The 144,179-nt window shown below is 39.6% G+C and overlaps 2 protein-coding genes and 1 long non-coding RNA gene across 11 annotated transcripts in view; 1 reads left to right on the top strand and 2 right to left on the bottom strand.

The window, feature by feature from the left end:
* LOC109502379 overlaps positions 1–38,436 on the bottom strand; it is a 45,442-nt gene extending 7,006 nt beyond the window's left edge. For 2 of the 4 annotated variants that reach the window (XR_006584373.1, XR_002160943.2), the window contains exons 1-2: positions 35,925–36,601; positions 20,847–20,965 (exon numbers count right to left, since the gene is read on the bottom strand). This is a non-coding gene — a long non-coding RNA (uncharacterized LOC109502379). Of the gene's footprint in view, positions 1–20,846; positions 20,966–21,059; positions 21,359–35,924; positions 36,602–37,207 lie in introns of those variants that run through there. The other 2 variants (XR_002160942.2, XR_006584374.1) reach the window with 2 other exon arrangements.
* On the top strand, positions 36,713–52,243 carry SERBP1 (SERPINE1 mRNA binding protein 1). 4 transcript variants are annotated; one of them, XM_003990176.6, is made up of 8 exons: positions 36,713–37,136; positions 40,782–40,932; positions 41,578–41,718; positions 41,849–41,920; positions 42,503–42,622; positions 45,339–45,516; positions 48,472–48,645; positions 50,018–52,243. In XM_003990176.6, exons 1-8 carry the CDS (start codon positions 36,824–36,826, stop codon positions 50,072–50,074), a joined length of 1,206 nt encoding a protein of 401 aa, XP_003990225.1. In that variant the 5' UTR covers positions 36,713–36,823; the 3' UTR covers positions 50,075–52,243. The 4 variants fall into 4 exon arrangements, with proteins under 4 accessions (XP_003990225.1, XP_003990223.1, XP_003990222.1 ...); XM_003990174.6 differs by having other exon boundaries at positions 41,831–41,920; XM_003990173.6 differs by having other exon boundaries at positions 36,714–37,136; positions 42,548–42,622.
* Positions 52,244–61,323: 9,080 nt separating this feature from the next.
* On the bottom strand, positions 61,324–139,961 carry IL12RB2 (interleukin 12 receptor subunit beta 2). Of its 3 annotated transcripts, none has more exons than XM_045035993.1 (16): positions 139,841–139,961; positions 127,949–128,060; positions 125,936–126,223; positions 118,324–118,438; positions 117,092–117,276; positions 115,279–115,421; positions 113,965–114,115; positions 104,396–104,475; positions 93,354–93,573; positions 82,883–83,083; positions 78,592–78,690; positions 78,343–78,501; positions 73,456–73,593; positions 70,598–70,688; positions 68,030–68,129; positions 61,324–62,853 (listed from the first exon to the last, which is right to left on the bottom strand). In XM_045035993.1, exons 2-16 carry the CDS (start codon positions 128,022–128,024, stop codon positions 62,314–62,316), a joined length of 2,586 nt encoding a protein of 861 aa, XP_044891928.1. In that variant the 5' UTR covers positions 128,025–128,060; positions 139,841–139,961; the 3' UTR covers positions 61,324–62,313. The 3 variants fall into 3 exon arrangements, with proteins under 3 accessions (XP_044891928.1, XP_023114578.2, XP_044891929.1); XM_023258810.2 differs by lacking the exon at positions 139,841–139,961 and adding an exon at positions 139,432–139,567; XM_045035994.1 differs by lacking the exons at positions 125,936–126,223; positions 127,949–128,060; positions 139,841–139,961 and adding an exon at positions 120,543–120,968.
* Between the last annotated feature and the right edge of the window lie 4,218 nt (positions 139,962–144,179).

Raw genomic sequence — 144,179 nt, 5'->3', positions numbered from 1 at the left:
TAGCCCATCCCCCCACCAAACATCCTCCAGCAGCCCTCGGTTTGTTCTCTGTATTTAAGAGTCTCTTACGGTTTGCCTCCCTCTCTGTTTTGATCTTACTTTTTCTTCCCTTTCCCTATGTTCACATGTTTTGTTTCTTAGATTCCACATATGAGTGAAATCATACTATATTTGTATGTCAAAGCTTTGAATCTCCTTTCCAAATAATTATAACCATAATTTACAATACATGATTCTAAATCATTCACAAATATTATGAACATTTCTTCTTTTAGTATATACTTTACACAAATGTATTTTTAATAGCTTTATAAAGATACGATTCACATACCATCTAATTTGCCCATTTAAAGTGTACAATTTAATGGGTTTTGGTATACACGTGTTGTTCAACTATCACTGTAATTGCTTTGAGAACATTTTCATTACCCCAGAAAGAAAGCTTGTGCCCATTAGTGATCACTCCCCATTCCCATCCCCACTCTAGCCTCAGCCCAGGTAACCACTAATTTATTCTCTCGTCTCTATAGATTTACCATTTCTAGACATTTCATATAAATGGCGTTATACAATACAGGTCTTTTGTGACTGCTTCTCTCATTTAGCATAATTTTTCAAGGCTCACCCATGTTACAGCATGTATCAATACTTCATTCTTTTTTACTGCCAAATAATATTCTACTACATAGATATACCACATTTGACTTATCAGTTTATCAGTTGATGGACATTTGTGTTGGTTCTACTTTTTAACTATTATGAATAATGCCACCTTAACTATTTCTGTATAAGTATATATTCCTATTTCTGAGTGGAATTCTGAGTGGAATTGCTGGGTAACCTTTGTGTGGAACTGCTATACTGTCTTCCAAAATGGCTGCTCCATTTTACATTCCCACCAGCAGTGTATGATGGTTCTAATTTCTCTGCATTTTTTTCCAGCACTTGTTATTATCTGTCTTTTTTAGTACAATGGTCCTAGCAGGTATAAAATGACATCTCATCATGTTTTGATTTTCATTTCCCTAGTGGCTAATGATGTTAAGTATGTTTTCCTATGCTTATGGGCCATTCTTACACCTGTTTTGGTGAAGTGTCTATTCAGAACCTTTGCCTATGTTTTAATTAGGTTATTTGTCTTTTTTTTTTTTCCAGTTGTGATTTTTGGATATATATTCTGGATACAAGTCCCTAATCAGATAAATGGTTTGCAAATATTTTCTCTCATTCTTTCAGGTTGTTTTTTCACTGTTTTGATAGTGTTCTTGGAAGCACAAGAGTTTTTCATTTTGATAAAGTTCAGTTTGTCTATTTTTCTTTCTTTTGATGCTTGTGTTTTTGGTGTAATATCTAAGAAGGCTTTGCCTAACCCAAGGTCTATTACTCCTATATTTTCTTCTAAGAGGTTAAGTTTTAGCTCTTAAACATTTCAGTCTATAATCCATTTTGAGTTAATTTCTGTGTATGGTGTTAGGAAGGAGTCCAACTTCATTCTTTTTCACGGGGATATAAATGTCTTTTTTAATGGTTGCAAAATATGCCATTTATTTGAAGATATTTTAATCTTTCTAATTTGGGCCTGCTATAATAAATTCTATGAAGACTCTATATCTAAAATTAATTTTTTTCAGGGGTGCCTCGCTGGCTCAGTCAGTTGAGCGTCCAACTTCTGCTCAGGTCATGATCTCGTGGTTCGTAAATTTGAGCCCCACTTTAGGAGCTGTGCTGACAGCTCAGAGCTTGGAGCCCGCTTTGGATTCTTTGTCTCCCTCTCTCTCTGCCCCTACCCCACTCATACTCTGTCTTTCTCTCTCTCAAAAATAAATAAACATTAAAAAATACTAAAATTAATTTTTTCAAATAAATCAATAAAACCTAGAAAAATCTACAAATGGGTAGTAACAATCTAGAAATAGAATTATTGAGTCAAAGAGAATAATCATTTTAAAGGCACTTGATCTATGTCATCACATTGATTTCTCAAATGGTTTTATTGATTTATATTCCTTTCAGCAACATATAATCCTTTCAGCAATAAATCCTTTCAGCAATTTTTATTGCCTTAATTGCAAGGGGATTTGTATTATTTTTTTTAATCCTTGCTAATTTGATTGGCAAACATTTTTCTAATTTGTTTTCTAGTTGCATTTCTTACTCTATGAATTTTCTGATTTCTTTACCACATTTATCTGTTTTTCTTACTTTTTTTAAACTCCTTATAAGGCCTGTCTCTTTCTTTGGCTCCCTATCATCTATCACCCTGCAGCATACTGATCAAAACTTCTCACTGGATCACTTGAATCTTCTGTCTCTACAGTGAGAACTTGCAAAGACTTAAGTTAGATTTTTAAAAACATGTTTTAGTATCTTTTTACCAGCTGTTCCCACTCCTGGAAGTAAGTGTTCATCCTACAGAACTTCTCATGGTAGCACCATAACATTTTTGGCCCTCTGCTTTCCCCTAACCAGTGCTGTGTTCCACCCCTCAAAGCTCTTCTGATTGGCTCATTAATGAACTTAACTGTGAAAATAATATAGTTATGTCAGATAAAGCATTTTTGCATGCAGTACCTCTCTTTAGCTCACATAAACGCTGAAAGATAATTATCACTATCATCCCTGAGATGGGAAACCTGAGGCACAGATAGGTTAAGTACCTTGCCCAAAGTCACACAGCTTATAAGCTGTTGAGCTGGACTTTGACCATAGGCATTCAGACTCCAGAGCCACTGGGGTGGCTAGCTAGTTCATCTGATCCATGAAATCACATTAAGGTAACAGGGGGTCAATAGGACCTGATGTTGCCACCCCAGGTTAAGATGTACACTTTAAAAGTCACCTCAGCCCAGAGTTATGAATAGTTCTGGGCATCATGACAAGACTGATACAAAAAAGCGTGCTGCTTTGCTCTATTGTACCAGAGCTAAATATGTTCAGGATTGGCACAGAGTAAGTACTCAAGAAATGATGGTTTTCTCTCCCTATTTCCTTGGACTTCAGACAGATGCCCTATCATCATCAGTGCAGAACCTTGGTGATGGTCTATCAACTTGACTAATAGCATAATAATCAGAGCTACTTCTTGAGTGCAATCTACTGCAAACACTATGCAATTCACATACACTGCCTAATGAGCTTATGCCAATCTTAACACATGCTTGAGAAGTCAATCTTTAGACACATAGTCAAATCACATGTTAAAACATCTGGAAAGTTGGTCCTTTTCCACATGGATCACATCATGTTTTTACTTTTCCTCTCAACCCTCCCAGCGGCTTCCCGATGCATTTAGAGTAAAATCTAAAGTCTTTACATTACATGTTCCAGTCATCTTGACCTTCTTATTCTTCCCCAAACATTCACTGAAAGCACACTTTCCTTATGATTGTCACATCTGATGTTCTCCCCACCTGGAATCTTCTTCTCTACACTTAGTTCACATTTCAGCTCAGATGTCACCTTTTCAGAGGAGCCTTCCTTGACTACCTCTTCTAAGTAGCTTCCCTCCATCCCTAATATCTGTTACTATGCTTTGCTCATTGTACTTGCCACCAGGCATTCATATTTATTTATTATCTGTTTCACTCAACTAAATTCTTACATACATGAAAAAGGGAACTCTGTCCTTGTTCGCTGCTATATTTATTCCCAGAGGCTTGAGTCACACACTGCAGGTGCTCAAAAAAGTATTTATTGAAGGAAAGATGGAAGGAAGGGAGGGAGAGAAGGAAGGAAGGAAGGACAAAGGAAGAAAGGAAGGAAGGAAGAAAGAAAGAATCCTTAATATCCCCATTTCATAGATGGGAAGTCAGAGAGGTTAAATAACTTGCTTAAGGTTGTACAGCTAATTAAGTGACAAAACACAGATCAAAGACTTTTTAAAAAAAATTTGTAGGGGCGCCTGGGTGGCTCAGTCGGTTAAGCGTCCGACTTCAGCCAGGTCACAATCTCGCGGTCCGGGAGTTCGAGCCCCGCGTCGGGCTCTGGGCTGATGGCTCAGAGCCTGGAGCCTGCTTCCGATTCTGTGTCTCCCTCTTTCTCTGCCCCTCCCCCATTCGTACTCTCTCTCTGTCTCAAAAATAAATAAACGTTAAAAAAAAAATTTAAAAAAAAAAGAAAAAAATTTGTAAGTTTATTTATTTATTTATTTATTTATTTATTTATTTAGAGACAGCCAGGGAGTGGCAAAAAGAGAGGGAGAGAGAGAATCCCAAATAGGCTCCACGCTGTCATCACAGAGCACGACGCAGGGCCCGAACCCACAAACCATGAAATTATGACCTGAGCTGAAATCAAAAGTCGAACGTTTAACTGTCTGAGCCACCCAGACGCTCCCAGAGACTGAAGACTTTTGCTCTTAACCACTACATGTTTCTGTCACTAAATATCACCTCACATATACTTGAGCATTGGAGGGTTTATCTGCAATATTGCATGACTTTAAAAGTAAAAGAGACCTAAGTAATTATTTATAGATTATTCGTTTTTATTTTATGTTTTAATGTTTGTTTACTTTGAAGGGGAGAGGGGCAGAGAGAGAAGGAGAGAGAGAATCCCAAGCAGACTCCAGGCTGTCAGCACAGAGCCCAACACGGGGCTTAATCTCACGAACCTTGAGATCATGACCTGAGCCAAAATCAAGAGTCAGATGCTCAACTGACTGGGCCACCCAGGTGCTCCTAGATTACTTGTTTTTTTAAAAAAGGAGAAAGAAACACAAAAAGAACCAAAAAATGATGCACGTATTCTGGATGAAAATACAAAGTTAGGAGTACTTGAATAACCATAGTGGGTTTTGGTTTAGTACCTTATTTTAATTCCCTCTCATGTATACTCTCAAAAGGCATGGAAAAATCCTTTTGTTTGTGACACAGGGAAGTTGCAAATGCCTAGGCACAGGACTTATCTAGAAGGCCACAATCTAAGCATCTTCTCAGAATGCTAGCCTATTCTTTTTATTTAGTTCAAAGTAACATAATCCTTTAGACATCCAATTTGTAGATCAGTTATAGCATGGTTGGGAAATTCGAGGCTGGATATTATCCTTTTTTACTCTTTTCAGTTTATAATAAACAAAAAGTGAAATACAATGTCCAAAAATACATAAACCAGAGAGCACAAGTACTAGAAAGCCCTTTAGGGAGCATCTGGTTTACTCCCTCATTTTCCAGATGAGGAATGTAGATCCCTGGGAGGTGAATTTGTACATATATAATAATTATGCTTGACATTTGCTTTCAAATTTAGCATAGCGATATGCCAAATGAACCAAAAAACTGAGAATATGTGGCCAAAAAATTCTATGTGTTTCCTCAGGAACTCATTGAATCATGACATCAGGTTTTTTTTTCTCAAGTCTCTAAAATCTCTAACTAAAAATGACCTCACATCTCATTAGGGGAATAAATCTATGGGCCTGTTAACCTCAAACCAGCCAATATTGGCACTATGTGTATCATGGGCCACATCTAATTCAACTCACCAATCTTCGTTCAACTCTGCTCAAGGGTATTGACCATGCACTACAGATATGAGGTGTGGTCTTTAGCCAGGTGAGGACTCAAGTCTAAGGATGGTCTATGTGAGATCCTCTGCACAGGGAACTTATCAGCATGGATGGTCAGAAACAAGTCTGAACAATTTTTTTCCCTTTCTTTTTCCCCTGTTCTGTTGTTGTTTTATTTCCCACTATTCCTCCTTTTTTCCTATCCTGTTAGTAAAATAAATACATGCTTGATGCAAAAAAAAAAAATTCTCCAGGGGCACCTGGGTTTCTCAGTCGGTTAGGCGTCCGACTTCGGCTCAGGTCATGATCTCATGGCTGATGGTTTCGAGCCCCACCTCCTGCTCTGTGCTGACAGCTCAGAGCCTGGAGCCTGCTTCGGATTCTGTGTCTCCCTCTCTCTCTCTGCCCCTTCCCCACTCACACTCTGTCTCTCTGTCTCTTAAAAAATAAATAAACATTAAAAAAAATTTTTTTTAATTCTCCAAAGAACAATTAAGTACCTACAACATTACATCTAAATTTACAAACATTGGTAACACTTTCATGTGTGGTGTTTAAAAATCATTGATTAAGGGGCACCTGGGTGGCTCAGTCGGTTAATCGGCCGACTTCAGCTCAGGTCATGATCTCGAGGTCCGTGAGTTCGAGCCCCATGTCAGGCTCTGTGCTGACAGCTCAGAGCCTGGAGCCTGTTTCAGATTCTGTGTCTCCCTCTCTCTGACCCTCCCCCGTTCATGCTCTGTCTCTCTCTGTCTCAAAAAATAAATAAATGTTAAAAAAAATTAAAAAATTAAAAAAAAATAAAAATCATTAAGAAAATGAGGCTGTCTGGGAGAAATTTGGTACCTTATATTTGACATCATCAGTCAGAACCTTCTCCACATCTTCCCAGGGCCCGTATTGAAAAAAGATATTAGAGTGGATAGTTAGTCCATGGTGAGAAATGTTTATTATTGAGGACATGAAAGTAAATTGCACCAAATGAGTACTTTCAGATTGAAATCATGGTGAGGGACAAACAAATGTTAAGGTTGTCATAGGCATGTCATGGCTAAGCCCCTGGATGCTTTGGAGCTTGTTAGAATCCCATTTTGGCAGGCTGGTTGCTCAACCTCTCAGAGCCTTTTCCATAAAAATGGAGATCAAGATCCCTTCTGTGTAAGAAGATTATGAGGATCTTGTGAGATGGGCCTATACAGATCTTAGTGCAGAGCCAGGCACATACTGGGTCCTCGCTCAGCATGAGCCACTCTTGTAAAGTGACCTTCAGTGCAGTGTCCTAGCAACCAGAACTAAAGAAAGAGTCAGAAAAGGTGAGTTTCCTGCACTGAATTCATCCACCATTTCACAGGGGCTCTGCCAGCAACCTCATGGTAGGTGATCTATGGAATCCAGGCTGGGAGCAGGCACAGCCTGCCCACTGCTGCAGGCTGGGAAGCCAGGGCAGCAGCCTCCAGGGGTGCAAAGACAATCTGGGGGCTTCCCTCACCCGGGTCACTCCCTCCTTCATCCCAGCATGTTGTCCAAGTGAAATCTGGTATAAACGAGGAGTCTGGACCACCAAAGCAGCAGGAGGAATGGAGGGCCCAGAGGGAGGATCTGAAGCCTGAGGAGGGGCAGTGTGGAGTCAGGAAAGTGACTCCCAGCTCCACTGCCCTAGTGACAGGGGCAGGAGAGGAAAACCAAGCCAGTCAGCTGGTTCCTATGACAGGAAAGGGAATTCTGCAAGCCAGAGCCCTCGGGAAATCAGTTTAGGAAATTAAGCAGGGTTTAACATGTTAAACCATTGGAAGGATAAAGATACAGGGAAAGGGATTCCAGGTACCTCGGGAGAGGGGACAGTGGGTGGCACATCCTCTGCAGGGAGAGATTCAAACAAGTACATTTCTTCTTCTGTTGTCTGCTTTTCAGTGGAATGGAAAAACACACACTCTCCTCCATAATAAGTGGTTTGGTCTGTGCCTCTCTTGACTTCCTCACAAACAACCCCAGGGAGCAGACAGACTTCTCAGATTACTCTTGACCTTGGGAGTTGACCCTTAGAAATGCATTCAACTTCAAGATCTAAGAAAACAAAACCAAACCCAAAACAACAACCCCTGTAAAGGATGGTTTATTTCTGCTGGGGATCCTGTTTCCCTTCTCTACTTCATTGTTGCTCCACAGTTAAGATAACTTTAACACACACACACACACACACACACACACACACACACACACACACACATCAGATCATCCCTCTTCTAATCAAAACTCTTCACAGTTTCCCACTGTCCTTAGATTAAAATCCAAATAGCAAACTGTGGACAATAAGGTCTCATGTGATCCAGCACTTGCCCGCCTCTTGGACCTCATTCCACACCACCACTCTCTGGCTGTTCGTCATGTCCCAGCTACCCTGGCCTTGTTCTTCTTCTTCCAGGCTTATTCTCACTTGGCACCTTTGTGCCAGCCGTTCTCCATGTTTGAAATGCTCTCCTCCCTGGATATTGGATATTGCATGCCTTTCTTGCCTTTCACATCCCACTCAAATGTCACCTTTACAAGGAGACCTTCCTGAATCACCCAGTGCAAACCCAGATCTGTACCCACACCACAACTTTCCAGCACTTAGTCACTTTCTGGCATTGTGTGTGTGTGTGTGTGTACTTACTCCTTGATTATGTTGTTTGTCACTCCTACAAGGACATGAGCTCCATGACATAAGGCCCTAGCTGTCCTGTTCATGATTGTATCCACAGAGTCTAAGCCTTGCCTGGCACACAGCACAGCTCAGCTCAGTATCTATTTGTAAATGGGAAGAATGAAGCTCCTACCTTTCTACTCTCTCCCCCACTGCCATCTTTGGTGACTTTACCATCTACTTGGATTACACCTGATTCCTTCTCATCGCCCCTCAGTACCACTCAGAAACCAGCAGAACCATATTCTGGCCTTCATCATCATGCCCAAGCATCTCCTACTTGGAACCACTCTGTACTCTTCAAAGCCTATACATCTTCCAAACCTCCTTTACCCACTTCCACTAAAGCAAATTCCCAAATCCCCAACCCCATGAGCTTCCTCTCCATTTGACTCTCTGCATTTTGTGGCTAGGAAGATAGGGTTGTAGTTACACCAGTGACCTGAATTTGAGCATTTTTGTGAGGATGAAGTGAGCACAAAGCCTGGCACATTAAAAGTGCTCAATGGTAGCCTGTCTCACTTCTATCACTATTACAAAAAAAGTTTCTTCTTGGTCTCTGCCTCCCTCCCTTTCTTCTCCTCTTCCCCTTTCACTCCTATTTGGTTAGTTGTACTCTCTTTGGTTCATTTATATGAGGTGAAGTTAGGACCTTGCCAGGTCTTCTTGGTGGTGAAGCAGAATTCTGACTGGACAGAACCAGCCTGGTGTGGGCTGAAGAAAAGCTGAGCACTTTCCAGGCTCCATGGGAACCTTGCACACCAACCCATGGGCTTCAGGCTGTGACTGTCTGGGGTCCACAGGTGGGCCTCTAAAGCTGTTAGAGGCAGGGGATGAGGCCCCCAGGGCAGCATGGGCTGGAGTGATGTTCACCTGTGTTTTCACTTACACGATGCTTAAGAAACCAGTTTCTATCCTTTGGGATCATCAGTTCATGGTTTACTATAATCCTTTCAATTTTTTAGCCTTTCTTGTTCAAGTTCTCAGGAATCCAGAGAGGCAATCCTTGGAAACAATCATGAGTAATTCCTGGCCTGTTTCCCTGTATGGAAGAGGGATAGAGTGAGCACAGAGGAAGCTGCCTATGTCTCCCGGCTGTGGTTCTGGGACCTAGGCAATCTGAAATTGTGAGACTCTTTCCTAGCCTCTCCGCAGATAGGTCTCAGGCCCCAGATTGGGGAATTGTTCGTTTGCAGAAGTCCAATGTATTTCAGGATGACTAATGCCAATCACATACCAGACTGTCAAATATTTGCTAGAAGAATTTATAAGTGACTAAATAAAGGAACTCAGAAATGGATATGGCTGTCGACCCTCCTGCTATGAGGGATGGGCAAGTCTGGAATAAGCAGGGTGACTTTATAAAATGAACTAATTATTTCGACAAATGCTCTGGGCACATAGTATGTGCCAGATACTGTGCCAGATGCTGGGGATATAGGGTGAGAAAAAGCAGGTCCAGTCTCCACTCTCAGAGAGCTCAAAGTTGGAGTGTTCCAGTGAGAATGATACAGTGTGACAGGTGCTACTGCCAGAGGGAACGTACAGGGTGATCTATCTGGAAGCACATGGAGGACAGCATGTCACTCAAAGCACCAGGCTTGGAGAGGGCTTCTTGGAGGACATCGCGATGCCCCAGGTGAGGCTTGAAGGATGAATGAGTCAGCCAGGTGGCAGGAAGGGAAGCAAGGTTGAAGGAAAGTTTCCACGCAAAGCCAAGAGCACGTGCAAAGGATGAAGGATGAGCGAAGGCATGATGCTCTGCGGGAATGAGGTGCAGCCGAGTAGGGCTCCACTGCCAGAGGTTCTGACTTAATTGGTCTTGGATAGAGCCCAGCCTTGGGGATGATTTACAAGCTTGAGTATGTTTTAAAGAAGGTAGCTTTAATGTGCAGCCCGGGTTAAGAGCCACTGGAACAGAACATGGGATGAAAGGGAGGGCGTGGTAAGAGGTTAAGGCTGGAGATGTGAAGTGGGCCAGATCACACAGGGCCTGGAAGACTGTGTCAAGGAGCTTGAGTTTTCTTCTCTGAGCACTGAGAAGCTCTTTATACATTTAAGCAAGGGAACAGGTGGCATGATCAGACTTGCAGTCTTCAGAGCATCCCTGTTGTGGAATATGGATCAGAGCGGGGACAGGAATGGAAGTAAGAAAAACCAGTTGGGAGGCTCTTGCAATACATGACGCAAAAGATAATCACAGCCTGAATTAGGCGAGTGGCAGCAGGGATGAAGAGAAGGAGATGAATTCCAGAGATATTTAGGAAGTAGGACTGCTAAGGCTGATCAGAGATTGACTGTGAGAGGGAGAAGTCAGGGCCATCCTTTTGTTTGGACAGTTGCGTGGGCAAAGGGTCATGCCCTAGGATGGGGCTCATTGGAGGGGAAGCACCAGGACAGGAGAAGCTGGTTTGTGGATGCGTGGGTGAGGACATCAACCTGCAGCCTGTTGAGTGTGAGGTACAAGTGGGACATCCAAGTGACAAAACCAGCCAATAGACGGTAGCTTAGTCCTCAGGTAAAATATCTCAGTTGAAGACAGAAGAAGTCATTGGAAAAGGATGAGAATTGGGTGAGATCACCCAGGGGAGAGACTGGAGTGGGAAGAGAAAAACATGTCCACAGAACCTTGCAAGTTACTCCCTTCCTCCAGGTAGACAGCTCTAAACCCATTAAGGGTAATTAGGCTAAGTGGTGACGTGACTTGTCCTAGCTAGTCCTCCTCACATCTGTGAGCAGGCTTACCCTAGCCAATGTGAGCCCCTGCTGCTGGCCTATATTCGGCCCATCACTGTCAGTGCAATTGGATCAAGTTGATCTGCAATGAGAAGCGGCTGACAGTTGTGTCTTGCACCTATGGAGCTTAGCTGCGGGAAGCAGTTCCAAATTCCACGGCTCTGCTTAGAGCTTTCTAAGCCACAGTGGTGGTTATGTGTTAGACATCAGAGACATTTTAAAGAAAGTGAGCCTGAATCATCTGAGAATGGGAACATTTGACAACTAACTCAACACAAAGGTCCTGGGAAGAATTTGCTGTGGAGAAGGGAAGGATGGGTAGGCAGCTAGTAATGCTTTATTCTAGGCTCTGTGCAATTGTGATGCTATTTTTGGTTTACAGTCTGCCTGGATCTAAGTGCCCTGTTATGCCCTCAGATTCCAGAATCAATCTCTGTTGTATTGTAAACAATAACAACAAAGTGCTTTGACGTTAAGCAGTTTCTTTTATTCCTAACAACAGGCCTGTCAATAAGGCAGTAAATACATAATTAAGGCAAGTAAATAAGGGGTTAGCCCCATTTTAAAGATGAAGAAACTGAGACCAGAGTTAATTCACTTGCCCAAACTGCAGAAAATATAATGGGGGCTGAGGAACTGATCCAGTTTCTCACTCTATATCCACTCCAACCTCCCATTCTGGCTTCTATCTCTTTAAAAAGGGCTTGTTTGACCCACTCCAGAGATGAGCCGTAAGAGGGGATGGGAAGAAGATTTGAAAAGAAGCTTGGCAAGTAGTTCCTGTGATTGCTCTGTTTGCGAATTTTTCCTTTGCTCTTAATCTCACTCCGGCATAAATCACATATGCCCAATACCAAAAAGTTTGAAGACAGTTGTCTGGAGCGGGTGAAGGAGTCAGAGAACCCAATGCGTTAGGTCTATAATTCAGGACTGGAAAGGATCAATGGGTCATCTACTTTAACACCTGAATGTTCAGATGGTAGAAGGTGAGGGGAAGACGACCTGTGTGTGCTCACTAGCCAACTGTGGCAATCAGAAGACCCAAAGCCTAGCTTGCTGATGCGCCCCCAAAGAGCAGTGTGAAAATAACTTCAGACTTGGAGCACTGAAACAAAGAAACGGAACTAAAATCTCTGGGGGATTAGAGAGGTTACCTAAAAGAAACAGTACACACTCTGCGATGCATTCCCTTTTTCTTTTGGATATGTTTTTATAGGGCTCTGATTGAGAAAGTTAATTAGGGGAATTATTATGGTACTCTCTTTCTCTTGTCTTTGACTAAAGTCATGGGAGGAGGTAGGTAGGTGGAAATGCCTAGCAGGTAGAGTGGGTGGAATTGGGAAATTGCTCTGTAAGATTCAAGTTGGTGACAATGGGATTGTTGGTTCCACCACTTTATTATTTACTAGTCACTAGAATTAAATGTAATAATAGCTTACGTTTGTATAGTATATTCTAATTTACAAAGGGCTTTTATGACATTATCTCATTTGATCCCACTGACAACCCTGTAAGGTAGACAAGGCAGGTATAATTATCCCACTTTATGGATGACAGGACTGAGGCCCGGAGAAGTGAAATGACTTGACCCAGCACATTCAGTTATTAAACAGAGTCTGGACTAGAAACTAGGCATTCTTCCCCACAGAGCTTCAACTCTGCAAAGGTCACACAGCTACGTAAGTGGGACTTGAATCCCAGGGAGTCCGCCCTCAGAGCCTGTGCTTTTGACTACCATGTTTTTCTAGTCATTCACCAGACATTTGTTGACTGTGTCTTGTTTTCTCAGTTTCCTGCTCACTGTACCTATAATTCATGTATTCTTACTGAGGCAGGTGCTCATTAGTGAAGGCATGCTTGGTAAAGGCTTCCAGAACCCTCTCCATACCTCAGCAAACACAAGCCTGTGGCCTAATTCCAGAGTCCCCATAAGAACTAATTGCAGGGAAGATGAACCAAGAGAAGACTAACACACAGGCCCCCACCCCACCCCACCCCCCCACAGCCTTTAGGCTTTGGGCTCATGAGAAGCTGATGCACTACATGTCCAGCCTGGATCCAACCAGAAGTGAGGAAGCCAGAAGACCATTTTACCCAGGAGTCTCTCGTGTTGTCTTCTCCCTTGCTATGTTAGCCTTTCTTAGTAAAAATTAGTAGCAGTTGTTGGCTAGTCTTGGAAATTGTGTACCCTCAGGAGAACGTGTCACAGAGTACACAGGGCCTGCTTGGGGCTGGACCCCTGGGACAGGCAGCTCACTCCCGGGACAGGGAGCTCTATAAATAGCACCCATGATAGTGAAAGGGGAGGTGGGTCAGAAGAGCAAGCTGGCTCTCCTCAGGAATCATAAACCAGTGAGTCTAAGCAATAATTCTCAGAAAAACAAACAAACAAACAAACAAAAAAAACCCATTCCTATTACATGGGTCTAACACCGAGGAGTCCCTTTAAGAACTAATTTATATTATAAGCTGTTTAGGACTTTCTTTTCCTCATTCCTTCCCTCCCCTCTCTTTCTCTCAGTTCCTGACTAACATGCCTTTTCCATCTTGTCTGTCAGATGATATTGTATAAGAATCCAGACTGAGTGTTTCTGACTATTTATAGAAGATAGTTGCACTGCTTTAGCTACTACAGGAACTGGAGTTTGGTTCCGGGTTACGTTACATGAGAAAAACTTATAGAAATGTGTTTGTTCTCAAATGTTTCTATCCCACTCCTCTAACATCACATCTAAGAGGCCTCTCTGAGTACCATGTCACTTCCCTACATCCTTTTTTAATGAAAAAAAATTTTTTTAGGATTGCAAAAGCAGTTCGTGCCAGTCAAGAGTGTCAAAAACTATATAAATGTATAACTAAGAACATAAAAGTGCCTCTTGATCTCTAGCCCAGAGATAACAACTGTTAACAGTCGATGTCTCCTTTAGTTTGGAGGCTCTTGCAAGGATTCACAGGAAAGGTAAAGCATGCTAGGAGAAGGTATGAAGAGGCAGGGACAGATACAAAATGGCTCCAAAGCAAAATCAACAGGAGGGTAGGAAAAGACGAAGCTGAGGAAAATTAGCCCCTGTCTTTGAGCCAGGGTGAATAAAGTGAAGGTGTCTCATGGAAAAACAGGGGAAGCAAACTGGGGAAGATGCTTAGTCTGTCAAGCCTTGGTGGTCATCTTGTGACAGTTATTATTCTAGGAGCTGCAGTTATAAATGCTCAAAGGCCTACACTTAGTCTTGCAGATGTGCTGTTGAGTATTCCAAATTCAGACTATCTCAGCATCTCAACAGGAATTAAAGGTTGGGGGGGGCGGGGAGGGAAAATTCAAATGTAGAAAACACTCGTCTATTTGAGGGACCTGAAGTTTTCAATCATCACCTCGAAGCAGCTGTTTGGAACATATTAGCTCCGGAATCCACATTTTCTATAAACTTACCCACAACCTTCTCAAGGTGTAAACACTCTGCAATTAGTGCAAAACGAGCTTCGGCAAAATGTAACTTGAGCCAAATACACATCTTAAAGCTAAGGTGAGACGTAGACTGTTTCTAAGTTAGAAATGTGAACGCTGTTAGCCTACTTTGGGGATACGTTGTCTAATAATTACAGCAGACCAAGACTCAAGCTTTTGACTTCATCACTCGTGCCACTATTAATGTTGCTCATATTCATTGTTGTGTGTATAACCAGGAAAATTCCCATTTTAGGACCTTGACAAACAAGTCCCACCGGTCTTACCCTTCTTAGTTCAGTATCCTGACAGACTGCACACACTATTAAAAACCAGTCTTATGCACCTTGAATGAGGCCTTCGAGGACACATACAGTCAGCCCTCAGCCCTGCTGGCTTCACAGTCGGAGGGTAACTGCTGCTGACTTACAGCTATACATCCTTGGAGGCTCCTAGGGATTTCCTGGGATTGCCCCTCTGGTGAGGTTTTCAATGGGGGTGATGACTGCTGTACTTCTCTTTCTTTTTAATTATCACAAGAGAAAAAAGAACATTGTTGGGGCGCCTGGGTGGCTCAGTCAGTTAGACCTCCGACTTCCGCTCAGGTCAATATCTCACAGTTCGTGGGTTCAAGCCCCACGTTGGACTCTGGGCTAACAGCTCAGAGCCTGGAGCCTGCTTTGGATTCTGTGTCTCCCTCTCTCTCTGCCCCTCCCCCGCTCACGCTCTGTCTCTCTCTCCTTCAAAAAAAAAAAAAAAACATTAAAAAAAGAAAAAGAAAAAGAAAAAAGAACATTGTTGCTATTATCTGGTTATTTTGTCTGATTTTACTTTGCCATTTTAGGTTTTTAACATTGGCTTAACTAAACCAACTTGAAGTTTCTCATCATAGCCCCAAGGGATACAACAAAGATCAAGGAGAAGAAAAGGAAAAGAAGACAAGTTCCAGCATTTCTAAAGGCACCAAGTAAAGTCCAAGAAAGCAACACATAAATACTGAGTCCCTTCTCTCTAGCAGAAGTCAAGTATAGGCAGTGTGATCTTTTGTTAGGGCCTTGTCATCTGAAAGGAAAGGCCTGGAGTAAAGTCAGATATGACTTGGCCAAGCAAGCTAGTTGACCATCTAGAGAGTTTACTAGAATGGTGGCATTAATTAGTTAGAGTCACTAGATTTCCAGGAAGGATTCTCCCCTTTAAAGGCTCATAAATTGGATTACAAGTTCACCATGGTAAGATCAAATGCTGAGACTAGCTTACCAAACTCACAAGAGACATATATAAAAACTAGAATGCCATTTACTCTTTCCCATTGAGAAGTGTAACTACACAGCATATAGGATATGTCAACTAATTCACATTATCAATTGGGGGTGGTGGGGATAAGATTTAAACACATCTACATAATCCTGGAAATATATCATCAAGCCTGTGTATAATTAGGGATTTTATCATACTTTTAGTTCCCTAGGAATAGAACCAGCTTCATAACATGTAAGACCATTGAGTGATTTTAGCATACTCAAACTTTTGGAACATTTTCCCATCTTTTGACTTTAACTAGTTTTCCAGAATAAGTCTGTCTTTATGTGTTTAGTAGAAACACTTGTTTTGAAAGGGGAAGGTTCACAGACTCTCTCTTAGGTCATTTCCTCAATTACTGAGTTTACGCCTTACATTTGGATTCTCACTGATGTTCTTTTCAGAGAGTTGAGTTGAGTCAATTGTGAGAAAAACTGGCAGCTCACCCCTGTACTGACTACAGGATATTCAGTTATTGAAAGGGAAGCTGGACTAGATGACCTTTATGGCCCTTCTATTCACAGAGGCATGAAGGAAAAGGCGAGAAAAGTTGGATAGTTGAGGTAGAATGATAAGGAGAAGGCCAACTCTGATTTAATTAACTAAAGAAATTACTTTTACTGAGGGCAGAGATATGGAATTGGGTATGCTGAGTTTTCTCTACTTTTGTTGTTCATAGGCAAATGCCACTTTTGGCAACTATAAATCCAAGGAAGCTCTCCTGGTAGACAAACTAGGCAGCTGCTCAGGACCGTGTCTGTGCAGCAGCTCCCACTGTGTAAGGCCCCACCTACCATGCATATGCACTTTCTGATTGATCCCATGCAGAAATTGGTTTGGCTTCAATTCCATTCTGCTAAATAGCTTATTCTATCCAGTCATTCATTTGCTCAAGCAACTTTTACTGAGCACTAAGCCAGATTTGGGCATAAAAAATAAGATATTGTTCACTCAAATCTAAAGAAAAAGATATAGGAGGAATTTTTTTTTTTGTTGTTGTTAAGCTTATTTATTTTGAGAGAGACAGAGAGAGTGCCAGCAGGGGAGGGGCTAAGCAAGAGGGAGAATCTCAAGCAGGATCCATGCTGTCAGCACAGAGCCCATGCAGGGCTTGAACTCATGAAACTGTAAGAAACCTGAACTGAAACCTAGAGTCAAGACACCTAACTGACTGAGCCACCCAGGCACCCCTAGAAGGAATGGTTTTAAAACAGAAAGTTTTGTGTTTTCCTAAAGGAACATTCAGAGCATTCAAAGAACTGCTTTAGCTGTGTCCCACAAATTTTGATATATTGCATTTTCATTTAGTTCAGTGCAATTTTTCATTTCTCTTGAGACTTCCTTTTTAACCTAGGGATAATCTGATGGGTTTTGTTTCCCCAGTGCTTGGAGATTTTTCTGTAGTCTTTCTGTTATTCTAAGCTGATTTCATTGTGGCTGGAGAACACACTCTGTATGATTTCAATTCTTTTAATTTTGTGGAGGTTTGTTTTATGGCAAGCATCATAGGAGATAGTGTATTTTGGTAGGTGATCCACTGGCACTTAAGAAGCGTCTGTATTCTGCTGTCATGGTGTGGAATATTCTATACATGTTGATTAAATCCTATTTGCTGATGTTACTGTGTTACTGAGTTCTTTGTCTAGGTATCCTATCAATTACTGAGAGAAGTATATTGAATCCTCCAACCTTAATTGTGAGTTTATTTCTCCTTTCAGTTTTTCAGGTTTGCTTCACATATTTTGTAGCTCTGTTGTTTGGTGCATACGTATTTAAAATTACTATGTCTTAAAAAATAAAACAAAATAAAATAAAATAGTTATGTCTTTTGGGTATAGTGTTCCTTTTATCATTATATATTGTCCCTCTCTGTCTTTGCTAGTTTTCTTCTTACTGGAGTCTACTTTTTCTGATATTAATATGGCCAATCATGCTTTCCTTTGATTAATGTTTATATGACATATCTTTTCTACCCTTTTACTTTCAGCCTGCCTATATCATATCTGAAGTGAGTTCCTTACAGACAACATATTTGAATTACCTTTTTAAAAAAATTTTTTTTAACGTATATTTATTTTTGAGAGACAGGGAGAGATAGAGCATGAGTGGCGGAGGGGCAGAGAGAGAGGGAGACAGAATCCAAAGCAGGCTCCAGGCCCTGAGCTGTCAGCACAGAGCCCGATGTGGGGCTGGACCTCATGAACTGTGAGATAATGACCTGAGTGAAAGTTGGACGCCCAACCAACTGAGCCACCCAGGCATCCCTGGATTACATTTTTTAATCCACTCTGCCAATTTCTGTCATTTAAGTAATGTACTTAGACCATTTACGTTTAATTATTGATATGAAGGCTTAAGTTTGCCATTTTATTTTTATATCCTTTTTATTCTGTCTCATTTCTGTTTTCTTTTTAATGCCTTCCTATGAGTTACCTGAATGTTTTGAAGAATTTCACTTTTATTTATCTGTAGTGTTTTTGAGTATACTTCTTTGTATATCTTTTTTTTTTATTTTTAAATTTTTTTCAATGTTTTTATTTATTTTTGGGACAGAGAGAGACAGAGCATGAATGGGTGAGGGGCAGAGAGAGAGGGAGACACAGAATCGGAAACAGGCTCCAGGCTCCGAGCCATCAGCCCAGAGCCCGACGCGGGGCTTGAACTCACGGACCGCGAGATCGTGACCTGGCTGAAGTCGGACGCTTAACCGACTGCGCCACCCAGGCGCCCCTGTATATCTTTTTTGATGGTTGTATAAGAGATTACATATACATAATTTATCTGCTTATGTCATCACTTTACCAGTATGAATGATTCAGATGATTAAATTATAAGTGAAATTCTTTCCCAAGTCAATAGCATATATCTACAAGATCTTGCCTCTGGCACCTGAGACGGTCTTGATGTCACTGAAACCAAGATTTCATTCCTTCCCCATATCTCCAGAGGTGCTTCCCTGTGAACTAGACTATCTCTGACACATGAAAAAGAAGTGCACTGAAATGTTTAGAAAACTACCAATTGGTCTTGCTGATGAGCAAAGGGATGGACTAGATAATTAAAATCCAGACAGAACTTTCAAAATTCCAAATTTTAGCTGCATATACCAACCTGCTAAACTTTTAAGAGGAATTTTTAAAAACAGCAAAATTGTACTGTTCAAATTTTACCTGCTGATTTTATTCTTTTGCTAATATTTCATGTAAAGGGAGAAATGGGTCATAAATGACTCACACTGGATCATCAGACTGCAGGTAATTTGAGTGAGGCATTATGAATTGGCAGTCTGGCCTTATAGAAGATATCAAGACTTAGATGTCAGAGAGATGTGGGTTTGATCCCAGCTTTGTCATATATAAGCTATACGACACTAGATAAATTATTTAACTTTTGGGATACTTTGTTTTCTAATTTGTAAATACGGTCAATTATTTTTCCTGAAAAATTTTGTTGTGAGGATTACATAACACATAACATATGTAAAAGGCCTACCCCAGAGAAGATGATCAACAAAAAATGAGAACCCTTGTTATGTTCCTGTTGACTTTCACAGAGGAAAGCCAAATGTTAGTATTTACGTATATGGGTGTTTCTAAACTAGGGCTCTCTCCATCAACCAAACTTTGAGAGGTATGCTAGATAGTTAATATTTTGGTAGCACTAAAGAAGCCCCTTCTTAAAGAGTTTAAAAAAAAAAAACAACATTTACTGATCACTAACTATGTGATGAGCAAAGGGTGGGCACTTTGACATCCTGACATCATGGCTTCCTTCCATTGCACCCACCTTATAGTCTCTGACATCTAGAAAGATGAAGAGTCAAACAAAAAGGGACCTAACCTGAAAATTAAGTATGGGAACTAGATCAGAGTTGTCTAGGTAATTATTTGACCTTGAAGAGGTGACTTAGCTTCTTTATAGTTCAGTTTCCTCATCTATTAAATGGGACTAGACCTGTCTTTGGGGAAGCTATGAGGGTGAATTAGGTCACGTACATAAAACACTTGAGGTCTTTGAAAGAAGAGCTTTTACAAACCTATAAATGGCATAATTAATGTCATCATTGCCATTATTGTTGTTGATGAGGTGAAATATGTGTGCACACCTACAAACTTCAGAGTTGGGAATATTTGTTACAGAGAATATGAATCTGAAGACTACCCTATAGAGTTTCTCTTACCCCACACTCTCTTTTCTGCTAGCTTAAAATATCCCACTCCTACAGAAATACTTTTGTTCACACAATTGGCATTTTATTGCCAGCAATAAAATGTGTGTGTATGAAGTCCTCTGAGCCATCACCCCTGTCTTTCATAATGGTTAAGGGTCCCTCAGGAATGTGTTAGGGTGAACTAGAAAGGTTTTCAGCTACCTGCAGCCTTCACTGTAATGAAATACCTTCTTTAATAACATAAGCAACTAATATTGATATAGTGCCCAGTGTATTCCAGATAATATGCTAAGTTTATCAGCATTATCTCATTAAATCTCACAATGGCCTAGAACACACTTCATTTTCTCACTTTCTTTAGATTTTATTCAAAGGGTACTTTCTTACAGAGGCTTTTCAGACCACCCTATATAAAAGGGTAATCTGCTCCCTTACCCCCAGTCCTTTTATCTGGCTTTTTTTTTTTTCTTCATAGCCACCATCTGACTAGTCACCATCTGACGTATTTACATTCTTGGTATATCCTCTGTGTCTCCCCTTAGAATGCAAAGTCTGTAAGAATGGGATCGTTTTGTTAACTGTCTATCCTCAATATCTAATACAGTACCTAGCACATGATGAGTGCTCAGAAAAAAAATACTTATAAGCAAATTAATGACCCTTTGAGTTACGTAAGCTTATACCATTTTGCTGCTGATGAAATGGAGACTGAGGTTTCCCCACGCCACACCAAAAAATGGCAAAGCTGAGACTGTAAAGAAGTCTATCTGATTCTAACCTGGTCACTAACCATTGACCTCATTCTCCCCACTGCTTTCAGGAAACACCACACAGATGATACTTTATTGCTACGGCATGTTTCTGTCAGAAGAGTCATGAAGAGAATAGCAATGAGACAGAGGCAAAGGACACGACTAAAGTATCAGATAAACTGGGGAAAATAATTAGATTCTAGTAAATTGTCCCTTTCTCCCCTTCCAACACGGTTCATATCTAAAAAAACATGTACCGGTCAACTTTCTCTTCAGCTCTTGCTAAGCAGACCTGAAATTCCAGGAGCCCATATCAACTTCCATCCTTTGTCTATCTTCTCTAACGTCTCCGTCAGTTTGCTGGGGCCACAAGTTCCTATAAGGAGAAAAAGGGAAATTGTATTTATTAAGCATTTAGTACACATCACCACTACATTAGGCATGCTACATTCTTTACCTCTACCACATACCAATTTACAGGCAGTAGGTATTTTTAGTCCACACTTTAAACAGGAAATACACTGAGGATCAAGGAGGCTAAATATCTACTCCAAGGTGTCTTAGTCTGACTTCAAAGCTCATGCTCTTTTTCCATGTAGACTAGCAAAGACAGAGACTGGAGTAAACCCACAGGGATTTTCTTAGCAGAATCTCCTCTGGTCTACTAGGAGATAGATGACGAATTCTAGTTCTTGAGTATGATGAATATTCACAATTGCAGGATTACAACACCAGAGTAAAATGACAAGATGGGTATCTCTGCACTTGGTTGAGGTATGTCCTCACTGTCCTATATGCTCTTCCATGTGGGAAGGATGCTCTTCCACGTGGGAAGGACCAAGGTCCAGGAGTAGGCATTCTCTACACTTCAGACTTTCCTCTCTCCAGGTAGCATGCTATCCCTAGGGGGGAAAATCCCATTTAAAACAAATTATCCTAGAAGTGTGGTAGAGTCAGGCTGTGAGAAAATGGAGCTGATTCTAGAAGATAAAAGGGAAGGAGTATTGAGGGAAAGGCAGAACTAAGGAAAGGAAGGTGGTTAGGCTCCAGGGCAAGGACAGGAATTGGACTTGACACCTTCCTGCATCTTTCCCCATCACATCTCCTAATCCCCTTTTCTTCCATTCCCTGACCACCAAGCTATACGCTTTCTGTACAACCTCCTCCACCCACCACCCACCCTCCCTTTCCCCACCCAGCATTCTAAAAGGACCCGCTCAGACAAAAACAGACTCTGCAGGGGAAGGGGGGAGTACAAAGGTCTAACAAACATAAGAAAACTGCCAACTTGTCAGGAAACCTGAGAAATGGAAATTTACAACAAAGCTAACAAACCTTGGAGACTTTTTAAACAGGGGAGGGGTAGGATCAAAACATTTTGTAAACATGTACCTTTGTCTGAATTGAGATTTTAATGCAGTGTATAATTCTTTAGATACATCTCAAAAAGCAAATGCTTCAATTTCAGATTTAAATATATATACCAAGAAATTACTGATGTTTTGATATTTTAAAATAACGTGTTATCTGTATAAATGAAAAACTAGTTTTGTAATTGCCAGTTACCTTCCTTCTTCCTTTTTTGAAGGATTTCTTTTACCCTGGGACTTTGTAAGGGGAAAAAAAAAGATCAGTGATGAAAAAGGAAAGACAAGGCACATTCTACATGAACAATGTACAGTTTGGTAAATATTATTGAAACATACTTAGATATGCATAAATTCCATTTGCGATGAAGATATACCTTTAGGGTGGTACTGACTGCATAACTCAGAAATCTTTTGAAACTGCAAAGCTCAGAAAGCTTTTGAAAAGCTCTAAAAGCTGAAAGTTGGTGTTTTGTTTTGTTTTGTTTTGTTTTGTTTTGTTTTGTTTGTTTTGTAACTCATTCCTGGCAGGACCTAACCTGACCTGAATTCATTTAGTGGCAAACCTGAACTGAGCTCACATGTTATATAGCTATTTATAGCCTTTATTTCCCACTTACTATGAATATTCATACATTTTACTGCAGAACTAATGTTTGATTACGATTATAGTTCTGCTGTATAACCCACTAGACTAACAATATACTTTCTATGCACATACTATCTTTCTTAAAACTGAAAAATTCTGAATTCTGAAAACTTCTGGCTCCAAATGTTTTGGATAGGGACGCTTCCCGACTCAGATATTAATAGCTGCATTGAAATGTTAAAGAAGGAAAATATATTAGAGATCATGAAGTTCAACGTCTTTCTCTTTTTAAAGAGTAAAAACTAGTATTCACAGACAAAGCACCTTCAACAATACAAATGGTTACTCATAACGCTAAGGCCAACATTGCAAGACAAATCTCTGATTCTACAGAAATTCAGCCAGGGAGTGGTGTCCATGCTATCCTGCCTGAATCATCTACTTTCACACTCATGATACTCATGATTCTGAACCTGGTTTTCCTCTACCTTCTTGCAGAGACTGAAAGAAGCACAGGCCATGTATGGATTTTGAGAATCCTAGTATGTTTTTTAAAAAATGCTAAAATAAGGTTGTAAAAATTGTGATCACATTTACTTACATTATGTGGTTTTTAGTAATGCTTTTGTTAACATGATAAAAGCAATCTATTTTTGTCATGCACAAAATAATGATGAGATTGTCTTACTAAATTTATTGATATTATTAAAAGTATCAATTGACAACACATCATAGGGGGTGTGGTTTAGTAAGTTTAAAGTTGCATCATGAACATGACCTTCTTTCTATTCTGTAAGTGTATCTCCAGGACAACCAAATATATAACTGTATTTGGAGATAACATAAAAAGTCTGCATTGGAGAGCTTTGGACGTGAGGCCAGTCCTTTTGTCAGGCCTCCTAGACTATCCCTGGATTGTTTGCTTTTCTCTTTTAATGCTGATCTGCACAGAGCCTTCACTCAGTCTCCAATACTGCTCCAAGTTGGGTCTTTCAAGCATGGTGTTTCCCTGAATTATGTATTTCTGTTGCTGATTTTATATTATTCTTATGTTTTGTTTCTGTACCTAATAGTTATAGAACAGACACACAAAGACCAGGTGCCCTTCCCCCCACGTCAAAATCCCTGCAAAGGCTCTAGACTGTCAGTGACTCTTCTCAGACCTATGGTGAAGGACAGGCTGTTAGGGATCTCTGTATCTAAAGTCTGTTGAAATAAAAGGGCAGTCTTCTGAGCCAAGTACTGCCCAGAAGACTTTCCTCTTGCTCAAAAATCTTTTCCTCTTTGGTTGTTTCCCGCCTCACACTGTAATTGTCTCCTTGGCAGAGGAACCACCTGCCCCGGTTCTCTGGGGGCGGAACATAGCCAACTGACCCGAGTTTTCTGTTTAACTGCTTCATGCCTATCCCACATGGGTTATGACTCAGGCGAGGAGAGGGAGAATAGGAGAGGTTATGTAATTTGCCCAAGGTCTTACCACAAGCAAATGGCAGAGCAATGACATCAAAATCCATGCTTTAATTCCCCTACACTACATACGCCAGGTGGTCTATTTGTTTTGACTTTTATAAAGCATTTGTAATTGATTCACAAAGTATTCCTTTAACATGTTATTCCAGAATCTAGCCCAGAATGAGGGAACTAAGCTATAGTTTGCAGAATCCAGCTTTTTAACTTTTTTAGAAAATAAAGTTAGTTATGCATCCCCAGGAAAACTTCTCATTCTCCTTGATACCTTAGAGATAACCAAAGTGTTTTGGCTTCCTCGCTTTTAATTTTCTTCCATTTTTCCAATAAATCTAATAGCAGAGTATAATTTCATTCATATTTTGTGTGACTTTTATTTTTAATGGTAATGCCTCTTCTTTTAAGCTATTTGCCTGCCTTCTCCCAGGATCTGCCCAATGAGAAAAGTCTCTCTGACCCCAGAGAAGCCTTACTCCTGGATCTGAGATTTTTTTGTGTTTTAGTATGTAAAATCATCCTCCTATATGTATTTGAGCAGAGGGTGCTTTGGTAGCCTTGCTGCCTTTAGCATTTTTTCTGGTAGGGCTACCTACAGGTGTTTTGTGGGAATGTTCTAATTTTCTTTTGCAGCATAACAAACCACCCAAGACATAGTGAATTAGAATAACAATGTCCCATTGTGTTTCAAAGCTATACGGGTTGACTAAGCTCAATTGGGAAGTTCTCACTTGGGGCCTCTAAACTGGATGCAATCAGTGTCTATTACATGGCCAGGGCAGGCTTCATACAGCATGTGACCTGTGCAGTCACACAGGGCCCCATGTTTAAAAGGGCCTCACACTTGGTTCAATGCTGTTGCTGTCTTGAATCTCTTAACATTTTTTGAACAGGAAGCTCAGGATTGTCATTTTGCACAAATTATGGAGCTGGTTCTGGCTGAGGCTGCAGTAATCTGTAGAGTTGACTAGGCGGGATATTCAAGACGCCTGACTCACAAGGCTGACAGCTGATGCTGGCTGTTAACTGGGAGCTCTGCTGGGGCTGTCACCTGGAGTCCCCACACAGGACTTACCTATAGGGCCTGGGCTTCTCAGAGAGAGTATTTCAAGGGTGAGTGGTTCAAGAGACCCAAGCCAAAGCTGAGATGCTTCTAATGACACAACCTTGGAAGACCCAATATATCTTGTCACTTGCAACACATTTGATCGGTCAAGCAAATCATTAAGACCAGCCCAGACTCAAGGGTAAGTGTGTTGAACTCCACCTCATATTGGGGTGTTGCAAGATAACATTGCAGAAGAGCACATGGGATGAGACATTGTTGTGTTCATGTTAAAAAAAATACATTCTGCCACAGGGCTATTCTATTTGAGGCACACCATTTCTACACTTGGGTGCTCTGTCTCTCAGCCTTTCCTGCAAGCTCTGTCCTGTTGGTAGGCATTCATTACCAAATGTAGATAGACAAACAGCTTCAGGGTATTGGTCCTGTCTTTTGGTATCTTTCTAAAATGATTAAAATGGGTCTTGCTCAGAATTTCTTCTAATCAAGCATGTGTCTATAAGAAGCATACCATTAAGGAAGATTCTGATCTTGAGGTGGGTAAGGGACTGCCGAGAGGAACTACTTTTTGATTTTTTGTCACACTTCAGTTGAGTAAAAATATTGAGCTTTTCTAGAATACATTGCTAAGTCTTGAAGCTTTCAGCTCCAAGACTTTATAGCAGAGATGAAAGAGAAGGTTTGGTATTTGATAATTCTGGGATAAATCCCAATTCTTCCACTGACTAGGCAGGTAAACCTCTGAGAGCTTCTGTGTCTTTATTTATGAATTCTAGTGATTCTCCCATAGAGGCTATTGTGATGATTAGGTAAAATAATGTATTAGGTGTTCAAATAGGTACTGTTATTAAGAAGTCTATCACTTGTCTTTGATTCAAGTTACTCCCTTTTAGGTTTCCTTTGCCCTAGAAACTCAAGGTTGAGTTATTAGAACCCCTCAAACCCTCTGGAATTACTTACTGGTGCAGACATGATGAAAACAACCTAAGAGTGGCATGGTCCTAGAAGCTATAGTATGAGGTATTCGTTTCCACCTGTCAATGTTGAGGGCTAGCAAAACTAGTAGTCGTGGTAATTAACATTTGCTGAGCAGGGTACTTAAAAGTGTTAGGAATTTTAATTTAATCCTCACTACAACCCTCTGAGGTGGATCTTGTATTATTCTTAATATTAAAAATTAAGACATACTAGTTGGGTGAGAATAAGCCATTTGTGCAAAATCACCAAGGTGACAAGTGGTGGGCCAGAATCCAAACCAAGGTCTTTCTGGCACCAGGGCCTGTGCTTCCCCAATGTGTTATACGGCTTCCCAGACAGATTAAAATATTCATATATCTAAACCCTTTGCATGTAACCTGAGATCCCAGGCTCTTGTTTAGTGATTTGAGAGCTTAAGCTTAATATTTTACTATCAGGTCCAGTTGTAGGACCTTATTAGGAGAAAGTTCCCAAGGCCGTCCAATTTTTAGGCTGTGGTATAAATTCCCCTGGAGGATAATCTTGTGGTGGGCCAATCCCTCGTGCTTGTGGCTGGGTCGCTTTCATCAAGGCCTCTGACATTTGGCATTTTTCCTGGCAGGCAGCCAAGGGGACTGAGTATTCCTCTGTTTTCTTCTACTTTCATTTTTAACCATTTCCTCTCAAAATAAACAAAAAAGAACTCAGGGAGCTCACTAGTAGAAATGTATCTGAAAAAGCAGTTTGTGAGGGAAATTTGTAGCTGCAGAGGAAAGGAAGTAAAAAGGTGATTGAGGAAAAGGAGGAAACAAAAGGATTAACAGAATTCAGTATCCCCTTGAGCTAGAAAATTTGTCTAATTTTAATTTTTTTCATTAAAAAAATTTTTTTAACGTTGATTTTTTGAGAGACAGAGCACTAGCTGGGAAGAGGCGGGGGGGGGGGGGGGGGGGGGGGGGGGGGGGGGGGGGGGAGAGAGAGAGAGAGAGAGAGAGACACACACACACACACACACACACACACACACACACACACGGGTGGGGGGGGCGGGGGGAGTCACAGATTCCAAAGCAGGCTCCAGGTTCCAAGCTATCAGCATAGAGCCGAACATGGGGATCAAACTCATGAACTGCAAGATCATGACCTGAGCTGAAGTCAGACGCTTAACCAATTGAGCCACTCAAGAGCCCCCAAGCTCTGTCTAATTTTAAAAGCCACTTAAATTCCTCAAAAGAGAGGTATCTCTAAGTATAAAAAAAATGATCAGGCATTTCTTGATGAGCTATGGAGAATCCCTAAGGTGATTATTTACTTGTGTTTTGTCCCCAACCTTTCCCTTTAAGCAAAAGTTTACAGTGGCCTTCTCTTTCCTAACATTTAATTCCCAAACTTGATGTAAAGTAGCAAAGAATTGGCTTAAGTCTGGATCCTTTCTCTCCCTCTTTCACTCATTTAGAAAAGGTGCTGGCAGCTATTCACAAACCACTGACGTGACCACTTGGCGTTACTGACCCTCCGTAAGCGGAAACACTTTTTCCTGCTCCTTTTTCTTTCTTCAAGTACTTAATTGCATGCTCTGCTCTAAGTGATTTACATATCTTAACTCACTGAGTCCCCACAATCCTAAAAGATCCTAACCATGATATCTCTGTTTAATAGATAAACCGAGGATAAAGAGCTTAAGAACTGAGCCACACACACGAGGCTATGAAGTGGGGTGATGGTTTGATAGGAGGGCCTTTAACCTCACAGCAGTCCACCATGGGAGTCAACTTTACAAAGCCTTAGGCACAAGGCTCTGCCAACATCTGGCATGATGGCTCTAACTCACTGTTGATTATACTACCTCTAACGTACCTGAAGTTCTCACAGTTATTTCAACCATTCGCAAAGAAATCTATGAGAAATTAAGAACCTCTTTGTATAGGTTCCTTTATCCCTCCTTAAATAGGCTCAGGACTCTTGGGCTTTTGTTTCTGTAGAAACTGGAAAGGATTCTATTTATTCATCCCTCACTGGACAGACACATATAGGCAACATGGCATAGCGTCAGAGTGCAGATATTGGAACTAGACTACAGTTGATCCTTGAACTCAGGGGTCAGAGGGACCAACCCCCACGTAGTCAAAAATCTGCATATAATTTTTGACTCCCCCCAAACTTAACTATTGGTAGCCTGCTGTTGGCAGGAAGTCTTACCAATAATATAAACAGTCCATTAACACATATTTTGCATACGTCTTTTATACTTCATTCTTACAATAATGTAAGCTAGAGAAAAGAAAAATGTTATTAAAATAATAAAGAAGAGAAAATACATTTATAATACTATACGGCACTTAATGAAGGGGCAGCTGGGTGGCTCAGTCAGTTGAGTGTCAGACTTCGGCTCAGGTCATGATCTCACAGTTTGTGGGTTCGAGCCCCACGTCAGACTCTGTGCTGACAGCTCAGAAGCCTGGAGCCTGCTTCAGATTCTGTGTCTCCCTCTCTCCCTTTCCCCTGCTCTCTCTCTCTGTCTGTCTTTCAAAAATAAAATAAATGTTAAAAAAATTTTTTAAAAAGAAATCTTATACTGCATTTAATGAAAAAAAAAAAAGCCCACAAGCAAGTAGACCTGCACAGTTCAAATCTGTGTTGTTCAAGGATCAACTGTACTCTGTTTGAATGGTGGTTTTGCCATTTACTTGCTCAGGGTCACACTGCTTGTTATTGAACCTTTCTGTGTCTCAGGTTCCTTATGTAAAATGGGTTAATGATAACATTGACTTCACACAGTTATTATGAGTTTTAAATGAGTTAATCCACATTAAATATTATTTAGATTATGCCAGGCACATAGTAAATGCTCAATAAGCATGAAGTATCATTGAACAGATATTTAGGAACTAGAAGTATGCTAGGCACTAGAAATAAAAGTTTATAATCTAGTGGGGGGAAAAAGGGGCACATTCCTTCAATAGAGAGATTTATGTGCTAAGCACAGCACTGGGGGCATAACAGCTAAACAAAACAACCCCACTGCAAATATTTACAAACTACTGGAAGAGGTAAATTGGACAATGATAATGCAGCATGGTGAGTAGTGTAAATGGGGGTAGAAATGGGTAATATTAGAGCACATGGTAGGACAAGGGAACATGATGTTCAAGGGTCAGGAGGGTTCTCACAGGAAGTGAACTTAAGGGGAGACCTGGTAGATAAGAGGGAATTTGCCACAAGAATTCTTGGAACAGGATGTGAAAGGATATGGAGTATGTGCATGTGCATGGGGTAGAGTGAGTTAGTCTTATAGGGTTTTAGGGTTAGGGTGCACGGGATGGGAGGCTGGAAAGAAGGTAGTACCAGATTATTAAGGGCCTTCAGTGCTTTGCTGAGGGTTTTGGACTTTATCTTGTATGTAATAGGGGAAGGACTGTCAAGTCTAGGAATGATATGATCTGTAATCCAGACCAGGATGAAATATGAAGTCAGGGTCATCCATTACAGTGATACTCGTAGATAGTCTGCACTGGAGTGCTGGCCATGGAGATGGAGAAGAGGAGATGTTTGCGGGATATAGGAAGAACTGCTGGAATGTAATGACTGATAAGAGGAGAATGGAAGAATGAGGACAATTCTACATTGCCCTCAAAAATGGTATCCTTCTAGGTATTATGGGTACTTAGTTGGAAAAATTTGAGAAGTACTGGTAGCATAATGGAAAGAACATGAGTTTTTGGAGCTGAGTGGAATTGAATTCAAATCCAGTTTTATCATTTGTTGGTCTCATATTTAGTATAGATAATAATCCTACCTCAAAGTTGATTATATGATAATAAAGTACATTTAAAGCACCTAGTACAGTGCTCTGTAGAGTTTTTACAAAGTTGGCACTAGAGGAAGGAAGAAACTCCCAGTGGTGGTGGTAGGCAGTAAGGGCGCATAGCCCTCACACCTGTATCTCTGCCTAACCTGTGATCTCTGCATATACAAAATTTGCTCCAAAGTTTCTACATATAATATCCACCTGTGGACATCAACTGTGGAGGACGGAGGCTTCATCTCCCCGTACCCTTATCATTTGTTTGCTTTGGGAGCAACAGAAACCTAAGAGACTCCGGCCAGCAATCAAGAGTAGTATCACTGAAGATCAGCCAAAGCTATTGAGATAATAGCTACCATTTATTAAGTGCTTATTATGGTTGAGCATTGTGCTTATAATTAATTATCTCTTCTGATTTTTCAGTTTTAGGGATAACACCTGGACATGTTCTGTCTCAGCTCTTCGGTAACTCCTGATGAATAGTCTGATGTCACTATTGAAGAAAGCTTCTGCCAACAATCTTTGGTGTCGTTTCCTCTAATCCATTTCACAGAATCCAACAATAGTTGGAGTATGGGGAAGGGGGCTGGCTTTCTCTTAGTAAAAAAATAAAATGATGTTTGAGTTCCCACTGGATCAAGTAGGAATGCCTCCCAATGCCTCAGGTAGTGGGTCAGAATTTCAAGAATGTGTTGATCTGGCCTCTTTAGAATAAGAAATGTTAATTTTGATTACAGAATATTTTCCTCGTCTAAATTTAAAATTTTATTACCATGTTAGCTGAGGATTCTTCTTTAAAAAGGAAACTGGGGGGGGGGGGCGGTTGGTGCAGCTGGGTGGCTCAATCAGTTGAGCATCTGACTTCAGCTCAGGTCATGATCTCACGGTTTGTGAGTTCAAGCCCCACATCAGGCTCGTTACTGTCATCCTGTCAGTGCAGAACCTGCTTCAGATCCTCTGTCCCCCTCTCTCTGCCCCTCGCCTGCCTGCACTCTCTCAAAAATAAAGAAATATTAAAAATTAAAAAAAAAGGAAACTGGAAGCATACACAGTCTTAATTATCCTTGTATTCACTTCAAGATCTGTCCTCCAGTCTGCCATCCCAATCTTGTGCTCTTTTGCCTACAGACACTCAGAGATATTTGGTTTTGCTCTTGTTTTTTTGTCTTGAAACCTACAAGCTCTTTCCTAATTCTTGGTCTCTTGCTTTCAGTCCCCTCTTCCTCCCTCCTCCTCCTCCTCCTCTTTTTTACTAAATAATTGCAATGCTGGTGTCTTCTCATGATTCAGACCTCAGCACAGAAGGCTTTCTGACCATGCAATCCAAAAAAGTTGTCCCTCCCTCACATTACACTCTCACAGTACTTATCACTTTGCAAATAACCTTAGTGATGTATCTGTTTACTTGTTTTCTCTTTGCTTCTTTCCTCCAGTGTGTAAACTCCATGAAAATGAAAGCCTTGCCTATTTTGTTCACCACATAATCCTCAGGGCTCAGAACAGTGCTTGACACACTAGTGGGTGTTTAACAAATAATTGTTGAATTAAATGTTTATTATCAGAATGAATAGGTAGTATTAAGTGTGAACTATATTTTCAATTTCCAAAGGGGTTTTTACAGATGCATTTGGAGCTTCATTGGATGTATTAAACCTAAAAACTTGCTATTTATTATAATGCCCAAAATAAAATGTTTTTTAAAAAAATAAGATGGGGTACCTGGGTGACTCAGTTGGTTAAGCATCTGACTTCGGCTCAGGTCATGATCTTGCGGTCAGTGGGTTTGACCCCTGTGTCTGGCTCTGTGCTGACAGCTCAGAACCTACAGCCTGCTTTGGATTCTGTGTAGCCCTCTCTCCCTGCCCCTCCCCCACTCATTCTCTCTTTCTCTCTCTGTCTCTCTCAAAAATAAATAAACATTAAAATTTTTTTTAAAAAATAAGATGAATAATAACAGTATCTTTTTTTCTCCTAAAGTTCTTCTTTTTGGTTTGACATATTCAAAATTAACTTAAATTAAAAGGAAAGGGTATATGTGAAACAAAAAATTATTTTAAAATGGATTATAGGCCTAAATGTAAAGCTAAAACTGTAAAAAATATCTAAAACTTTTAGAAGAAGGCATAGATGAAATCTTTGTGATCTTGAGTTAGACAAACCCATGTTAGATATGACAACAAAAGTATAAGTGACAAAAGAAAAACAGATACATTGAACTTCACAAGAGACCACATCAAATAAAAAGCTTTTATGCTGTAGAGGTTACCACCAGGAAAGTGAAAAGTCAGCCTACAAAATGGGGTAAAATATTTACAAATCATATAACTGATAAGGCACTCGAAATCTAGACTATATGAAGAATTCTTTCAGTTCAATAATAAAAAGATAAATACACCAGTTAAAATATAGATAGACATTCTCCAAAGAAGATACAAAGATGGCCAATCAGCATGTGAAAAGCACATCATTAGCCATTAGGGAAATATAAATCAAAGCTACAATGAGATATAGCTTCACACTCACTCACTAGGATGGCCATTATCAAAAAGACGAAACAAGCATTAGTGAGGATGTGGAGAAATTAGAACCTTCATAAGTGTTGGTGTGATTGTAACATGGTGTAGCCTCTTTGGAAAACAGCTTAACTCTTCAAAATATGAAACATAGAGTTACCATATAACCCAACAATTCCATTCATATATATATATATATATATGTATATATATATATATATATATATATATGGAATGGAAACATGTCCATACAAGCCCTGTAAACAAATATTCAGAAGAGCAAAACAGAGGAAAAAAACAGAAGTAGCTCAAATGTCCATCAGCTGGTAAATGGATAATTAAAATGTCATCTATCTATATAATAGAATATTATTCAGCCATAAAAGGAAATAAAATACTGACACATACTACAATATGAATGAACCTAGAAAACATTATGCTAAGTGAAAGATGCCAGTCGCAAAAGACCATCTCATTTATATGAGATATCCAGAATAGGTAAATCAATGAGACAGAAAGTAGATAAGTGGTTGCCTAGGACTGGGGGGTGGAGGGAATGGGAAGTGAATGTTAATACTACATACTACAATATGAATGAACCTAGAAAACATTATGCTAAGTGAAAGATGCCAGTCGCAAAAGACCATCTCATTTATATGAGATATCCAGAATAGGTAAATCAATGAGACAGAAAGTAGATAAGTGGTTGCCTAGGACTGGGGGGTGGAGGGAATGGGAAGTGAATGTTAATTGGTATTGGTTTCTTTTTGGAACGATAAAAATGTTCTAAAATTAGGTAGCAGCAATGGTTGCACAATTCTGTGGGGATACCAAAAAACTTTGAATAGTACCCTTTAGACAGGTGAATTATGTATGACCTGTGAATTATACCTCAATAAATCTTTTTGTTTTTAAGAGTACAATGCAGGGAAATAAAAGGAAGGGATGTTTAAAATTAAGAGGATCAAACTTCAAAGTGAGTTTGAGGTGGCAAAATAGAGAGTATATTTCTATTTTTAGCTTAGATATTCTAACTTTAGCAAGAGCGTAGACTTGCAATTTTATGCTTAGCATTGCATCCTCAGACACAGATTTGCCCTTTTCTTCACAAGTACCACCTTTACTGCTTTTGTTTTAAAAATGCATAATGTATTTAGAGTACACTAAAAATTAGTCTTTTATTTACATTTATGTGGTGCCTGTATCTAGTGTCCCCAAAGTGTTAGAATAATAGTTTTACTATTAGATGATAGCACTATAAAGAGGAAACACTTTGTTCCCTCTGCCATGGCCCTCACAAGTATAATAGTTGGGTGCCCAGGCTCTGTGATCAGACTGCCTGGACTGTTTCAGGCAATGTGAACTTGGGAGAGACACTTAACTTCAGTGTCCCTATCTGTAAAAGGGAGGCAGAGGTAGTGAAACTAATTACTACATAATGTTGTTCCGAGAATTAAAGGAAATAATGCATGTAGGGAATTTAGCACAAGATGTCAAGAGCATAGTAAATGCTCAAATTGTAGTAGTTGTTAGCAATTATTATTTTAATTTAGCAACAGTTAGCGATAGAGGATTGAGATTATTAAGAAATGAGTAAAAACAAGTTGCAGTGTGGTTGAGAATTGAGTATCAGAATCCTAAAAGTGAGGACTGGAAGGACGTATAATATTCTTATTCTCAGTTTCATTAACATTAGGTAACTATATTCGACATTTAATCAAGATATTTGGATAGTTTTCAGAATTTACTGCTAGAAAACTCTTTACAGAACTTGCTAAAGATAAAGCTGTGAAGTTGTATGAATATTTTTCAGAGAACAATATGTGACTCAAGCATTGCTACAGAGACCTGATATTTTAGGCTACATTTCTAATCAGTGGTATCTTACCACTTTTCACTTTACAACTTATGCCTGTAATTTGAGTAACAAATCTGCCAAGAAGTCTCCTTTCCTCCTCCTTTGCGGTTTATTCAGCCAATATTTTTTCTATGGAAAGTAGCAAGAACTTCTGACTATTTTTTAGGACTATTTTAACTTTTTAGGAGAAGGGAAACATTAGTGAAAATAACCACTTATAAAATAGTAACTGATTGTGGTAAAAGAATAGCCATTTTGAGCTTTATTTGTGTGCTTTAAAAATGGGCCTTAAAATTTTCCCATATTAAAACCAAAATTCCAGGAAAGAAGAAAGGGAGAGAAGGAACTTAAAAGTACTTACAAGTTTCTCCCTTTTCCCCCCCAAAGGTTTTTATTTTTGTTATATTAATGGGTAAAATTCTCTGAGGAGCATTAAGTGAACTTTAGAAACTCATAGCTACATAGTTCCCCTATGTGTAGCTTATCTATAAATATTCCTAATGTAATAATACTTGGTGGTCATAAGGATCTGTTTGAGGAAACCGGGGATCTGTACATAGGAAAAAATTACTAAGGATAGGCCTGCCCCACTTCCTAGACTGTGGTAAGAGTAGGTAAGTTAGTCTCTTTGTACTTCATTTTCCTCACCTTAAAGAGGGAATACATGAACTTACTCATAGAGTTGATGTGAGGATTAAATGAAATACAACATGTAAAGTGCACCAAGCACACAGTAAAATGCCAAGTTTTCGCTCTTATTGTTGTTGTAGTGGCCAGAAAGAGGTAAAAAGGAGCTGTAGCAGATGCCTCAAAGATGCAAATATTCACAGTCCTTGGTAGAGAAAGGGTGTGTTAAAAGCATGGAGATCTTCCAAACTGCACTTGAGCTATTTTCAAAGGGGCACAAAGCGTACAGTCAAAAGCTCCTTGCCTTTTGTCTTGGTAGGAACCACAAGAATCAGAGCTTGTGGAAGCGGGTGGGGTGCAAGTGGCAGGGTCTGAGATGACAGAAAAATAAGTGACTTTGAGGAGTGGGGCTGGATTTAGAAACATGAAAATCACCAGGCTTGCTGCCACATGCCTGAAATACGACTCTTGTTTTCCCTGTTAAGGATTTGATTTAAAATTTGCTCAGAAATTGATAAGATTACATTCAGCCATGTTTACATACCCTGCCTGACATGCAACAGTATTTAAATCTTATTAAAGACTGGAAATTAATAATGGACTGACCTCTATCAGAAGGCAGAGTTTGGATTTAAAAGTTGATGTCAACAGTCTCAGAGTGGAGTTAGAAGACTAGGTTACCTCCTGGCATTAGCACTTAAAGAGGTGTGAATTTGGTAACTCATTTCACCTCTGAAATGGTTTCATCAGCTGTGAAAAGGGGAAACTACCTAACAAGCTGTTGTTGAGATTAAGGTTATTTGTAACACCTTGAACATAAGAGACACATTTTCTATTTTGTGTAAATGGGAAAAGGTTGAAAAGTTATGGTGATATATTTAAACACTCTTTAAGTGTTACCAAATATGCTTGAATATGCACTGACATCTATTGCCTTAATGGACCTTACTATTCTCAACTAATATCAACGCTTTTAATAACAGCAATTAATTTGCTGACACATTACCCTCTCCTCGCTGCATTTCTCAGCACCCCACACACTCAGATGCTTTACAATATTATTTCTTGAACACATTTTACCAACCTTACCTTGCTGGACACTGATGGACAATTGGATCGAGTTCAGAAAGTGTTCCTACAAACAGTGCCTTTTTGAGGTTTGCCCCGTATCTAGCTAGTGCTGCACTGTTAAGAGTTAACAGCAATTAAAGCACCCATCGCAACATTCAGGAAAGGCGCGCAATGCTCCTGTGTGATAGTTCAAGTGGTCTTTTTCATTCTGCTAACCGAGTTCACGTCCCCGCGAGAGAAAGCGTATTCCTCCTTCATTTAAACACAAGAGTCTCGATTCATTATTGGCGGTGCAACAGGGCGACTCCAACACCTGGGCAGCTAAGAACTTGGAACAGATCGGGACATGTCTGCGCGAGGCAGCAACCTCCCAGCCCTGGAAGTTTGTGAGTCTCTAATTGTAAAATCTGGAGTCACCTTGACCCTCCCCGGGTAGGTGGGGAAAGTTAGCCCTGGGCCGGAGGCGGGTAAGTAAAACCAAAGACAGAGAACTTTCGCGAGCAAAATACGCCGTCTCGTTTTCCTGTTTTCAGCGTTGCCCGAGACCCAGAGAGTTTAAGGGTGGCAAGAGCAGGTGGCAGGACTCCGCCCACCACAGCGCTTCCCCGCCCTCAGCTCGCACGCTCCACTCCCTCCGTGAGGTCCCTCCTCTTAGGCGCGCGCGAAGAGTTGCAGCGCCGTGCATTCTGGGATTTGTAGTCTTGGAGCCGAGAGCTGCCTCAGGAAAAGCGACACTGGCCTACATACCCCGTGGTGCCGTGCGGCGCTGGCCGCTCCCGGATGTGTGCCTGGCGCCGGAAGAGAAGACGGCCCCCCTCTCTCGGCCCGGCCATCTTGTGGGAAGAGCTGAAGCAGGCGCTCTTGGCTCGGCGCGGCCCGCTGCAATCCGTGGAGGAACGCGCCGCCGAGCCACCATCATGCCTGGGCACTTACAGGAAGGCTTCGGCTGCGTGGTCACCAACCGATTCGACCAGTTATTTGACGACGAATCGGACCCCTTTGAGGTGTTGAAGGCAGCAGAGAACAAGAAAAAAGAAGCCGGCGGGGGCGGCGTTGGGGGCCCCGGGGCCAAGAGCGCAGCTCAGGCCGCAGCCCAGACCAACTCCAACGCGGCAGGCAAACAGCTGCGTAAAGAGTCCCAGAAAGACCGCAAGAACCCACTGCCCCCCAACGTCGGCGTGGTTGACAAGAAAGAGGAGACGCAGCCGCCCGTGGCGCTTAAGAAAGAAGGTAAAGCTGTGGTAGAAGGTGGGGGAGACCCGGGATGGAGGGAAGGAGCGAGGGGACTTTACGGCTACCACCTGCTTCTGGAGTTCTGAGGGTCCGCGGGAGACTTTGCCGCCGATTTCCTCACGTTTCCTCCACACGACAAAAGCCAGGTCCCGCTAAGGTGCTGGGAGCGTGGTAGCCCCAAGTTCAAACCACCTGCAAGGATCCTGGAGCCATCCCCTTCCCGCTTCAGTTTCTGAGCGGAGGAGCGTGCTCTGGAGATAAGCTGCTCCTCGAGCGTGTTCGCGATCCTGGGAGGCTGTTGCCTTCCCGCCGGATTCCTTGGCGGGCGAGCGCGTGGACCGAGGTTCGGGGAAGCTAGCTACTTGCTGAAGCTTTTGTAGTTACGGGGAAGTGTGGGGTCCACAGCTTCTTGCTGCACGGAGCTCTCCCGAGGCTGCTTTGAGGTGCGGTTGGCTTCTCTCCTGCCATCTTGTCCCACGATGGCGCGGAGTACCCCACTGAAAAGCTGGGGGGGTCGGAGTTTGCACCTGAGCTAGTTCTGTGTCCTACGCTATCATACTGTGGAGCAAGCTGCTGTTCCAGGTGCCACATGTACTTTATTGCCCCCCCCCATCCCCTTAACTGTTAAAAACTATAAACTTGGAGTGAAGGAAGCTTTTGGGAAGAGACATTTTGTTACACTGTAGCAAGCAGAAGCGGGAATTCTGAACGAAGACCTGTTATTGCAGGAAATCCTGAGGCTCGTCCTCTGTCCCGTCACCCCTCCTCTCAGTATTTCATATTGGTGGCCCCGCCTGGGCCTCGTGGTGAAATGAGTGCAGAGGCTGTCACAATGTTAGCCATGGCAGAGCTCCTTTGAGTCTGTAGCTTTTTCTCCACATGTGCATGAAGCATGGTCAGGATTCATTGGCCAGTCACAGTTGTCTTGGGGTTGATTTTTGCGTTCTCTTATTGCTGGTTTGTCTTCTGTGATGGATGAAAAAGCAAAAACAGTTGAGGATAAGAAAAAAGCGTACTCGATCGGTAGCAGGTAGGTGTAGAACTTAAGCTCTGAATCTTTGGAGTTGTCTTTTTACGTTGAAAGTTGAAATTATTCTTCACTGCCACGTGCTCGTGAAAGTAGTAGTTTCTCATTTTAGTTGAATTGCATTCAACTAATTTTAAAAATCACAACAATTATGATTTATTATGATATTAGGCTTTGCTTTGGGATTTTTTTTTTTTTAATACAGAACTTCCGTGATGCTTGGAACGAAGAACCTATGTGATGACTAAAACAAAACAATTCTTGTATTAAAATTACAGGGTGGGGAGAAGCACAATTTGGAGTGTTGGAAAGCATGTGTGCACATTGATTAGACCAAGTATCTATTTAAGTTTTAAAGCAACCTGTAGCACAGTGGAATAATTATTTAATTTCTGTGTTGAGTAACAGAGACCTGTGTAATTATTTACTATTTTTTGCTCAAGTTCACCCCCTTGATCACTAATCCAAAAAAAGTGTGAAAAAATTGAGTCAAATGTATAAATCAAAGTGTACCAGGTAAATGTGTTCACCCATTTTGAATGTTCAAAGCATGAAGATTGGTTTAAACCCCTCAGTTGTTTTGATCATAAAGCCCACTTTTGAGGTAAGCTCTTAACCTCAAACCTAGTATTTTAGGTTACAAAGTTATGGAATTACTTCATAAATTTATAACCAGGACTGAGTTCACACTCTGTACACTTTCCTTAGGAAAACTTCCGTATTAGCTGTCAACATTTTCTTCAGATCAGCAATACATTGCACTCACTTGTTAACCTTAAATTTCATAAAACACAAGCATATAAATATAGGAAAAGTGTTGAATGAAGAAGATTTCAGATCCCTACTACCTGTCAGTTGATGTTGTGGGCATTGGAGAAGGATAGACCTGTAAACTGTCTCCCTGCCTCTTGCAGTGGGAAGAATTGCTACCTAATCATGTGTTCTTTGCCTTTGGATGATAAGTCCTGGCAAATGCTAGAAGTATCTTAGATATGTATTTCGTATTTTATGAGTTTCATAGCTTGTCCATTTGAAGAATTTGAGAGCTGACACAGAACATCGCTAAGAGTGTAGACTAAGGTGTTTTTTAGTTTTTTTTTTTTTTTTTTTTTTATTGAAAGCCTGGAATCTACTGCAAATCAAATGAGTTTGCAAGTGCAGATAAGAGGGTAAGAAAAGTTTGAATTTTTAAAAATATCTGTCATTGGGTGAATTTATTTAGTAAATTTTTTAGGTTCTGTAAGCATAGTAATGAATATTGGGTGGGGAAGGAAGCCATTGTTCATTTGGGTGTGTTTGGCTTGTTGAATATCATTATTAAAGGACTGGTTCCATAGCTCCACCCCAATACACTATGCCTGTGACAGCATTTGTTTAAGATGCCTTACGATCTAACATTTGTGGTCTACCCTGAGAATTTATGTGGATTGGACCTTAAATTTTATTTAAGAGTTTGATATTTACCATTTGAATTTAGTTACAATCAACTGAATGATTGGGTGCATTCTGGTGGTGGTCACTTTCTTAGAAAGAATCAGTGAATCAGCTTAAGATCCTGTTACACAACCAATTCCTCAGCTGCTTTTTGACTCGGGCAGAAACTATGGTTTAGGAGTTTAGGCATACCTGAAATTTTACAGTCATGAATTTAATCTACTTGAGGCCACTCATAATGCATATTGGTTGCCTTTGTGGGCCACTGACACAGGAAAAAACTAATGAGGAAATCAGTAAATGTTTTAGCCATCACCTAGTGATGGTTTTTATTTCTTAAATACTGTTTTTAAAGGGATCTATGTGTGTGTGGTTTTTAAAGATTCTTCGGAAACAAAGATACTTGTAAGGGCAAACAAAGAAAGCTCTCCATTTATAATAATGAAATGATTGGACTATTTCCTAGTGGTTGCATAGCAGTATTTTTTTTTCTCAGTGTGTGTCCCTGTGAATGGATATGGATGGATACATATGTGAATACATACAAAAATAAATAGAGGAAAATGATACTTTTTTCTGGTTAATTAGCTGTTTGAAACAATGAAGATGTATTCCTCTGTGCCATTTGTTTTCCTATCAGTTTTGTAATTTCATAGAAATTAGTTTTATTTCCTCCAGATTATGTAAAATAAAGTAGGTGGCCTTCACTGTTTTTCTGAGGGTCCTTATCTGGTGAGTGTGTTGATTTGCTTCAGTATTAACTAATGAATGGCTACTGGTGTTAATCTTTGGTGTCTTGAAAGCCACTATGTATCATATGCCCAAAATTTCTAAAAGTGGGAATTTTAAATTAAGGGATTGTGGCATCTTGAAAAGTGAGAGGAATAATGGCTACCCTGATGACTTACAAGTCAGTTACAGGAATGCTTGGGGAGGGTAGTGGGATATGATTTGGCAAACTAAATAGAAGTTTGAAACAAATTTATTGTCTTTAAATAGGAATTTCTCTGAAGTACTTTTATACTTTATAGAGATGCCCACTTGCCATTTTCAGCAGCAAGTGCTGGATAGTGGATTGAAAGAATAGCAACTTTTTTTTTCTTTTTTTGTCTTTTCGGTAGTCTGCCTAATTTTTTGTGTTGCAAAAACACTGTGCTTATGCAGGTTATTTATCATTTTAGGAATAAGACGTGTTGGAAGAAGACCTGATCAACAGCTGCAGGGTGAAGGGAAAATAATTGATAGGAGACCAGAAAGGCGACCACCTCGTGAACGGCGATTTGAAAAGCCACTTGAAGAAAAGGGTGAAGGAGGAGAATTTTCAGTTGATAGGCAAGATTTTTTAATTTCTTCATATTTGTCAGTTTATAGAGTCATATATTAACACAAAGCTATAAATTGGGCATAATTTGCCAGGTGGCAGTGTGGCTGGTTGCACTGATCAGTTTTTTAGAGAAATGTCTGAGTGTATGCATTGTTTTACTATGAACATTTTGGTGACAGTTTTTAGTGTTCAGTCTTGGACTTCTTGTAATGAAATACTTCTATCGAATCAGTGGATAATTCTTTTCCTTACTGTCCCCAGATGTTGTTAGCAGGAAAGTCCTGTTGGGTAATTGTTTATAGGAAAACAGATAACTTGTGCACATTAGATGCATTTATTTTTATTTTGAAGTGTATTGGTGAGGTGTAGTGGTTTTACTGGATTATAATGCGAAATGAATAACCATGAAAAAGTATAGGCACTGGCAGTAAAGTTTTAGAGAAAGCAAAAATTTCTCGTCTGTGGGGAGCTTCCTAGTTCTGATTTCTGTGTTTGGAAGTAGATTGTTTTGAATTTTCTGAAACGTGTTTAACCACTGCATTATTAGCCAGTCAATATGTTTTTGCATTTGAGTCTTTGGATGAATTTTCCTTATTTTTTTTTTTTTCTGGAAACCTTGGAGGAGGTATATAATATTTTTTTGTTTGTTGTAGACCGATTATTGATCGGCCTATCCGAGGCCGTGGTGGTCTTGGAAGAGGTCGAGGAGGCCGTGGACGTGGAATGGGCCGAGGAGATGGATTTGATTCTCGTGGCAAACGTGAATTTGATAGGCATAGTGGAAGTGATAGATCGTAAGTCTTATATAGGTTTTTATTATATTTTTACATGTGAATTTGCTTCCTTAATTAGACAAAATTTGAATTTCTAGAATTAAAGAGTACTATGTTAACTCAGTTTTGTTAGTTCTTTTTCACATTACAGTGGCCTGAAGCACGAAGACAAACGTGGAGGTAGCGGCTCTCACAACTGGGGAACTGTCAAAGATGAATTAACGTTGGTATTCTGAATTTTTAAAATAATGCTTAAATAAGATTCTATACTTTATTAGAGTTTTATCTATACCTATTAAGTTTTACTTGTCCTAGGACAAGAACAGATGCTCTCATCTGAGAGCTACTTCCTTATACTATCTCATTGGATGTATTTGAATACAATATGTCAAATGACCAATTTTTCTATATTTTAATATATGTGATGTTCATTTTTCTTTTCATATGGCAGTGTAGCTTTTCAAACCCTACGTTTAAGTTATTTGGGTATGCTGATTTCCTGTATGTTTTTAATAGTTCCTTTTCTAGCTGTTGACCTGTGTGGTCATTAGAAAAGTTTGATAGGCTGTTGAAACTTTGTTTTTGAGCAAGCTACTCTGTCCTGCTACTTTTTGAATAAAGTACTTGAACTATAACTTGGAATTAGTATGCAGTTTTAAGTTATTTTCTGTTAGGTCTACCGGGAAGTTTATTTAGTAAGAAAAGATTGTTAGGGAATGTGAAGACTTTAAAACATTTTTGTATAAAGAAATCTTCAGCTACATGTAAATGGACCTAGATGCTTTTCTTTTTCTTTTTTCCTTAGAGAGTCCCCAAAATACATTCAGAAACCAATATCTTATAATTGCAGTGACTTGGATCAATCAAATGTGACTGAGGAAACACCTGAAGGTGAAGAACATCCAGTTGCAGACACTGAAAATAAGTAAGTGGTTTTATGTGTACTGGTAATGCCCCAGCATTGCAATCAGTTTGGGTTTTTACCAAGAAAAGAGCATGTAGGTTTAATGCTACTATTTGGTGGTTTTTAACCGGAGACTTTTGTGGTGCCCCAATCCCTCAAATAGTATCTATTTAGAGGACTGCTTTACACATTTTTATATTGGACTATAATGGCTTGAAAAATAGAAATGGATATTTCTATTTGAAATTACCATTGTTGTCTTTTAAAAGATAAGGAAAATGCATATTTTACAGTATGAACAGTAATACTTGTTCACTTTAAGAACAAAAATTAACTGTTTAACCTGAGAATGGAGAATAGGAAAAAGATGCCCTGCATTTTATTTAGCTATACTTTATGTGGTAGACAAGTTGTAATGAATAATCCTAGTGATGATAGCTGTCCAGAGACATTGAATAGGTGGAAGCTAAAACTGGGGGTTTCTAAAAATTAGACCAAATGGTTGACATAAGAGAATTGTAGTATTTAGAATGCATAGGTGATAGTACTTTGGAGTCTATATAAATTTTATTCCAAAATAGTTTAAAACTAGAAAATGTGACCATTTTAGAATTGGTTTCTCTGTCTCTGTCTCCCCCCATAGAATTTGGAACATAGCATTATTGTCTTGTTTTTAAATGTATGAGGAGAGCAAGAGCCCGAATATGTTACTAATTTACTGGCTTTCTTAATCCTTTTCATTTTCTGAGTTTTTTAGATATAAGACTTGGTTTTGAAGTTTTCATTCAAGGGTGGAAGAATTGTAAAAGTTCAAGTTATGCTGGTGGAAATAATTTACTGCCTTCCTCTAGTTTCCATCAACCCAAGCAGAAGTTACATGCCAGTCATTTATTATATATAGTAATATGGATTAAAGTCTGGAATTGCCAGTTATTTAGGGTTTGTGTAATTGCTAGTTATTTAGGGTTTTTGTTTATGTAGAGAGGGCTAGCCCACGGGCGGGGGAGGGGCAGAGGGTGAGGGAGAGCGAGAATCCCAAGCAGGCTCCACAGTGGGCAGAGCCTGACATGCGACCGTGAGATCATGACCTGAGCCAAAATCAAGAGTTGGATGCTTAACCCACTGAGCCACCCAGGCACCCCGGGTTTGTGTAATCTTAATCAGAGTATATTTAAATCAGTCAGAGAGGGGATGCTTTTCTTCTTTTTCTCCAAAAGTTGCGCCTACAGTGAACCATTATTGGTAATAGTATCATATTCCATGGGTTTGTTTGAAGAAAGAATAATAATTTACTATTAGAGTAGATAAACATACATGGTATTAAGTGATCTGTTACACTTGGGGTAATATAAATTTCACTTATATGAAACTACGAAATCATAATTTTGAGTGGTAAAACTGTTTATCGGAAGAAATTAATGTATCGATAGTGTATTGCAAGCAAATCTTTCGCTCAGGACCCAGGAATACAATTGAGGGTATTTGGGCTAAAGAAGATCAAGATTATGACATTAGAGCAGGGGAGAATCTGAATATAGTATTCCATCTTATATGTGGAAGTATAAATTTAGGAAGCATAGCTTTGATTAAGAGTCACAGGCTGACTTTGATTAACTCCCTTATATTTAGTTCCCAGAGCCTTTATTTTATTTCATTTGATCGTTACAACAACCCTTGAAGATAGAGGTCATGATCTCATGATGTGGTAAAGGTATGCTGAGTTCTGTTCTTGGCTGTGTCATGACTTGGGAGTAACTAGGATCTTTTTTTGATCCTTAGTTTTCTCATTTGCAAAGTGACAGAGTTGGATTTGATATTGCTAGCCAAGGTATCATTTATTAAGTGTAAACTTGGTACAGGAAGTTTTAAGATAGGATATGTCGAACAGTGAAAAGTAGCATGGAAGGGAGATAGATATTTGAGCTCTCAGGCTAACTGAGTCACCTGCTATCTTTGGAAGGAAGCAAGGCTCCCAAAATAGCAAACAACTTGTTTGGTGACAATTACAAGTTGAGATTAGACTGAAATAATGGATTCCTAGGCCCATGCTTTGTTTTTGAAAAAAAGGGAAAGGATAGTATATAATAGTTCTAACTAATTTAGTATTAAGTTTTGAAATTGGTGTGTTTTGTGGAAGGTTCCAGTATTGGTGAAGCTGCAGTTTCCTGTCCATGTCAGGTTGATTTGAAAGTTTGGAGTATACAGGATTTTGGATTTATAGATGTACTTGGCTTTTAAAATTGTTTTGCTATGAGCATTAGTTGATAAAAGAAAGGATAGAGGAATAGTTCTTTTATATTCTAGAATATGAGTCCTGGTTGTTCAGTCATCCTAGATGACTGCCTTTATTTTTGTTATAAGTTCTATATTGTGGGAAATTAGGAAAATTAAAAAGTGTTTTAGGAGAAGCTAAGCCTAATATTTTAATCACATAAGGGTATGTATGGTTTTAAAGAAGTATGTTTTTAAGAAATGTGTATTTTAGGTAAAGATAATTCAAAATTGTATATTCCTCAGTTTATCCATGCTTTCACTAATTCAACAAGTACTGAATTCTAGCCTCCACCAAGTTACATGTTAACCTTTGGGTTACAAAGAGGACTGGGGTCTTCTTGTCCTTGAGTAGTCTCTTAAAGAATACCAACTAGTCAAGATTAGCTGCTTCCTTATAATTGTAAATTAGGATTTTATCAGCTTTAAAAGAACTACCAGCTATAAAACAAATATGTTTTCACAGGGAGAATGAAGTTGAAGAAGTAAAGGAAGAGGGTCCAAAAGAAATGACTTTGGATGAGTGGAAAGCTATTCAAAATAAGGACCGGGCAAAAGTAGAATTTAATATCCGAAAACCAAATGAAGGTGCTGATGGGCAGTGGAAGAAGGGATTTGTTCTTCATAAGTCAAAGAGTGAAGAGGTAAAATTAAGTTTTGTGGTGTTTGGAAATGTTCAGATGTGTATTGAATTGTATTTATACTTTTTAAAAATATGACATGGGTAATCTGATTTTAGAAAACCTTTACCTAGGATCATTTGGGGTAGATAAACTTTCAAAAAGGAAATAAATTGCATTACTATATGTGTCAAGAAAAGTAGTCCTTTAATCAGTCCACAATGTATCTAATGTGGTTTTGTTTTTTTCCTAAAAAGCAGTTAGTTGTATATCATAAAATTAGTGTCTTAGAAATAAGGTAGATCTTTTCAGAGTTGTGCTAATATTTAAAAAGTCTTGCCTAACTGGGAATCAGTTGAAAGATTTGCATATTCATGTGGTTTAATCTAAAATAAATTAGTGGCTTCATTAGTATTAAATTTTTCAAATTCTGCCTGTGCCATTTATAATGATCAAGACTCTTCAAAAAGTGTTTTCCTTTCCTGAGGATTGATGTCTTACAGGAAACAGCAAATTGGTTTACTAACAAAAATATTTGAGAAAGGCATGTTGGTGGTTTTTGATTTGTTAACAGTCATAGGGGCGGGTTCTTAGAGGAATGGCCCATTGCCCATGATTTAGGGCTTGTACAAGTGTGAGATTTTGATTATAAAGTGAAGTTGAAATGTTTTTGTTACTAAGGCAACCTGCAATAAAAAGATTCGGTAAGATATTGCATCTTAATTTTCTAAACAAATAGCTGTGAAGCAAACTTGGAAACATTTTGAAATAAAGGTTGAAGAGACTTAAATATTCTGGGTTTAGAGATGATTTTTTAAGCACTGACTCCATAAAAGTAAAATGGGGACTTTGTCTTAAGTGCCAAGTCCTGTTTGCTTCATTTGAATGCGTTTGGTTATTTTTTTTGTAATTTTTGCAGATAAAGTTGTGTATTAGGGTTAAGCAAATAGGATTCCTGATTTAAAAAATCATGAAAGTTCATCTTGGAGAGGTTGTTAATTTGTAGTAATTATTAAGCTGCCTAGGTTAAAATGGGAAAGATTTACTTAGGCAACTTGACAAAATGATTTGTAACTTTTTTGGGGTCCCGATAGAACTTTTCTCTAGAACAAGACACACATACACAAAATACTGATCTATTTTACATGATTCATGAATACCCTGAAGTCTCTTCATGCATTTTATAGACCTTGGGTTAGGTATGGTAGTTTTAAGTACTATTTTACATTGAACTTTTCAAAAATAATTATACAAACTGATGTATATGATTAGAAATTTTTGAAGATTAAGTTGTGAAATTTGTTATGAATAACTTTAAAACCAGGACATGTCTGTTATCAAACCACTTTTATGTGTTTGGATCCTTTTTGTTCATGTTGCTTTTGTGATGTGGGTACCTGTTTAGATCTGGCCTTATTGACATATATGGTCTTGCAGTTTATGTATAGGTCTTGAAGATTGTTGTAGCACGTTTTAAGTGCTCTTTCTCTTTTACATATCCTAATCCTCACAACAAACTAGTAGTTAGGAAAAACAAGAAACTTTAGAAATGGAAAACTGAATTAGGTTGTTAATTGACAGCTGAAGTCAGAGCTCTTAGTTCCCGATTATCCTTCATGGTTCTAGAAAAAAAACTGCAGATTTGTTCTAGCTGCTTTAAAGGAATGTGCCCCGAACATCCAGACTTTGTCTTTATTAGTGTCGTACAACCTTTGAGGTGCTTCAGTACTATATCAATTAGGCTTTTTTGCTTCTGTGCTCTAGAAACTTATAAAACACTTCTAATTAATGAATTGATACTGTTGCTTTGCAGTAGCAAATGTTTAAAAATTAAGCAATTTGTATATATAATTGACTTTAATTTGCCAGTTGTTTTGTGGATTTACATTTAAACATTAACTTAAATGGATATTCTAAAAAGAACCTTCTACTGCCTTTTAGATTAGGTTGGCCTAGCACTGAGGAATGACAATTTGGATATTAGACAATTAGAGGGGTGAAAACATAGATATAACTACAAAATTTACTTGTACTTTAAAGGGTAGTTATTAACAGTTGTAGTGTTACAACATTTAGAAAGAACAAAATGTTCATTGTTCCTTCAGAAAAGGATTGTACCTGTATTTAGGAAAACTAAAACATACTTTTCAAGTAGTGTAAGAAAAGTTTCCAACTAGAAGATTAAAGCCCATTCATCCCGGGGTGCCTGTGTGGCTCAGTCAGTTAAGCATCCAACTTCGGCTCTGGTCATGATCCCACAGCTTGTGAGTTCAAGCCCCGCATCTGGCTCTGTGCTGACAGCTCAGAGCCTGGAACCTGCTTTGGATTCTGTGTCTCCCTCTCTATCTCCCCCTCCCCTGCTTGCGCGCACTCTCTCTGTCTCTCGCTCTCTCTCAAAAGTAAACATTAAAAAAATTAAAGCACATTCATCCCAAACATATAAGAAGAAATTAAGAATTAAACAGTGTAAAATTCTCTGGCTTTTGTTTTGTTTTGCAGAGTGGGTGGTATACCTTATACATAAATACAGAGGAGGATCTGGATTCCACAAACATGTTGACTTTAAGGTTACCTGGCTATATTTAAGGCTTGGATTTATTTGTGCTTAGCTTTCAAGGTTCCCTGATGTAAAGTTGTGTTTCATTTGAATCTGTAGTTCTCCAGTTTATAGGGAAGAACATATAGTTGTACATGAACAGAAAAGCATTCTGAGTTTATACGTGACTTCTTTTCCCAAGTCATACTTGGAAGAGTACAGAGCCAGAGTTCTCTTCATAACTTAAAAAGGGATTCAGTTAATCACCAGTAGAAACCTTACATTTATCCAGAAGTCTTCATCTGAAGGACACATATCATTTTTGATATATTCACACAAAGTGCAGATTGGATTTTGGTCTTTTTAAAAGAAAGTTAATTACTTAGAAATTAGTGGTGTTGCTTTCCTATTAATCATCCCATGGCCCACTCTTAAATTTTTAGGCTCATGCTGAAGATTCGGTTATGGACCATCATTTCCGGAAGCCAGCAAATGATATAACGTCTCAGCTGGAGATCAATTTTGGAGACCTTGGCCGCCCAGGACGTGGTGGCAGGGGAGGGCGAGGTGGCCGTGGGCGTGGTGGACGTCCAAACCGTGGCAGCAGAACTGACAAGGTAATTTTAAGACTTCTTTAAGTAATTTGAAGACCTCTCTTTGGTAAATCAGTGCCCTATGTCCATTTTGGGGATATGAATAGAAGAAGAAAAAAGAAGTAGACATACCTTCAAGAAACTACATTTTAGGCTATATTTTTGTTTAAAGTATTTAAAGTGATTGAATTGTGCTGCTAGTAAAATTATCACTTTGTTCAGTACTTATTAGGTGCTGGTCATGGTGCTGTGCTAGGCATTTTAGGTACTTAATTCTTGTTACCACACTGACATCCCTGTTTTACAGAAGGAGAAATTTAGATACAGGGAACCAAGTTAACTCTTGGCCTTTGCTAAGGTCACCTTGAAATGCCAGCCTCTTCCTTTGCCTTGACTCTTTGCTGCTTTTTTTAGGTCTCAGCTAAATGTTAACATTAATAACATTTGTGTCCATAATTGTGTGACACAAGATGATATTGTCACTTTTTTTTACTATAGTGTGAAAGCTGGAATTCATTCATGTCCTAGTTTTATAATCTAATGCCTTGCGCAGTGTGTGTGACATGAAACAAGTTCTTAAGAAATATTTTGATAGAAGCCCTACTAATTGATGAATTTGAACTCTGATTTGTTTGATGCCAAAGTATCATGACTAGATATTATTAAACTAAAGTATTAGAGGTAATACTTGGGTTAAGTTAGTTCTTTGTCTCTAATGGTGTGGCTAGGAAACAACAATGATGCCTTCCTGAATTCTCAACACCTGATATGCAAATTGAGGACCCATTTACTTGATTTAGTCTGTCAGTGTTTGATTATAGTGGTAGATTAGTATAACAGATTTTATGCTTGTCCATAACGGGTGATAATTTCTTGTTTCTTCCTCTGACATCAGGTTTTTTTAAAAAGATCACTGTTGTGTATATGGGCTCTTTCAACACATTTCTGTTGTTATTTGTACTTTATAAATAGCAGTTGGGTCCCTTTCCAACACTGATGAATGTGCTGCTTAAATCATTTTATGTAACAAGTTTCTTAGCCTACTTTCAAATTGATGCCATTCATATTGAGCAAGGGAGGAAAAAATTACTAAACAACAAAGTAAGAATTCCACACACATATTCCATGTGAGTCTACTTGTGTGATTTATTAGAAAACTAAACCCATGATATTATTAAGCAAGTTTTATAGGTTTTGATAAAAACTTAGGACAAGGCTCATTGTAAATATTTATAGTTTTATTCTGATCCATAACTTTGACTTTTAAGTAAAGCTTTTGCCACATTTTACTTAGTATTTTATTTAACCTCATGATTTTTTAGAGTTGTGTGTCTGAATGTAGACATTGGCAATCCAAGATTCTAGAATTGTTCATTTTGGTTTCTTTCTTTTTCAGTCAAGTGCTTCTGCTCCTGATGTAGATGACCCTGAGGCATTCCCAGCTCTGGCTTAACTGGATGCCATAAGACAACCCTGGTTCCTTTGTGGACCCTCCCATCTGAGGTTTTGCATGCTTAAGGATCCCAAACGACTTAAGAATTTAAAAAAAAAAAAAAAAAAAAAAGACTGTCATTCATACCATTCACACCTAAAGACTGAATTTTATCTGTTTTGAAAATGAACTTCTCTCGCTACACAGAAGTAACAATATGGTAGTCAGTTTTGTATTTAGAAATGTATTGGTAGCAGGGATGTTTTCATAATTTTCAGAGATTATGCATTCTTCATGAATACTTTTGTATTGCTGCTTGCAAATATGCATTTCCAAACTTGAAATATAGGTGTGAACAGTGTGTACCAGTTTAAAGCTTTCACTTCATTTGTGTTTTTTAATTAAGGATTTAGATGTTCTCTCAATTACAAACTGGTTTTAAATATTGGACATAATATCAGTTTTAATACCTGCTTTGCATTTTCACACATGGTCAACTGGGTCATGTAAACTTTGATTTGTCAAATTTTATGCTGTGTGGAATACTAATACTACTTTATGTATTTTAACTTAGTTTTAATATTTTCATTTCTGGGGAAAATCTTTTTTCACTTCTCATGATAGCTGTTATATATGCTAAATCTTTATATACAGAACTATCAGTACTTGAACAAATTCAAAGCACATTGGTTTATTAACCCTTGCTCCTGCATGGTTCATTAGGTTCAAATTTATAATTGATTGACAATTTCACCTGTATTTACTTTTAAAATGTGTGACTGTCCCCCATTTTAAAAACCAAACTAGACACCTTGTTGGTGAAGGTTTAAGCTACTTGTTGGTACACATCCTATCAAGTGAAGTAGTTTTATGGGTGTTGGGTTTTTTCCTCTCCAAAGGGTGGGTGGAACAAGTTGATTTGGCTACTGCGTACTATTTAAACTGTTCTGTAAAATAAGTGTCTGGCCACTCAGTATGATTTGTGTGTGGAAGGTCCCAAATCAAAATTGTTCTTCCATAATCAACAGCCTTTTAACCCTTGCTTTTTTCTTAAGAAACCAAAGGGCACTGGTTTGTATGGTAAGATTGGGGGGGGGCGGGGGTATGTTAATTTTTGGAATTTGGAGAGCAGACAGCTTTACTTTATAAGGTTGGAACAGCAGCACCGTCCTTGAAATATAAACCAAAAATCTTACTGTTTCTGAATTTCCTATATTGCTATTAATTTTGGTCTTAAGTTGATAGATGACTGTTCCACAGAAAGTGACAAGTAAGTATCTTTTACCTCTTCCTCAGAAAATTAGGTTAATGGGTTCCTTGAATGGGAGCATCACCACATACATGGAGAGAATTCTCAACAAACAGATCAGATATTCTAGGATTTTTTTTTTTTTTTGGTCACATTTATTGGTAAACAGGAAAGGAACTTAATGTACAGTTTTAAAGATCTTTTGTCACTCAGTATTTTCTACCTGTGTATGGTAATGTCCAATTTTAAAAATACTGAAGATCTTAAATCAGAATGTCTGCTATTTAGCTGATTAATTCTCCCATATACTTCTAAAAGAGAAATTGTACAGTACAAGAGTTATTCATTTGGATTAGATTTATAATCTAGTTACCTGTTAGTTTGACATCTTAGGAAGGAGGTAATTGGTTTTTAATGATGCATAAACTTTTGTGCTGGTGTTTTGGATCTTATGATGCTGAGTGTGTTCTGCACTGGTGCTAATGTCTAATATAATTTTATATTTACAAACATACCTGCTACCCAGAGGCAAGTATTAATTTAGTCCATATGGACTATTGACCCCTCTTGAGATTGCAACATACACCCTCCTAAATCATTGTGGTTAGACTTCCAAGTTCCTTAAACTTGTTTCTGGACGTGTAATGTTTGTAAACCTTGATTTTTAGCAACCTATAGAAAGCACCTCCTATTAAAAACACTTCACAAGTTCTACTTAGTGTCAGCCATTGCTGGCATTCTGTCACTGTAGAATACAGCAATATCTGGTATGTTGCAAGCTTTCAAGATAGCCTGAACTTTAAAAAGTTGGTCCATTAGTTGTATCTGATGGATGTAAATTTGCCTCCTAGTTCACTTTGTGTCAAGAGCTAAAACTGTGAACCTAACTTTCTCTTATTGGTGGGTAATAACTGAAAATAAAGATTTTATTTTCATGCTCACTTCTTAAAAGTCATGAAAACAAATAGGAGCCCATTTATCGTTACGTGTTTTCTGACCTGTGTGTGCACCCCCAAAATAATCATTCCCCCCCCTTATATTTAGATTTTGTTTATGTGGGGTTTTTGTTAAACCAGGCTGTTGGATCACATTTGGAAGGGATACCTATTTCAATTAGAAAGCTGAATTCTTAACTTGTAAAATGAATTTCAAGGATTAACAGGACAATTGGCATTTCTTTTAGCAAATCACATTTTGAGTGTGAAAGTTAATCATACTGAATACCACTTTTTTTTTTAAACAAATGATACAATACTAAAAATCCCTTAATACAGGTCTCTAAATAATAGTGGTCCCTGACTGAATGTTGTAGTAAACTTTTATCTTGGTGCTTTTACATGGGAATAATGCCAGAGTTGATATTTATTACTAAGACATTTTCAGCTTGCATTCACATAATTGGGATTTAGTTTATTTTTTTAGTTTAATAGTCTTTTGAGACCTGTGTGGAATTAGGAAAGATTTTAAAATGTAGTAGGTACTACACATTCAGTTACTTAGTTTTATTTTAAACATGGAAGCAGGACACATCTCTAGGGTTGTGAATATATTTGGGGCTTATTTCTTGGTATAGGTTTGAAGGGAGACTATGAAGTACTCATTCTAATTGTATTATTTTTCCAGTTGCTAGAGATCATTGCACTGAAATAGGAAAATTTTATTGTGCCATTAGGAAGTTTCATACAAAATCTAAATATTGTGTACTGGATATTTAAAACACATCTTTAAGAGCACTAGCATTACGTGGAAGGAACCAAAAATATTAAAAGGTAAAAACAAGTGTGAAGCTCCTGGAACCTGAATGATTGTGATTTTAAGGTAAGATTATATCAGATATATTAATGGATAGCTCTCCCAACTTTGAAGGAACTGGTATAGCAAATTCTAGGGCTTTCCAATACACGTAAATTCTACTTTCTAAAGAAAGTAAATTAATACCTAAAAAGTAGATTATAACCCATATTTTTCTAATTCTGAAATTAACCTGTGTTTAGCAAGTCTAAACATAAGTCCCATTTCCAAATTAGCCGGAGAAGGCCCAAAATGTGATTACTAGTATGCTTTACAGAGTAATAACAACTTGTAAAATGATCTCTTACCAAAGTTTCAGACCTAGAAATTAGTGAAATAATTCATTAACATGATTTACAAAACTGTCAAAGTTTATCATTAAGATGTTTATTAAGTGGCAGATTTTAGAAATCTGGGTTCAGTTCCTTTTTGCTCAGCCTAGGTTTACCTTGGACATGTCCTCAACTTAAATCCTATGTGATTTTTAAGTTAGGTAAATATGAAGGTCGTAGGAGGAGTGATTGAAGTAAGCCTGTTTCAGGCTGAGAGGATTTCACTAGATCAAAGAATATAGAGAAAAATTGTAACTAAAGGATGAGAAGTTTAATTTCATAAAATGGTTATGATATAAAGATACATTATTACTATCAAGATTTTGGCTTCAGGGAGATAGTTAACATTGGAAATGAGTGTTTAAGTTCTGTATCTAAGCTAGGAGTCCACAGACTTCAGCCTGTGGCCTGCTTTTGTACAGTTGAACAAAGAATGACTTCTACATTTTTTAAGGGTTAAAAACTAATCCTATATGAAGATGTAGCCCACAAAGCTTGAAACATATGTCCCTTCATGGGAAATCTTTGCTGACCCCTGATGTAAGCTATCACTCCCAGGTCAACATGTGAGAGTTCTAGGTACAAATTAAGTCCTACCCCACTGGAAGTTGTGAAGTTAGAAGTATTTTAAAGCAAGTTACCTCTTAACTTCTACAATCAGAATAAGGGCAAGGTATCTGGTAGCCTGTTTAAGTAAAGATGGTCTTGTTGTTCAAAAAAGATTATGTAGCTTGTCACTCAAATATATTCTCCTGAAAGTTGTTTAGGAAAGTAAATTCGCTATAAGATTATGCTTAATGCCATGATTATAGTTTAATGTTTCATGTTTCGGCAGTTTTTGTCAATGCTAAGCTCTTTCTGATGTGTAGTGATTTTTCAGTGAGCTGAGAGTTGTGAACATTTTATATAGGTGAGGAAACAAAAGTCTGTTTTAATTAACTTCATAGGTTGAGCTGGGGTATCAATTACTGGATTCTTGAGGACTGCATTTCTCAGAGCTTAGAATACTCATTTGGGCAGAATTTCGATTTTGTGCCATTGATTACCTTATAAATAACTAGGAGTCAATTGTTTACTTCTGAATGGAAGGAAAGAAAAGATGAAAAATGACTCATGCAAGTTAGGAAATAATTTACCTAATTATGTTTTTGTTTGATATGTTAATTATGTAGGTACTTATAGTGTTTTAAATCAGTAACTTTGTCCCTTTTGCTCTCTGGCTGGGTGTGGCAGTTCCTAGTGTGCTTATGTATGCTAAGCTTTGTGCTTGGAAGACCTATGAAAGATACCTGGTTATACCTGACAATTCTAATTAATAACAGGTGTTTTAAAACCTGTTTGGATAACATACCAGGTGTTGAGAGAGAAGCTCTGAACTGATCTTGATACGGTTTTATTTCTTAAACAGCTGTATTCAGTGTTACTGGTATGGAAATGTGGAGAGCAAAGGGCTAGTTAATATTCAGGATTTTGATATTTGGTGAACTGAGTAGGGAAAATGGATGGTACTGATTACACTATATTACCCTCAGTTACAGTTGTAGCTGATCATTTCTCTTAAAGATTTTAGGACTTAAAGAGCTCTCTTAGTTTGAAGAAATGGCACTGGTTTCCATCTACCTAGCATGAAGAGTTGTATGAAGTGATCCAGCTGAATGTGGTTCTTGTTTGCCTGGTTTTGTTACATTGGACTAAAATTTTTTATTAGCTGATGAATAATGTCAGAAACTTTGTTTTGGGAACTTAATGAATTCCTTGTCTCACACCTAGGGTGTAGTAATCCATAGCAAAATGTTGCTTTGTTTGGCAGCCACACTCTCAAAGTGCTCAGACTGCCAGAGGTAGTTGTGGAAATTGATGACTAAATACATTAAAGAAGATGCTGATTGTCACTACCACCTCATCAACTCCCAGTTTCATGGCTGAAAATGTATAAGCTTTCATAATTGGTGAATTGAACTAAACACAGTTACCGTTCTGTTTATAGATAGATAGATGGTTTGTCTTTTCCCTGGAAATTCTGAATTTCCAGTGAAGCTTCCACACTTTTTTTTTTTTCCAGTAGAGGAAGAACTTTTCCAAAAACTACAGATAATTTTGTTTCAACTTGATTCATGTACATAGTTACCAAGGTTTAATTTAAGTGTTAAAGTCTAAAGAGCTTCTGAAGGATGCATGAGAAGACTGGATTGGATAAAGCTACTTTTAAGATGTAAGTTTTACTGGTCACCGGGAAGGAAGTCAGCATCCATAGCAGGTATATTTTGTTAATGTATCCCTTGAAGATTGAGTGGCATTTAGTCACTGTGTTAACAAAATCTGGTAAATCGATGTTTTTAATAATTAGACTGACGCCCCCAAACCCCAACACACTTCTTGAGTCTTGGTAGAGCTCTGGAAGTCATGTTGACAGAAGAAGAAAAGGGCTTTGGATGCTGAATAAATGCTAAGTGAAATCATCTGAGAAGATTTCCTCTTCAGGAGAAAACGAACAAAATTTATTAAGAGAAAATTGCCAATATATTGTTGATTAAAGAATTGAAATTTAACAAGCATCCTCCAGTTACAGGAGGGTATGGATGTTCCTCTTATTTTCAGGATCATCAGTCTTGCTCCTTAGAGTTATTAGATTTTTAAAATAGCTACAGATTTTTTGAGGAAAAATTTGAATTGATTTAAGATTGCATCTATAGCTGGAGAAATGGCTTACTGACTTAATTATCCTTGCAAGTTATTTTAGTCTATTGCAAGCAGGTCAAAGTGGGTGTTTTCTAAAAATTGTCTTTGCAGCTGCTCTGAAAATCTACCCTGCCATAGACCAGGAGGGGTAAACTAAAGGGAATGTATAGGAATGCAAAGGAATCTAGTCAAAGTTGTAATACAAGTATGAGGAGAAGAAACTTAGGAAAAGTATTTTCTACAGAGGGACAAATGATCTTTTACTCTCTATGTGGTGGAATAAAGGAAGATTTCTGTTTCTAAATGAAATCTTATGACCCTCTATTTTCACCTTGAGAGAGATTTTTTGGTTGGGGAGAGGTAGGGATGTGTGTCTCCAGGCTCCTTGGTTTTAGATGGCACAAGAAATGTGCCCTCAGCTTAACATAGGCATATCGTCCGCTAATGTTGGGAGATGTATATAATTGCCGTTTTAGCAGCTGAATTGAGATTTTCTTTCATAAAGAACAAATGTCTTATGTTACTGGTTTTCACCCAGTTTATAAGGAATATTTTCAGTTTTTTGAACTAGTAAAAGTATCCTGCTGTGGGGTGTTAGTGCCTTTTCAGTAACAATTCAGGGCTTTGAGAACAGTTTCTTCTCTGAGAAACTCCCTAATAGTTACTGTAGTATTCCCTTGGGGTCCTAGTAACCTCTAGGTAGGTAGTAAGATATCTAAAATTGACAAGATACATAACATTCTTTTACCTACATAAGGCCAGGATCTCGTAAGGAAGAATTCTTTAAACTTGTGGAAATTAAAAAAGGCATGAATTGACTTAAAGGTAAACTATGACAGCACATAAATATGTTTGTGTGTCTCAGAGATATGATTGAAATCTCAGCAGAACCAACTTAAGAATGGTTTTGCTGCTGAAATAAATGACCCCTCGCAAAATGAGTCAGTTACTGCAGAATGGAGGAAGGACATTAATGTTTCAACAATTCACATAAGCAAAAATATTAAGTCAAATGCAGCCCTAAGAGAGCCTTTTACTTGGAAAAAATCAATAGGTAAGTTTAGAGTAATTGCTATTTTAATTAAAGACAATATTGCTCTGGTTATTTTTCTATTGAAAAGGCATAATGTTTTTATATGTAGCTTTAAATACTCCATTTACCAATTTCCTTTAAATAATGGAGTTGACTGGGAGTGTTAGTCACTTCCTTTCTGTGGCCTGCCTGTGTCTTATAGGACTTAGATTAGCTGGAGAGATAAATTAGCAAGTTCAGTAGTGCCAGATATTTTCTGGTCATTTAAGATTTACCAAGGTTTTATGTAGATTTCTCAAGAAAAATAACGATGTAGCACTTTAAAAGTATGGAAATGCCAGTTTTTTGTTACCTACTAAAAATAGCATCAAAGATTTTTATGGAATTATAGTATAGTCAACTATAGTCAAAACCCCAGTTGACATAAATTTGTAGAGCAGTCTTTTGCATAGGAAAGAATTATAAAGGTTATTCTCTGAAACAAGACTCTCCAGTATCAGGTACTAGTTATATGACTTAGAAGTTACTTAATTTGTATGTTTCCCCACCTGAGTAGTGGGTATTATACCTTAACCAGTCAGGGTGAGCACTGCATTAATTACACCCTTCAAAACTGCATGTACGAAGGACTGTTTGATGATACTGGTCATTATTCCTATTAGAATGGGGATTTGGGAAAAATTGGCTTATGATAAAAACTTTGTATTTCCAAGATCCACTGCTTTAAGTTATTACCCTAAAATTTCTAACCCCCACCCTTACCAAGCATGTCATCTACTTTGCCTTTTTTACTTTTCTGCTGTGCCCTCTGACAGGAGTACTAATGGTCAGTGAAAGTGCCAAACACGGTGGAGGATGAAAGCAGCATGGGCTTAAAGTGCTCAATAGGGTCTGTCTCTAGATCCACTGTTTCAAGTCTTCGGAAGGAAATTGGTAATAACTTCATATTTTATTGACTTAATCCTATTACAAGAGTAATGAGTTTTTGGTGAAAAGAATGTAATTTAAAAACCTATGGCTAGAGATAGCCACTACAGCATCTTGGTGTATATTCTTCCAGGGTTTGTTTGTTTGTTTTACATTGATTTATAAAAGTGAGATGATTCAATTCAGCCTTTTGAAACTGACCATTTCCATGTCCAATATTATACTTGTAAAATGCATGTATAGTATGCTTTTCATCAGTTCAAAGATCCATTCCAATTTCAGGCATGTTAAAATGGTGGGGGCAGGGGGAACATCCATCATGGAAATTGATGGCATATTAGAGTTTAGCACTTTTTCCTACTCAGAGCATAAAGTAATGGTGTGTCCTAAAACTAGTGGAATCTTAGATTCCATAAAACTGTTATATAGATTATGGTTTAACCATGTACCTACTGAAGGGCATTTAGGCCCCCCTCTCCATTTTAATGTATGGTGTGATCAGTCCTTTATCCTATTTGATGTTTATACTGTTCTTTAGTCTGCATTGCTAGGTGTGGAGTTGGTTTACTCAAATTTTATTGAATATTATTGTCCAACTGCTTCCAGAAAGCCAACTAACATTCCTGGTTGTGCGCACCAGTTTATTCTAATTTGATACGTGAAAAATGGCATTATCTTTCATTCCTTTGATTATAGGTGGCTGTTTTATGCTTACCAGGCAGTTACATGTGTTGTGAGTTGGCTCTACTCAGTCCATTTTACTTTAAAGTGTTGGCTTTTTTCATATTGATCTGTAAGAGCACCTAATTTAGTTAGTTATTTGGGGGCATATATTGCAACTATTTTTATCTAACTTGGTGTGGTGTTTTGCAAAGTTTTAGTTTATTGGAGCTTTAGTATAGGCTGCGATGTAAAGATCTGACTTCTTTCCACTGACAGGCAATTGATTGAATTGCTTATCTTTTATTAGTGGAAAGGAAGAAACCTTTCTGATCTCTTAATTCTAGAGAAGTGATTTACTTGAGAGTTCACCTATCAGCCTTTCATAGGGTGGATACTATGAATGTCCAGGAGTCCTGCAGGTTAGGAAGAGAAAAACTGGGCTCCTTTGGAGGACTTGAGCTGAGACATTGGAACAGATCACAACTGTATCATGAAGGAAAAAGACAGCCTAATGGAGAAAAACCAAGAATCGAACATAGGGGATTGACAAGAATAGAATGTGCCTAGCTGGCATGTTTTTCACTGGCCTCAGGGCATTGGTGAGTTGCAGCTGTGGGCTATTAATGGAAGCTGAGAAATTAGGACAGAAGGGAAAAGTCAGTAAAGGGAAAGAACTAGATAACACTAGTTTGACTTTCTTATTGCCTAAAAGGAAGACAGAGACCCAGGAAGTAGAATCTCTAGCTTCTGGGAAAGAGGGCCCTTTCAAGGGGCAATGTAAGATAAGAATCTCTGCACAAGAATTAGTGGTGGAGATTCCCATGAATCCATTAAGAGTAAACTTGGACTCTATTTGTAGTATTTAGGTCTCAGAATTAAGGAGTTTGATGTGTTTCAGTAGAGCAGAGATTTCCGTGTTGGCTTTGGGATGTATGGAAGGCGTGAGGATTAAAATCATAGCTAATTTTCCTGTGTAATGAAAGTTGGGTGTATGAATATGTATGAATATTCATGAGTTCCACCTAGTCCTGGTTAAAGGAGGCAGCCCAATTTGGTATTTTGACTGCATCTGCAGGATGAGGGGATTGTAATCAAAAACTACTTGTCAAGGGCAGAACAGGGTTACCCATCCTCTCATTCATGGAAAGAGGATATTTTATCTGGCAGAGTGAGCAGCCAAAGGCATGCTCAAATAGGTCTTTAAAATAAGAACCACTGCTACATGTATTATATAGCAATGCTGTCAGTGAACAGTAGGGTAGAATGTTGGGAATGAAGAACAAATACAAACTTAAGTGTCCCAACAAAAGGAAGCAGGCACAGCTAGATTGGCTTCTGGAACAGAAGGAACAAGGTGAAAACAGTGGTAGGTGACGGCTCCTTAATTTTACTGATAGCCTACTGTGAACCAGGTATGGTGTGAGGGAAGCAGATCGTTCCTGCCTTCAAGTTATTTACAGTCCAGTAAATTCTTTATTTTTACCTTCTAGGAACACAAATAACTGCAGTATCACTTGGGAAAGGGAAAGGGTCTAGAGGGGTAATAGGGAGACTGGGAGTTGGGTGTTGGGTCCGAGGGGAAGAATGACTAAGATGGGTATCAGGCCAGCAAAAGAAAAATCAGAGCTAGGTAAAGCAGGTATTGCAACAAGAGAAGTTGGCTCCCATTGTCAAGAGGTGACAGGTTAGCCTGCTTCTGAGGAGGTGGCCTTGTCTGTTATGACCCACTAAACAGTCAAACAAGGGGCACCGCATCCTGGGTATAGACAAACGCTGAAGCTGCTGAGATTCAAGAAACCATGTGTGGCGGTGCTGAGCAGCACCTAAATAGAGTAGAATAGGGATGTAAGGAAGGAACTTGCTAAGCTTTTCAAAGAAGGCCTGAAAGAACTGTATTAAATCTGGAATGGCAGGAAGCATAAAGAATTGAACATGAACAAGCAGAGCAAATGTTCATCACTTGAGTTCCTAGAGCTCTGAGGGACATTTGGTAAACCAAAGCGGTCTCAGTGCCAGTGTTTGGTTTGGGATCAGGCTGGGGTGTAGGCCCTGGGCTTGACAGGGATTTAAGAAGGTTTCTTGGACTTTTCATCCTGTTACTTTGGAAAGGGTACTATTAGCATTTTGAAAAGACTTACTTCCCTTACCAGCTTAGCAGAAGGGCTTACAGTGAAGGGATAGAAGCAGTGATGGGGTGGGGAAGGTGACAAGCCAGTGGCCACAGCTTTAAGTGAATACAACATGTATCATGTTTCAAGTTCATGCTGGGAAAAAGAATTACCTCCTAGGCTCAGTTCAGCATCAGTTCTGTCTTCCTGAGGAAGGAAAAGCAAGATGCCTTGGGGAGAAAGGGTTGACATAAGTGCAACCATTAGACCCTGAGATAGCCCTGATCCTGAAGGCAACAGCTGCTACAGCAGAAAGAAGAGGAAACAAGGTGACAGAAAGCCTTTGGCCCACTCCTTTCCAAAACATTGGATTTCAGAGAGGGGAAGCTGTTTGCCCAAGGTCATATTGCGGGTTTACAGGAACTTTCCACCAGTAAGTTGTTCTTGATTCACTGAAAGAGAGGGAAGACAAAATAAAACAATAGGAAAACTAGCAAAAAGGTGTATTTGTACAGGCTTTCACAAATAAGAACAGTCATGACCATTTGGAAGCCCTTGTAATACTGATGTTCACCATGATCTTTTACATCCTCCTCTGTAAAACTGGGTTGATCTGTTTTGAAGACTCATTGTAATTCTTACTGGTGGATCCGTAATTTAGACCTGTGCCCTCCTATATGTGACTAATTACAATCAAAATTCACTTCTCAGTCATACTAGACATTCCAAAGTGGTCAATAGCCAATGTGGTTCATATAAACTGCAGCGAACGGTAAAGAAATGTAGAGAACATTTCTGCCTTAGGCCTATTGGATGCTTCTGATCTAGGTGTATGACTTGGTATGGAGTAGCAGCTTTATAAAGCTTGGATTCTTAGCCCTTGCTAGTAAGAGCCTTGGTTTCCATCCTATCATTTCCCTTTACTGGCCAACCTGGCAAAGAAAGTTGTGGGAACCCAGATTGGAGTCTCTGGGTACACACGGTGTACCATTGAATCTTGGATAACACAAGTTTGAACTGTGTGGGTCTACTTAGGTGGATTTTCTTCAATAAATACGGTACTATAAATCTTTTTCCTTACGATTTTCTTAACATTTTTTTTCTCTAGCTTCAAGAATACAGTATATAAAATACATCTACAAAATAAGTGCTTATGTTACCAGTAAGAGTGGTCAAAAAGCGAACAATGGTTAACTTTCTGAGGAGTCACAAGTTATGCAGATTTAAGCCTGTGCCCCTAACTCTCACATTGTTCAAGGGTTAACTGTAGTCCTAAGGCTCTGGAGAAGGCAAGACAGGCATCTGGGTTACAGCCAATTCTCAGTTCCCAAGACAAACCCTGGGCTTTTTGTTTGCCCTCTATTTGGAAACAGACCTGATAGCAGCACCCCAGAGGTGATGACCACTGGAGCACTGTGGGCTGGGGATGAGAGACACATTGGGGGCTGGGAGCACATGGACTTTCCAAGCTTCACCACTCACAGCATGAGGGAGCTGCACCCCATCTTTAACCGATCCAGAGTCAGCTGCTTATCACAGGAAAAGGTGAGTGGGTGAAGAGAACTTGAGGGGAAAATGGAAAGAGAGATGTGCTGAGGCTTTAGTTCTTCCAGAGGATCAGTTATAGGAGCTTCATGTGAAGGAAGATACTCTATGTTGGAGGGTAAGTATCCCTCATGGGTGGGAAGGTAGTCCACTGGGAGTACTGTCACGGGGCCAGCTAGGTGTCCTGGCTTTGAGTCAGGGCTCCTGCTCCCCAACATCTTGTACAGATCCACTAGTCCTGTCTCTGCTATGAGAGCTTTGGGAGGTGGTAGGCTTGAGGCACTATATCCTGTGTCTTCCTCAGAGGTATAGTGACCTTGGATTTCTTGTCCCTTGTCTGGCCAGTTGGGGTGATGAGGATGTCTGAAGACTGGGGTCACTTGATGCAGGACTTCACTGATGACCAGAGGCTCAGGTTCTTCAGGAGTGGGCCAGTCTGTCAGGAGCCTGTCCAAGGGTAGCTGCATCTTCTCCTGAGAAAGGGGAGGAACAGGCTAATAATACAGCTCTGTTACAGAAGTATCCTTTGACAACTGACTTCAGGGTTCTGAAAGGCCTTGCAGCCTGCATCGCCTGATTGGTTCTAGGTGGGACATCATGGGACCTTGACTTTGTGGCAGGAGTGAAACAGTTAACATCGTCAGGGAGCAGACAGGAGCCATGGACTTCTCAACCCCCTGCCAATGAGTGGTTACCTACCAAACTTAACCTTCAACCAGACTATTTCTGAGGAGTCCAACTGCACTAGCTATTTCTTAGGATAGGGAGCATGGAGGCAGGGAGGACTTTAAAAGTCACACTAGAGCTGAATCTTGAGAGAGAGACTTTCCAGGTAGGAAAGTGACGGGCAAGGAGGACTGGTCTATTCTGGAACATGCTAGTTCTCTCTTTTGACAGGTAAACGGAAGCTTTGGAAATACAAGGTCACATGATGAAGAGAATTTTAAGGGATGCTAATGAGTTTGAGCTTTGATACAACTAAACGGTTCAGGGTAATAATCTCCTCAGTTCTGCTCTTAAGAAAGACCCTCTGGAGTAACTTTTGGAAAAAGTTTTCATCTTTTTTTCCCCTATAGCTAATTTTTTCTACTCTTATCTTGGTCAGCATCACTTCAGTTACCAGTTCTTCAATGTCCAGTCTCTTTCCTTTCCAAACTTACTATAGATTCCTGAGTCCTCCAGGTCCAACCACTCTGTTAACATTTCTCTTTCTGGGCTTCATTGGGCTCTACCTACCCCCTCAAAACTATCTTTCACACTGCTTGATCTTTTTAAAGCAGAGTTCCAAAGCCTTTAACAGCTCAGACTTACATAGTGAAGCTTCCCAGCCTGTAGTTTGGCAGTCAGGTTCCTGCACCTTCCTCTACCTCCCCATATTTCCATTCAAAAACTTTCAGGCACACCGTCCTGGTCTTACTAAGCACATTACTAAGCCACCAACACACTTGGGCTTCCACTGCTAGCCTCCCACCCTCCTGTTTTCTGCACCTTTTTCTGCTTGATGCCTTCCTCTTTCATGAAGGCCTTCTTTGTACATGATGTTTTTTATACGGTCAATTTTTTTTTGTTTTGTTTTTTACATGTCCGTAAGCCATCTGTGAATAGAGATCTTTCATGCCTGAAGGGAAGAGTAGGATGACAGGGAAAACCCTGAGGACTACTCCCAACTCTGATATTCAATAGCCTGGGAAATCTCCATCAACCTCTCTGGCTTTTTGTTCCCTCATCTGTCAAATGCCAAGTTGTGCAAGAGTGGTTTTTGGTCTGGACTTGCTTCTGATGTCCCCTTCCTTTCCTTGAGCATGACAAGCATCCAAAAGTGAATGATGGTGAGGTCTCAGGACAGACTTCCACAAAGGACACTGACAAGCTAGAGGGTAAGTGCGTGTGTGGGGTTTTTTTGGGGGGTGGGCGTGGGGGGAAGTGTTCTTTTCTGATGGTTACTCAAACTGGCCCTGGCACAACAGTCTGGCTTGGAAGATGGCCTTCAGCTCTGGGAAGCACAGCTGCCATTTTCTCTGCTTTGGCTGCCAAAGCACGGTTACCCCAGATGTGGGAGGGACTATACGGGGTACAGAAATGGCTTATTTTTTTCCATAAGTGGGGCATTTGCTCTGCCTTCTTGAAGGCTTTGGCCTTATTGGTAGAGCCTGCTCCTCAGAGTGTGTACAAAGCAGGCTCTCTGGGTAACCTGTCCTAGGGCAAGTCCTCAGGTATCTCAAGGGCATTGCTTAGCTTCTACAGGCTCAAAACGGAGAACATCCTAGTGGTCGCCTTTATGATTTGGCCTTTCCCTCCAGAGCTTAAAGACCTGTTTTTTAGCCACATCTTAAGAAGTAGTACAGGGATCTAAGGCCTGAGAATTTTGTTGGAGGTGAAAGACTGTTGTGCTTCTGATGTCTGCCTCAGCCTCTAACGGGAGAGAAGGGTCTTTAGAAGCAGTCTGCCCACTTCAAGGGTCAAGTGACATGGGGTTCTGAGGCTGCCTCAAGGCCATCACCACAGATGCCATGTTTAAGCTAAATTTTATTTTCTAATTTACTGGGTTTTTTTGTTTGTTTGTTTGTTTTGCAAAAGACATATATATGCACATCTTTTTGTAATGAAAGAGAGACTCTGTAATGCAAATTAAGTGGCCCTCTTATCTCCAAGTCACTACCCAAAGCCAACCAACATTATCAGTTTCCTATGTAGGCTTCCCAGAAATATCCTATACATTGCTGGAGTTGAGTGTATATAATAAAATTTCTCTCTTTATACAAATGAAACCCACTTTAGACAGCTGTTACAATTTTTTTTTTTTTTTTTTTTTACCTTTAGGTGTCTTAGGGACTTTTAGACACATTATAGATCTCATTTTTTTTTTCAGTAGTTGCATAATATCCTGTTTTATGGATGTACCCACATGTTTAACCTGCTCCCCTGGTGGCAGGTTCCATTATGCCCAATTTTTTGGCTTCTATTTATAATGCTACAATGAACTTCAGGCCTATGTATGGCAATTTCTTTTATCTTTTTCCTTGTTACTGTCTCTAACCCTTTGTATGTCTTTCTCAGCATTTCTTCTAGGTTTTTATGGGCCCTTCATAGGCCTTGTCTGCCTCTGTATCCCCTCATGCTCAAACAGGCAAACAGAGACCATGACGCCAAAGCTACAAGTTTGGGAGCCAGGTGTCCGGGACTGACCCAGAGCTGCTTCCCACTGTGCTATTTCAGGCTCTTAGGACTTGGGACTGTGGAATGTCAGCATTGGAAGACAGGGATCTTAAAGCTCAGCTGACTCAGCACCTGGTACTTGAATCCCCTCTGACACTAGCATTGGTGTCCTTATTGAGTGCATGACCGTAGATCATTGCAAGATTGCCACCAAGTGAGGGCCCAGTGTGTGAATACCTCTTCAGTTAGTCTGTTCAGCTCAGAGGTGTTGACTACTAGAAATACTCCGCTCACCCTATGCTTAAAGATCTTTTAGAGCCTATAATACAAAGGCAGATGGCACATTCTACTTGCATGTGAATCCAGGATCCACCATTTTAGCTGACTAGCGTTAGGCAAGTTACTTAGTCCTCAGTGCCTCAGTTTTCTCATCTGAAAAATGGGCATAACAATAGTATAGCCTCATAAAGCTGTTGTATGGATTAGATTTTAATGCTTGAGAAAGGTTTTTTTTAAGTGTCTGGCATATAAAAGTTATATCTATAATATATAGATATATATATCTATATATTATAGATATAACTCATTGTGCTTGGCTTTATTGCACTTTGCAGATACTGTGTTGTGTTTTGTTTTGTTTTTTTACAAAATGAAGGTTTGTGGCAATCCTGCTTCAAAAAAGTCTACTGGCATAATATTTCCAACAGCATTTGCTCACTTTGTGTTTCTGTCATATTTTGGTAATTCTTGCAACATTTCAAACTTCTTCCTTATTTGTTTTGGTGATTTGTGTTGAGTGATTATGACTTGCTGAAAGCTCAGATGAGGATTAGCATTTTTTAGTAATAAAGTGTTTTTAAATTAAGGTATATACGTTATGTTTTTAGACAGCGCATTGCACACTTAATAGACTACAGTATAGTGAAAACATAACTTTACTAGGAAACCCAAAAAGTCATTTACCTTTATTGCAGTATTTGCTTTATTGTGGTTTGAAACCAAATCTGCAATAAATCTGGCATGTGCCTGTATATATAAACATGAATATGTTATTTTTTTGAGAGACAGAGTGCATGTGTGCAAGTGGGGGAAGGGCAGAGGGAGAGAGAGAATCTCAGGGAGGCTCCATGCCCGGTGTGAGCCTGATACGGGGCTCGATCTCATGAATTCGAGTCATGACCTGAGCTGAAATCAAGAGTCAGTTACTTAACTGACTGAGCCACCCAGGCACCCCTGAATATATTATTTAATAATATAGTTATATATTATATTATATATAATTATGTATCATGTATATAATATATATAAAATAAATATATAATCATATGTGCACATATATAAAAGCTACTATTATTATTATTGTTCTTGTTAATGTAACTTAACAGAGACAAAATCCCTCAATAGTGAAAGGAGATGTCAAGTGTGAGTCTTTCCGGAAATAAACTGAAGGATCTTTGCCTTGTATGATGCATGTGCTTTACATGGCATCTTACTCAATCCTCACAAACAGTATACATGGGAGATATTACCAATTCCTGTTTTACAGAGGATGAAACTTGGGCTCAGATCATCAGGCAGGTTGCCCAAGGGCCATCCACATGGTGAGTGGCGAGGTGGGTCTGCACCCAAACTTTATTTCAAAGGCACTAATTGCAGTGACCTCAATTCCCACGGAGACAGACACGGCTGAAACCTGCTCTTTCCCTGAGCAGTGGCTGGTACACTACCTTCTGGCCTGAGGAAGGGTGTGGATGAGAGAATGCACTGCATAACTGAGGCAAAGAATCCTGGAGGAGAATGTCTAGCAGGTGTGAGAAATAGAGTGTGGGGCTGCAAGGTCCTGGGCAATGGGAAGAATGTTGGCATCCTGCCTTTGTCCCACTGGCTCCCCTTAAATGCACAGTGTTGCTCCATGTCCAGATGCCTCCAACTCCCAGACCCCTCACCCAAGATGACCAGCTTGCCCCCCGTGAGCTGTTCTCACCACCTCGGGCTGTGTGGCAATGCCCTTCCCATCCTTTACTCTCCATTCTCCCATCTGCCAGCAGAGCAACCTCTCCTTTGAAACCTTCTCCTTGCACAATGGAATGACTGGCTTCCTGCCAATGCCAAAATAGTCTGAGCTCTATTTATCTGTTCAATGCTCAGGACAGGAAATGTCACAGTAAAGCTTCGGTTCTCTTAAATTTGGATGAGTCAGGCTAGTGCTCAGCAAATGGCAAAAATACTTGCTTTTTTATGTCTTTTGAAGAATTGAGGTGAGGAGGGAACCTATGGCATAGAGAGGAATGAAAAGCTATGGGTATTTTAGTCTTTTGGGCATAAGCTTCAGAAAATTCCTGTGTATGGGAGTGTTGACTCAGTTGGTAACCTAGCACTAGGGGCTTCAGCTTATCCATAGGGACTAATAAGCACCTAGGTCTCCTGATAACTAATGGGAAACTTAGATCACTGGAATTCTATCAATTCACCACTAAGGCATTATAACCTTACCTCCACAGTGGGGTATTTCTTGGCCCAAGTACTATTGGCTGGGTCTGGAATTTCTTTACTACACCACTGAGGTCTGAGGGCTGAAAGGAGAACAAATACCCTATAGATAAAGAAAACAATGACATCTGGTTAAGCATGCACATAGTGGCATGGAAGCATCGGTTCTTAGTGCGGTGATTTCATGGTAGGAGTGTGCAAATGAATAAAATAAAAAAACACTGAAGGAGAAAGATGATGCATCATCCAAGGCTAGACTAGTTTTCTCTGAAGTTCAGATAGATGATAGAGTCATGATGCAACCATTTGGAGTTTGCTAAATAAATTATGGAACTTTTACTCAGCAAATGTTTAGCTGTCACTGTCCAGCCATGCATTCATTCAACAAGCACCGACTGAACCCCTAATTATGTTGAGCACATGCCATATCCTGGGGATGAAAAAGCAAACAAGAAGACATGGTTCCCACCTGTGGAGAACTTACTATTTAGTTTAAAATGTTTATAAAGAGTTTGTTATATGCTAACTAACTTGGATGTAAATCTAAAAAAAATTTTTTAAGGTTTGTAATAACGGGTAAAGTATTATGCTAAAAGGAAAAAAGGAAAACAAAAACAAAAACCACCACAACAAAGAACAAAACAGGAACAATAACAATGTTAAAAAAAAAAAATGCCTTGGAAAAAAATACCATATGGAAATATCCAAACTGTTAACAGTAGTTGTACTTGATGATCAGAAGAACTATGGGTCTTCTTTTTTCCTTTATCCTCTCTGGTTTTTTAAAAATACCTTAAAATGTGTTTATATTACTTTTATGACATGAAAGGAAAAAAGTCCTAAAAATGTTTCTAATAAATGCATGTGAGTTAAATGTTTTGATTATTTTTTAAAAATTCAAAGCAAATATGAAACATTTTTGAAGAATTGGCTTTAATAAGCTTTGATGTTTAATAAGAATGCAAAGCTTTCAGGATGTTTAGCCCTTTGAAGCAAGTGATGTGTCTGTGTGACTGGTTTCTCTCTGAACAACTGTGAGCAGAGGTACCTGTGACCCAGTACAGATCATGCAGATGAGGACAATGTCCAAGGGATGCCGAGCCACTAAAGCAGAAGACAACGGGGTCCCTAATGACTGTGTGGAGCATGGCTGCCAACCAACCTGGATGACTTACTTCAGGACTATTATGTGGGAGAGAAATAAACTATTTTTAAAGCCATATATCTGGGGGTATTTGTTTTCTTTTAACAAAAAAAGCTTTCACCCTAACTGGTAATATTTCCCTGAAGAGGATGAATGTGATCCTACTTGATTCTATTTGAATTCAACTTTTTCAAAGTCTACCTAAAGAGAGCTCTGCTTTGAAGTATCTATCACATATGAGAGCTTCAATAAATGTAAAGCCTTTCAGATAAGTTCAATGGCTAGTAGAATGACTTTGAGCTAGTTTCATTTTGACCTCTTCTCTTACTTTACACAACATTTGAAGAAAACTCTTTATCGAATAACTCTAAAAAATTCTCTTTACAAAATAATGCCTAAAGAAATTGTAGAAAATAAATAGAACTAAAATCCTGTTATTCTATATCCTGGTAAACTACCATTCATTAATATTTTGGTGCATATCCTTGGGGTAGAGAGCGTTAATCACTACCCAATACTCCCTCATCCTCTTCCTTAGGGAAAGGACCCTGATTTACTGGGATGACAACAAGCCCAGCTGTAGGACCGCAATTTTAAATCTCCCTTGCTCCAGTTCTGGCCAATGTGTAATCAGAAGTATCATGTCTGACTTCTTCATGTAAAAGCTCCTGAAAAGGGAAATATGGGTACCTTGCTTCTTTCTCCCTATAGTTGTAGAATGCAGGCATGATGGCTATAGTTCCTGCAGTCATTGGACCATGAAGTGAGCTTGTGGAAGCCAAGTCCGGATAATGGCACAAAAAGATCAAAGGAGCCTAGATGCCTGGTGACTATAGAGCTACCACACCAGCCCTTAACCTGAATTTCCTTCCTTAGCCTGGGCGAGAAAGTCCAGGGCTAGCTAGTTTAAGTCCTATTATTTGGCATATAGACCAAATTTAATGCTAAATGGTCTGTCTTACATATAGGTATGCATGTGTACATGTACTTTTTAAAGTACATACTGCTTTGCAACCTTTTTAAAATGTAATATTGCAAATATATCATTTTATTTTCTGTCTTTAATGGATATAATATGCTATACAGCCTGAGATATATTGTGATGTAGTAAAACAACCCCATCTCACTGGACATTTAGGTTATTTCATATTTTCCTTCAACGAACAATACTTCAGTGAGCGTATTTGCCATTAAATATCTGCATATACTTAGACTAAATTTCCAGTTAGGAATTGATAGGTCATAGGTCTATTTTAAAACTTTAAAAAAAAAATTTAACATAATACTGTTGTCCAAGAAAGTTGAATAAATTTAGTCTGCTACCAGCAATGTATGAGAACGTCCGTTTCTTTGATGCATAGTGGCAACAGCTATTGTCATTTAAAAAAAAATCACACTGCTGAAATTGGAAAATGTAACCAACTCACTTTTGCCGGAAGTAACGCGTTGAGAAAATGCCCACTATGACGACAGCAACGCAAATGCTTGGTGCCACAAACACACTCCAATTGGCTTTACCTGAAAAGTTAGCAAACCCTGTGACTAAGTTATCTTCAATGAACATCTTAAAATACTCACTTGCATGAACCCTCTGGCACCTACCCACAGCTACTGGCTAGCTAGATGGGCTCAGGAAAAAGGCCAACTTGTTTTTGTTCTTTCAGCTAGGGAGAAGGGCCCTAAGGGATCCAGTTCTATGGTTCTAAGGAGGGGGCTCCTTCCTCTAACAGGGGCAGAAAGAAAGGGAGTGTGGTGTTCCAAGCACTGGCTGTGAACTGGGAGCCCTGAATTCTAATCCTGACTTTCCACTGACTGATATGTGATCAATGGACTTCAGATTCCTGATCTACAAAAGGTGAATGATGACATCTGCCCTGCAGGTTGTTGTGAAGATTAGAGATGGTGTATATAAAGCACATGGCAATGCATCTGAACATAGGAAGCCCTTGAGAAATGGTATTACTGATTTTAACAAACCACTGGATAAGCCTTCTAACTAGGGTCTTTGAAATTGTTTGGATTCCTTGCTATGAAGATGTATTTTGCTATGTGTTGGGATTCTTCATTAATTCATCCATTTATTATTAGTAGTATATTCTTTATTATTATAATTATAATTATTATTCATTCATTATTATTAACCATGTATCAGGCCCTTTTAGGTGCTGGGATACAAAGATGAGGAGGACATGGGCTCTGTTGTTTTAAATCATTCATCTAGTCCAAGAGATAGATGCGTAAACATGTAAATAAATCATGATGCCATGGGATATGCATTTTTACAAAAGGCACGTACAAGGCAGTGTAGCAGGGAACAGCATGGGAAATAATCCCAAGGGCAGCCCAGGATGTTGTCCCAAAAGGCATGATGTCAAAAGTTCAGGTTTGGAGGGTGGAGCCAGCAAAGCAGTCAAGTTAGGGAAGCAGACTAGACAGAACTATACAAAGGTATGGAACCTTCAGGCAACTCCAGGTAGTCTGGTCACGCTTTCAAGTATGAAAGATGAGCGTGTGGTAGAGGACGAAGCTAGATGGGTGAACAGGAGCAGATCATGCGGGGCTTGGTGGCGAAGCAGTTTGAATTCTAGCTTGAAGGTCCCTGGGGAACCACTGATGGGCTGCGATGGAGGTGGGATGTCAACATGGAGCAAGGTATCTTGCAGAAAGATTCTTCTGGTAGAGTGCAGGACAGGTTCAGGAGGAGTGTGAGCAGGGAGGGACTAGCAGGCGTGTCACCAGGGCTGAACGGGGTGTTGATGCAGGCAGTTTTGTTACCACCCCACACAATCAGCACAATCTGACATTTCTTTAGCATCTGTTTTCCTTCCTGGGCAGATGGGGCAAGTATGGAGTACCACAGGTAGAAAGATGCTGAGTTGTTAATTGATTAATTGCTCACAAGTTAACTTTCATGCTAGCGTGCTAGAAGATGAGAAGAGGGTTTGTCAACTTTCCCAGTGGAGAAGTACCGGGCATAGAACAACAAAGTCCTAAATGATCAACCTGATACTCCATGTTGCAAAGCAAGAACAGCTTGTTTCATGCTTGGAGCAAGATGCAGGCACGTGCTGCCAGAGAGAACAGCACAATTTCGCCAGTGGAGAGAAGCCCATGTTCGCTAGGTCACTCAAATTTAACTCAAGTAACTAAATCTGGGTTTGATTTGTAGTTCTGCCACTTGACACTTCCGTGACTTTGGGTAATCTTTCTGTACATTCTGGACCTTGTAAAAAGGCATCCTAATCCCTTGTTCCTTTATTCATTTTGAATTGAGTGCCTGATACTATGTGACCAGGTACAACAGTGTGAAGCAGGCACCTTGCGTGGTTGAGGTCAGGATTCAATGAGTAAAAGTACGTGTCATGAAGGGTGAAATGTGTCCTTTTACCCCAAAAATCCATACACTGAAGTCCTAACCTCCAGGACCTCAGAAAGTGACCATATTATGAAACAGGATCATTGCAGATGTACTTAGTTAAGATGAGGTCAAACTGGTGTAAGTAGCCCTAATCCACTATGATCAGTGTCCTTAAAAATGAGGAAATTTGAACAAAGAGACACACACAAGGAAAACTCCATGTGAAGATGAAAGCAGAGATCTATAAGCCAAAGAACACCAAAGATTGCCACCAGATGAGAGGAGAAGCAGGGAACTGATTCTCTCATAGTCCTCAGAAGAAAACAAGCCCGCTGATACCTTGAACTCAAGACTTCCAGCTTCCAGAACTGTGAGAAAATAAACTTCTGTTGTTAAAGCCACACAGTTTGTGGCACTTTGTTACAAGAGCCCCAGCAAACCAGTACAGTGTGCAAAGCACTGAACACAACGACTGGTGCATAGTAACTACCTGATAGGCAATAGCTGCCATTGTTATTGTTGAGATTATTCTCATTGGTCACTGAACAGATATTTAGTGAACAAGTACTATGTCCTCGGCACCGAACCAGACCTTGAAGATAAACAGATACCAGTTCCTGCCTATTGGATTCAGTGTTTTGAAGAGGGGTCAAATGTAGTGCATTATGGAGGAATTACGGAGGTGCACTTGGGAAGGCTTCCTGGAGGAGGAAACACTTTGGCTGAGTTTTGAAAAATAAGTAGATACTTTCTCTACGCAGTGGTAGGGCAGTCCAGCTAAAGGAAACAGCAAGTGCAAAGATGGAACAGCAAGAAAGTAATTAATGAATTAAAGAAAATCTGATAATCTCCATGCCAAACATAGTGGGAGTATACACCTAGGTAAGAATCCAGGGTGGCTGTGCCATCTTTAAAGTTGTTTCCTACCTTGCAGATGAAATTCCCTCTTGTTTCCTGGGGGGCTTTCACCAGCAGCTGTCAGAGCTGTTATCCACAGGACATATGTTACTCCGGGCTGCATGCTGTCTATTGAATGTGAATTTGGGGATACCCTATAGGGAATTTCTGAAGGGAGGATAAAGATAAAAGAAGAAAGACACATGTTACAGGAACTATTTGAATGTGGGCTTTTACTTATTTTTGTTGTTGTTAATGTTTTAATTTGAAAGAGAAAAGCACATTGCTGTTTTAAAACTAATTTTTTAAAACTACTAATTCATTAGTACTTAATATTTTACTAGGCCCTAGACACTGTCATTTACGGAGGTCTCACTCTACAACATACCAAAATAATTTTCTGTGGCAAAATCTTTTGAAAGAACTTTCATCATTCTGCTTTGAAATTACTCAGCTGTAGTGATTCCTTTTATTTCCTATGACTATACTGTTTCCAACATTTATTAGAATTTATATATTTGATATATAAATATATATATATTTATATATATTTATATATATATTATATATTATATATTTATATATTATATATTTATATATTTATAATATATATATTTATATATTTCCTCTTGGGGAGGAAATTAAATACACCAATTGTTTTCAGTGGAATTTTTAAGAAAGCTATGTTAGGCAATTAATGAAATAGACATTTAACATTAATTTTGATTTTCTGCTTTTTTGGGGTAGGTTCTAGATACTGGTCTTAATGAGTTTAACATGATGATCTGCTTCAATCTGACATAAAATCTAAAATTGAGATCAGTGGCATGTACATTGGATTCATTTGGCAGTTTAACTAGGTTATCAGTCCCTTACACTCTCAACACCCCTGCAGAGTCTCAGCAGGGAAGATTTTGGGTTTTTTGAGCAACACGCTGATGTTTTTTCCCTCCTGTAGTACATAGGCAATCTTCTTTTCCAGTGATCTACTGGGTGTAAGGTTTGGACTGACTTCTCAAAAGCCAGGGCTGCGAGGCAGGAGGACTAGAAGATCAAGGGCAGAACTTTGGCAGGAGTAACCTGCTGGCTCCCTCAGCTGACATGCACCTGTGTGGGTGATCAAAGTGGAAACTTGAACCCAGCACTTTTGAGCCTCAACTTCAGTTACCAGCTCAAAAACCCCAGGGCAGGTCAGACAATGCTCCTGTTTGCTAAATTTATTTCCACAGTCACAAATATTTATTGAGCTTGTGCTCTGGATAAGTCACCAAGTATACAAAGGCACAGAATCTGCCTCAAAGAGTTCACCAGCTAGTGGAGAAAACAGAGAGAGCCCTTACACTCCCCCCACCCCTGATTACTATGGGTGACCAGCAAGGAGTCCTGTAATATCCATCCAAAGGGGCCTAAGCACATCACTTAACAGCTGTGACTATCAGAGCAATTTCAATATTCAACATCCTTTTTTTTAATTTAAATTTTTAAATGTTTATTTATTGAGAGACAGCATGTGGGGGGGGGAGGCAAAGAGAGGGAGACACAGAATCCGAAGCAGGCTCCAGGCTCTGAGCTATCAGCAGAGAGCCCGATGTGGGGCTCAAACCCACAAACTGTGAGATCATGACCTGAGTGGAAGTCAGACACTTCACTGACTGAACCACCTAGGTACCCCTATATTCAACATCCTGTTGAGAAAAAGTACCATGTGGAAAATTTCCAAGCCTACTCTAACCTGATGAATTCACACAGACTTAAACTATGTGATTAAACTAAAAAAACCTCTGTCTTTATTCCTATGGCAGAGGATTAAAAAATTAATTTTGGAGAGACCTTCTCTCATCTTGCTGCAGCAAAGCATCAGTGAGCATCAGAGTCAACCATCCGACCGTGTGAAGGCACCCTTAACTCAGAGTGAAATGAGACCTCAGAACAGAAGGGAAGGGTCTTGAACGGTTTGCTGGACCAAAAAAGTTTATACACAAACACACACACATATGTATACTTGGAGAATAAAAACAGAAACTCTATGGAGGGAGCAGTGAGGAGGGTGATGGCTCTCTCAGTTTGGCTAGCAAAACAGACCTGGTTGAGAAATGGGAGAAAGAAGTCATGCAGGAAATTCCGGTTCTGCTGCCTGGTCTGGGCTGTGATCACCAGCAGAGATAAAGGTGGGCATTCAATCTGTGGGGGGCTGAAACTTGAGGCTCAGGGTGGTTAAATGAGGTGGCACCAGTTTAGGAAGATGGGATAGTTGCCAATCATTTGAAAGGCTGCAGGTAAGAAAGTCAAGTGGTACCAGACAAAACAGCCACATTGTTACTGGAAACTAGTTATTACCTAACAATCTACATTGGTGTAACAAAGAGTAGGGCAGTATTCACTCCTGTATGCCTGGTACGCGGAGACAATGGTGAGCAAATTGCCCTGGCCTCTGCCTTCATGATGCTCAGAGTCTGTTGACAAAAACAGCCAAGTAGTAACAAAACCCAACATGTGTGCCAGTAGAGAAATGTGCTATTGGTGCAGATGGCAGCATCAACACATTTCCGAGGAGTGGCTGTGAACCGGAACCACCTGAGAGAGGCAGTAAATGTGGATGCTCCGCCCCAGGTGTAGCCCTCCCCTCTGCTCAGACAGGGCAGAGTGCTCCAACTGCATTCTGCGTGTGGCCACAGTGCTGCTGCCCAGTGGACAGCTCCCAGACCCATAGGACAGGGCCCCCCTTCCTCGTTGGCTCGCCATCCTTCTCTTCGGTTTGTAATGCCTCTCTCTTTGGTGTCTTTCTCCCTCCTCCTCAACCTACTGCCCTCTACCACTCTCTGGAGACTGCACCTGTGGCTTTGCCAATGATTTCTAGTTGCCAAATACAATAGGTAGTTGTCAGTCCTTGATTACAACGGTTACATCACTCTGTGTGCTTTTCCACCTCCCTTGGTAGATTGAGCTCTCTGAAGAAAGACAGGTCTAATTCATCAATGAATGCTTACTGAATAAAAGGAAAACTTAATTTAAACTGGTGTGAAATAGGACTTTGAATCTGCACCTTCTCTCCTTAAATTTTTTTTTTTAATTTTTATTTATTTTGAGAGAGAGAGAGAGAGCACGAGTGCAAGTGGGGCTAGGGCAGAGAGAGAGAATCCAAATCAGGCTCCAGGCTGTCAATGCACCTCCTCTCCTTTTAATTTATTTTAAAATGCCCTTATATAAACTTCAGATTCATCAGATTTGTGGTAAAATAAGATACGTAGTTTCTTCAACATGTACAAGAGTAGCTCTAAGAACCAACTGACCATGTTGATTGTAAACAGACATCTTGGTTTCAATTCTGCTAAAATGCAAAGTGGGGGGTGTCCAAATGGCCCAGGAAGCGGTCAATCAATTCGCCATGTTCTGGGGTGCATTTCAGAAATAACTGACCCTGACGGGCCCAAAGTGGTTCTGTTCAAAGATATGTGCTGTTCATTAGTGGTGGATTAATTGACAGATTATGAGGCCTTATAATGGAATTCTATAGAGCTGTTCAAAAAGAATGAGGCAAATCCATATGGACTGATGCAGAAAGAGGTCCAGCCTGTATTATTGAGAGGTAAAAGCGAAGTGTAGATCAGAATGCAGATGATTACCTTAAATACATGCATTAATTTTTCTGTTTTTTTTTTTTTTCTGGGAGAGCATGTAAAGAACTGCTAACAGCCTAAGTATGGAGGAAGGGATAATTTACATTTTTATATCTTTCTGAACTATTTAGGTGCTTTTACTATGTGCAAGTTGTATTTACATAATAAAAATTAACTAGCATTAAAAGTCATAACTTTCAGAAAAGCAATACTGAAGATTTTCTAAGGTCAAGAGAAAGGACCAACTTCTAAAGTTTTCCAGGTAAAAATCAATCTTGCAGGCAGCTCTCTGGCACCCACATCTCAGGTTACATTCTTCCTGGACCTAACAGCTCTCATGAAGGAATAAAAATATTGCTTCCTTATTTCTCTTTATTCTCAAGTTAGTTAAAAAATGTTGCTTCTTTATGATAAATGCTCCTGAAAGAAAGCCAGTTGCTTATGAAATAAAAAGAAGGTCAAGCCAGGAAAAAAACCCGTAACAACTCTGAGTAAATCAAAGATTAGAACATCATATCTGGCAAGTGACTTGGAGCTGCTACATAAATGAGAGATGAAATCATTTGAGATAATGTTCTAGCCAGAATTTAATTGCTTTAGATTTTTATAGTTATACAATAATTATGGGTCATAAGAAGCTACCTAACTGTATTGTATTTTACCCATTATAAGGAGAAAATAATATGCTATGATAGTGTTTGCAAATGTGGGGGATTCAGAAGTTCTAACTCATCCCTTACACACCTCAAGGGTCTATATAATAGTACTGATGTGCTGTTACTGCTTTTTCTTTTTAAATTTTTTTAACACTGATTCATTTTTGAGAGAGACAGAGCACGAGTCGGGGAGGAGCAGAGAGAGAGGGAGACACAGAATCTGAAGCTGGGTCCAGGCTCTGAGCTGTCAGCATAGAGCCCGACGTGGGGCTTGAACCCACAAACCATGAGATCATGACCTGAGCTGAAGTTGGACACTTAACAAACTGAGCCACCCAGGCACCCCAGCTGTTACTGCTTTTTGAAATATCTCCCCATGTGAGTAGCTCCTTGAGAGCCTAGTCCATTACCTTCATTTCTTCAATTTGCTTGGCACATAACATATAGTCAGTAACTCTGTGTACGTGTGTGTTTAGATATCTTCCATTTTTTTTCACTCAATTAATTTCACAAATATTTACTGAACACCTACTATGTGCCAGTCACAGTGTTAGCACCTGTGTGTATGTATGCACATGCGCATACTTGTGTTTTCCCAACATCTAAATAAGAAAGGCCCCACTGCATTTGTGCCTTACACATACCACAAAGTTGAGGCTGGGAATTAGAGTACTGTTCCTTCCAGTATATCCTGTAATGGAGGATGCAACCCATTTGCTCCTGGGCTGGAATTTCGTTCCATGAAATCACAATGTTCCCCTTTTCCTCTGAGATGGCATTAATGTGGGGGCCACTCAGTGGTGCTGCAAAGTAGAACACAGAAAGCTTTTGTCACCCTTTAAATCCAAACTATTGAACTAAAGTAAAATTCGGCAAAAGGTTCCAAGGCTCACCTTTGTGCTTAGAGTTACTCCGGATGGAGCTGCATCCTCTCTGGTCCCCCGACAGTGCACACACGCAGATTTCGTAACAGCTGTAGGGTTTTATGTTCCCTGCAAGGAAAAGGGAGTTCTTACAACAGGTTTGGCATCACATGTGAGTCACTAAAGGGAGACATTTAAAAATTTCTGGACTGAGGGTGAAGGGATGACCTAAGTCACAAAATCTCAGCATCCTGTTTGCCAAGTTGCTGGCTTCTGGAAGCAACTGCTCCTACCTCTCAAGTTCACCTCAAGGTGAGCCAACAGGCAGACCTGAAGCTTCTTTCCGGGGTCAACATGATTAAGGAGACAAAAGCTATTCCATTTCCAACAAAGATTTAAATATAACCACAGAGACTGCTTTTGAAACAAAACTCACAAGGAAAAAAACCAAAAAACAAAAAAAACCCCGCAAAACCCACTGACTTCTACAAGCAAATCATTTGCTATTTGCAGAGAAGTGCGACTGTTGTTTTGAACCTGAACCCTCTTCTAACTCCACAGACGCTTTTGGGGATCTGACAGGGCAGCGCGATGGCACATTCTAACCAGGGCATGCTCAGTGTAATCCAACCCCTTGTTCCTTCCCCTCCTCCCCCCGCCTCCCCCTCTATGCTCCAGTCACATTTCACTTGCTTGACAGCCTGGAGATGAGGAGGATACCTAGGAACGTTACTGCCCCTTCCCAGCTTTTAAAATGCCACACTTTGTAATTTTCTGTGAGTCATGAAGTTTGCTGGCGAGTTGCTCTTTCCCGTCAAAATTCCTTATTTCCATGAATTTTAGATTCTACTTCCTGTAAAGAAAAGGCCCTTCTCATAAACACTGCCCAGGACATATCTTTAAATTCGCAATGGAAATTTGAAGGGAAAAGAGAGCGAATCCCTACTAGGCAATGATAGGATTATGTGGTCAGAGTAAGGGCTGTCTCCCATATTGTTTAATGCAGATCTGATCCCCTACACTGACAATTTTAACATTTTATTTTGGGGGAAGAGGAATTTTGTATCGCAGAATAATTTACTAAATAAGGTGTGTTTTATGTGAAAATCCATTGTTCCTTAAACATTCCAGCAAGTGCCCTACAGAAACCTCAGATGTGTAACCAATACTGTTGGAAGAGACCACAAGGAGATCCGAACTCATGCCATGGTGAGTTCCCATTCATATTCATGAACCAGGTGATACAGAGAAAAGGCCACAGTGAGCTTAGTCCAGTCATCCAAAGCTTCTTCACAGTGGCATGCAGACCCAGGAGCCAAAAGGGCAACAAGGAATAAGGAATCATATTTCATCTGGGAGGGGCTAGGGCCTGGCTGCTGTCGCTGGTCCTGGAAGCATCCGGCCAACCACTGTGCCTGTGTATAGCTGTGGGAATTCCAGACGAGCTCATTAGGCAAATAGTATCACCGCATTTTGCGGTGCAAGATGTGAGTTCAGGGCAGAGGCTTTGGGACTGCTGCATCAGAAGCTGTGGCTTCTTTTTGTGAATAGCCCACCCTTAGTGGAGGAGGGAAGAAAATGTGGATCCATAACTTAGTTGACTTTTCCCTTTGCATGCAGAGGAGAGCCCTAATAAGCTTGTTCCCTGGTTCTGACCTTAAGGACCCCTGTTTTATTGGCTAATTCTTACACAAACACACCCTAATCATTAGCTCCAAACTCCTTAGTTTTGCCGTCCAGTGCACAAAGTCCACATTCCTAAGTTTTTTTATTTCTTTCTATAGTCTGGCCCCAACTTCCAGGCCTATTTCCCACTACTCCCGTGCATACATATATACCTGGCACCCTTGGACAAAGGCTCCGTTCCATGTTTTTAAACTATAGCTATGGTGGATTTTTTTGCGGAAAGCTAATTTCACCTATTAAATTTGGGAGAAGACAAACATTAAATGATCAGTAATGAAGAATGATCATAGAGGAAGTCCAGTGGGAGCATGCAGAAGAGGGACCCAAATAGCCTAGGCATCAGGGAAGGTATTTCTAGACATCTACAGATAGATATCTACATATTTATATAAGGAGTGGATCTATATGGTCAGAACCATTTTTACCCACACAAGACAGGGCTGATGGTCTCTAGCCTGGGCCCATAAACCTATAATCTAGGAGCCGGATGGTATTCTGACCTTCAGGATATATTCCAAAACACCCAACTCTGCCCTAGCCAGATGATGAGAAAAGGCTGGTGAGGATCTGAAGGCAATGAGTCACCTTACTGACTGGAGAGCGCCATATTGAATTCATAAGTATGAATTACTTAATTTGTTAAGTGTTTATTTCCAGAATGTAACATCAACACTAATAGCTAACCAAAGATTTTCAAGCAGGGGAACAACTTTAATTAGTAAAATTATTTCACCCAATATCATACTGATTTCATTCAAATGAGTATTTATAAAGTGCTTAAAAATAATTTAATATCTTAAATATGAAAAACATTCTCTCCTGTCATCTCTTTTATGGTAATATTTTTTGGGTAATATTATAGAATTTCTAAAAGGAAGAAACTGTAGGGACCACAGGGCTCAAAGTATCCCACAGAGGTAAATCCTAATATAGTTTATATCATTCAAATGAGTATTTATAAAGTGCTTAAAAATAATTTAATATCTTAAATATGAAAAACATTCTCTCCTGTCATCTCTTTTATGGTAATATTTTTTGGGTAATATTATAGAATTTCTAAAAGGAAGAAACTGTAGGGACCACAGGGCTCAAAGTATCCCACAGAGGTAAATCCTAATATAGTTTATAATAAGTGTTTACAATTTCATAGCAGTTTAGAGTTACACTGTTACATTTGATTTGATGGGCATAACAGCCCTAAAGGGAAGTTGGTCCTATTTCAACAATTCTAGTGACAGGTAATGCATCATTCTGAGGGCCAATCAATTGTCTTATTAGAGACCATCATGTGTAAGGAAATTTCTTTCTCAAAATTGAGCTGACATCTGCCTTATAATTTCCACATAGAGGATTTAGTTGTGTTCTCCAGAGCAACAAAGGACACATACTCTTTCTCATGTATACATCAAAGCCAGCAACAGCCATCAAACCTCCCACCCCCATCTGGAATTCTCTTCTACAGGTTAAATGGTTCCCACATTAAAAGTTCCAGACCTCCAATGACTTGTTCTCATCTTCCTTTGATGTTCACTGGGTTATCTAGACAGCATTGTCTTTAAGTGTAGTGATTAAAACTGAATGCAACCCACTAGAAATCTGAGCAGCTACAGCATAAAAGAGGCACACAGTTAATGACTAGCTCACGTGTTGTCACATGTTCTGCTCTGCTTATTTAATCTGTCTTGTCTCCGTAAGCAGGGCATGTATATCCTCCTGGACAGGTGTAATGATTGCCATGGTGTAACAAAAATATTACAGAATTTAGAGCTTGCAAGCCTGTAAGAATGTTAGCCCTGTCACATATAATAACAACAATGACAGCTAAATTATCAGGTACTTAAAATGTGTTAGGCACTATTCAAAATGTTTTCTCTACATCAATTCAGTTAGTCCTCACAATAGCCCAATGGGGTAGGTAATATTATTTTGCCCATTTTGCAGATAAAGAAACTGAGATAAAGAGAAGTTAAATAATTTGCCCTAGGTCACACAGCCTAGTGACAGAGCCAGGACTTAAACCCACAGAACCTGGACTTTCAGCTACTCTGCAGAACTTATTCCTAAAAGTGACATTGACTAAGTTCTGTCCAATCATTTTAATATATTTTTCAGATGCCTTCTATCACATGATTGTAACTACTGACGGATTTGGATTTGGGGTCTAGAGATGCTAATTATCCCATAGATAATTCTGGATTTATTATCACACAAATACTATGCAGCAGAATTGGTAATGAAAGATCTCCTGGTTTCCTCATCTGTACAATGACTACAGTAATTGCTACATAAGATTGTTCTGAGAATTACCTAAACTAAGTGAAAGGTGCCCATCACACTGACCGATTACTACTTAGCTCTCAGCCATGTTTGTTTGGTTCAATGATGCATTTGGCATATACAGCTCTGTGCCAGGCACATGAATTTTCCATAAACACTAGAGATTTTAGTCAATCAGTTGGTATTCTATGCCTGCAGTGGTATACTCTGAGGTGCTGTCCTGAAGGACCCTAGGTCATTACTATTCCTCTTATGCAGCCGCCTGTAAACTGAAGAAGGTTCTGGGTTCCCACCTGTGACTTCCTCCAAAAAATGTGAGCTTAGTAACTCTCCAAAAGGAAGGTGAACAATTAAATACCTGAAATCAAAGCGGACACATTGTAGGGGGGACTCCGCAGCCAGTTTAGAGGGGGCTGCGTGTCACTCCCGGAATGGGGCTCCCTCCATTCCACCACATACTCCTGGACAGCAGGGGCGGCTCTCCCAGGGGGCTCCCAGGTCACCATCATGTTGTCCACGCCCTCTGAGTTTGCAGAGACCTGACGAGGAGCCAACAACTCTTAATGGGGAAAAAGGGGAAGGACAAAAACAAATTCACAGGTGGATAAAGATATAAAAAACAACTCATCCCAGCAAAGTTTTCCAGAAAAACAATTTCTTTTTAAGAACTTCAGATTTGGCGGGGGGGGGGGGGGGGTGCCTGGGTGGCTCAGTTGGTTAAGCGTCCAACTCTTGATTTTAGTTCAGGTCATAATTACACAGTTCGTGGGTTCGAGCCCTGTGTCGGGCTCTGCACTGACAGTGAGGAGTCTGGTTGGGATTCTCTCCCCCTCTCTCTGCCTTCCCCCATTTCCCTCGCCTCAGAATAAATAAATAAAATGAACTTTATTTAAAAAAAAAGGACTTCATATTTGTTTTCAACAAATCTAAATTGGCATCAGTGCAAGGACCCTGTGTAGTTATTATTTTCCTCTTCATCTTCCATTCCCCAAAGGTACCTGCTGTAATGAATATAATATGCATCCTTCTAATCTACCTCCCATGTTTATTTAGATATCTACGTATACTTGAAAATTAGTGTTGCTTTGTGTTTATGCTTTGTATTTTCATGAAATGTGCTAGGAGTAAATATAATGCTTTTTCTTACTTTTTCTTTCCCATTTAATATTATATTTCTGGGATATGTCCATCCTGCTGCTATATGTAAATCCAGCTTATTCCTTCTGACTGCTACCTCAAATCTTTTTCTGTCCAAGCGACAATCAGGTGGTTCCTTCCAGCTGTTTGCTAACACAAACAAGGATGCAATGAACATTCTCTTCCATATCCTCATGTGTCCCTGTCCCAAGGGTGTCTCTGGATATATCTGCACAGAGCTGCTCAAGTATAAATACATGTATTATTTCATTAAACACAGCCAGAGTGATCTCTAAAATAGCCAATCAGTTGACACTCCAACAAGAAAAGCATAAGGAGGGGCGCCTGGGTGGCTCAGTCAGTTGAGCTTTGACTTGGGCTCAGGTCATGATCTTGCAGATTGTGGGTTCGAGTCCCGCATCGGGCTCTGTGCTGACAGCTCAGAGCCTGGAGCCTGATTCAGATTCTGTCTCCCTCTCTTTCTGGGCGCCCCCCGCCAATCATACTCTGTCTCTCTCTCCTTCAAAAATAAACATTAAAAAAATTTTTTTAAAAGAAAAGCAAAGCGTAAGGATTCTTATTTCCCCACCAATACTTGGTATCTCTGACTTTCTAATTTTTGCCAATCTGGTAGATGCAAAGCAGTTTTTAACTACGGTTTTGTTTTTGCTTTCTGATTTCTTATGATGCTGAGCTTTTCTTCATATGTTACTAGCATTCTGACTTCCCCCTCTGTGAACTCCCTGCTCATATACTTAACTCATTTTTTCCGTTGAATTTCCTGTCTTTTCTCTGATTTACAGAAACAGGTTTTATATTCTAGATATCAATCATTTGTCAGCTTTCAACACTAGAAATATTATATTTCAGCTTTTTAAGTCTGATAACTTTATGATATGTTTGCACATAAATATTTACTTTGATTTAGGTAAATTTATCTATGGCTTGTGCAGTTTTTAAAAAAAGTGTTTATTTCTGAGAGAGAAAGAAAGAGGGAGAGAGTGTGCTCATGAATGGGGAAGGGGCAGAGAGAGAGGGAGGGAGAATCCTGACATGGGGAGATCATGACCTGAGCCAAAATCAAGAGTCAGATGCTTCATCTATTGAGCAACCCAGGTGCCCCTGGCTTGTGCATTTTGAGTCTTGTTTATGAAATCCTTCCATCTTGGGATCATGAAGATACTCAATTACATTTTCTCCTCTTGGCTTCTGGTTTTTACCTGCCACATTTAAGTTTTTAATCCAAATCTAGCTAAGGGAATACAATTATTAAGGGGAATAGATTTTATTATATTTTCCACACTTTGAGTCAATTTTTCCAAATGTGATAGTATCCCTAAGTTCCATATATTTAATGGATACTATCCCTAAGTTCCATACACCAAGTTCCATATATTTAATGGGTCTATGTCTGGGGTCAGCTTCTTTGCAAGAACATACTGCTCACACTACTAGGCTTTGTGATGTCTATTTGGTTGGTAAATTGCCCTCCTCATTTTGCCCTTCATTTTCCAAAGTGGTCCAGGATATTTATGACACTTTATTCTTCCATATAGTTTTGGAATCAGTTTATCAGAGTCCCCAGATTTTCCAGCTGTTATTTTTTATTGGAATTAAGTTAAATTTATAGTTTAATTCAAGGTGAAATGATGGTGTTCCAATGTTCATTTGTTCCATTCATAAATATGCTGTTTAATTGAAAATTTTCAGATCCTCTTTTATATCTTTGTAAAAAAATTTTTTTTAAGTTTATTTCTGATAGAGAGAGAGAGAGAGAGAGAGAGAGAGAGAGAGAGAGAGAGCATGAGTGGGGGAGGAGCAGAGAGAGGGAGACACAGAATCCAAAGCAGGTTCCAGGCTCTGAGCTGTCAGCACAGAGCCTGACATGGAGCTTGAACTCGCAAACTGCAAGATCATGACCTGAGCCGAAGTCGGACGCTTAACTGACTGAGCCACCCAGGTGCCCCAGATCCTCTTTTATATCTTTCAATGGAGTTTTAAAAATAGCTTCTTAAGGTTTTTATGCATTCCTTGTTACAGGCTAATTCCTAGACACTTTATACATGTATTCTGCTATTTAAATAACATCTTAGTTTCTAATGCGTTTTCTACCATTTGTGTGTATCATTCTTATTTCTGGTAAACTGCTAAAGTTTGTAATTAGTTCTAATAATTTGTTGCCTTTGTTGAACTTTCCACTTAGTAATCTTATTAGCTGCACACTTAAGCATCCCCTCCTTCCAGGGCACCTGGATGGCTCATTTGGTTGAGCATCCGACTTTGGCTCAGGTCATGACCTCACGGTTCATGAGTTTGAGTCCTACACTGGGCTCTGCTCTGACAGCTCAGAGCCCGGAGCCTGCTTCAGATTCTGTCTCTCTCTCTTTCTCTCTCTCTACCCCTCACCCACTTGCACTCTATCAGAAATAAGCATAACATTTTTTTTCCAAAAAAAAAAAAAATCACCTCCTTTCAATCTTTAAATCTCTTATTTCCTTTTATGTTTTCATTGTTGCAAATTTTAAGGAGACTGTGCTTATATATCTTTATTAAGATGATATTTGCTGAAGGTTTTTGGTACCAAGTCTTTAAAAACCTAAAACATTTTAGTTTCTTCATAGTTTCCAATTAGGTTTATTTTTTTAAATATTATTTATTAAAAAATATTTTTCACCAAATACTTTTCTGTATCTGTTAAAAACATACCCCTTTCTCTTTTTTATTATTGTGATGAATTACATTAATGCATTTTTCTGGTATTTATCCATCTTTACATTCTTGGGATCAATCTGTTGATCATTCTGCACTATTTTCTTTTTTTTTTTTTGACCTCTCTATCCTCCACTTTCTACTAATTTTTTTTTCAGAGACTTTTATAACACAGATTTGATTTTTTAGAGAAGCTTTAAGTTCACAGCAGCATGAGTGGAAGGTGCAGAACTTTTCTGTGTACCCCGACCCCACATATGCATAGCCTGCCCCACTATTGACGTCCTGTACTAGAGCAGTACACACAGTAAGATTTTTTAATAAATATTTTCAAGTATTTTTTCCTCTTCATTTAGTTTTTTCTCTGCCTGGGACTCCTTTTAAGTAGTTGTCATAATTTCTTTTTCTCTTCTTTCAGTCTTTCAAGTTTTCTCATTTTTCAACTTCTTTCCTGGCTTTTGATGCCTTTTGGAAGTCTCTCACCCAAACTTCCACTCGCTCGGTCTTGAGTCCTTTCTGCGATTCAACGCATTGGCTGTGTTATTTCAACAATTAAACTTTCCATACCGACTCTCTTCACTTGGGGCTTCTTCATAACCACCTGGCTTGACTGATTCATGTTTCTACCAGCCTCTCTAATCTTTCTAAGGATATTTGTTATGCTTATTCTCAACTCTTGTTCTTTCTGTGGCATTAGTGAGATTTTCTATGGTACATGTTGTTCCCTTTGTTGCCTTTCTTTCCCGGAACTTGTGCCCCTCAGATTTCTCCTAATTTTCTCTTTTGGGATGTCTTATTTACTTGGGTTGCTGTTGCAGCCTTGGCCTTTATCTTTCTGTGGGGAGACAGTGAAAGCTTCACTGTAGTTTGTGCTTCTCCAAGTAAGTTCAGGTGGGGAGGAGGAGCTTTTCAGGGTGGAAAGTTCCAGGCCAGAGAGTTTACAGTGATTTAGCTTGTGTTCTACCTGTCCTCAGGTTCCCCTGAGGTATACTTAGTACCTCCAGAACCCAGTACTCATGTCTTAATGGCTGGCACTGCTCTGCATGGGGGATTGGGACTGTTACTCTCTTTTGTAATTGCCAGGCCCATGGGGTAGATGGCAGGAGAAATCTCAAGGACCAGCCAGCTCAGAGGCAGTCTTTGCTCTAAGCTCCCCTCCACAGCCAGGTGCTGGGGCTTCTCTGAAGTTACCCTGTTCTGCTCTCTGGACTTCCCTGCTCCATAGTAGAAATGTCTAAGCAATGATCATATCAGGGCAACATGAGTGATAAGAAGGAGTGAAACCAGAAAGTGCTACTTCAGCACTCCCTTTCAACACTATTCCCCACCGCACTCCACCATCTATCCTGTCCCTCCAATGGCATCCTCAGTACTGTGCTTGGTCGTGAGGGCCTATAACCTGAGTATTGGCTATCTTGTCAGGGACTGGAACTCCCCACTAGGGGTTCCCTTATATTCATTTGCCTTGTTATTAATGTCCTGGCTATGCCACATGATTTTTTTTTTTTTTTTTGAGAATGAAATGCATTCATTTGGTAAATATTTATTCCAGTACCTTTGCCAGGTGATGGACTAAAATAGCCAGAGACCCCTTCTGACCACTGCTTTCTCTGGAATTTGCTAGGCAAATCAACTTGGCATTGCTCTGCCTGACTCATCATATTTACCAGGAACCAGCCTGAATTTCCTTCCCATGATGTTTGTCAGGGCATGTTCTCTCCTTCAGAACTCTGATAACAACTCACCTTCTTTCTATCACCTTTCAGAATTATTCCTTTAGCCTCAATCATTCAACTTCCCATCTCCTTTTTCCCTGAGAGCTTCTGAACAGAGTCATAAGGTTCATAAGGTATTTGCAATAAGTACCCATCTAAGAGACAGGTGGCCTTGTTTTCCAGTCCAGTTCTGCCACTAATTGGATCTGTTGATCTTGGCTAGGTTATTTCACCTCCCGGGGCCTCAGTCTCTGACATCTGTATGGGTCTCTGTTTATGACTGTACTGGCTTCTGTTAAAAACTTTTTATTTATTTGTCTATTTATTTATTTAGAGAGAATATAAGAGCGAGGGAGGGGCAGAGGGAGTGGGAGAGAAAGAATTTTAGGCAGGCTCCACTTTCAGAACAGAATTCAATGCGGGACTCAAACTCACGAACTGTGAGATCATGACCTGAGCTGAAATCAAGAGTCAGACACTCAACTGACTGAGCCACTCAGGCACCCCTGTACTGGCTTCTAACTTTTCCCATAGTTTTGAGAATTCTTGAGTACAGGGACTGGTCTGAAATATTAAATATGTTTTTACTTGCTGACTGATGGGTTTAGCACACATTCAATTTTCATCATAAACCAACAAAATCACTCTTGTGCTTCTTTATAGGCAATGCTGTGGCAGGTGTTTTTTTTTTTTTTTTTTTTTTTTACAACAAAGTTTTCCCTACTTTCTCAAAATCAACATAATTCTGCCTGTGGGGGGTATTATTTTTCTTTTCCTAAAAGGAAAGCTCTGTATGTGAGGAGTATACACTAACATACACTGAAAGAAGGGGAGACAAAATCATAGTACATTATCCCTACAGATCATTCAGAATATGTGTGAGACAAGAGCGCTCAAGGGTGGGACCATGTAATTTGCCAGTGTGTCCTCTATGTCACCTGGGAAGTGCAGGGTATTGGGTGGTTCAGGTGTCGTCTTAGGAGAAGCATAGATCCTTGAAACTCCAAGATTTCCAGGACCAGAACTCTCTTCGCTATTGCTCAGTTCAAGTACTGTCCTATCTTACCTCCCCTGCATGTTCATCTGTATGGAGCCTCATCCTTTTTTTAATACCTATCCAGTCTGAGAGGAGAGAAATAGGTGTTTTGTTTGTCACTGCTTTCCACCATCTTTCACCTCCCCAGGGACTTCATTCCATTAATTAGTCCCTCTCTCCCCTTAATCCTCACACTCTTCCCTACCCAAGTCTTTTTCTCAGCTTACAAGCTTGCTGAGATCTCACTTTAAAATAAACCCACACACCCACACACCTCCACTCCCACACCTGGCTCACAGAGCTCTCCATGCTCGGGTCACATGTTACCTCCTTCCCTGGCATTCTCTTCAAGCCCATGCTTCAGCTTTTCTCTGTTCCTAGAGCTCCCTGTGCATCCATCTAATCTTGCATTTGTTCACTGTACCAGAGTTTATTTGTTTTTGTTTGCCCCCCCCCATGACTGAATATAACTGGAGGACCTCAACAGTATATTTTACCTATTGCTGGATTCTAGCTGCCTTATGTAGTGTATGCTCAATAAATGACTGCTAAATGAATAAAGTAGAGGCCAACTCTAACATAATGAATGTGTCATTTAGAGAAGTTGTTACCAAATCTAAATAAAGCATGTGTAGGAGAGCCTGGGTGACCCAGTCAGTTAAGCGTCAGACTCTTGATTTTTTTGGCTCAGGTCATGATCTCAGCTTTGTGGTATCGAGCCCCACGTTGGGCTCTGCACTGACAGCACGGACAGCATGGAGCCTGTTTGGTATTCTCTCTCTTCCTCTCTCTCTCTGTCCCTCCTCTGGGTGTGTGCCCTCTCTCCCTCTCTCCCTCTCTCTAAATAAACATTAAAAAAATAAATAAAACACTTGGAACAGGCCCAGAAAATTCACCAAGATTATATCCTCAAGACCCAACTGCAGTGGCATTTGAAGAAGGTATTCTGACATGTTACATTTTAACAACAGCAGGATACTAAATAGTGGTATGAGTTCAATTACCCCCACAGGGTATATTAAAAATTATATATGCAGTACTTACTGAAGAAAAATTTTTTAAAAAATACAGAAAGCAAAAGTGGGGAGTCCCTGGGTGGCTCAGATGGTTAAGCATTCAACTTTTGGTTTCAGCTTAGTTCATGAGATCGAGCACCAGGTTGAGCTCTCTGTGCTGATAGCTCAGAGCCTGCTTGGGACTCTCCTCTCTCTGTCCTTCCCTGCTCACTCTCTCTCTCTTTGTTCCAAAATAAATAAATACACTTATTAAAAAAAAGCACAAGAGAAGGAAAATCACCTGTAATCCTATGATGCAGTCATGACCTCTATTAACATTTTCATATACATTCTACTAGATTTTTTTTAAGATGCAAAAAATGTGTAGTCATATAAATACATTTTTTTCTTTTTTTTTCTTTCTTTTTTTTTTTTTTTTTGAGAAAGGATGGGGAAAGCGGGGGAGATGGAAAGAGAGAATTTGAAGCAGGCTCCATGCCCAGCAAGGAACCCAACTTGGGGCTCGATCTCACAATTGTGAGATCATGACCTGAGCTGAAACCAAGAGTTGGATGCTTAACCAACTGAGTCACCTAGGCACCCCGTTAATACATATTTTATTATTTTATTTTATTTTATTTTATTTTATTTTATTTTATTTTATTTCATTTATTTATTTAGAGAGACAGAGTGTGAGTGGGGCCTGGGCAGAGAGACAGGGAGAGACAATCTTAAGCAGGTTCCACATTGTTAGTAAAGGGCCTGATGTGGGAATTGAATTCATGAACCATGAGATCATGACCTGAGCTGAAATCAAGAGTCAGATGCTTAACTGACTGAGCCACCCAGGCACCCCAATACATATTTTAAATAGCATCATCCCATACATACTACAAAAAGTCTACCTTTTTACTTATTATGTGCATTTTTGCTTGTCAATAAAAGCACAATTAGAATATCACTTTAATGCCAGTGTGGGATTAGGCAGGTGAGAGTCATGATACATTAAGCCAGTCCATTCTCTATTATTTAACAGGTTGTTTGTGGTGTTTCACTATTTCAAAAATTTTTCCACAAACATCTTTGTGCCTACACTTCTAAGCACTTACCATTTGCTGAGGATTCATTTCTAATGGTAAAATTTTTTGGTCAAAGATATATTAGTATTTGAAGTTTGTTACATATGGCCAAATGTCTTCAGAAAGTTGTACAAATTTACATACCCACCAGCAGGCTACAAGGGTATCTCTTCCCCACACACTCCCCACATGGGTTATACTAACTCTACTTATTCTTTCTCAGTCTGATTTGGTTTCTCATGTTTTTTCAAAAGTTGCATGTCATTGATTGCTAGTTAGGTTGAACATATTTTCACATCTTTATTGCTACTTTTCTATTTATTTTTTGAGTTGTCAGTTCATATCCCCTGGTCACTTATTTATTTGAAAAAATAGATAGATAATCTCTTTTTGCTGAAAATGTGATATAAACACTTCTTAAATTGCTATTTACATTTTTAAAACATTTCATTTATTAAAAAAAAAATTTAATGTTGATTTATTTATGAGAGAGAGAGAGCATGAGAAGGGGAGGGGCAGAGAAAGAGGGAGACACAGAATCTGAAGCAGGCTCCAGGCTCTGAGCTGTCAGCACAGAGCCCCCGACTCAGGGCTCAAACTCAGGAGCAGTGAGATCATGACCTGAGCCTAAATCAGACGCCTAACTGACTGAGCCACCCAGGTGCCCCAAATTGCTATCTACATTTTTAAAGCTTTGTTTGTGGTGTTTAAAAAATTTTTATTTTACTATGCATACAGTTTGAACTTTTTTTCCATACAGTTAATTCATCTTTGCCTTCGGGTTTCTGCCTTAGATACCTACCCACATTTGTCAGAGGTTATCAGTTACCAGTTATCATTCTCCCAAACACTCTCTCCTCATCATCTTTAGCAAGGGAACACTGCTGCCTGGAGTATATTTCTAAGTCTCCTTTGCACCTGTGACCAGGTGACCAGGCAGAGTCAATGACTCCAAGTGTGTTGTGTGACCTGGAACAAAGCTCCTCAGGGTGAGGGCCCTCCTCTCTTCCTTCTTTTCCTAGAAGAAAGTAGCTAGAGCTCTGGCAGCCATCTTGGACCACTTCCATCTTGAGGATGGAAGCCAACTTGGCAGAGGGAACAGAAAGAAGGAGCCTGGAATCACCAAGCTGTCACATCAGCCCTGAGCTGTCTACCTCTGAACTTCTTATATGTGAGAGAATTAATAAAAGACACTCTAGTCAGACCTCTGGTAAGAGCAACCCCTTACTGCTAAGAGCAATTCCCAACTCATATACCAACCCAAAGTTACATCAGTATTTATTTGTATTTTCTTCTAGTTATTTTTAGCTACTCTATTATCTCTATGTTTATGGCTGTATGACTGAAAAGATATATAACTAAGATTTAACAGTGTATATAAAATAATCATGTTTGAGTAGAAACTTCTTTCAAATGATGATTGCTAGACTCACATGTAGATAAGATTTTTCCACTGGATTTTAAGAAAGGATTTAATTATAGTTTTATTAGGCATTTTTGGAAAAGTTAGGCCAGTGATCTTGACATGGAATCTATTTATAATACAGATTTGAGAAACAGCACTTATATCCATTTTATTGACTAATCATAGGCTTTTATCTTGAGAAATTAGTTTTCAGAGCATGCAACTGTAAAATGTGTATATCTAGTCGGGAGATTTTCAATATAGATAATTGGTACATATCTAAATTTGTGTAATAAAGAGCTATAGTACAGAAAAATTTTACTATGATTTCATTACAGCCAGAATTTCAACACTATTGGTTTTAAAATATGCTTAAGTGTAGAATATTTTTTTCTAGAACTTGACAACACATGCTATTCTTGCTCCTAGAAAAATTAGCCAAATATTAGTGTTCAATTTAATGTAACTAATATTTCCTAACATTTGTTAAGCACCCACTATATATTAGTCTTCATTTAATCTGACAATGAGCTGCAAGACAGATAATATAATCCCTACTTTGGAGAGGGGGAAACTGAAGTTCAGACATGTTAATTCACTTGTCCAAGGCCGGGTGCAAAAGAGCCTCTGAAGGCTGTTAGCTCCAAACTCCTGTGTTACTCATGCCAGGCCCTGGGCTGAGCCAGTGGGAGATATGAGGTAAGTAAGATACAGTTTCCCACAGGCAATAATTGAAGGAAACTTGGTACTTACCTGCCTCACACAGGTCCGTTATGTTAATACGAGTAGGCGGGGAACTGCCTTTTGAGTTGGCTGCAGACACAGTTGCAGCCCAGTTTCCAGTTCTGGGAATGATCCAGGTCCAGGAGGTGTGTTCTGTGATGTTCTGCATTCTGACTTTCCCCCCTGCCACCTCCTGCAAGGTCACTAGATAGTGGAGGATTTTCCCTCTTGCCTCAGATACACTCATATTCTGTAAAGAAACACATCCATTTACTGTGTAGTCTCAAACAAGGTCACTGGATCTTTGTGCCTGGACCTTATGGCTCCTGTAGCAGCAGGTTACATCCGAATGACTTATTTATATCTTCTCATCTGCTGCACTGCATATTTTTGTGCCTCCACCAAAACCCACCATTTAGGGGAAAAAATCAGTTAATATTTTTTAAAGCTAATTCTTAAAGACACATTGATTTTCCTTTCTTGTTTCAAAATGAAACTTGCAGCAGTAGAAAACTCAATTACATCCAATGGAACAAGAGTGGAATCTGAACTCAGATGATCTAGGTTTCAGTTCCAGCCCCACCAATTACTAGCTGTGTGAGCCAACGCAAGGCATTCAGCACCTCTGAATCTCCATTTTTAAATCTGTGAAATACACACACACACACACACACACACACACACACACACAAACTTTTTATGTAGAAAGTGTAATGCTGCTCATTAAATCAAAAGTGAGATTTTCAAGAGCTAAACTAGTAAAATCCACACTTCATGAACTGGATTAGCCATCTGTCCTAGGAAAGTAAGACACTGTTTATAAATGTGTGACTAATGAGTTTTGGAATTGCAAGAATTCCGATTGAGATCATTTGGGAGGGATCCCAGAAAGTAAGCAGAAAACTAATTATTTGTATTGTAACCCTGTTTGGATAAGGACCATGGGAAACAGAAGCAATGAAAATGGAGAGCTGCCAAGGCCAGCAATGGCAGTGCCCGTCCATGCCTAGTACAGGGAGAAAAAGGTTTAACCCGTGAGACTTAAGCATTACCATTTTCTTGGCAAGGCTATTCCTTCATGGGTGCAGCTGCTAAAAGACACATTTTAGGACTGCCAAATGCCCCTTTCTCTGATTCTGTGCCCCTCAAGCAATCTTCTAATAATTTTGTTTCCTGTGAAGTTTATCTTTCAGGAGAGACTGGGATAACAGGAACATCTGGTTTACTTAAAATTTATGTTTTTCACTTTAAGTGAATAAATTGGCCTTCTGATTATAATTTGGCTTCTGAAATAATTAGCATGCTGAGAGAGAATGTTCCTATCTGCTGACTCAAGCCTCCTAGTTAGCCCAACAGCTGCATTCCTCACTATAAATTAATCCATGAACATCTAGCTTTTTATATTTCAGTCTCTGGGAACTTGATTAATGCAGGTCCTATCCTAGGTGCCCTTCTGGATCCACAAGGTCCAGGATTGGATCTTAAACCATGGTCAACGCACCAGATGAATGCCATGTTGCTGAGGGCTCTTTTGGGTGCACATTCAGTCTTTCCCTAGAAGACATTTTTATGTTCTGGCAAGAACCAAGAAAGTTAATATTTTAATTGTACACCACAGTCAATTTTATAGGCCTGTTGTTTGGATTAAAGTGAGTGCTTTTGAAATTGCGATATTCTGAACTGTTATTAATAAATATGCCCTTTGTACCCCAATGTTTATAGCAGCACTATCAACAATAGCCAAAGTATGGAAAGAGCCCAAATGTCCATCGATGAATGAATGGATAAAGAAGATGTGGTATATATATACAATGGAGTATTACTCAGCAATCAAAAAGAATGAAATCTTGCAATTTGCAGCTACGTGGATGGAACTAGAGGGTATTATGCTAAGTGAAATTAGTCAGGGAAAGACAAATATCATATGACTTCACCCATATGAGGACTTTAAGAGACAAAACAGATGAACATAAGGGAAGGGAAGCAAAAATAATATACAATCAGGAAGGGTGACAAAACATAAGAGACTCTTAAATATGGAGAACAAACTGAGGGTTACTGGAGGGGTTGTGGGAGGGGGGATGGGCTAAATGGGTAAGGGGCATTAAGGAATCTACTCCTGAAATCATTGTTGCACTATATGCTAACTAACTTGGATGTAAATTAAAATAAAATAAAAAATAAAAAATAAACATGCCTTTTGTCACAGGAGAAAAAAAGGATAAGTTAAAGCAAAAGCTGGCTGGAGAAGATAATTCCCTTAGCTATTACTCTATCCTTCCCTATCTCCTCTGTAGGTCCAGAGATAGGACTATTCCACCCTCACACCATATACCCCTTAGGGCACTCCTCAAGAGTTAACTGTGCTCACAAAGCTCCCCATTCTTGACAGGAACACAAGGGTCTTCAGTATTACTCTGACAACTGAGAAAATAGAGCCCTAATTGAAAAAAACACCTTGCAACTCAACCCTCACTACCTTCCTCTCACTGTCCTTCATAGACACATCAACAATCTCCTTCAATCCTATGGGAGAGTGCTGGAAGAAGGGGGAAATGCCAAATCATCTTGGATCGAATGAACTTCCTAGGGACTGCTGTGGAAATCTAGCTCATTTCCACACATCACACACTGCAGTGATCTAGTGCACAGAGATGTGGATCTGAAAGATGAGTGAAGGTTCCTAGAGGGTAGTGAAGGGCCTGGACCCAAACCCTTGCATTTTCCCCTCCACATCCCATATTTCAGAGTTGAAAATATCATTGAGAAGGTGAAGGTGGAGTTAGGTAGTTAGAGAAATAAATATGGTATCCCATATTTATACATATGTGTAAATGTATGTATAAATATGTGTGTATATATATGTATACACATACACATATGCTTATACACATACAAGTTATGCTTATATAAAATATTAAGCTCAAGTTTTAGGATAAAGGTTAACATCACTCAGGCAATTGGTATCCTTCACCAATTTGAAAACGGGCACAATTTGTCCAACACGGTCCATGGAACAAAAAACTCAATGAGCCAAAAGGAAAACAGGTATTTATCCAGCTGGGCACATAGTCTCCTGAAGCAACTGAAAACAGTGCAATTTGGCTTTTTAAAAAAATAATAACATAAAGTTTGCAAATAATGCATGTAATACATCACCTCCAGATTATACTTGGTCTTGATGTAATGGAATATCATCACAGAACTTCAGAACCAGGCAGGATTCTACAGTTTAACAGTTCATTCAACATTTCATTTTACCAATAGGGAAATTGAGTCTGGGACATGAAGTGACTTGCTTAAGGGCTCTCAAGGGATAGATGGAGGAGCTGAGGTTGGAATCCAAGGCTCTTGACTAGTGATCCCTCTACTCCTGCTCCTTCTGTTGGCAAGCCTGAGACAACTGGTCACCAGGGGGCACCATGTTTCATAGTTGGAATCCCCAGTCACTCTCTGGCCCAATGTTGGAAAGCAGCTTGTCTAATTGCAAGGTTGTGGTATATTCTGATGTGGAACATCAACAGCAGACATCAGGTCAACAATTTTGGGAGGGTGGAGATCCAGAATTCTTTTTTTTCCAGAGCCAACAGGCCTTGTGTCACAAGGAGACAAGCTGTGAATCCCAAAGAACTGCCATCTGAGGAGCCAGCTGGGTCTTTCTAGATGAACTTCTTTTATTCTAATGTGTATGTATATATATATATACATACACACACACATATATATACACTATATACACACGTATATATACTATATATATACACACACATATATATACACTAATGTATTTATTTTTAATATTTATTCTAATATTTTATTCTAATGTATATTTGGGTGAGTGATAGGGAGAAACTATCATTTATTGGGCCATACCATGAGTCAGAAACTTTACATCTATTGTCACATTTAGTCCTCACATCTCCCCATCCTGAGGGAGCTGAAGCTTGGAGTGGTTAAGAGACTGATGCAAGTAGTCCCCACAGAAAAGTAAGTTTTTAGTGCGCCCCCTAGTGGGTGTAAGAGGGTGTAAAGTGGGTGTAAGAGGGTGTACGGTGGGTGTAAGGCAATGTCCAAAATGTGTCCAATGTCTCTGGTACTTCTTGTACCTTTGTGGGCAGTGCTGAAAGCAGGTCTCAAGCCAGTGTTCCTACTGTCATTGTCAGCCTCTCCTATTGGTAAGAGTGTGCTAAGCAGGAAAAGCTGTCCCACGGTCTCCTTCAGTTTTCTTTCTGCTCCGTAAGAAATGATCTAAACTTAGTATAAGTTAGCTTTTCTGACAGGTTTGTCTACGAAGCAAAGAGTGAACAGCTCTCTCATAAACTATTGTGAGAGTTCTGTTGGGTGAAAAGGCTTTCACCATCAAAAATACCTTGGTAAATGTATCTGTGATAGGACAACATCTGGTACATGTCAGAATGCAAGACCTCTGTTGTTTTTTGTTTGCTTTGTTTTTAAAGATTTTATTTAAGTACTCTGTACACCCAACATGGGGCTCGAACTCACAACCCTGAGATCAAGAGTCGCATGCTCCACCAACTCAGCTCTCCAGATGTCCCTATTTTGTTTTGAAGTATATAGGAAGAAGGGTGTTTCTGTGAATTGATAAATCATGTCTTCTAAGGACTTTAAAAAACCTACTGTACATGTCATAAAATAATATTTTATTCTAACTTTCCCTGATGCAAACAGACAAACAAAAATATGTCAGAGCTGCCAATATGTCAAAGAAGAGAGTCTGTAGTCAAGACATATTAGAAAGGTAGGGAACTTGAATATGTCACAGTTTTGTCTATGAAGACTTTTGGGGTGGCAAGGTTGGTTTTGGAAAGCTACTGACTTAGTTTTTCCTACTCCACCACATAGCAGCTGTGTGACCTTGGCCAAATTATTTTACCTTTCTGAGGCTCAATTTACTTATCTGTAAAATGAGGTAATTCTGTGTATAGCATAGGCTTACTGGAGGATTCAGTGGGCTGAAGGAGGCAAACAGTTTCAAAGAGTGCTGGATGCATGGCAAATGTTAAGACACTTGGTGAGTTACCTGCTGTCGGTTACCCTAATATAAAAATCACCGTACTTGGCACTTTTCCATTATATTCATATTACTCTTCTACCAATCTATGGAAGGTCAAGCCATCTTGACTTGGATCCCACCACATCTCTGTATGAAAATCTCACCAATGTCATACAGTTGATTACAAAGCATGTATAATTTAAGCCTGGGTATTGATTTCAGAACTCATGATGGCTTTCAGCAACCCAGCCCAAAGTGAAGGAGCACCTCAAAAGATAACCCTCATTGGAAGGTTTAAAAATCACTGTATTGAAATGATCCATCTATGGATCTGTCCTCCCATGAGCCTGTTGACTCACCTTTGTGTCCTCAGAGTCCTGCACAACGTTTGCTTCCTAATAATCTAGCAAACGCTTTTCGTGATTCTCTCATTAATCTTCTCAACAACCTCATGTAGTACATACTATTACCATATGCATGTGTGAGGAAAGGAAGGCACAGAGAGGTTAAGCACCTTGCTTAAGAACACACAGCCAGTAGGCGGTGAGGCTGCACCCTGAACCCAGGCAGCTCAGTTCTGCCTAGAGGGTAAGCTCTTAACTGCTGTCGTGTTAGCACTTTCTAGATTCTCCCAGGTGTGTTGCTACCCTGAACTTATTTAATGGATACTAATAACTCATGACATCATGATTTCTAACTTGTTTTGTAGCAGAAAATCAGCAAAATAATGGAAACTTTGTTAGAGCAAAACTTGAACTTCCCTTCTGTCTCTGTTTTCTATCTTATGTTAATTCTCTGCTACCCACTTTCTTATCTTTGTCATTGACCACCTTCTGTTATCCAACTAAGATTCTCTACATTACAGATACTGTAATGTGTGTGACTAGTAAGCAAGGGAAAACAACCCTTTCTTTCCGAAAATACCTTCAGAAATGCTGTGCCAGCCTGTGATAGGACCAGGGTTGGGAAAGGAAAGGAGACAGAGTTGAATATTGCAACAAAACTATGAAAATCTTCCCATCTGCTGCTTTTGTATTTAAATATTGATTCTGAGATTGGGATGCCTCCTCTAATTATATAAAGGCCTCAGTCTCCTGACAGCCAATCTTCCCTATGGATTTATGACAGACCTTTGTTCTACATCAATATAAATCAGATTACAAGTAATATTTTCCTACATTTACTGGATTTCTTTCACATGAGGAGGCCAAAGGACACATCTCATCAGTGCAACGTGATATGGATTGTAATATTCTTCATAGGACACAGGGAAATACAGAGAGAAAGAGACGAAGGGAATGTACTAAGCTGCCTCTGGTCACAGACCTTTCTGAGGCTCTGCTGTGAACTGGTGTATGGGGCTTGTTCTTTTCTCTTTCTTCTCGTCTTCTGTGATTTGAGGGCAGCTGTTTATCCGAATGAGTTACGTCATTTAACAAATGAACAAAACCCACCAAATCTTCCCCACTTTTGGAACTGAGTTTCTCTAACTCTCTTCTGTATTGCTTGTGAGGGCCCTAGAGGGGCGCTGTTTGCTACATGAGGGAGTCACTAGCTACAGGCAGCCATAAAGATCTTGATGTGTGACTGACATGTCCGCCCTCTGGAGGCAAGCTCTTAGCCACTGGACCGGCTGGCACTTAGTAGACACACCAGTTTCCAAAGACTTCGTAGGGTAAGAAGAATGTAAAATAGCTGATCAATAATTTTAAAATATTGATTTACATGTTGAAAGGATAATATTCCATACATACTTGGGCTTAAATAAAATATATTATTAAAATTGATCCCACCTGTCTCTTTTTATTTTTTAAATGTGGCTATAAGAAAATTTTAAATTATACATATGACTCTCCTTTGTGGCTTGCTTTATATTTCTATGGGATGGGGCTTCACTACAGTGATCCTTTACATGCTGAATCCATAGTCCCTGGTTTCCTGCCAAATGTTCCCCCACCCTTGTCCCAGCTAACCTGTTCTTCTGGGGTCAGCTCTAGTATTACCTTGCAAGAGATCCTCTGTGACTCCTCACCCATTCCCTTGGTCTACTAGGTAACCCTGATAATCATCTCCCTAGCTGGATCTTGAACTCCTCCTTAACACCTGAGTGCTGTCATCATCCCCGTGTCTGTCCTTCTCCTGGACTGTGAGTTCAAGCACCTGAGGACTGCGTTTGTCTTGTTCACTTCCATATCTCTGGAATGCAGCACAGTGTCCAGTACTAATGAGAGCCTTCAATATATTTGCTAGTTTGAATGAATGAATGAATGAATAAAGTGAAGTTGGCTTCATTTATACACACTGCTTCCAGATCCATGGCCTCAAACATAATTCCAGAAAGTTTATGACCTGCCATGATTAAGAAATTAACAGAGGAAATTGTAAAGGTTAATGAGGTTTGGCACATCTTTCCATACATTGTCTGTCTATCTATCTATCTATCTATCTATCTATCTATCTATCTATCAGGTGATTTTCTTCCTAAAGGATACATGCTATGTTAAGTGAAAGAAATCTGTACTGGAATCATGGATTGAAATGCTTAATCAAAACAAAGGAAACAATATGAATCTTTGCAGAGAAGGAAGATACAGGGAATGTGAGGGAGGGGATGCTAGAAAGCCCCCTGTGAAGAGCTCTAACATGACACTGGCACTGTTTGTGACAGAGCAACATTTTCTACTTGTTATTGCATTTATTGTTTGAACAATACTGAGGTGTTTTATTTCACAGATTAAGTTGTACTTTTTTGGCTTCAACAAAGAAAGTATTTTTTCTCTTAAAAATAGCTATGGCAAAACATACTACCAGATATTTTTGAGGAAAGAGAACTTTTAGAAGAAAGCTTTTAGGAGAAACCCAGAGTAAGTAGGTAAGAGCCAGAACAATAAAGCAAAAGTCTCCTTCCCCCTCAACACACCCCCACACTCACATTGATCCATACACACATTCACGAACACTCATACCCACACACATCCCGGCCACCATAATTGTGAGAAATCAATTTCTGTTTATAATCCACCCAGTCTATGGTATTTTGTTATAGTACCCAAAGGGACTAAGACACTCACCGACATGCACCCACACTGACACACAGACTCATAGATACATACCCACACTCCCACTCACATCCCACACACATATAAAAAACTCATACCCAGTCACACACAAATTCACATTTACTCTCTGCACTCACACACAGGCACACATCACTCACATACATGCACAATCACACATACATACTCATACTCACCTATATTCACACTTCACTCCCTCACACACCCAGGCTGTACCCATTCAGCAACAAGTTGTTCTCTTCTGATGTAAACATCCTACAAAAATGAAAGGTCATCTCACGTTCCCCCAGCTGTCAGAGAAACATGCTCTCACTTTGTTCATAGACTAATGGGGTTTTACCTGGGGCTTCCTTTGGTGCCAAGACCTGAAATCCCCCTCTTTGCAGTGGCAGGGTGTCCCTCTCACTGGGGTTCCCAGTATTGATCAAAGTGAAAAAAAAAAAGCCAAAATCAACACACATACATCTTTGCTTCCTTTCCTTGGTGAGGTCTGATTTGGGCCCCACCACAAACCACCTGATCTGGCTGCAGTGTTTCTTTCTAGTCTGACATTTAAACAGGTCGCTTATGTCATGGCACCACCCCATCAATTCCCAAGCCTGCCTGAGAGTGGCATGGGGAATCCCCAGGAGGACAAGTGGGACTGGAGTGGTTCCAGACAGGAGCAGTGACTTCTGCCTAGGAAGGCTCCCAGCTGCACGCACCACAGTACCTGAAATCCTCTCTTTGGAATCACGTCATTTCCCTAGACCTGTTTCTGTTTGTGAAATGGGTGGTGGGCCTGCATGCTGATTACATTCCCTCCGGCTCTGTGGCTCTGTGGCTCTGTGGCTCTGTGGTCAAAGCAGGCCTGCTCATCTCAGTAACTCTTGTCAGTCTTTTACTGCCACTCCCAGGTGAGTGGCCTATTTGGGGCCACTGAAGAAGCCCAGGGTTTGGCAGAAAAGGACTTAGTCTTGTGATAGTCCTGAAAAACCGAGGACTAGATCCAACATTCCTTAAGGAGCCTCTCTCAAACAGGACAGTCACAGAAGGTCTTGAAGTTGCCCTGTCTTGATCACCATCTGGTGCCAGGAAGTTTCTAGTATTTACATTTTTGGTTTCTTAGTGATGCGAGTTCCAGTCCAATGCACCCACAACTCTGGCTCCACAAAAGGGAAAATTTTCTAACAGTAAGAGATGCCCACCAGAGCATGGACTGCTTACAAAGTGGAATTCTCCCTGTCCGAGACGGTCCAAGCAGAGGCATGTGTCAGTCCTGGCTGGAGTGGGAGCAGTGCTAATGATAGGAGGGTAGACTAGAAGAGAATTCAAGTTCTTTTGAATTCCAAGATCTCACTTTAGAGTTTAGGCTTTTCCAGGCTTAGGGGCAAGATTAAAATGAAAAGCAGAGAAGAATTTGCATATGCATGTTGGCTGAGCATTACCTGTGGCTAAAAAAATGTTTATTGGAACTAAAACAGTCTATCTCTTCAGATCACTGCTGAGGACACTCAGGGGGAAGGATTCTCTATGGAGGGAGGAATTTTGGTTTTAACCAGTTGCTTACTTGTGAAAATGAAAACCAACACTCAAGAGCTGAGCTGTGTTCTTCTATAATATTCACAAATTATGGCCACTCTAAATGTCTTGCTTTGAGAATTGTCTTGCTCTTAAACATGGCTTCATTTTAAAATAAATTTTAAGCTGTAGTTTTAGTTTCAAAGTGAAGAGCTTGATTATGACTCACCAAGCTATTTATAGTAGTCTCATACCAGACATTTTGTGCGTGTGTGAGACAGAAAGGAAAAGAGGGAGAAAGAGCTCAGTTCTTGCCTGGCTCATTTCTTAAAACTGAAGAAAACTGCAGTTATCAACATCTATCGTGCTAACCCCATCAGAGGACTTGATATTCATTTCTCTGACTCTTCTGCTTTCGTGCTCATCAGCTTCATGATTCCAAAACTGTTGATTTATCCTTAAATGGAAGAGGTGCAGTGAGAGGGATGCAGGAGTAGGGAAGTAAAGAGGAGTACAGCTCACCTGAACACCTCTTATTAGCAGCATGCCAATCAGGAGCTCAATTCAAATAGTATTTTCTTTTCACAAAGATGAGTCATGACAGAGCAGAAAGGGTTCTGGATGGGGTTTCAGTCTCAATTCTGCACTTAGTAGCTGGGTGACTGTGGGAAGAACATCCTCTCTCTTACCCTCAGGTTTTCCATTTGTTAAGTGGGGATACCTACGACCTACCTTACAGGGTTTTTAAAGGATTAAGTGAAGCAACCACACCAGAATCAGCACTGTGTGAAACTCTCACATCCTGTAATAACATTAGGTCTTACTGTTTTCTGGAAGGTTGTTTGAATCACTACTGTTTTACTACTATTCCTGAGGAGGAGTTGCTTTCCATTCCTCTTCACACGATTGTCTACAATTACTTGAGTTCCTGAGGTAGAACAGCCTTCTTTCCACCCTCTCCTTTTTCAGTGACTATAGCAAATACATTCCTAGATATCCACATCCACAGACTTCCCATCTTTAATTTCCCAAAAAGTGAATAAGTAAGGTGGCGTGGTCACTGGTGGGCATGTTATATGCAGGGGAGATTAAGAGTGGCTGGGAGGGGCAAGAGGCAGAAGAAATGGTGCAGTGGGACAGAGTGTGGACATGCCTGGAGATAGGAACGGATGCAAGCAGATGAGGAAAAGACGCAGTTGTGTGCAGGAGGGAACTCAGTGGGAACTCTCACTCTTATCTGACAAAAGGAAATGACATTGGGTCAAGTGTCTTGAGGATATTGCTGAGGAAAGGAGCTTCAACCAAGTCTCTGAAGCCTTGTATAAAGCCACTATGGAAATAAAACTTTTTTTTTTTTGGCCTTAAACATTGTTCAAATATATAATTCTTTCTATATGTTAATTATATCTCAATAAAAACAAAACAAAAAATCAACCAAATATATACTTCTCTTGAATTTTACACTGACAATGAAAACTTACCTTCCAGAAAAGAGAAATCTGTTGTCTATTGTAGTCAATGGGTTGTTTCATGTACCAGACATCTAATGTCCCAGTAGGCTCTGTTTTGAAGGAAAAAAAAACATATTTTCATGTATACACACATACATGTATATATCCATACATGCACAATATAAAACCTCTTAAAGTCAATTGCTTATTTAATAAACAATTCCAGGAGAGTAGGATTATCAGGTAATTTCAATTTTCTTTGTGCCCCCATATTTCTTTCCTTTTGTTAAACAATGAACATATGTGTCGGCCATAGAAAACACAAATTTTACCTTAAAAACAAATTTTAAAAAATGATGATGAGGAAATTGGATTCCTAACTTACTCTTAAAATATGTAGTAATAAAATAACTCAAAGAAAGTATGTGTGATTATTTCTTTTTTATTGGAATGCAGAAAGAATTAATTCTCAGCAGAAAAACAAAAATATGAATCATAAGGAACACATTTCTGATCCTATAAAAATAAAAAATACAAATGATTAACTCTGTGTTCACGTCCATTCCCGAACTTACCATGTTGTGGCATAATTATTTGGTTTTATGATCATTAGATCATTAGATCATGATCTACTTGAAAGGAAGGCCCATCTCATTCATCTTCATATCTCTCATACTTACATAGTGCTTAGAATGTAACAGGCTCCTGACAACTCTTTGTCAGGTGACAAATGTGCAAATGAACAATTCAGACAATATTAGCTACTTGATGCTAAAACAGAGAATGAACTGATTGAAGGAAAAACCACCATCTTTAAGACAATGGTCAAATATGACCTAATTTAACTTGAGAAAGTCAATCAAACAGACTTGATAAGAAACTGAATAGTCAACTCCTATGTGCTAGAAAGAGAGTGTGTGTGCACATGTGCATGCGTGAGTGGGTGAATAGTTTTATTTCTCCCATTATCAGATTTATTTTGATTTACAGCCAGGGGTGGAACTCACAGAAACAGCCCATGAAAACAAGCTTCAACTGCACCAATGAAACTTGTTCATTGTGACACTTAGAATGTATTTGAGATGAGGCTACATTGGGGTTCCTTCTGGGGTGACAAGTCCCATTTAACCAGACGAAGTTTCTGGAACATTAAGTCCCACCAGGAAAAGAGAAGACAAGCAGCCAGGGAGAGGAGAAGAGAAAAAGGGAAGGAGCACATGCACCCACACATACTATGGGCAGGTCCCGTGGCCCACTTACACTTGCATCCCATATCCTCTTTACCCCATGACATATGCAGCTTTAGTACAGTGGTTAAAGTGTGAACTCCAGAGCTAGACCGTCTATGGGCAAATCCCAGCTCTGTGATCTTGAACAAATGTTAACCACATCCTGAATACATACTCTACATCCTGAAGCCAGTTTCCTCATCTGTTCAATGAGGATTGTAGTTCTATACGTCACATGGGGCTGTTGTGAGAATTGAATGAACAGAGCAGCCCTGACCTAAGGTAAGCACTCAGGAAATTTAGCTGTTGTTTCTTCACTTAGAAATGAGCTTGTTCAAGGTCCCAGAACTAGTAATCGGAGAAGCCAGGTTTTGAACATTGGTCTGTTTCATCACATAGCCAGCACTCTTCTCTCTGCACCCCGCAGTTACCTGGCTCTGAGGCTTGTGATTTCTCAACAGTACTTCCACGCCCAACAGGTGCTCTTCTGTGTTCTACCCTCTTCCTTTTTTATTTCCGTTTCCTGCCTCTCTCACCATCTTCCTTTTGTTTTTTTTTCTAAAGATTCACTTATTTTCTTCCCCTCTTTTCCCACCAGTGGTAGCTTCTACCCTTGCAGTGAGGACCTAAAGGTAAGAAATGCTTACCCAAGACATTGTGAAAATGCTCTCCATCCTTCAGGATTATGAAGAGTGACCCAGAAAACAAGCCTAGCACTTTTATCTGCTAGTCCAGATGCAAAAAGGAAAAAAGCACAGGCAACAGAAGGAAAGGGGACCTGACCATTATTAACCACCTACAACGTGTCAGGAAATATTTGGACATTTTATGTACTGCACGTTATCTCATTTAATCCTCGCACAATGCAGGGTGTGTGTGTGTGTGTGTGTGTGTGTGTGTGTGTGTGTGTGTGTGTGATTACATCTGTTTTAGAGCTGAGGCCAAGGAGGCTGACAAAGGTTAAATGATTTCCAGAACACGTGGAGTTGGTAAATGGCAAAGCCAGCTGAGCCCAGGTTTCACTATTTCCAAAGACCCTGCTCTTCCATTACAGTTCACTACATTGAGCGGAGATCTGAGCAAACTAGATAACCCAGACATTGACTACATAATCAGGATGTGGAAACTTGGATGTGCTCCATGTTGAAGCCAGATGACTTATTAGTGCTAAATGTCTCCAGTTAATTACATATTAGTAACAAATAAAGGGAATACTCATTGTCTCATTAAAGATCTACAACTACCAGATTACTACAGAGCTAAGAATTGAATTCTAGAATCACAGTCTCTTCAAAGGAAAAATTGCAAGTGAAACTGAAATTTTAATGGTGCCCACCTGCAGTGTTAGCCTCTGTGGGAGAGAAATCATTAGTTGAATCTGTATGAGTTTCAAAGTGTAAAATTTCATGACCAGGGGTGTCAAACCACTGCTGCTTAAAACAGCATAAGAGCTGATATTAAAGAGAATCTTTGACATTCAACTGACACAAAATCACTTGAAATTCTAACCTCAGTGTTATCTAACAAAGGCAGATAAAACTATTATAGGCAGACCAGAAAAGAAAAGTCAAAGACCAAATGTCCAAGTGATTACAAAACAAATGGGTACAAATGACTAAAAATACAAATACTGGAAATGGAAGTCAGGTCACCTGAGATGAAACTGCCTCGTATATGATAAAGGAGAAAACCGTAGAGTTGAATAGAGTTACCAATATGAAAAAAAGCGAAGATCCTAAATTAAGCAGGAGATTGACCTAAATGACCCTGAAGGTGCTTTCAACTCTAAAATCCCAAGATTCTAGGATTCTATGAAACAATAGGTGTGGCAAACAAATCTGAGCCAATCCATGTGCTTCTGAGATGAGCATCCATATCTGAAGCCAAGGCGAACGCAGGAATGTGGACAAGAGCAACTTAATCACGGGTGGAAAGCAATCCCTCAACAGAGGTTTCCTCAAGGAGCATACAGATTTCCAAGAAGAGTGAAAATGGAGAATTTAACACAAAGCAAATATGGAAAAGGCATATCTTGGGAGGCTTCAGGTAGTGGGCTCAATGAAACACACGAGGATTTTTTGGTCCAAGTCATGTTCCAAGCAGGACAAGACAGAGATAAGTCACTCACTGCCTCAGTTCCTTGAAGTTCACTTTTTGGGGTTGACCCATTTGTCTAAAATCTAGTTTTAAACAACTCAATTCAAACAGATATTACAAGTATCTACTTGATTAAACAAGTTTTACTTTCAGACGTTATCACCTGCTATGCCTCCACGGGAAGTCCTATACAGACTACCCCATTCCACTTCCTTCTTGATAAATGAAGTTTAACACTTGGTTCACTCTCTCTTTTCACCTCTTTCTGTCACCTCTTTTACTACTTGTGAAGGGCCACCATCCATAAGGTGTTCCTTCCCAGTAGCTGGTACTGTCAGTCCCTCCACCTGCCCACTTCTAATGATCTGTTTCTGTCAACTGATGCTTTTGCTTCATACTTCACTGAGCAAAAGGAAGTAACAAGGCAGGGATTCCCTCATCTTTCTACCATGAAAAGTTCACCATCAATTCTCTAACATAGTATCCCTACTTCCATCAAAGTTCAACCCAACCTGAGTTCTGGATCCCATCCTCCCTTGTTTTATCAAGGACTTCTCCCCTACTTCTCTTGCATTACTAATTTCTCCCTCTCTGCTGGAAGCTTACCATTACCTTGAAAATACACTACAATTTTTCACCAATCCTAAAAACAAAACCAGACAAAGCATTTCCTGATACCACATCCTGCTCCAACTACTGCCCCACATCTCTGCTCTCCTTCACAGAACTTTATGAAGAGTTGTGAATTGTTAGTCTTTATTCCCTCACTTCACACTCACTCTCAGCCTGTTGCACCTGAGATTTTCTCCTATCATTCTACAGATATTGCAACCATGGCAACAAGCAAAACTAGTAACTGTTTAGAGATACATACATTTCTGAAAGTTATGTGAAAAGTACTGATAAACATATAATTCAGGATAGTGCCAATAGTATATTGGTAATTTCACAGCATTTAAGTTGAATGGTGGGTTCATAACTGTTCACTTTGCTGTTATCCTTTGTACGGAGAAAGTAGCTTAACCTAGCATAATCATAGTGGCAACAGAAGAAATGAACAGATTTTGAATATGTTTAGGAGAGTCAAGTGCTGGTATTGGGGAATAAGGAAAAAGAATTTCTTTTTATTTGGAAAAGGAGAATTTAAAGATAACTTCTTGATTTTTGACTTCAGTAACTAGGAAGATGGTGGTATCATTTACTAAAATAGAAAATATTGAAACAGAAGTATTTTGGAAACATTTTGTTTTGGAGAAAAACAAAGAGATATCTATCTATCTATCTATCTATCTATCTATCTATCTATCTATCATCTGTCTGTCTAGTTTTTGAACTGTGGGACTGGATAAAGTCATCTGGGAAAAGAAGGGAGCCCAGGGAAAAGCCAAAGGGATTGGTATTGAGAAGAGAAAACTGACCAGCAAGAAACCAAGAAGACCTGGTCAATGAAGAAGAATAAAATCCAGGAACATGAGATTTCACAGAATTCAAAAGAATCAAGTACTTCAGGGAGGAAATAGCTCCCTTCTCCTACTGCAATGACTTTGGAGGCCATATGTTCCAGATGAGGGAAGTCCATAAGTTGCACTGGAACTTTACATTTCTTCGTGGTGTTGTATCCTCCAGGAATCTTTACCTAATGTTCCAAAACAGATTAGAAGTCCTTGAGTCTGAGGATCTGACAAGTTATCACTGTGTCCCAGCACCTGGCATAGTTCCTGATACACACACACTTTTCTCACAGATCCATCTTGAGAAGCATTTTTTCCCCCATTTGTTTCTGTTTGGAAGGCTTCATGGAAAGCATTTCTTCCTATTGGGGTGATCACCATCTTGTCAAATAATTGAGCTCAGACATTGATTTCTTCCAGGATAGATGGTGGGCTTAGAGGGGACCCAAAAAGAAAGGAAGGCAGGGACTGTCATTGGCTCTCAAACATAACATTTTCCTTCTAATGAAAACATTTGCATGTAAATCTCTTTAGAAGGCTAAGAACCTTTGATTCTCATATCCTCAAGCCTTAGGCACTCAGATAAATGAGCTAATTTAGGAGTCAGCAAACTATTGCCAGTGGGTCATATCTGCTCCTTGTTTTAGTACAGCCTGTGGACTAACAATGGTTTTTACATTTTTAAATGGTTGAAAACAAACAGAAGAGTAATTTTCAGTGACATGTGAAAATTACATAAAATTAAAATTTCAGTATCCATAAATAAGGTTCAATTGGAACATAGCTTTGTCTATGTATTTATACACTGTCAATGGCTGCTTGCACACTACAATAGCAAATTTTAGTACTGGTGACAGAGATATGGTCTGCAAAGCTGAAAATATTTACTGTCTGGACCTTTACAGAAAATGTTTGCTGACCCCTAAGCTAGATCATTTTTAAGAACTTGTTAACCAAAATGATAAAATAACCTCTAGTATTTAATTGGCCTTCTCAGAGTCAGGTAACTGTGGGGTGCAGAGCCAAGAGCTTGGGCTATGTGATAAAACAGACCAGTGTTCAAAACCTGGCTTCTCCAATTCTTAGTTCTGAGACTTTGAACAAGTTCTATTAGCTCTAACACTTAATTTTCCAAATGAAGAAAACAACAGCTAAATTTATTGAGTGCTGACCATGGGTCAGAGCTCTTCTATTCATTAAAATTAACCCATCTTAGCAATATTTCGGAATTACAAATGAATGAATGAATTGCCTAGCTTCTCAATGTGAGAAGGGGTGGCTGCAACTGGTGACCCTGCATTTTCTCCCCTTTGGGAGTCTCTCACCAACCACCAATGCCACCACCTCTTCTGGCGGTGGGGGGAGGAGGGCTACTCCTTCATTGCTCTGGTGTTAAGGTTGAGTATGTAGCACTTGCTTTATTTATTAATTGCCTATATAGAGTTTAACAAGACCAAAACATGTAAATTAGACTTTAAAAAGTGGTGAATGAGCAAACAGAAATACCTAATTTATACTATAGCTCTCAGGAATGGCTTGTTCATCTTTTTTATGGAGTCTCCTCCTGGGTGTTCTAGGTGGTGAGGGAATCACCTCCCCAACACCTTCCTTCTCCAGATGTGTCTGGAGACCCTGCAGCTCAAAGTCAAGAATGTTTTCCCACTACAGGCCAAATGTGGTTGCTCAGTTCCCAGTATCAGACCTGCTTTTGATGGATAAAGATTGAGGGACTGTTCTCCTAAACAGAGAAAAGCAGTTTCTTTCCTTCTACTCCTTACTTAAAGGTCATTTAAAAAGTGTTTTCCTCGGGGCGCTTGGGTGGCGCAGTCGGTTAAGCGTCCAACTTGAGCCAGGTCACGATCTCGCGGTCTGTGAGTTCGAGCCCCGCGTTGGGCTCTGGGCTGATGGCTCAGAGCCTGGAGCCTGTTTCCGATTCTGTGTCTCCCTCTCTCTCTGCCCCTCCCCCGTTCATGCTCTGTCTCTCTCTGTCCCCAAAAAAAAAAAAAAAAAAAAAAAAAAAGTGTTTTCCATGGAAGACCATAACAGGAGTTGAATTTAATGACACAGGAAAGGGCCATATGGAGTAAATGAAGACTTCATTCTCTGCTGACATGATCTAAATAACTGTGCTCAATCCACCAGAAGATAACATTGCTCTCAGTTTTGGGCAGCAAAGGCTCCAAAGAACTCTATTATAAGGTCATTCAGAGTTTTAAAGAGTAACTAAAAAAAAAAAAAGCTTACTAGCAATTTTTTTTAAATGCCAAGTTACATATGAGTACACATTCAAAGGCTGAAAAGGAAGAAGTGTTAAAAAAATTCACACCTTTTAAGTTTACATCAATTGGTGTTTCATAAAGAAACTGATGACAGAAATAGCGGTAAGGGGAGAAAACCAAGCTGCTCAGAGTAAGAGGGAAGAGGTCCTACATCAACCCACAGAAAGATGAAACACAGAAAAGGGAAATGCAGACACTGAAAGGAAGCCAACAGCTTCGTAAATGTGGTGCATCTCAGAGTATGGGTTTCTCTCTTCATGAATGCCTGCAATTACTCTGAACAAGTCAGTTCCTTGATTTGATTCATAACTGTCCATGAGTTCACAACCATAACAAGTTGCTGCACTCACTCATTGTTATGATAGTGGTTTATTTAAGGGCTATGAGAAAGTTACTGTTGTTACTGTCCTACCTTGAACTGTTTTTAATTTAACAGATAAACCCGTTCAGAAAAAAAAAACAAAAAACAAAAAAAACCCCAAACCTTTCCACACACCTCCAAACAGGTCATTATTAAATGTCAGTAAGAATGACGAGAATTCACAAGCCCAGAATACCCCTGGTTTATAGTTAAGCCGAATGTGACATAACTTAAAAACTACTCAGCCTATTTAGTACCTTGGCCATGGACAGAAAATATGGCCCATTTTCAAGAATTTTATCTGTAGGACATATAAACAAAGTCTCATAGATAAGGCATTAAAAAATACATTACTTTGACTATGTTTAATAAAAGAATAAAAAACTCTGGATTATAAAAATGACAAACATTTAAACAGAGAGCAAGTGGCTCAACATCAATTTTAAGAGATTTTTATCATAAAATGAGAGGGAATAAATTATAATTTGTTAGATGGAGTTATTTTAAAATACAGAAATGCAATTAATATAAGAAGAAAGGAAAAAATATACATTATTCTACAATTTATATATTAGGTGTTATATTTTAGTATATTTAAACATTTAACATTAAATATTTTATAATATTTATTAAATATTAAATATTTAAATATTTTATATTTTAGGGTCTTTGGGTCCTTGAAAGTCACTTGGGTATTGATAAGTGTCATCAGCTATCAAAGGCCATTAGCAGCTCACAGAAAAATGAATATAACTTATATCATGAAACTAATTTACAGTCACACATATCCATAAGTTTTACAAATAAGCGTTTAGATTTTCTCACGTTAATACTTCACAATCTCCAGATGAAAAAGCAATGGATTATATGCCAATAATTTTTCTTCTGAGCCAAAGTTACACAGACTGTGAAAAGTTGTATAGTAGGTCACTAAATGAGTGCTCTTAAAAACTAATTATTCAGATGGTTATTTCTTGTGTATCCAAAGATTTGTTAATGTTGACATCAAGTTCATATAGCTATTATATATTCATATGATCAATGGTTGATTGCACCTTAGTTTCATTATACTTTCCACCTCAGTAAATTGTCATCCCTATAACTGCCAAAAAGAAAAGCCCATCAGACTAAGAAATATATTTGATATCCTTTCCATAGCTATGGGCAGGCTGGCGGCCCTCATTTGAGCAGTGTATATCAGAGGCATGATGAAGTGCAGTGCTGTAATATTTGGAGGAGAGAGGGCTGGGGGATGTTAAACTGTATTTTAAAATGTATGTCTCCAGAGTCTACCTTCTTTTTTTTTTTTTTTTTAACGTTTATTTATTTTTGGGACAGAGAGAGACAGAGCATGAACGAGGGAGGAGCAGAGAGAGAGAGAGAGAGAGGGAGACACAGAATCTGAAGCAGGCTCCAGGCTCTGAGCCATCAGCACAGAGCCTGACGCGGGGCTCAAACTCACGGACCACGAGATCATGACCTGAGCCGAAGTCAGATGCTTAACTGACTGAGCCACCCAGGCGCCCCGAGTCTACCTTCTTTTAAGCTTTTAATTTTCATAGAATCCAAAAGGTAGAATGATCAACTTTTACTATAAAGGAATGAAATTACTGGTTATGGTTTTGTGGAATGAGAGAGTTACTGAGCTAGTAATAGAAACAAGATATAGAAATAAGGGGTGCCTGGGTGTCTCAGTCAGTTAGGCCTCCAACTTTTGATTTTTGCTCAGGTCATGATCTCATGGTCAGTGGGACTGAGCCCAGCGTTGGGCTTGCGCTGATAGCGTGGAGTCTGCTTTGGACTCTCTCTCCTTTCTTTCTACCCTCCCCGCTGCTTGCACACACGTGCTGTCTCTCAAAATACACAAATAAACTTAAAAAAAAAAAAAGAAATAAGAGTTATAACCAAACATTACTGAGGCGTAAGCTTGTAACCAACATGAAAACATGGGGCAAACAGGGGTAGGACTTACTTAATGTTAAAATTTCCCTAACAATATAAACATATCTCCCTGGACAATTACAGTACTTAAGCTAAAGTCAAAATTAACTTGTTAATTAGTGTACTCATTTACTTGTTAATTAATGTGTTAAATTAACTTGTTGATTCAGTACCAGTACTTTAGAGATCCCTCTCCCGTCTCTCCTCCTTCTCTTCCCACCCTCCTTTTTAGAACACATACCTTCTTCTGGTGTTTGTGTCCTGAATGGTTCACTCCAATCACTCCAACTACCTTTATATAGATGTAACTTAGAAGAAATCTGAAATTCATACTCTGTAAATGGTTTCAGATCCAGCAGATCCTGTCTTCCTTTGGCATTTGTAGCATTGACCTTGAATCAGACAAGATTTTTAAAGGTGTCAATTAAAATTAAAGAATTTTGACACACATAGCTAAGAAACTTGAGTAGATAACCCTTTCTCTTTTTTCAGATTTGTCATTCACTGAGAAAAAATACCAATGACAGGGCTACTGAATATACATGATGTTAATATGAAATAGCTTCTCATTAAAAACAAACTCTGGGGACTAAGAACCCACCTATAAGGGTCCCAAGGGGGATCCTGAAACAAGCTGAAAAGTAAGTAAAGGCTGAAAAATACCAATTTTCAGAAAAAACTTGGAGAATTTTCTAGAGATTATTTTTTATTTGGTCATAATTAGAATGTGATAAATGTTTTATCACAGACATAGAACGGACTTCAAAAAGAAAATTTTAATTATATTAAAAAAGCAATTTCTCATGAGTTTCAGTTATATGTGGAACTTATCTTTTGTTATTATTATAAGCCATTCTATTTTACAAATATACTAGGAGGAATTATAATCCTAAAATTTAATTTAAAAACATTAATGTCTAATATATCAAAGTGTGGGGCTTTATCTTTGCAATATTCAATTCCATATAAGCCTCTATGGACATTTCCTAATATTTCTCTTTCTAATATGTAAAAAGACTACTAAAAAGTAAAACAGGGGTAGCATAACAAGGTACAATGAATACTTAACTAATTGTGGAAAATTAATATTAGTTTACAGAAGCCCGCGGCTTAAAAAATTTCAGAATCAATAATCAAAATTCAAGATATTTCTTAATAAATAGAGGTGCATATGACTTTCTGATCTATCTCAAGTGTGTACTTTAGGGCTAAATATTCTTTTTTTTTTTTAATTTTTTTTTAATGTTTATTTATTTTGGGGACAGAGAGAGACAGAGCATGAATGGGGGAGGGGCGGAGAGAGAGGGAGACACAGAATCAGAAGCAGGCTCCAGGCTCTGAGCCATCAGCCCAGAGCCTGACGTGGGGCTCGAACTCACGGACCGCGAGATCGTGACCTGAGCTGAAGTCGGACGCTTAACCGACTGAGCCACCAAGGCGCCCCAGGGCTAAATATTCTTAAACCCCATATTTTGCTGGCATGAAAAGACAGAGATCTGTGCAGTGATATTAGGAGCCCCTCCCTGTTTTTTCCCTTTACTCTAAAAACCATTACCATAGTCCAGGACCTGCTGCTGTTGGGCCGATATCTGAGTCGATTAAGCAACACCAGCACCTCATCTCTCCACTGAAGGATACATCTGCTCACAGAAGCATTTACACATTTGATTCTGATGTCCCATGGAGGAAGAGGCCTCACTAGTAATCAGGACAAACAAAAACGTGTGATTCAGGCTCCAAAATCAGAAATAACCTTTGTTTTGACATAAGCCAGAAAGAGGTGAACACAGCTCATTTCTAAGATGCACGACTACCAAAGCTGGTGAGATATATAAGAAAGAAATACATGGCTTTTACAGAGAAAAAAAAAAGTTTGATCCACTGCTAAATAATTAAAATAATTCTCCTTAATCTACCCTTATTTTTTACCAAATAAACTACCTTCAACATTAGTGATAGTATCAACTGCATTTAATCCAATGCATAAAGAAAACCAATGTACCAAGCCCCAGAGTACCAATGGCTGACAAGGCAGAGGTGGCTAGTGGTGATCACTTCTCAGAAGAAGAAATGGTGGTAGGGAAAGATCATACAGAAGGGTCACAGGAACCAGAGAACAGAGGGAAAGAATAAGAGGAAAAGAAGGTGCCTTACACAGAAATAGTCAATGTAAAGAAATGGAAGGTAGTAAGACGGGGAGAAGTATGATAGGTAATGTATAATAAATGTCTGTGTTGATACCCATAGCACTATATGCTGTGCAAAGAGGTGCTGTGGGAAGAGAGAAGAGAGACACATAATATAAGGCTGGAAGTTAAGGCAGACCAGAAGCACAGTCCTACCTGGGGGATATTTGACACTGGCCTCTAATTCAACTGGCCAATTTTATTTGCTCAGAAATGTGCTACAACTGGCTCACTCCAGGTCCCAAGGTGATGAGAATGGTAGTAGGTATTCTCAGAACAAGATACATTTGTGCCTTGATACACTTAAAAAAAATGTTTATTTATTTTGAGAGACAGAGTGAGCAGGGGAGCTGCAGAGAGAGAGAGAGAATCCCAAGCAGGCTCTGCACTGTCAGCACAGAGCCCCATGCAAGGCTCAAACTCATGAACCATGAGATCATGGCCTGAGCTGAAACTGAGTTAGACGCCTCACTGACTGAGCCACCCAGGCACCCCTGTACCTTGGTACACTTTATTGATAGTTTGCACCTCTGCGCTGGCCCAGCAAACCCACAGGTAGCCTATCTCAGAATAGTGGAGTAACCATGGGGGTAAAAAGATATCTCTGACAAGAAATGCCTACACTGAGTTTCATGTGAATAATCAATCTTGCAGAACCCTCTCCTCAGTCAAATGGTTATCACTGGCAGCTAGTGCCTCTGTGGGACTAAGTTCTTTTTTCTCCAACAGAGGGAATAATGTTGAACATTCCATACTGTATGGCCATCTCCATAAGGCTCTGAGATCATGCACTCTTTTCCTTGCATCAAAGTAATATCTATTCTTTGTGCCATTGTCCCTTTTGAAACAATCACGTACAGAACACTCAAGTGATTTTAAGAATAATGTTCATTTACTAGGGGCGCCTGGGTGGCGCAGTCGGTTAAGCGTCTGACTTCAGCCAGGTCACGATCTCGCGGTTCGTGAGTTCGAGCCCCACGTCAGGCTCTGGGCTGATGGCTCAGAGCCTGGAGCCTGTTTCCGATTCTGTGTCTCCCTCTCTCTCTCTGCCCCTCCCCCATTCATGCTCTGTCTCTCTCTGTCCCAAAGTAAATAAAAAACGTTGAAAAAAAAATTTAAAAAAAAAAGAATAATGTTCATTTACCAATGAATGATACCTACAAAATGTGAAATAAAATGTACCTATGTCCAAGAACGTAAATGTGGATGGAATTGAAGAAGCATTTCCAAGACTATTTGTAGCAGTAACCTTGGCTGTGTAACTGGATTCAGGCAATTCAGGGGTTAGGTTAATTCCAAGGTCCAAATGGTCACAATAATGATCATTACATTGCCTCTGCCAAGTGAAATTTTTTGGTCCAGTTAGCCTGTAAATAAAAGACAATTGTGTTTAGCAACATACTTTATGAGTACTTGTTCCTTTTAGTACAAAAGGGATATAATATTTGAATATTCAAAATTCTAGACATTTTGTTAAGGTCAGTTGGATACATTAAGGGAATATTTGTATTCTATGGTAATAAATAGGACCATATTTTCTCCCTTTTTTTAGTAGGATTGAGACCTTTTTTTTTTTTTTTTTAAGTAGACTCCACACCCAGCATAGAGCCCAATGCAGGCCTTGAATTCACAGTCCTGAGATCAAGACCTGAGCTGAGATCAAGAGTCAGAGGCTTAACCAACTGAGCCACCCAAGCACCCCAGATTGAGACTTTTTGATGTGCATATAGATAAGTAACCCGAAACCCTGGCTGACATCCTGGCTCCTCAGGGCAGACCCAACTGTTACCCAAAGATCCATGGCCCTAGGCATTTACTGTACAAAATGAAGTGCCAGCTTCTAGTACAGCCTGGAACCCTGGGTTCCACTTTCTTTCCCCCATTTCCTGCTCAGTTAGGCATGTGCAAACTATCCTATCCTTTGGATGGATTATGGAATCAACTCCAGGGAACAGAATCTCCCAGACTCTTCTTTGTGTGGACTTCCAGGTCACACAAAGATGCTTTAAAAAGAAACTCCTCCGAAGCTAATGGAAAGCTACCACAAGGAGGAGTCTATTTATATATTATGACCCTAAGAGTCTACAACCACAAAAGAAGGGATATAATGTGGCCAGTTTAACCCTATTAGAGCAGGAAGGAACATCCATAACATAAGCCTTGGGTGCTCTGAAGAGAACTCTGAGTTAGATCGCAGACCCAAGACATCAGTTCTCACACTTTGGATGAATGAACCAGTTTTAATTGATGAACACTAGAATTTTTGTTAAAGTACCTAATTATCTAGAGGTGTCTATTGCTTCTCTCTGGTAAATATAAAACTGTTATTTCTAAATGCATATCTAACTGAATTTCTAAGTGTAGTCTAAGACAATACCTACAAAACAGCTGCAAAAATTTGGTCTTTCACTCACTGTAAAGTATATGCTGTATATAGGTGGGTGTCTCGTCCTCTGTCCCAGATGCAGGTTACGGTCCCATGTTCTCCCTTCTGTATACAAGATAAGTTTTGAGGCTGTTCTGGAACAACTTTAAAAAGAAAGTGCAAGGCCTCATATTTTAAACACCACACAGTTGATATCTCAATCACATTGTTATTTGACAATAAGACAATGATACTTCCCCTATGTCTAGATTCCATCAAGTTCATATTTGCTTCCAAGGCATGAATGTCTTTTAATAACAATAGTGAAAATGGATCAAACACTACATGCTGAGTCTTATGCATTGTGCATGGTTTTTCTCAATTAGATATCATAGCAGCTACATCAAATATTTATTGTTATCATCTTCAATGTACTGAAGAGGAAAACTAAAACTTAGAGGTTAAATATCTGGCCCCAAATTACAAAACTGTGTTGTGGCAGAATCAGGGCTCCAGCCCAGGTGTAGCTGACTTGAGTCCAAGCCTTTTACCACCATATTCAACCATTTCCCCTGACAGCTGAACATCCAGTGCTAGCTTCATTACCAATGGTGATGATGAGTTTACTGATTCAGAGTGAGGTCCATTCAAATATTAGAAACCTTTAAACTTAATTTTTTTAAACTTCATATTTTTAATGTTTATTATTTATTTAAAATATTTTTTTAACGTTTATTCATTTTTGAGAGACACAGAGAGACAGAGCGTGAATAGGGGAAGGGCAGAGAGAGAGGGAGACACAGAATCCGAGCAGGATCCAGGCTCCGAGCTGTCAGCACAGAGCCCTACGTGGGGCTTGAACTCATGAACCGTGAAACCATGACCTGAGCTGAAGTCAGGCGCCCAACCGACCGAGCCACCCAGGCACCCCAATGTTTATTTATTTTTAAGAGAGAGAGAGATAGAGAGAGCATGAGCAGGGGAGGTACAGAGACAGAGGGGGACAGAGGAGCCAAGCTGGCTCTGACCTGACAGCAGAGAGCCAGACGCAGGGCTCAAACTCATGAACCACAAGATCATGACCTGAGCCAAAGTTGGATGCTCAACCAACTGAGCCACCCAGGTGTCCCCAAATATTAGAAACCTTTAAAAACTAGGGGCTCTTTCTCTTCCTAGACCTGATATTTGCTGCCAAGACACTTCTACCCACTAGCCCTAGTCATGTCCTTCTGAGTTGTATCATCTAAATCTAATTTCTGCAGAATCACTTGAAACACTTTATAAACATTTATAAGCTAATTCTTTTTTTGAATACTTTTTTATTTTTATTTTTTAATATATTTTTTTAATTTTATTTTTTTAAATTTACATCCAAATTAGTTATCATATATGTACGCTAATTCTTTATGTACGTGGACACTGAGTACCTTCCATGAGTTGGGCACAGTGCTAGCTATGGACATACAAAGGTGTACAAGGCAAGATCCCTTCTACCATAAGGTGTGTATTTGTAAATTAAGCCATGTTATAGTCAAAGGCAAAACCCAAGCTAGGAGTTTCTCAGATTTAGTGGAAGTAAGAAAAGACACTGTTAATCATTCATCTCATTGTACTCTAATACCGAGACCCACATGTAATAGATGTTTCCCTTGGGTGAGATAAAACAAGTATACCACTAAATCCCTAGATATTCTCTGCACCAAAAAAAAAAAAAAGTTGTAGTTGATGGAATAAATTCCCCCCCCCCCTTTTGTTTTGTCCTTAGCAAACACCACAGACGTGATAATTGCCCACTATGTGATGGTGGACAAGTTAACTTCTCAGAGGTTCAATTTCTTCATCTATAAAATGGGTATAATAGTATGAAGCTCATATAGTTTTGTTTGATGGAATAATAAACTTTCTTTTTCCTAAAAGAACAGACTCTTTCATATATATATGAAATATGTATACATTACATTGAAATACATATCATGTATGAAACACACACATGCACATACACACACACTATATATACTGTATACACTGTTACAGTTCCCTGAGAAAGGGAAGGAAATATTGTGAACATGGTTAAATGTATAAATACACTATATATCTGTATACATAACTACTTATGACTAATCCACTTAGAACACTACGTTAACTTCTCATTTTATGTACTACTTTTTATTGATCTTGGAGCCAGCAATAAATTGCCTTGTTTTTCCATTTGTTTATTTTTCTTATTAATTCCAAACTCTCAAGCCAATTATCTGAATCACTGCTCACCATATTCAAATGCTGTTTCATTTGCCTGAAGACCTCTTTCTTGGGTCCTTGCGAAGTTTCCAATAAGATAGGTTTGCTTTGTGCCTGGTACAATAGCAGCTGTTATTCTGATATTACCAGTACTTAGTATCATGGAAATTCCTTCTTTTTCTGGTGTTTGATATCCTATTTCTTAAATCTAATTCTTTCCTCTCCTTTGATTTAATTATTTGTGTTGGTGGGGTACATCCTCCAGTAATTCCCTGGAAAAGGGCACAGGGAGGAACTACTTTGACCATGACTAAAAATGTATTTATTCTACCCTCACACTTGACTGATACTTTGGCTGAGTATTAAATTCTAAACTGAGAAGAATTTTCATCCAGGATTCTGGAGACAATACTCTATTGTCTTCCATATATTCTAGGATGCTGTTGAGAAGCTTGAAGCCATCTGATTCTTTAAAAAAATTTTTTTTAATGTTTATTTAGTTTTAAGAGACAGAGACAGAGCACGAGTGGGGGAGGAGCAGAGAGAGAGGGAGACACAGAATCTGAAGCTGGGTCCAGGCTCCGAGCTGTCAGCATAGAGCCCGATGTGGGGCTCGAACTCGTGAACCGCAATATCATGACCCAAGCTGAAGTCGGACACTTAACCAACTGAGCCACCCAGGCGCCCCAGTCATTCTGATTCTTGAACCACTGTTTTTCATCTTCAGAAGATTGTAAAATCTTTTCTTTGTCCCCACTATTCTGATTTTTCACAAAGATGTGCTTAATGAGGGTCTACTTTCTTTTGGATTCTTGGAGTGTATACATTCTGGGAACTTTTGTCCTTCAGTTTGGGAAACAGTCTTGAATTTTTTTTCTGTTGATTCTCTCTTCTCTATTTTTATCTTTCTAAAAATCTCTAGTTTTCATCGGTTGGATCTTCCTCTAATTTTATATATTACCCTCTATATTTTTAAGCTCTTCATATTTCTGCTCTACCATCAAGGAAAAACCTCCTCAGTGTATATATCTAGTCTCTTGTTAAGTTTTTCATTTGTTTATCATTGGGGGCCATGTTTTCTATTCTCTGAATATTCTCTTTCCACACAGCATCCTATCTTTGTTCTGTATGCAATAGTTTCTCTCAATTCTCTGAGGGTATCAAGGATAGTTTTTGTTTTTTAATATTTCCTCCCTGAATACATTCTACCCTTCCACTTTGCTTATATGCTTTGTTCCCTATGTTTGTTCTGGTTTCTATCTTTCATAGCAGACGTTTCCCCCAGATCCTTATATTTTTACTCATGTATAGAAGTGAGGCACTATTTAAATTATAGATTGGAACTCTGCATGTGTGTCAGCTGAGGGGCATTTTCTGATTCTGGGTTTCACCCAGGGTGATCTGGCCAGGTTTTCTGTATTGTCAATTATTTAATTTTATTAAAAATTTTTTAAAATATTTATTTATTTTTGAGAGAGACAGAGCATGAGTGGGGGAGGGGCAGAGAGAGAGGGAGACACAGAATAATCAGAAGCAGGCTCCAGGCTCCCGAGCTGTCATCACAGAGCCTGATGTAGCGCTCAAACCCATGAATGGGGAGATCATGACCTGAGCTAAAGTCGTATGCTCAACCAACTGAGTCACCCAGGTGCCACAGTATCGTCAATAATTTTAGATATTTCCTCTTGGCCTTGTCAGATTTCTTAGAAAAGGATATTCTAACTTTAGTGGGGGAGAGTACAGGGTTGAAGGGAGCTATTTGTAGATGTTCCTTTAATTCCTCTGTTTTTCAGCATGGTATTACCAATCTCAACTGAAGTAGCCGGAGCTAGTTTAGTGACCCTCTGATGCCAAGCCTCCAGTCTTATGCCAGAGTAGTGGAGCAGTGAATGTCTAGCTACATGGAATTTGGAAAGAGATCTGAGAATCTGTTTTTCAAATAGATTTTCAATGGAATCTCTCATTTCTTAGTCCTATTTTACCCTTCCTCCCAGAAAGACATGGTATCACCAATTTCTGAGTCTTTCTGGGGTGGAATCTTCTGCATTCAATCATGTTGCATCATGATATTTCTCATTTCCAGCTGCTGGCTAAGCCAATTATTACTGGTCTGCCTGCTTTCTAGCTTCCACAAGTTTGTTGATATGTCTCCCCTCCCATCCTAACCCTTCATAGGGTCTTTTGATGACCAAATGACATATAAAGCACGTGGTACTTTTAAGTAATTAAAAAGTTAGTTCTCACTCGTATCTTTACTCCTAAAAGTTTTCAGAGACTCTTATTTTAAAGAGCACAGCTTTTACTCACAAATCAAGTCAACTTTCCTAGCATGAGGTCCCCACACCCCAGGACTTGGTTTTGACAGAGACTATCTGTTCCAGGGGAAACCAGGCCTCATTCTCTTCAATACAAGTGTATAATAGCTGACACCAAAAAAAGGACAGAAATCAAAGCCTCTGAAAATTAAGATAGCTTGCAATATAATAAATTGTTATGAGTACTACAGTTGTTATTGTTTTTAAAAGCCCTACTTACTATGGGAAATCAATAGTCTTGGAAAAATAGCTTTCAGAAATATCAACAGTCAAGCATATGCTGAAAACACCCAAGGGGCACCTGGATGGCTCAGTCGGTTGAGTATCTGACTTTGGCTAAGTCATGATCTCTCAGTTCATGGGTCTGAATCCCAGGTTGGGTTCTCTGTGATGAGTGCAGAGGCCATTTTGGACCCTCTGTTCCCCTCTATCTCTGCCCCTCCCTCCCTCTCTCTCTCTCTCTCTCTCTCTCTCTCTCTCTTTCTCTCTCCCTCCCTCCCTCCCTCATAAACAAACATTAAAAGACCCACCCAAGCAAGAATCCATTGTCTTTCATTTATTGCCTTGATTTTCTAAATAGCTTGTGGATCAATCCTACGAGGTTAAGCTAGAGCACTGATTGCTTAGTTACTGCACAATTGGAATGAGGTCTTGGCAGCAGAGCAGCCTAAGCCCTGGAAGGGGCTGGGAAGAAAAGGCTAAATTACCCATTCCCAGTTCTTAGAAAACAACCAACTTTATGACAGCATCCTCAGGATATACAAAGGCACTGTGGACACCACTTATCACAGAAAAGGGGCTCTTTACTCCCTCACTAGATAGGATTAAGCTTACTATACTAGGAAAAACCAAAATTCATTGTGTCTTTTCTTGGAATGACTAGCTGTACTCAGAAAAAGGTGCTACTTTCAGTCAGTCCTTCCCCTCAAAGGTGCTAACCTTGCTTAAAGAGCAGCCATTTGGTGGTGCGGTTACAACTAGAGCACACGGTGCAAGCGGCATTCCAGCAGCACCACCCAACTTTGCTGCACCACGACAGATCCTCTTGACCATCTCCCTGGGTTTTCTGATGCTGCAACTGTCAGAAATGCATCTGCATATTCTGGATGGAAAGTTTTAAAAATGAAAAGGGGTTGTAGCACTCTGACATACCTAAGAAAAGGTAGGAAATGGAATGGGATGGCTAAAGACATGTGCAAGGACACTGACTTTCAAGGCTACTGTTAGCCTAGTAAATATGAAGAAAACAGCAGCAGCACTGTGAACACCCACAACTGACATCTATGCCTGGGAATATCTAATACACATATGTAATGTTGGTCTACTAACAAGTTACCCCAGGGTAAAACATTCATGTGTTCTGAGGACAAGGAAGGTGAGGACCAATGGTGATTTTTAGAAAAGTTTTGATTTTGTCTATCACTTTCTTGTACTGTTCTTTTAAGGGAAATGGGGTCGCCTACCCAACACACTGTGCACAGGAATAAAAGAGTCAAGCCACATAAAACTTCAACCCTAATGCTTATCACCTAGGTGCTTTCCATGTGCCCGGTACTAGATTAAGCACTTTGCATACTGAGTGTCATCTATTCACTACAACCATTTTCTGAAGTACGTGTTAGTATCTTCATAACAGATAGAGAAACTGGGGCTCAGAGAATTGAAACTGCCTACTGCTAGTGACAGGGTTGGGCTTCAAAGCCCATGTTCCTTTTAGGACACCACAGGCAGTCAGAGCCAAGAGTACATGACCCATAAATGGTACAAATAGGAGGCCCTGAACTGGAAGAGGAGGACTGGGCCTGGTTTATATCTTCTCAGCCTCCAGTGATTTGTTCAGCTGTTTGCTTGGTATTCTACTCAGTGCTTCTGGTGACTCTCCAGCAAGATTGCTTGGCACCAACCATATCCTTGCAGGTCAAAGAATAGTGGTTTCCATCTTTAGGAAAGAGTCTCATTGAGCTCTGTAACACTGTCTTCATGTCAGGGGCCCTGTCCTTGCATCTTTGTCAGTCAGACTAATATACCAATTCCTCCTACTCTCCCATGCCTCTCACTGGCCACTCCAGAGCTTATCTGCAACCACGGAGGCACAGGATGAGATGGGATGACTCAGAGCCCATGCAATCTCACTGGATTGCCCGGCTGGACCTTCAAGGCTACAGGTTGTAGGCTGTAGGCTACAAGCTTTTGGCAGGTGTGCTGCCAGCTCACCCTAGGCACAGCAGCTGCCTGGAGGGACCAGCAGTGCAAGCTAAGTGGGGGAGTTGATACCCTGTGGGTGAACTTTGACCAATGACAGATAGTTAAATTCTCCTCGTTCTCTGTCATTGTATTTCCATACTTTTTTTCTGGAAATGTCCCTAGTGACCAAGCAACCAGCTGTATTTTCTTTCGACGCTGTGGCCAGCTCAGTAACTTGACCTCCTTGTGTTTGCTTTGGTCCCTTCCTGGCTTACCCCCTCACTCTTGCTTCCCTGAGACTACTGAATTCCCCTCTCCCAATGAAGCATAAGCATGTCAGGAGCTTCTAGACATGCTTCTAGGAGCTTCTCAGGGAGCTTTCTAGAAAACCCAGGTGAAGATAGTGTGACAATAGTTTTCTTTTAACCTCTGATAAGTATAACCAGTGGTCAGGAGTAAGTGTGGATGTAAGGACCATTAAGTTAGGGAAAGGAGAACTGTTCAGCTTTGGATGGTCAACCTGGACTTCATAAGTCAAAAAAGGTACCTCTTTCGTCTTTTTAGGAGGTTGTAGCTTTGAATTAAATTCTCATAAATCAAGAAGCCATGAAGAGTCAGCTGCAGAGATTCTCTTTCCTGCCACTGGAGTCCAAGGACAACAGGTAAATTGTCTTAATGGGTAAAACACTAGTGGGCAGGGGAGGGGATAGGGGGAGGGAGAAAAAGAGAGATAACACTACTAAATGAAACCCCAATTCTATTGATTTCTGGATTTCTGACGTTGAGATGCTCATATTGCTATCAAGATGAAATATATCCATGTGGCATGAAAAGGAAGAACAGCCCTATATTTGGATTTCTGTATAACACATGACAAATATCGAAAGATGACTAGTTTTTAAGAATTCAGAATGGAATGCTCACCACCAACTGAGATCTCTGCCCCACATATTCGAAACTCCTTGTTTTTGCTACATGCCAATTTGCAGAGAAACAGGGTTGTACCCAGAGGAAGACCAGTGACTTGAGAACTGAGGGAGTAACCATGCAGAAAATGGATTTGTCTGTCAAACTTGTAGAGGATTAACCTGTTAACACTGGGGTATTGTGAGCAGCCTTGTTCAGGCTTCAAAGAGCATGAAATATTGACAGCTGATCCAAGTGAAATTACACGGGAAGGCTTCACGGTCACATCTCCTCTCTTGCATACATCTGCAATAAGACACAAGTCAGCACATAAGAAATCCATCTCAAAATGGTGGGTTTGTGTAATCCTCAAGAGCAAGGTAAAATTAATCCCATCAAATCATGAAAATATAAATAACCTAAACTGCTCTGGCTGAATTGGTGATGCACAATGAGAACAGAAGGTAACCACATTAAAGTCTAATTGTATTTGAATTAAAATACGCATCCTTCTCAAAACAGTTATACTATAACCAGAACCAAAAGTGCTGAGAAAATAGGGTTGGGAGAACATTCAGGAACATGGGACCAGGAAAAATCAACCTCTCTTATATGCAGATTATTCCTCAGGCTACTGAAAAGTACTTCCCAGAATAAATCACACTTGTTTCCTTTTTCATTTATGATTTATAAGGCTTACTTCAATACTCAGACCAAAAAGAAAAATAATGGTGTAAGGGGCTATTACAAACTACAAGGGATAGATTTAGGAATAACACTTTCTCTTGCTGTATTAATGGTATAAAGTTTGTATAATCTAGAACATTATTTTATAACAAAAGAAAATATTCAGTGGCTCTGTTATGTTTGTGGTTGGCATCAAGGATGAAAATTAGGTCTTACCATGCCATATTTTGGTATTCCTTCAAGATGCAAGACCCTGGGCTAGATGAACCATAACCCAATACAGCTAACGTGACACTACATGAAAAGAGTTTGTTTATTGACAGATACTACATTAAACTCATTAAAAGAGAGGTCATTCTTACTCTCCAGAAGCTTTTGTGTAAATAAATATGACAACTATTCAGAAATGAACAGTTTTTGGTGGTACTGCCAGTGAAAGAACATCAGAATTATAGATTTGCCCTGAATTTTCAAATGTGATAGAAAGCCTCTACTGAAAGTCTCTTCTTTTTTTTTTTTTTGTAATTGTAAGACTGCTTTGATTAACTACCCTAAACAGGAATTGGTAGAAAAAGTTATTTTTTTTCAATGTTTACTTATTTTTGACAGAGAGAGAGAGAGAGAGAGAGAGAGACAGAGCATGAGTGGGTGAGGGGCAGAGAGCGAGGGAGACACAGAATCTGAAACAGGCTCCAGGCTCCGAGCTGTCAGCACAGAGCCCAATGCAGGGCTTGAACCCATGGACAGCGAGATCATGACCTGAGCCAAAGTCGGGCAGTCAACCGACTGAGCCATCCAGGTGCCCCAGAAGAAGTTATTTATATCAAATAAATTAAATACTAAAAATTCCCTATAAATGAAAAATTCTTTTTTATTTTTAAAACTGAAAAAGTCGCTCCCTTTCTCTTTCCTCACCCTATCCTACTTTATGTTTGTTCTCTGCATCTTTAATTTTCATTGATCTTAAGTAAAAAGTAAGCTCCCAAAAAAGAAAAGGCAGGGAAAACGTCAGCCATTATTTTTTTACCATAGTTGAATTTGCTCATAAACACCCTCTGTTAAAATGCACTACCGTTTTAGTAAAACATTCATTCATGAAGTCAGCTTTGTGGTTACCTAGTCACTTAATGAGAAATGATATGATTGGACTCATGTTAATCAGTATAAATTAAATAAAATGCATATTAGTTACAGATATGGAACCAGATATACCCACTTAAAATGATAGAAGATTGACTACAAAAGACCAACTACCAGAACAATTGCCACGAATATATATTTCATCTGTAACTGAAAATTTAACCCATAAATCCTTCTACTGATTCAATTATAAAAATATCTTACCTATATTTGCTTTAGCCAACAACAACACAATGATAAAAATAAGTGCCAGTGAACACCCTCCATTTGTTTGTGCCATGAACAGTCAACTCTGGAACACACCTCTGTAATTTTCCTTGTAAAAGAAGACAAATTCATTCATGTTAAATACATTCAGAAAATACCAGGACCAACACCATTCAGAAAGGCTTAAAATGCCCCTTTAATTTCTCTGTATCATTAAGATTTGGTTTTTTTTCTTTTTAAATGAAGTATACCTTAAAACTTGTAAACTGAAAATCTTAACCACCTCTAACCCCATTCACTTATGCTTCTTGGAGTTGGCAAAGGGTGGGAGAAGAGGTATGGCCTGTGGAGTCCTTTAGAACTGGGTTTAAGAACTCTGAGACTGGGAGCAAGTTACTTAACCTTCCTAGCCTCAGGTGCACACAAAAATTGTTTTCTTCCAAACAGGGTTGCACCATCATAGTCAAACATAATGGTGCTAAATCCCAAGACTAATGAGAATTTCTGATCTATTCATATGCTTCCAGAACAGAAGATTAAAAAGTGGCTTATAACCCTCTCCTAGAACTTAGTGAAAAATTGATCTCTTTGGTCATAAGAAAGGGAGTTGAGTCTTCTACAGAAGTTCAATTTTACTTGTTTGTTTGCTTGTTTATTTATTACTCATTTATTTTACTAAGTATTCCTATCTCGAATGGTTCAGAAAATGCAAGCTGGTGATTTCTGATTGTTTCCAAATTTAAACCTAAGGAATGGTTCTACTAATCATTAGAGAATTCTCTAAATTCTATTTTAAGGTGGGCCAAAAATCCATAACATATGCTGGAAAGTTCTGCGATGTTAGGCTATTGGGAACCAGCCAATGTAAATGTTCACGTCTTACTCCCATGCCTAGAGATGTGCCAGAACATACTAGACATTCTCAGAAAAATTCACTTATTCCTTTAACAGGCTACTTTTCAGGTGCCAGGCACAATGTTAAGTGCTAGAGATATAACAGTACTGCTCTAGTGTTTTTTGTTTGTTTGTTTAGTTTTGTTTTTTAGTTTTGAGAGAGAGAGAGAGAGAGAGAGACAGAGAGACAGAGAGCAGGCAAGCATATGCGAGTAAGTAGGAGAGAGGAGCAGAGCACCAGGGAGGGGGGTGGGGGGAGAGGAAGGGAGACAGAGAGAATCTTAGGCAGGAGCCCTACACAGGACTTGATCCCACAACCCTGGGATCCTGACCTGAACCTAAATCAAGAGTTGGACGCTCAACCAACATAGCCACCCAGGTGCCCCGGCTCTAGTGGGTTTATAGAAATGTGCCCACTTGCCCTTTTAACTTTTCTACCTCTAGCCTAGTCATCACTCATCTTTTCAATAGTCTTTGCTGGTTGTTCTTCCTTCTCCTCCTGACTTTCAACTCTTGGAGGACCTCAGCTCACTCAAGACATTATTTTCTATTTCTACTCCCGCCCCAGGAGATCTCATCTGGTCACCCAGCTCCACATCTGGTCACCCGGATCTAGAAATCATTTGTATGCTAATGCCTCTCAGATGCACATCTTCATCTCAGACTCCAGTGTTCCAGTCTGTCTCTTTGCATCACCTCTTGATCTCTAATAGTACTCAATATTAACACGTTCAGTTGGTCTCCCTTCTCCAAATTGGTTCTTTCCCTAGCCCTTTTTATTTCAGTAAATAACATTCTTGCCCCCTAAGTTGCTCAAAAACCTAGAAGTGGACCTTGAGTCCACTCTCTTTCTCATTCCTTACAACCAAGTCATCACTAAGTCTCATTAATTTTACCTCCAAAATATATTACAGATCAATCCACTTCTCTCGGTTTCTACTGTCCTCACCCTAGTCCAAAAGCCAGTCATCTCTCCCCTAGATGACTATAGTAGCTCTTTAATGTGTCTTTCCAATCCATCCTTACCCCTTTCTAGGTCATTTTCACATACTGACTACCTTTTAGAAATGTAAATAATATTACATTACATGTTTCATACTACCACTATTCACAGCCCTTCAATATGTCTATCGTTGTTAGAATAAAATCCAAAATCCTCACCGCAGATGCTCTCTTGGGCAATGTATGGCCTCACTTCTCCTGTGTTGCCACCATCATTTGCCATACTTTTCTGCCTTGCTCACTCTGCTCCATTCATACTGGCTTTCAGACTGTGCCCCTAAATAAGGCATGTCTTTTGCTGCCCAGAGATTCTGCACTTTCCATTTCGTCTGCTAGAATCCTCTTCCTCTGTTTCTTAGTGGCTGGCTGACTTATATCCTTCAGATCTTAGATCATGTGTTACTTCCTCAGAGAGCCCCTCCCTGATCCCCTAGCCAAAGTGGTCTTGCCCAGCTACTTTCTACTCATCACCCTATTTATTGCTTCACGGTACAATCTGTAACTACTGTGTTTATTTACTTGACTACTTGTTTGTCATCTATTTTTGTGTGAGAATTTAAGCTACCATAAGAGCAGGAACACTGGCTCACTGCTCTATGCCAGCACCTAGCACTAGGAAAGAGTTTTCAACAAACATTTATTAAAAGAAAGAAAAAGGGAGGAAGGGGAAAGAAATATGAGCTATTAAAAAACTCCTTATAAACATCCCTGTGGTAGGCAGAATAATGGCCCGCAAAAGATGTCCATGCCTTAATCCCTAGAACATGTGTATATATTATAATTCATGATAGAGGGACTTTGGAGATGTGATTACTGCTAAGGATCTGAGATGGGGAGAATATCCTGTGTTATTCAAATGAGCCCAATCTAATCAGGTGAGTCTTTAAAAGTAGATGAGAGAGGCGAAAATGTCAGTCAGGGAGCTATAATATGACAAGGACTGATATGAGAATCTACAGTGGCAGATTCAGGGGGGTGCCATGAGCCAAAGATTGTGGTGGCCTCTAGAATCTGAGGGTGGGTCTCAGTTTACAGAAAATATGAAATGTGTTTCTTATCGGTCTTGGTTTAAAATGTTTGAAAAACACTGATCTAAATTAAAAGCTGATAGTTTCCCTTTCTCTAAACATACAGTCCAAGGTCACAGCCTACAATGGCCTCTGTGAGCTAATTTCTGTCTATATTACCAACCACATCCATCTCTACTCTCTAGCTGCTTAGTTTTCCTGCAACATCCTGTTGATGTTATTCTCTTACTTTTCCACTGTTCTTAGAATGGCTAAATCTTTTTTTTAATTAAAAAAAATTTTTTAAGTTTATTTACTTTGAGGGAGAGAGAGCGTACACACAAGTGGGGGAGGGGCGGAGAGAAGGAGAGACAGAATCCCAAGCCATTAGTGCAGAGCCCAATGCAAGGCTTGAACTCACAAACTGTGAGATCATGACCTGAGCTGAGATGGAGAGTCAGACACTTAACCGATTGTACCACCCAGGTACCCCTAGAATGGCTAAGTCTTATGCATCCATTCCAACTCAGCTCAGACACCTTTTAGTCAGCCATTCAATCAACAAATATGTATCAAGCAGTTGTTGTGTGGCAGGGGCTAGGGATAGAGTGAAGAACAAGATAGTGAGGGTTTCTGCTCTCATGGAACCAACGTTCTGGAACACGGAGACAGAAAACAAATAAATAACAAATTCAGACAATGATAAAAGGAAACCACAAAAGAAGCTAAGGGGAGAGAAAGACTGGGGAGGAGAGAAGCTGGTCAATGCAAGAGGTGAAGTTGGAGCTGAGACTGGCACAAGACAAGTGAAGACTCAGGATGAAGCCCAGAGGCAGAGGAACAAGCTGGCTATGGGTGAGTCACAGAAAAAAAAGGGCAGGGTGGCAGGGGAAGTGACTGTGGGGAGAATGGTAGGACATGAAATGGAGAAGAAGCCAGGAACCACATCTACCATGGGTTTGTTCACCATGGAAGGGAGCCTGGATTTTACACTCAAATCTATAGGAAACCACTGATGTTTAATTCAACGTTTTTAAAAAAATTTATTTAACTGAGTTTTAATTGGGGATAAGTCAAGGTGTTACAAGATATGAATTACATTAAACAAACACATGCAAAGGCAAAAAAAACAAACAAAAAAGTTAGTCTTGGCCTCGTGTATGGGGACCAGAGTAAAGCCAGCAGACCAGTAGTGTCTATTCATGTAGTGTCTTTTTTATTTCTATTTTAATGTAACTACAACTACATTAAATCTGATTCTGCCACATCATGGCTGACATCATTAATAGTAAGTTTTTCTTTATTACCACTACCTTAGTTACTTCATTAAAATTTGGAATATTCTAGCATAAAGAAAATTACAAACTGAATGAGAAGACAACTAGAAGATGATTGGATTATGAACAAACAGTTACATAGGGGATTAAATAAATTTCTGCTTCTTGACTATAAGGGGTATCTACAGGGTATCTTTCAATATGCTTTGCAATTTATGGAGCTATGACATTATCCAAATAAATAAAATAGTAATAGCAAAATAATTAGTTATAAGAATGTTTTAAATGTATAAATATGAAATATGCATATATAAAACACATATTAAATATGTACATAAGAAATATATATGAAATATACATATATGAAATACACACACACACACACACATCCCTATATATGAAATAGGCAAATTAGAGGATAGAGTTGAGTTTATATAGTACATTGAGTTTGCTCAAACACGAGTTTGCTCATTTTCTTTGAATACCCAGTAAAATAGTTTCTCCTCTTATAAGAAACTCAGAACCCCAAAGACCTTCAAGTAAATGAGGTATCTTCTAATAAAATGAAACTTCCTATCAACTGTAAACATCTTTCAGACAGTCTGCCTGGAGGGTTGATATTAAAACTACAACTCTATCTTGAATCAGAAAATCAAAGAGAATGCTGCCTCACTGACTCGTCACTGACCCATCACTCAAGTTGTGACAGTTTCCACACAGTGAAAATACTATCTCAGTGAGGGGGACAAGGATGAGCCAGAAATGCTACAACTGGCAGGAAGGCAGAAGCAAGGATAACTCCCCAGTGAGTATCTTCCTCTGTTGCTCCAGGAAGAAGCACAAAATACACATTACTGCAAAACTGTATTTTAGTAGGCTAGGAAAAACCCTTACCACCGGTGATAACTGCCCGTAGGCAGGAGCACTTCCTACTTCCACATTACTTTACTTAACGTGGTAGCACTATGTTAAGTTCAAGGGGGCAGTGTAGTATTGTGGAAAAGAAAAAGGCTAGTGAACCTTAGTTCCACTGTGCGCTATTAACTGTAAGAGTGCCATTTCCTCGGGGCGCCTGGGTGGCGCAGTCGGTTAAGCGTCCGACTTCAGCCAGGTCACGATCTCGCGGTCCATGAGTTCGAGCCCTGCATCAGGCTCTGGGCTGATGGCTCAGAGCCTGGAGCCTGTTTCCGATTCTGTGTCTCCCTCTCTCTCTGCCCCTCCCCCGTTCATGCTCTGTCTCTCTCTGTCCCAAAAATAAATAAACGTTGAAAAAAAAAAATTAAAAAAAAAAAAAGAGTGCCATTTCCTCATTCTTACAGTGCATACAGTAATAGGAACCTGGACAAAGTTACTGGGAAGATTAATATGATAGTGTCATGGACCCATGAGATTACCTAGAACAAAGTAGGCACTCCACTGAGGCTAGCTCCCATTTTCTCTTCTGGGTCCTGCTTTTGCATCTCTCTCTCTCTCTCTCTCTCTCAAGCAGGGGAGGGGCAGAGAGAGGGAGAGAATCCCAAGCAGGCTTCCCACCGTCAGCACAGAGCTCAACATGGAGCTTGAACTCATGAACTGTGAGATCATGACCTGAGCCCAAACCAAGAGTCGGACGCTTACTGACTGAGCCACCCAGGCACCCCAATGGATGTCTTTTCTAAATCACTTATGACTTTTACTACACTGGAACTATACGTTTTGTAAAACTAGGTTTAAAAAAAATGATATGCTAGGCTATCTTTCTTTTTTTTTTTAATGTTTATTTCTGAGAGAGAGAGAAAGAGAGAGAGAGCGAGCAGGGGAGGTGCAGAGAGAGAGAGGGAGACACAGAATCCAAAGCAGGCTCCAGGCTCTGAGCTGTCAGCACAGAGCCCCACACGGCTCTAACTCACAGACTTCAAGATGATGACCTGAGCCAAAGTCAATGCTTAATTGACTGAGTCACCTGGGTGCCCTGAGGCTATCTTTATTCTTAACCCTAGTATCAAATACCTGAATAAGTCAGAGGAGGAAGGCACTTCAAAGGTTAGCTAGTCACTGCCATGATCCTGCTGCTCTTACCCTCCAACAGCTGACATTTCAGTCTGGGACACTGCAGAACAACCAAATGATGTTCTAGATGTCTATCAAGGTTGACTCTCTTACAAATGCATACTATTAATTACCCAGTTGACTCAATGAGGTGGAGTACAAAATCCTTCCCTTCTGCTGGCAAAGCTACTTATAGACATGTCTTAGTGGTGGCATCTCAGTACAAAGACAACACTTTGGAGGTTATCTATTTCACCTTCCCCATTTTACAGATAGATAAGTCAAGGTTTAGAGAAAAGAGGGGGACTTGCCAAATGTCATTAATAGCAGAATCGAGATCAGAACATAGATTTTCTGGTTTCTAATCTAACATTACTTCAAGCATGTGAGACTGCTTCTGATTAGTAGCAACAGTATCAGCATAATAGTAAAAATAGTGCTAATGTTAATTCTACCATCAAAACTAATGCTTAGTTTATTGATTTCTTACTATATTCCAGGCACAATGTACATTACATGCATTCTTTATCATACCCACTAGTAAAGCAGTTATAATGCCTTATGCTTTAATCTTCACAAGCTTGAATCATTCTGATGCCCCCTTCCCTTTCTCAAAAGAGAATGAGACAAACAAATAAAAAAACAGTATAGAGACAATATGTAACCACCTCTAATGATCTATTCCACTAGGATGATGGAAAAGGAAAATCAAATCCACCAAGTAGCAAGCTTGCAACTTAGCCATTGGAGTCAACCTTCTTCTCCATGACTTTTCATGAGCTAACTCATGAAAAAGAACAGTCTCCTGACTGAAGCATTATCTCCTTTTTCCTTCTGAGTCTGCCATTTGGTGAAAAAAATCTCACAAGCTCTAACATGGACAAATGCTGTGCTGTCTGACCCTGATCATCAAATCAGTCTCCTTATGATGTCATGTTAGGTGATGTGACTGGCAAGGAAAGTAACATCACCTTAAACCTCTGCTTTTTCTTCTTTCTACCCAATAGTCCCAACACACTTTACATCAACAAACTAGACAGACACTGTTTTCCTTTCTCGAGAGCAGCTGAGGCTCTCTAGAATTTCCTCCAGTCTCACTGGTAAGCATTTGTACTCCTAACTTTACCTATACGTAGGCACATTCTTTTCTTGCTTGAAAGCAGGAGACTTCTGAAGTGTTTCTGAAGTGTTGGTCCTTTTTTTTTTTTTTTAATTCTGTTGGAGGGTTTTCTCCTTTCCCTCTTTATGACCTCTTCATCATTTTTCTTAACAAAAGTTCCTTTATACATTTTCCCCTTCTTTTATATTTTTCTGAAATGTTCTTCTGTTAATTCTATTTGCCTTTATTTCCATTTCAGATATATCACACTGGACATAATAGACAGACTCTTGAAATACTGCATATAAATAAATTAATTTAAAGGGCATAAGGGAATCTTATCTCAACCCTGGAATCATTTGTACTGTGAACTGTCTTGTAAATTGAACAAGCATTTCATTTTGTAGAGATTTCATTTTGTAGAGAACTACAAAAAAGAAATAAAAGAAACAAGACATGGATGGAGTCCTGAAGAAATAAGGTACTCTCAAGTCAATTGGTGTTATTTGCTTTGTTTCCTGTTTTCTTTCTTTGATTAGCTCCACAAGCCAACAATTTTCATACCACTTAAGTTTTTATTTATTTATTTTTTTTGAGTTTTTAAATTCATTTTGAGAGAGACGGAGATGGCATGAGCAGGGGAGGGGGAGAGAGAGAGAAGGAAGGAGAGAATCCCAAGCAGGCTCCGTGCTGCCAGTGAGGCGCCCGATACGGGGCTTGAACTCACAAACTGTGAGGTTATGACCTGAGCCAAAACCAAGAATTGGTTGCATAATCGACTGAGCCACCCAGATGCCCTGCACTTGTTAAGTTTTAACAATCCAACCTTCTTGGGGCACCTGGGTGGCTCAGTTTGTCAAGTGTCCGACTTTTGATCTCAGCTTAGGTCATGAACTCATGGTTCATGAGTTCGAGCCCTGCATCAGGCTCTGTGGTGACAGCATGGGCCTGCTTGGGGTTCTCTCTCTCCCCTCTCTCTCTGTCCCTACCCCACTTGTGCTCTCTCTCCCTCTCTCAAAATAAATAAATAAACTTAAAAAAAATCCAACCTTCTCTATTTTCACCCTTCGTATCCTTCTAGAGCTATAAATAAAATAAGTCGTTGTCTTTCGGGAAGGATGATGTACTGGGAAGAGCATGGTGCCTGAGGCTTGAGGCCTGGGTGCCTGGTTCCTCCATTTCTACCTGTGTCACCATCCCAAGTAACTTCACATTTCAAAGCCTCTTTTCCTTGTTTGAAAAATGGCAACTGACATTTATGGAGAAAATTAAATCTCTTTTACTAACTTTTTTTCCTTAGTTTATTGGAAGGGTTTCTCCTTGGTCTTCCTCAATCTTGAAGTCTCTATTTATGGACAGTGGCAGAGGGTGGGGGGTTCATCTTTGCATCTTGGGTATTATTATCTTTGGATTCTGGCAAGCTTTGCTTCACCTTGTAACCTCAACCATGGAGTCTTTTCATAAAGTGCTACGAGGCATCAAAAATATTAAAGCACATTACAATTACTTTGTTTAAAGAATTTTCTAGGAATTTCACAATTAAAGATAATTGGAGGCACACTGCCAGGGGGTGGGGTGAGCTGAGACTAGTGATCATCATTCCACAATGTTCCTAAAGGTTTCTTATATAAATGAAAAATTCAGTTGAAGTCTCTACACAAACAACTCCATGTCTCAACATCTCTGCCTGATGTTTTACTCAATGTTTACCTTTTCCTCCGCATATCACTGTAAAAGAGATGTAAATTAAGATTCTAATCTTCATCATCTTTTACAGGCATTTACTTAGCAATTTATCACAATGCAGAGCATATATTTGAGTTAATATTAGGTCATCTGCTATATAAACTATTGGTATCTCTATGCTACAGGTGGGAAATACTCAAGTTGACCAAGTTAACACAGAAAAGCCAGAAGTGGGGTGCCTGAGTGGCTCAGTCAGTTAAGCATTTGACTCTTGATTTCAGCTCAGGTCATGATTTCGCGGTTCGGGAGTTAGAGCCTTGCATCGGTCTCTGTGCTGACAGCTCAGAGCCTGCTTGGGATTCTCTCTCTCCCTCACTTTCTGCCCCACCCCCACTTTCTCTCTCTGTCTCAAAACAAACTTAAAAAAAAAGGAAAACCCAGAAGTAAATTCAAAATTAGATAAATTAGAACTGCCTTCCATACTTGAGTTTCCTCATTTGTAAAATGAGAATAAAAATAGCACCGACGTCATAAGATTATTGTGGAGATTAAATGAGCAGCTCTTATTACAGTGCCTGGTATATATCAAGAGTTCCATAAATATTATCTGCTTTTATTATTATAAGAAAAAAGGATAATATCACCTACTTTTCAAGGATATTATCAGAATTGTTGGACAGGCTTGCTTTTTGACCTTTCTCTTTGCCTATTCATCTGACTCATCACTGAAAGATTAATTTGATTAAAGCTAGATCCCATACCTTCCTTGTAATAGGTGACTTTATGCCACCTATCACCCATGACATACTAAGTGTTCACATAATTATTGTCTTCTCAAACAGTTTTCATTTCTTGAGGACAGGAACTGGGTCTTACATTTCTTTATATTTACTACAGTGACCAGCACAATGTCTTGAACATAATAGCTGTTCAATACATATTTGTATTAAAAAAAAATCATTGTTTCCATTAGCAAAGAGCACCACAAGATTCCAAGAACAAAAGGCACTGGACAAACCTTCTTTGGGATTTGGCTTTCTTTTTACATGGGTCTGCACAAATTTACATGTAGAAGTTGAGAGCAGTGCTGTGAGTGTAATTACAAAGATGACAGATAACTGGCCAGAGGACAAAGCAGGTATACTAATACAAAAATAAGTCCACACTTGAGAAATAATGTGCAAAATCTACTATACTGAGAGGATTCTTCTCCCATAAAAATCTTACACATGCTTTAGAATTTTTTTCACCCTGAAACTCATTCTAACACATGATTCAGAGCTTGCCAAAATTTGGAAATTGACCGTCCTATGTAATCATCACGACATTCAAGAAACAAGACACATCAACAAAGAATGTTGCAGACTCTTATAGAGCGTTTCATGCCTAACAAAGTACTACTGGTAATGATTGAGGATTTTACTTTACAATGCGGAACGAGTGTCAGCTCTTAGCCACTAAGGTTATATGTTGGACAGAGAAACAGGGCACTGTACCATTTCCAGTTAATGGACAATGAGAATATAATGTTTGTCCAAGTGGAAGTGGATATAATGTTATGAGCCGGCAAGAAGCACGAAGTTTGGAGCCAGGAACTTGTAACTCACCATCTCTGTGAAAGCAGGGAAGTTTCTGTATCTGTAAAGTGAGAACACTAATAGCCACTTCACCTACTTTTAAAAGAATTATAAAGGATCACAAAATACACTCAAAGGCCAGGTACATAGTAGAGGCTCAGCAAAGACTTTTATCTACAGAGGATATACACATAAGGGATTATAACAATTATCCAGAGGTGAGGGATAAAGATTAATTTTGTCCTGTTCTCTGGACATACCTGGGTAAAGTCTTTTGTATGTTTCTGGGTTATGAAGTTTAAGATGTCCATCTAATCATGCAGATACTTAATCTCTTATAATGCTTATACTTGTGCCCCCTAACCAGCGGAGAAGAGCCTTTCCAAGGACATTCCTCAAATGAGGAAATTGAGTCTGGCCGGTGGCTAGCCAGTGGGCTGGGCTTGCCCTTCCACGAGCAGCTAACGCGCCAGGTAGGGACTCCAGGTGTGTCTATGGGAAAGTGCTGCCGATGATGGGACAGTACACCCACCACGCGAGACTTAAGACTGCAATGCCTTAGAAAAGGCCCATTTTCTAGCCCGAGTCACGCCAACGCTGGACCCCGAGTCGTGCCTTCGGCCCTTTCCCCAGATGCCAGCCCTCCCTGCCCCACACACCCACTATTCTGCGTCCCGGGAGGCTCACTCAGCCTGAGCGCCCTCTCCCCTCCTTCTGGCCGAACCCCAACCTGGCACCCTCAAATGGACATCAGCACCCAGAGAGCGAGAACCTTGACGAGGAGAACTCCCAGCCGCACCCAATGCCCCGGGAGAGGCGAGGCACGAAGCCCGGGCATTCAGACACCCAGCTAAGTCCGTGTCCCGGGGTCCCCGGCGCCCCCACCCCATTCGAGCCCCTGGTCACTCACCGCGCGTCGCCGGTATGAGGGCGGGGGCTGGGGCTGGCGAGGCCCCCGCGGCCCCGGCGCTCGCGCTCGGGGCGCACGTGTGGCTCTAGCCCTGGGCGTCCCGGCGCCAGCGCGCGCCCTGCTGCCGCCGCCCCCGCCACGTGCGGCTGGTCGACCCCGGGGTGGGGGGGCGCGCGCGCGCGGCGGTGGAGGAGGGCGGGGCACGCGGCTGCACGCCGCAGCTGCCGGACCCTCGGCACGGCGGGCGCCTGCGGTTTCCCCGCCGCGCTCCACGCCAGCCAGGACCTGGGCCTGCCCTCCGCCCCCGTGGGCTCCCAGTGTCGCCCGGAGCAGGGCGATTATCGCTGGGCACCTGCCTTCCCGACACAAAATGCGGACGCAAAGCCTTCGCTTCTAAGGTTGAGCGAACCTTGACGGAGTTGGTGCGGTGAATTACGTGCGAGGTAGGACCAGCCCGACAAAACCATGCCCTCAGCTTGCACAGCCCCAAGGAGTCACTTTGTTGACTCATGTTAGAGTGAGAACTTTCCTCAGAGATGTCCTTCCTCTGCGCGCTCTGCGCTGCCCGCCTCTCCGCACGCTCGCGCAGGCTCTCCACGGTGGGCAGTGCGATGACAGATAACTAGCACTCTTAGATGGCATGACACCGACCCTAAGTGGTCCCGTGTTCTATATGTTGTAAGTGGGGTTCTGAGGGAAGGGGGAAAACTGCACACAAATGCAGAGGGGATGACAGCAGGACCCTTAACTTATGACAGTATTTCACTGAATCTAGGAATTCATTGACGATACTACTTACCGTGTTTTAGGTACCAGTAAGAAATAAGAATTGTCACATAAGCTATGACACATGCTTTCTTGTCACCTAATATCTTTTGATTAAATTTTTATTGATTGAAATATCCCTTTTAGATTTATTTAGAAATATATGTTTGTATTATCTAACACTCTTCTTCATTCACAAAAGGAAAAGGGAAATTCAAGCAAAATCAATTGGTTAAGATATTCTTCAGGTACATTCACATTGGGTCCAACGCTCCCCATCACCTTTTTGTTTCACCCAGTATCATCCTCAGTGACAGAAGAGTTGTAATAAGGCAGCATTTCTTAACAGTGTCCCAGTGTTGTCTCTAGGGTATTCTTCCAGGCCACCAAACCAACCTAAGTTAGCTGGGCATGCTCAGAACCAGCCCCCTCACCAAACTGGGCAGTAGGCATAAAACTCCCCGTTATTGGAGACATTAAATATGAAAAATGAACATCTTAGAATCAACAACGTACCCTGGATTGTTTTTATGAGACGGTGACATATGGTGGTATTTACACACTTCAGCAATTTGTCTCCATAAATAATGGATAAAAACAAACATTTTAAATTGTAGAATCTTAACATTACTGTGTAATGAGATGGTGAATGGTTGTGGAAATCATTTGCAACAAAGTCAAAAGAGTTATCTTAAAACTGAGTTTTTTTTATCTTTTTCACCAAAAAAGGTAAATGTTCTAAATTTGCTGATATGTTCTGTAATGTTATGCATCTATCAGTAGCATGTTACCAAATAGGTTTTTCTGGAAAAAAAAAATCACCGGCTTTTTTTTGTCCCTTCAAGATAAAGATAATATTTTAACACTGAGTGAAAAAGTGCTATTAAGGGAACATTTGAAAACAAATACAGTATTTCAAAATGTTGCCATAATTGTGTGTGTGGGGGGGTGGGGGTGGATTGGTAAAATTGTTTGTCACCTACAAAAAAAGTACTTAAGAAGCCTTGGAAACAATTTGCTGTCTTGTTTCAATGTTTCAGTTGAGTAGTTCAGTAAATTTTAAACCATTTTTTTTTAAAAATAGGAAAATGCAGCTTCTGCTTAGTGTGAAAGGACAACTAATCAATATAGAGATCATAAAAATACGGTAACCAAATGTTAATAATGAGCTTGTACAATTCATGGATTAGCTTATTTTTTCAGTGGTTTTTTTTTTCATGAAAAGAAAGGCTTTTATTTTGTTAATAAACTATTTCAAATTTTATTTTACTCTTTATTTCATTTTAAAGTTTAATTTATATTTTTGTGTACATCTTACTGAATATAGTAAATATATATTTGCAGTGCATATTTATGTGTATACAAAATTTGTAAGTAAGTGAAAAAACAACTAAACATATATTGACAATGTGTTTTCTAATCTCCTTTTTCCTTGAGTGCACAATCTAAAATGTTCTAATCGCAGCATGTTACAAAATTGCTAAATCAGATATGAGATGGTGTTCCAAATTCACCTGAGCCGTCTTCTTTAGGAGCATGGATGAAGGTATTGGAGAAAGGACTTGAATCCGATTGTTAAGCAAACAAAACAAATTATGAGAATACAAATAAGATGCAGGCAACAATAGCCTTCCTTTTTCTCTTCTTTTTCCTAGATGCAAATAAACAAGATGACCATTCTTACATAAATATTATTAGAGAAGGTATCATCTAAGTCCATCTCTGTCATTCAATTAGGGTTAAACATTGAGGGAAGACTTGTGCTAATAGTTTTTCATAACAGCAGTTCTCTCATGCTTCATGCATCTTCCCTGCATTGTAAACTCCATGAATGCAAGGACCACATGTGTCTTGCTTCTTCATTTATCGCCAGCACCTGGCACAGTGAGTGGCACATGAGAGGTACTCAACAAATGTTTATTGCGCTGAATTGACTTGTTCTGGAAAGACCTCACTCTCTTTGGTCAACAAAATTTATAGGCGTTCAATCTTCAAAATTTTCAAGTTAAAAGAAAAGTAGTTGGAAAATTATATGTAGTTTTTCTTGGCAAGCCAGTGACTCTTCCATATGGAATCTGCCCCTCTATGGAGGCCTTTTGTTTTTCTGTTTTAACTTATTTGATAGACTGTAGAGGTTTTTGTATTTTCTTTCTTCCTTTCTTTTCCTCCTTCTTCTTTTAGTATCTTGGAGTTTCCCTAGTAGGTGCATGTCTGTTAGTAGCTGCCTGTCTAGTTAGAGGGAAAAAAGAATCTTGCTTCTGTGTTTCTGAGAATAAGCCCTAGATGGTGGAGAATGCCTAATGAAGCAAGAGCCTAACATAGAAACCAAAATATCAACCTATGACTGTTAATATGATTAAGTCTATGAGTGTGAAATGGCCTTCTGTAAGGCTGTAGCTAGATGAATGTACTTGCACATCAAAAGCTCAATTAAGTGAATAACCACAGTGACAGTGACAAAGACTTTTCTAGGAAATACTAATTCGGTTTCCATTTCTGGTACTTTTCCACTCATTTACATGTTTATCTTGTTTCATTGTTGATACCAAAAGTCCTAAAAATATTTAACACACACTGTGCTATGACAACTGTGTGTCATTTGTCAGACTAAGTATTAAGACAGTGATTTAGTGCATCAGATAGATGCTGGCACCAGTTAAGCTTGGTAAGAAAGTTTTGACAATATTTTTTTTTTTAAATTTTTTTTTTCAACGTTTATTTATTTTTGGGACAGAGAGAGACAGAGCATGAACGGGGGAGGGGCAGAGAGAGAGGGAGACACAGAGTCGGAAACAGGCTCCAGGCTCTGAGCCATCAGCCCAGAGCCTGACTCGGGGCTCGAACTCACGGACCGCGAGATCGTGACCTGGCTGAAGTCGGACGCTTAACTGACTGCGCCACCCAGGTGCCCCAAAAGTTTTGACAATATATTTTAACCTTTTACTTTAATAAGATCAGAATCTAAGATTAATTATTCATCCTTGCTGCTTCAACTTCATAAAAATTTCATTTCTAAAAGTTTTCATTTGTTAATTTCATTCATCTGTCTGAAGTAGTACACTTATAGGACACTGATCTAACTCCTACCTATACTTGTAGTGTCATATGTTTTTTATTTGTAATGTCTATTCATTTTTGAGAGACAGAGAGAGAGAGAGAGAGAGAGAGAGAGAGAGATGGACTCTGAGTGGGGGAGGTGCAGAAAGAGTGGGAGATACAGAATCTGAAGCAGGCTCCAGACTCTGAGCTGTCAGCACAGAGCCCAACGTGGGACTCGAACTCATGAACCATGAGGTCATGACCTGAGCCGAAGTCGGACACTTAACCGACTGAGCCACCCAGGTGCCCCTGTAATGTCATATGTTGAAAGGCTTATATAAAATACCATAGTATAAGATTCTTAGATTATTAGTAATCCCCAAAGATTCTTGAAATGCAGAGTTGTAACTTTTCCACAACTGACATTTAGCAAGCACAGATGTTGTTTACAGATGAATAAACCACATGGAAAATGCCATGTCTTGGATAAGAGCAGTGCAATTTCAAGAGGTTTCTAGGGTGCCCATAGGACCTATTAAATGAAAGGAAAGGTTAAAGAGTACAGTGAGACAGGAGGCAAATTTAAAACACTGACAGCTACAGGGTCCCACACAATATAAATTTGATTCATAATCTGGCTCAGCTATTCTCAGCAGCTAAATCTAAGAGACATATGAGTTATAGGATTCACAGATTCCATAATATAATGGCTCGTAACCATGTCATCAGGGGAAGAACTTTGGTGGCCCAAAAGAAAGTGTTTTCTAGATTCTTATAAAGAGAAGAATGGTTCACATAAAAGACAAATTTCTCACAAGTATTTCTACATAAAACCACACATATGTTCCTTTAGTTAGTTATAGAATTCTTCAATAAAAGCTTAATGAAGAACACTCTGGAACATGGATGCTTGGTGAGCATTAGCAGTCTGTTCTGTATTTCAT

The sequence above is a fragment of the Felis catus genome, chromosome C1, assembly GCF_018350175.1.
Source record: "Felis catus isolate Fca126 chromosome C1, F.catus_Fca126_mat1.0, whole genome shotgun sequence".
Classification (NCBI taxonomy): Eukaryota; Metazoa; Chordata; class Mammalia; order Carnivora; family Felidae; genus Felis; species Felis catus.
Note: the sequence above shows the minus strand (reverse complement) of the source record. Positions and strands in the feature narration are given on the sequence as shown.

Coding starts and splice junctions, on each gene's coding strand:
- SERBP1 (XM_003990174.6), top strand. CDS start 36,824: ATGCCTGGGCACTTACAGGAAGGCTTCGGCTGCGTGGTCACCAACCGA. Junction 40,933..41,577: donor GGAGAATTTTCAGTTGATAG/GCAAGATTTTTT, acceptor TGTTTGTTGTAG/ACCGATTATTGATCGGCCTA. Junction 41,719..41,830: donor CATAGTGGAAGTGATAGATC/GTAAGTCTTATA, acceptor CAGTTTTGTTAG/TTCTTTTTCACATTACAGTG.
- IL12RB2 (XM_045035993.1), bottom strand. CDS start 128,024: ATGGCACAAACAAATGGAGGGTGTTCACTGGCACTTATTTTTATCATT. Junction 118,439..125,935: donor GGCAGAGATCTCAGTTGGTG/GTGAGCATTCCA, acceptor TTCTTTTTAAAG/TTGTTCCAGAACAGCCTCAA. Junction 104,476..113,964: donor GACACAAACACCAGAAGAAG/GTATGTGTTCTA, acceptor CCTTCAAAACAG/AGCCTACTGGGACATTAGAT.